A 138688-nucleotide genomic window follows, 5' to 3' on the forward strand; every position below is an offset into this window, starting at 1 on the left:
GGAGGAGGTTGCTCTCTTCTCTCGGGTGGCCAGCACAAGAACGAGAGGACACAGCCTCAGGCTGTGCCAGGGGAGATTTAGGCTGGAGGTGAGGAGAAAGTTCTTCCCTGAGAGAGTCATTGGACACTGGAATGGGCTGCCCGGGGAGGTGGTGGAGTCGCCGTCCCTGGAGCTGTTCAAGGCAGGACTGGACGTGGCACTTGGTGCCATGGTCTGGCCTTGAGCTCTGTGGTAAAGGGTTGGACTTGATGATCAGTGCCCAAGGCTAGACCACTTGGTGCCATGGTCTAGCCTTGGGCACTGTGGTAAAGGGTTGGACTTGATGATCTGTGAGGTCTCTTCCAACCTTGGTGATACTGTGATACTGTGATACTGTGATCTGTGAGGTCTCTTCCAACCCTGATGATACTGTGGTTGCTTTGCTCTGCTGCTTCTCTGTGTGCCCTTCAAACACAATTCCAGCCCATGAGTAACACAATTCCCGGTGGTCTTCTTCAAGGCCCAGCTGTTCTCCTCAGGCTGGGGGAGAGGGACCTGTTCCCTCGTGTACCTGCAGCTCGTGTTGCTGCACTGCAGGACCACAGCAGCAGCACCACAGCAGCAGGACCACAGCAGCAGCACCACCGCTCCCCAGCTGCTGCACCACCCGAGCTTTCCTTCTTCTTGGTTTGAAAATCCATGCTTCTTTTTAGGCTCAGCTCCCAGCAGATCCTGAGATGCAGACCGCAGGGATGAGCACAGCAGGATGCTGAGAGCTCACGGAACAAGAGCCAGCGGTGGGGCCGTGGTGGCCATGCCCCATCCCTCGGCAGGGGGACGTGGGTGGTGGCCTCACCTCTCCGGCGACACTCACAGCTTCTGTGCGCCTAGGAAGGATCGGTGGGGACGGAGCTGAACCATGAAGGGTGGCTGAGTGGTGAGTCCAGCGCCGATGCCCAAAGACAGCAGCAGATGTCACTGATGCTCCATGGACGGCAGGGGAATTCCGGGCAGGAGGTGCGGGAGGGATGCTCACGGCTAGAGCTGGTGTCCACTCAGCACCTCTTATCCTAGTGGTGGGACTCTCTCAACGTCACCCACCTCGGTGGTGGGACCACATCCCTTCAGTAGCCCCCAGCGTGGTGGTAGCCTCCCACATGGCAATCTTCACACAAGCTGTTGCTGAGCCTCTGCAGGTGTCAGGCTTGGAGGGGTTCTGGAGCTGCCCCAACCCCGTGGGTGCTTCCATGCACCACAGGTTTAACCTGTGGGTTCAGTGGGGCTAGGCCTGTGGTGGTGCTTCAGGAGAGATCTGTGGGCAACTAACTTTCGAGATGCCACCACACTGCATAGCAATTGGCTTGGAAATAACTGCCCAGAGGAGACCTGCAGGCCAAGGCCCTCCTTTCCCAGACTGCTGGTGGACAACTGGACTCATCTTGGAGCCAGAAGATCCAAATGGTGAGTTAGATGCAGCTTCCTAAGCAGGGGGGTTGTGTAAGGGCCACCAGCAAGGACTCCTATTGGCAACCTCCCAGATGTTTAAAATGGTTGAGTGGTGCTGCCTGTATCTGCTACACTTCATGAGGACCCTGAGATCTCCTGCCAGTCAGCAGAAGACTTCATGTCCTCATGCACTGCCAGGCAAACAACCAGGAGTTAAACATCCCAGCAGAGCCTCAGCTGTCCAAAGTGATCTCCTCTTTGGAGACAATCTCCAAGGAAAAGAGTCAAAATTCCTCTAGCTCCTGGCGAGCTGCAGGATGTGTTGGCAGGTCCTCAGGGGACAAAGAGAAGGGTGGTTTTGTGAGGATGATGAGCACAAAGCTCTTTGGTTATGTCATGCTGGATGCTAAGAGGCTTGAGCAGAGAAAATGGGTCATTTTTTTTTCCCAGAAAGAGTGAAGCTGTCCATGTGCTTGCTCCCAGTGGTGGCATTTTAGGTGAGGTGGGTAGAGGAAAGAGCAAACCACCACCCCTCTAGCTACCAGGTGAGCTGAGAGCGGCAGGACCAGTTCCATCTCCCTCTGCCTGCTGCTAAAGCCTTTTCCCTTCCAGATCTTTAATGACAGGGGCTCTTTGGGTCTTTGTCCTCTGGAAAACTATCATAGAGTCACAGAATCAGTCAGAGTTGGAATGGACCACAGGGAGCAGCCAGTTCCAACCCTCCTGATGTGGGCAGGAGAACTCCACCCTTAGATCAGGCTGCCCACAGCCTCAGCCAGCCTGGCTTTAAACATCTCCAGCCATGGGGCCTCAACCACCTCCCTGGGCAACCCATTCCAGCCTCTCACCACTCTCATGCTCAACAGCTTCCTCCTCACCTCCAGTTTGAACCTACTCACCTCCGGCTTTGCTCCCTTCCCCCTAGTCCTGTCACTCCTTGAAGCTCCCAGTTCAGCCTTAAAGCTGAGCTTTAACATTCCTTCATTAGTGTTTGTTTCACCAGGAGAGGTTCCCACTGGCCGGGCCAGATGATCCTTGAGGTCCCCTCCAATCTGGCGTTCTGTCAGTCATTGCTTTCCCCTCCCTGCTGCTGCCTGGTGTTAGTGTGGACAGTGGAGATGTCCCAGCTGAGTGGTCCCAGGTGAAAAGTCCCAGCAGAGAGGCTGCCCAGCTCTGACCAAGGGCTGGAGTGAGCATCCCCTCTATCATAGATGCTTTAGGTTGAAAGGGACCCTTAAAGCTCATCCAGTCCAACATTCTGCAGTCAGCAGGGATACCTGCAACTAGAGCAGGTTGCTCAGAGCTCCAAACAACCTGACCTGCAATGGTTCCAGGCATCAACCACCTCTCTGGACAGCCTGAGACAGGGTCTCACTACCCTCAGGGTAGTTTGTTTTACCTTCTCTCCAGTCTGAACCTTCCTCTTTTAGCTCAAACCATCACCTCTTGTGCTGTCACAGCAGGGCCTGCTCAAAACTCTCTCCAGCTTTCTGCTCAGCCCCTTTAAGCACCAAAAGGCCATTGGAAGGTCTTCCCTGGAGCCTTCTCTTTCTAGGCTGAACAACCCCAACTCTCTCAGCCTGACCTCCCAGCAGAGCCCTTCCAGCCCTCCCAGCATTGCTGTGGCCTCCTCTGGCTCTCCTCTAACAGGTCCCTGTCTGTACTGTGTTGAAGACTCCAGAGCTGGCCCCAGCACTGCAGGTGGGGTCTCAGCAGAGCAGAGGGGCAGAATTCCCTCCCTCCATCTGCTGCCCACATTGCTGGGGATCACCCCAGGGTGAGCTTGGCTCTGGGCTGGGAGTGCACAGTGCTGCCTCATGTCCAGTTTTGCATCCTCCATAAAGCCTCTCCTGTGATTAAGGTGCCCCTTGTTTAATTGCAGAGGAGGCATCTGCGGTGGGCTGGGAAGTCCTGGATGAGAAGCGCTTTAAACCCAGAGAAAGAGACATTCTGAGCACACCCACGGGGCTAAGAGAGGGTCCTTTGTTCCCTTTGATTGGTATTTCTGTCCCCATTTCCTTCTCTGCCTCTCTGGAGAGGAAGCCCTGGGACTGCAAACTGCACTTGATCAGGATCATTATTTGCATGTCCTGCTTTTATTTTTTTTGGAGGTAGCTTTAAAGCTTTAATTACATCTCAGAACATCTGAATGCTTCTGCTCTTCCAACCGGTTTCCTTTGGTGCTAATTAGATTTAGAGCTTGGGTGTGATCAATAGATTCTCATCTCGGTACTGACCAAACCAGTCATGACCAGTAATTTACAGCTCTGGTTGCTCTGAAATCAATACAGATTTGCTCCTCGTTGAGAGGGTTGTAAAATACAGGTGACAGCAGGCAGGGTAAGCAGTTGACATGGAAGGAGGACCCTTCCTGGTCTTGGAGAGTGGCCAGGATAAGAGGAAAAGCTACAGGACTGCTGAGTGGAGCAGTTGAACAAGCAGCAGGCTGAAGGTGTTGATGAATTCTTTGGGCTCTTGCTCCTCTCCTGGAGTGAGAGGTGCAAAATTCAGCAGACAGCCAACCAAAGGACTCCTCTTTGAGATCCACATTGCCCCAGAAGGTCTTGGCAGCACCCCATGGCCCAGCTCAGGCCAGCAACCTGTAGTGTTCCCTCCTGTCTTCTTGGGGTGTAAGTAGCAGAAAGAATGACAGAATAGTTTGGGTTGGCAAAGCCCTTTGGGGACAATGAGTCCAAGCATTCTCTAACTCTACCAAGTCTGGTGCCAAACCATGTCCTGCAGCACCACATCTCTGCCTCCAGGAATTCAACCCTCTCCCTGAGGAGCTTGATTGAGAACCTTTTTAACTGAAGAAGTTTCTTCTAATATCCCCAACTTCTGGTGCAGCCTGAGTCTATTTCCTCACACCAAGTTCTGCACCAGCTGGGGCCATCAGGAGACACTGAGGCTCTTCTGCTGCCCTGAGCAGGAGAGAAACCTTCCAATCTTTAGGTTGGACTGGATGATCTTGGAGCTCTCTTCCAACCTGGTTGATCCTATGATTCTATGGTGGGGGTTGGTCTCTTCTCCCAGGCAAGCAGCAGTAGAACAAGGGGACACAATCTCAAGTTGTGCCAGGGGAGGTCTAGGGTGGATGTTAGGAGGAAGTTGTTGGCAGAGAGAGTGATTGGCGTTGGAATGGGCTGCCCAGGGAGGTGGTGGAGCTGCCATCCCTGGAGGTGTTCAAGAAAAGACTGGATGAGGCACTTGGTGCCATGATCTGGTTGACTGTCCAGGGCTGGGTGCTAGGTTGGACTGGATGATCTTGGAGGTCTCTTCCAGCTTGGCTGATTCTGTGATCTTCTGGGGGGGAGGGAGGGAGGTAGGAAGAAAAGAAAGCAAATAAATAAAAGCAAACATTTACTATTTAACATTTCCCTTAAAAACCAGAGAAGCTCAACTAAGCAAATCCCTCTTCTATCTGCTTTCAAGCCCAGCTTTTCAGACAGCCTGCAGCTGGAAATCTCTTTATCTCGTAGGGGACAGATAACGATGTAATTATGTGCTCAGATCAATGGCTTTCATCCCCACCGTGCTCAGCCAGAAAAGGAGCCATCGTCCTTTCACTCGGGCACGCAGAGCTGGGGCTAACATCTCCTCTGGGCTACTGGCCCACAGCAGAATCATTGGTCCTGGGGGTCTTGCTTGAGGAAAAGGTCAACATGAGCTGGCAGTGTGCATGCAGCCCAGACAGGAACCCTGTGCTGAGCTGCAGAGAGAAAAGCATTGCCAGCAGGGCAGGGCAGGGGATTCTGCCCCTTGCCTCTGATCTCATCAGACCACACCTGGAGTACCGTGTCCAGCACAAGAAGGACATGGAACTGCTGGAGCCAGTCCAGAGGAGGCCATGAAGATGCTTGGAGGGCTGCAGCAGCTCTGATACGAGCACAGGGTACAAGAGTTGGAGCTCTGCAGCCTGGAGAAGAGAAGGCTTTGAGGAGACCTTGGAGTGGCCTTCCAGTATCTGAAGGGGGCTACAGGAGGGCTGGGGAGGGACTACTGGCAAGGTCTTGTAATGACAGGATAAGGAGGAATGGGTTTAAACTGGCAGGTCACTCAAGGCCTCACCCAACCTGGCTTTGAACACCTCCAGGGAGGTTGTGGAGCACAGAATCACCCAATGTGCTCCACAACCTCCATGGGCAATCTGTGCCAGTCTCTCACCACCCTCACTGCAAACAACTTCTTCCTAACACCCAGTTTCTATCTCCCCTCTGCCAGTTTAAACCTCCTCATCCTGTCGTTCCAAGACCTTGTCACTAGTCCCTCCCCAGCCCTCCTGTAGCCCCCTTCAGATACTGGAAGGCCACTCCAAGGCCTCCTCTCCTCTTCAGGCTGCAGAGCTCCAACTCTCATGGCCTGTCCTCACAGCAGAGCTGCTGCAGCCCTCTGGGCATCCATCCCCTATGCCCATCCCCACTGTGCTGGTGGCTGCAGTGACACCTCCCAAGAGATGCAGAGCCACATTTTAGTGGCTGGATGAATTTAATGAATAAACAGCAGCCTATTTTATGGCTTGCTGCATATCAGGAATAGAACTTCTTGCTGGTGGAGAGCAGAGTGGTTGGCAACCACCATAAATCCCCCCACCTCCACCTGACTCTGCCTGCACTCAGACAAAAGCAACTGAGGCTGTACAGGCACCAGTGAGCGCAATTGGAGCAGGGACTGGGGGAGTCTGATTAATCACAGCTTGAATATTAACTGGGCATAATGCTGGGTGCCTTGCATAGGCAGAAACCCCAGAAGGTGTTCCCAGCTCCAGCTGACAGCCTTGGAGTGCTGACTGCACTAAAGGCTGTGGCATTTCTGCTAGCTGGAGATAGGGTGGTCTGGCACAGCACCAGAACCCCCAGCAAGTGGGAACTGGATGGATGCCAGGCTCCTTTAAAAATAGCTTTGGCAAAGCAGGGTGAGGGGATTGGACTAGATGATCTCCAGAGATCTCTTCCAACCCCCCCAGCATGCTGGGATTCTGTGAAAACTGTGTACCTGCTAATTGCACACCCAACCTGCCCACCCACGCTGGCCAATGTCACCCAGCTGGGAGGGGGAAGCAGCACTTCATTAGGAGCACATGGAGCTGAGCTTCTTACAGGCACAGAAGCCTTTGGGTTGGAAAAGACCTGTAAGATCGTGGCTTCAGGTCCATGGTTTTGCCATTTTCCAACCAGCAGTGTTCAGGTTTGGTGCCCTTGAGCCAAGAATGTGCTGGAGAATGTCCAGAGAAGGACAACAAAGCTGGGGAAGGATCTGGAGAGCAGGGCTGGGGAGCAGCAGCTGAGGGAACTGGAGGTGTCCAGCCTGGAGAAAAGGAGGCTGAGGGGAACCTCATTGCTCTCTGCAGCTCCCTGAAAGGAGGTTGGAGTCAGGTGGGGGTTGGTCTCTTCTCCCAAGGAACAAGTGTCAGGAAAAGAGAAAATGGCCTCAGGTTGTGCCAGGGGAGGGTTAGGTTGGACCTGAACCACATCCCAGACTGTCATATCTGCATGTGCTTTGAACAGCTTCAGGGGTGGGGATCCTATCACAGCCCTGGGCAGCCTGTTCCAGGGCTTGACAATCCTTTTGGGGAAGAAATCATTCCTCATGTCCATGCTAAAGCTGCCTTGGTGCAACTTGAGGCCTTTTCCTCTTGCCCCATCACTTCCTCCTTAAGATATCAACACTCAGCTCACTACAACCTCTTTTTGGCAGTTGGATGTCATGGAGGCTTTGCCAGGGTCTCAGCACCATGGAGGATGTTACAGACCCATTGGAGCATTGTCATCCCACCACACAGGCAGCACCAGAAGGTACCTTTTGGGTATGTTTTTGGGGGGATGCTGGAATGAACCAAAGCCCATCACTGGCTGACCATGGTATTGTCTTCTCCTCTGGTCAGGCTGCCCCAGGGGAGATCAGGCAGTGGGAACTCAGTGCCTGCCTTCTGACCTGAATTAAGGATGGGAGCTGCAGCAGAGGAGGTTCCACCTCAACACAAAGGGAACTTCTTTTCTCTAAGGGTCACTGAACACTGGCACAGGCTCCCCAGAGAGGTTGTGGAGTCTCTTTCTCTGGAGACTTCCAAAGCTTGTCTGGATGTGTTCCTGTGTGACCTGAGCTGGGTTGTATGGTCCTGCTGTGGCAGGGGGGGTTGGACTCGATCTCTTTGGATCCCTTCCAACCCCTGACATCCTGTGAGCCTGTAAGGAGCTGCAGTCAAGATAGAAATGGCAGTTCTCTGGGTTTGGAGAGCTGAGCACGTTCTCTGTGTTGGTCAGGGGGGCAGGGAGAAATGATTGCTCACATTTACCTTGCAAAAAACAAGCTGCCTCAACAAACCAGCTCCTTCTAAAAGCTGTCCAAACTGAAAAAGAAAGACTCATCCTGATCAGGTCAAAACTGGAGAGAAAAGATCTTGGCACATGAAAAGCAGAAAAGAAAAACAAAAAGAAAGAAAAAGAGGTGGTTTGGGGTCAAAGGGGATTGGCATTGAGGAGAAGCATTCAGGGGGGGTGTAAACAGTTTGAATTTGAGAGGGAAGGAGCCTGAGAAACTCGGGGGTGTCTCTGTCCCTCCTCTTTGTTCCCACGATGAGGGTCAGCATTATTAATGAAGGGCCAGCTAGGTAGAGCTGAATAGCTGATCCTTATCTACCTGATAAGAGCCCTGCCCTGGAAACCTTGAGTGCTACAGCCAAGATCTCCAGAGCCTCAACAAATCAGGGTTTCATTCAGCCTGAGAACAAAGAGTATTTCCCTTTCAAACTAGACAAGGCTCCTGTGAAAGGCAGGTGGGATCTGGGCAGCCAGGTGTCCCTGCCCATGGCAGAGGGGTTGGAACTAGATGATCCTTGTGGTCCCTTCCAACCCTGACTGATGCTATGATTCCATGATCTCCAGGGGCTGCATCCAGCAATGTGCCTTACCTCCAAAGTTCTGCCAGCCCCAAGCACAGGGTGTTCATGAACTCCCAGCTTGGGCCTCACCTTGCTGGGCTTTGTGCACTGGCATCATTCCATCCCCAGCTGGTTGCTGCTCCCAGTGTGCATTTAATGGTCTGGGCATGGAAAGCTGCTGTGGTGGAATGTTCTCAGAGAAACAAGCTTTTGGGATGGGGAGGCAGGAGAAGTGGGTGGGAAAGCCTGCCTAGGTGAAAGATGTCCTGCTGGTGCAGAGGGAAGCAGAGCAGAATGTGCTGAGGCATTGGCACAGGCTGCCCAGGGAGGTGGTGGAGTCACTGTCCCTGGAGGTGTTCAAGAAACCTGTGGCTGTGGCAGCTGGGGAGGTGGTTTGATGGCCATGGTGGTCTCAGGTTGCTGGCTGGACTGGATGCTCTTGGAGGTCTTTTCCAACCAAGACAGTTCTATGATTCTGTGAGCGTGGGCAGCTGCACAGCACCTTTGGTTGTTCTGTGGCTGCTGCATGGCCATGAGATGGAATCACAGTCTTTAAGGTTGGAAAAGGGCTCTAACATAGAGCTGCTTGAGAGAGTCCAGCACAGGGCCACAAAGATGGTGAAGGGAATGGAACATCTCTCTTCTGAGGAGAGCCTGAGGAGCTGGAGCTGTGCTGCTGGGAGAGGAGGAGACTGAGAGGTGACCTCAGCAGTGGTTATAGAGATGTGCAGGTGAGTGGCAGGAGGCTGGAGCCAGGCTCTGCTGGGTGATGCTCAGGGACAGCACAAGGGGCAATGGTGGAAGCTGAGGCAGAGGAAGTTCCATGGAAACAAGAGAAGGATTTTTTTCCCTGTGAGGGTGCCAGAACCCTGGAACAGGCTGCCCAGGGAGGTTGTGGAGTCTCCCTCTCTGGAGATATTCAAAACCTGTCTGGATGTGTTCCTGTGTGATCTGCTCCAGGTGATCACAGATGTCAGGGGTTGGAAGGGATCCAAAGAGAATATTGAGTCCAAGCTGCTGCCAGGGCAGGACCATACAATCCAGCTCAGGGCACACAGGAACACATCCAGACAGGCCTTGAAAGGCTCCAGAGAAGGGAACTCCACCTCTCTGGGGAGCCTGTTCCAATGCTCTGGGACCCTTATAGTAAAGAAGTTCCCCCTTGTGTTGAGGTGGAACCTCCTGTTCTGCAGCTTCCATCCTTAATTCAGAAGGCAGGCACTGGGTTCCCACTGCCTGATCTCCCCTGAGGCAGCCTGACCAGAGGAGAAGACAATACCATGGTCAGCCAGTGATGGGCTTTGGTTCATTCCAGCACCCCCAGAAAAGGTACCCAAAAGGTACCTTCTGGTGCTGCCTGTGTGGTGGGATGACAATGCTCCAATGGGTCTGTAACATCCTCCAGGGTGCTGAGACCCTGGCAAAGCCTCCATGACATCCAACTCCTGACCCCCAGCCCTCAGATGCTTATAAACATTGATTACATCCCCTGTCAGCCTTCTCTTCTCCAGACCAAACAGCCCCAGGTCCCTCAGCCTCTCCTCATCAGGCTATGGCAGGGGGATTGGACTGGGTGAGCTCTGAGGTCCCTCCCAGCCCCTGACACTTTGTGATCAGGGCACCAGGACAGTGTGGGGTGGCCACCACAGTCCTCCGTGACACACTGCGGTGCCAGCAGCATCCCCCCCAGCCCCAGCAGCGTGCAGGTGCCCAGCCTGTTGCCGAGCACCTCCCGGCTCCACCAGCAGCACCACCCGAGAGGTATGCAGATTGCCAGGGCACAGACGCCTTCCCTGGGTCATTTTTCAAACGATTAAGTATAAAAGGACTCAAGTGCAGCTCATATTTCAGCGTTAATGTCGCTGCCAAACATTATCACGTCAACGCCGCTTGTAAAACAAAAGCAATCGATGAGCTTTTGTCTCCGGGAGAGCTGCTCTGGCACAGGGCTCTCCTCAGCTGCACCCAGGCAATGCCACCTGAGACCAGCATCAGAGCTGGCAGAGACCTTCTGCGCTGTGTCCTCAAGTACCATGGCCACAGGTTTCTTGAGCACCTCCAGGGGTGGGGGCTCCAGCACCTCCCTGGGCAGCCTGTGCCAATGCCTGACCACTCTTGCAGCAAAGAAATTGTTCCTCATCTCCAACCTGATCCTCCCCTGGCACACTTTCAGACCACTTCCTCTTCTATCATCTGACACTAGGGAGAAGAGACCAACCCCACCTCACTGCAACCTCCTTTCAGGCAGTTGGAGAGCGCAATGAGGTCTGCCCTCAGCTTCCTCTTCTCTAGGCTGAGCAAACCCAGCTCCTCTGCTGCTCCTCAGGATCACAACATGTTAGGGGTTGGAAGGCTAATAGGAGCTGAAAGCATCTGAAGCAGTGACAGAGGAAGAGTGCTTTGGGTGTGAGTTGATGAAGGACTTTACGACTGCCTGGGGACTGGGAGACTGCATAACCCAGAGAGGTTGTGGAGTCTCCTTCTCTGGGGATGTTCACAGGCTCCCAGCATGTCAGGGGTTGGAAGGGACCCAAGGAGATCATCCACTCCAACCCCCCTGCCAGAGCAGGACAATACTAACACAGATCACACAGGAACACATCCAGACAGGCCTGGAAAGGCTCCAGAGAAGGAGACTCCACAGCATCTCTGGGCAGCCTGTTCAGTGCTCTGGGACCCTTACAGGAAAGAAGTTCCCCCTTGTGTTGAGGCAGAACCTCTTTTGCTGCAACTTACACCCATTGCTCCTTGTCCTATCTCAGGCAGCAAATGAGCAGAGCCTGTCCCCCCTCTTCCTGGCCAGCCCTCACATTTATCAAATCCCCTCTCAGTCTTCTCTTCTCCAGACTAAGCAGCCCCAGGTCCCTCAGCCTCTCCTCATCAGCCATGCCCTCCAGTCCCCTCATCATCCTCGTAGCCCTCTGCTGGACCCTCTCCAGCAGATCCCTGTCCCACTTAAACCAGGGAGCCCAAAACTGAGCACAGTATTCAAGATGGGGTCTAGGCAGGGCAAACCAAACCCACTTCACCTCACTGCAGCCTTCTTTCAGGGAGCTGTAGACAGCAGTGAGGTCTTCCCTCAAAACAGGACTTCTCCAGACTGAACAACCTCAGTTCCCTCAGCTGCTCCTCATAAAACCTGTTCACCAGGGAGCATGGGCTGGGGCAGAGCACTGGGAGGTGGCAACAGTAGTTGCATAGGCACAGCTGCTGCTGCTGCTGCTGCTGGTACAAGGTTTATTCATCTCAGTTCTCTCCCTTCTTTTCCCAATCAATTCAACTCTCTACAACTACCTGAAGGGAAGTTGTAGCCAGACAGGGATTGGTCTCTTCTCCCAGGCAAGCAGTGACAGAGCAAGAGGACACAGGTTCAAACTGCACCAGAGCAGGTCTAGGCTGGATGTTAGGGAGAAGTTCTTCACAGCAAGAGTGATTGGCATTGGAATGGGCTGCCCAGGGAGGTGGTGGAGTCCCCATCTCTGGAGGTGTTTAAAAAGAGACTGGATGAGGCACTTAGTGCCATGGGTTAGTTAATTAGAAGGTGTTAGGTGATAGGTTGGACTCAATGACCTTGAAGGTCTTTTCCAAGCTGATTAATTCTGATTCTTATTCTGAAAAGCTTGTTAGCATCCTAGGTGGAGAGCTGGGGAGAAAGGCACCACGAGGAGCCTCCTGACATTTCATCCAGACAAGGATTTATCTGAAATAGACTCCAAAAGTCCTGTCCTGTTGCCAAACAGCTGAGTCAAGAGCATGGGAGAGCCACAGTCAGGGGGATGTTGGCCTGTTCTCGGCGTGTGGAGGGAACATTCACCCTGGCAGTGTGGTAGTCTCAGCCAGGACTTGATTTTAAAAGGCTGTCTGGAGATGGGGGGGGGGGGGGGGGAGGGGGAGGAAATGTGACATAGATGTTGTGGTACAAGCCAAAAGCTTGACCCTCGTGTGTGTTTCCAGCCCTAGGAGTGTGGGAGACCTCCTTATCTCCTCCTTGTGTGCCCAGGGGTTGGCATTTGTTCACATCTGAGCTGGAGCTGGCACCTGGCACCCAGCAGGATGGGGCTGTAAAGGGTGTTGGCAGCAGGTTGAGTTAATCATCAAATTGCAGGGGAGAGGAGATGTGGCAGGTCACCTTGGCTGGGCAGCCATCTGTCACATGCCCTTCCTCTGACCCAGCCAAAACTGGCCACTTTTTTCAGCAGTTCCCAGTGACAGGACAAGAGGTAATGGGCACAAGCTCTGGCTAATGGCATCCTGGCTCAGGAGCAGTGTGGGCAGCAGGACCAGGGAGGTTCTTCTGCCCCTGTGCTCAGCACTGCTCAGGCCACACCTTGAGTGCTGTGTCCAGTTCTGGGCTCCTCAATTCAAGAGAGATGTTGAGGTGCTGGAAAGTGTCCAGAGAAGGGCAGCAAGGCTGGGGAGGGGCCTGGAGCACAGCCCTGAGAGGAGAGGCTGAGGGAGCTGGGGGTGTGCAGCCTGCAGCAGAGGAGGCTCAGGGCAGAGCTCATTGCTGTCTGCAACTACCTGAAGGGAGGCTGTAGCCAGGTGGGGTTGGGCTCTGCTGCCAGGCAAGCAGCAACAGAACAAGGGGACACAGTCTGGAGTTGTGGCAGGGGAGGTCTGGGCTGGATGTTAGGAGGAAGTTGTTGGCAGAGAGAGTGATTGGCATTGGAATGGGCTGCCCAGGGAGGTGGTGGAGGTGCCGTGCTTGGAGGTGTTGAAGGCAATCCTGGCTGGGGCACTTAGTGCCATGGTGTGGTTGCCTGGCCAGGGCTGGGTGCTAGGTTGGGCTGGCTGAGCTTGGAGCTCTCTTCCAACCTGCTTGATTCTATGAATTGGTTGGAAAGGAGCTCTAAGGTCATAGAATCTGTAAGGGTCACAGTAAGGCTGCCCAGAGAGGTTGTGGAATTTCCTTCTCTGGAGCCTTTCAAGGCCTGTCTGGATGTGTTCCTGTGTGCCCTGAGCTGGATTGTATGGTCCTGCTGTGGCAGGGGGGTTGGACTCAGTGATCTCTCTGGATCCCTTCCAACCCCTGACATCCTGTGATCACCTGGAGCAGATCACACAGGAACACATCCAGGCAGGTTTTGAACATCTCCAGAGAAGGGGTGATGTTCTCCTGGCCCTTCAGCAACTGGGTGAGTTAGCAGCTGAGGCTGGGTGCTGGCAGGTGCCTGGATTGATTTTTCAGCCCCTTGGTGCCACCCATCATGGGCACATCCCAGTAAACCCCTGAGGATGGCTGAGAGCGTTTGGTTGGCGCTGAGGCTTAGCTCCCTGGTACGTGCCAAGATGCCACCAAGGCCACCCTGAGCATCATGATTGCTACTGGAAACGTGGATGTGGTGGCAAGGAGCCAAAGCAGGTCTCTTTCCAGTGGGGAGCAATGGGTCTGGGCTATCAGGATGGAGATGTTTGATGTGGGGTTCGGATCATGGGGTTTTGTGGGAAGCTGGGAGCAGGACCCTGTGTCAGCCCCTGGATGCTGCAATCCTGAGACCAGGTGGTGATGCTGCTGTTGGCAGCACTGCTGACAGACCCACATCTTGTCTGGGGGCTGGGTGAGGCATGAAACCTCTTAGGCCTCCCCTCCCAGACACAGAGGATCAAGGGCAAACCAAGAATCAGAATCAGAACCAATCAGGTTGAAAAAGACCTTCAAGATCATTGAGTCCAACCTAACACCTTCTGATTAACTAAGCCATGGCACTAAGTGCCTCACCCAGCCTCTTTCTGAACACTTCCAGGGATGGTGACTCCACCACCTCCAAGAGCAGCCCATTCCACTCTGTCTGTGAAGAAGAAGAGGTAAGACCTATGGTGTAGGAGGAATCCTTCACTCTGCTCTAGCTCATGGCAAGATCAGTAGTCCTAGGGGGAAGAGGGCTCTAAGATGATAGAGTTCAACCCCAGACCACCATGACCATTAAACTAAGTCCCTGTGGGCCACAGCCACACGTTTCTTGAACACCTCCAGGCAGGGTGACTCCACCACCTCCCTGGGCAGCCTGTTCCAGTGCCTGACCACTTCATGTGGTGACCTAAAGCTGCATGTTCTCAAATGCTGATGGGTTTCAGAAAGGGAAGAAGGCAAATACCTCGGGTGGGAGAAGAGGAGGCTCAGGGGTGACCTTATTGCTGTCTACAACTACCTGAGGGGAGGTTGTGGCCAGGAGGAGGTTGCTCTCTTCTCTCGGGTGGCCAGCACAAGAACGAGAGGACACAGCCTCAGGCTGTGCCAGGGGAGATTTAGGCTGGAGGTGAGGAGAAAGTTCTTCCCTGAGAGAGTCATTGGACACTGGAATGGGCTGCCCGGGGAGGTGGTGGAGTCGCCGTCCCTGGAGCTGTTCAAGGCAGGACTGGACGTGGCACTTGGTGCCATGGTCTGGCCTTGAGCTCTGTGGTAAAGGGTTGGACTTGATGATCTGTGAGGTCTCTTCCAACCCTGATGATACTGTGTGACACTGTGATTTGTGAGCATTAGCATGGCAAGGGACACAGTTGAAGGCAGTAACTCACTTAGGTCACTTTTTTTCCCACTCCCCAGCTTTTCATTTCCATAGTTTAGATGGATACATCTCAGGACAAGATGTGAGTGCTGCTCTGGATCTATTGCTGCTGAGATCATGACAGCAGCACCCAGCCAGCAGGTCTGGGGGTGTCTCCCACATCAGAGCAATGCTCAGAGGCCAGGGCCTGGGATGTGTGCCAGTGCCTCACGGCACAGGGATGGAGGGAAGCAGGCAGGCAGGGCGCTGCTGCAGGAGCTCCCCCAAGGAAGAAGAGCTTCCTGACACAGCCAAGCACTCGGTGCTGCTCAGGAGCCCTCACTTGCTCCATCAGCAAATGGACCTTGCTTGAGCTGAATAATTCAGGCTCTGCAGCAGCTGCTGGTCCCAATGGGTGAGCAGCACCGCCGGAGAATGCCAACGAGGCCAGTGCTGCAGAGCAGCAGCAGCAGCCTGCATTTGGGCCCCAAAAGCTGCAAATGGAATCATTTCCCCCCATCCCAACCCCTGGGGCCTGTCTCCCCATCCCAGAAGAACCAAGCTGCGTTTTGAAGCCCTGGGAGCAGAGCTGCACAGTCCAGGATGTGAAGCTGGCACAGCAAATCTGCTTCTGACTGCAATTAATGTCATGGCCTTGGGGACAGGAGTGATGACACAAGGTTGTTTCAGGACAAGGAGCACCCAGGAGGCTGGTGAGCAAACAGATCTTGTCCCCAGGTGCTGCAGTCTAAATGATGACCTCAGTGCTGGAGGAGAGCCAAGCCACCCTGGGTTGTCCTTGCACCATCCCTGCCCTTCATTTCCTCCTGCTCTCCCAGAGCTCCTCCTGGAGCTGGGGCTTTGATGGGGGGGGGGGGGGGGGTGGTGGTGGTCCCAGCACTGCAGAGGCAGTTGTCACATCCCTATGGAGAAGCAGCAGCCATGGGGGAGCTGGGGTTGGCAGGACTATGGAGGCTGCAGTGGGAGCAAACCTGCTTCATGACCCCCCCTGAGCTGCAATGCTCCCATGAAGATACAGGCTTGGTGAGCTCACAAAGCTCCACTGCCAGCTCCAGGCACCCCTGTGGCATCACACAGAGCTGAATGCTTCTCAAGCTGATGAATAAGTTGTGTGCTGGGGTGGATGGAGGTGATGGAGATGAGTGCCTGTACTCAGCACTGGTGAGGCTGCATCTTGAATGCTGCCTTCAGTTTTGGGTCCTTCACTCCAGGAAAGACACTGAGGTGCTGGAGCAGGTCCAGAGGAGGGCAATGAAACTGGTCTGGAGAACAGGGCTGGGGAGGAGCAGCTGAGGGAACTGGGATTGTCCAGCCTGGAGAAAAGGAGGCTGAGGGGGAGACCTTCTGGCTCTCTATGACACCCTGGCAGGACAGCACCCCAGCTTTCTTCTGGAGCCAAAGGGGATGCTTGGGTATGGGAGCTCCAGGATGGTCTGGTTGATTGGCCAGGGCTGGGTGATAGGTTGGGCTGGACGATCTTGGAGGTCTCTTCCAACCTGGTTGATTCTATAATCACTGATGGCAACTCTGAGATGCTCAGCCATGGAAACCATGGAGATGCTTGGTGACAGGAAGGCAGGGATGCTTTGTGATGGGACCCTCAGCATATCTTGCAGATTAATACTTCCTCCCTGCCCCACTGCCCCCCTTTTTGTTCTCCAGTGCCCAACAGACCTTAAAGCAGAACAAATGAATCATGGAATCAGTCAGGGTTGGAAGGGACCACAAGGAGCAGCCAGTTCCAACCCCCTGCCATGCCCAGGGACACCCTACCCTAGAGCAGGCTGCACACAGCCTCAGCCAGCCTGGCCTTAAACACCTCCAGCCATGGGGCCTCAACCACCTCCCTGGGCAACCCATTCCAGCCTCTCACCACTCTCCTGCTCAACAACTTCCTCCTCACAGCCACTCTGACTCTCCCCACCTCCAACTTTGCTCCATTCCCCCCAGTTGTGGCACTCCCTGATATCCTGAAAAGTCCCTCCCCAGTTTTTTTGTAGCCCCCTTCAGATGCTGGAAGGCCACAAGAAGGTCACCTGGGAGCCTCCTCTGCTCCAGACTGCACAGCCCCAACTCTTTCACTCTGTGCTCACAGCAGAGCTGCTGCAGCCTCTGAGCATCCTCCTGGCCCTTCTCTGGACACACTCCAGCATCTCCACATCCCTCTTGTCCCAGGGGCTCCAGACCTGGATGCAGTGCTCCAGGTGGGGTCTCAGCAGAGCAGAGCAGAGAGGGAGAATCACCTCCCTGGCCCTGCTGGCCACACTGCTGCTGCTGCAGCCCAGGCTCTGCTTGGCTTTCTGGGCTGCAAGTGCACACTTGCAAATGCTTTACTACCAGTGAGCTGGTGCTTCCTGGAAGCTGGAGCCAGAGAGTTATTAAGAAGAGGAGCAGGTTTGGGAATCTTTAATAAATTAGTGCCTAATATTTCTTTCTTGCTCCATGTCAGCAGGATTAGGAAATGTTTTCTTGTCACCAATTGACTTTGTTTATTTCTTAATTAGGTTTAGCACCTTCAGTCTTGTGGTTAGGAAGTAATTGTTTGATTCATGTGCCTGGATTTGGAGTTCCATTACGTTCAGATGCTCAGAGGGCTGCAGCAGCTCTGCTATGAGGACAGGCTATGAGAGTTGAGGCTCTTCTGTGCGGAGAAGGCTTTGAGGAGACCTTGGAGTGTCCTTCCAGTATCTGAAGGGGGCTAGAGGAAGGCTGGGGAGGGACTATTGACAAGGTCCTGGAATGACAGGATGAGGAGGAATGGGTTTAGTCTGGCAGAGGGGAGATTTAGACTGGATGTTAGGAAGAAGTTTGCAGTGAGGGTGGCCAGACACTGACACAGGTTGCCCAGGAAGGTTGTGGAGCAGAGAATGACCCAATGTGGGGGGAGGGGACACACAAGCAAACCATTTTGCTAGGGGCCACGGTGGGCTGTGAGGATGTGACCCTGGCCTGGCTCTCCAGCGAGTGCTGCTCCGAGCAGCGGTGCTAGAGTCAGTTGCTATATTTGCTCACTCTCTTTTTTTTTTACTTCTTTCTTTCTTTTTTAATGCTGGATTCTGCTCTCAAAAACTAGGACACAACCATCCCACGTGTCTGCTCCAAAGCTCCAGTAATCTCCTGCCACTGGCCAGAGCCTGGGAGGTTCTGTGCTGCCTGCTCTTCAGCCAGGGAGCAGCGGGAGTGGGTTTGCCGAGTACCCAAATGCTCCATGGGCTTTGGGTCCAGCAGTGAAAGGATGCTGGAGGAGTGGGACAATCACCCTTAGGGGCCTCTTTGTTCACATTCTGTGATTCTCTGTCCTACAGCCTCCCTGGAGGTGTTCAAGGCCATGTTGCATGAGGCCTTGAGTCACCTGTTCTAGTGGGAGGTGTCCCTGCCTATGGCGAGGGGTTGGAACTGGCTGAGCTTTGAGGTCCCTTCCAACCGTTCTGCAATTCCCTGTTCCACACGGGAAACAATTAGGATTTCATTTGCTGGGCTTCATCTTCTCCCCATCCATCAGCATCTCAAGCACAGAGCAGCCCCAGGGAGGACAAGGAGTATCTCCAGCTTCTGCTGCTCTTCCGAAGCGGCGCTCGGCACCGCCGGGCACAGCGCGGGGCAGCAGCAGCCTCATTCATCAGCCAGAGCTACACGAAGACACCAAAAGGAATCCCATCACAAAGCCACAGGAAGCAGTTTTGCCTCCAGATCCATTTCTCCAACGGTGCATCAGGATGAAGCCAGAGCAGATGGTTCCTCTGTTCCACCCCCAGCGAAGCACCTGCGCTGCCTCCCCGCGGAGCCTCCCACATTGCCTCGCCTGCCACCGCCATCTGAGGAGTCGTTCAGGTTGGGGATGTTCTGATCCACCAGTTGCCATGGGGATGAAGCAAACCCACCCCTAAGGCCATGGCTGGGTGTAGCTCTAGCTGCAGGCTGAGCCTCAGGGCTTCTGCAGAGGGGACAAAATGTCACCAGAAAATATACAGCCCTGTCATGTGCCTTCTCTATCCCTGCCTGAAGAACAAAATCACATTGGATGGAAGAGATGAGGGATGTGGAGCCACAAAATCGCATTGGATGGAAGAGATGAGGGATGTGGAGCCATAAAATCGCATTGGATGGAAGAGATGAGGGATGTGGAGCCATAAAATCACATTGGATGGAAGAGATGAGGGACGTGGAGCCACAAAATCACATTGGATGGAAGAGATGAGGGACATGAAGCCACAAAATCACATTGGATGGAAGAGATGAGGGACATGGAGCCACAAAATCACTTTGGATGGATGAGATGAGGGACATGGAGCCATAAAATCACATTGGATGAGATGAGGGACGTGGAGCCATAAAATCACATTGGAAGAGATGAGGGACGTGGAGCCACAAAATCACATTGGATGGATGAGATGAGGGACATGGAGCCACAAAATCACATTGGAAGAGATGAGGGACGTGGAGCCACAAAATCACATTGGATGGAAGAGATGAGGGACATGAAGCCACAAAATCAAATTGGATGGATGAGATGAAGGACATGGAGCCACAAAATCACATTGGATGGAAGAGATGAAGAACACGAAGTCATGGTTGGAAGAGATGAAGAACATGAGGTCACAAAATCACTTTGGTTGGAGGAGATGAAGGATATGGAGTCATAAAATCATGTTGGTTGGAAGAGATCTTTAAGATCATCCAGTCTAACTATTAAGCCAGCACTGCCAGGTCACCACTAAGCCTTGGCCCTCAGTGTCACATCTACATGGCTTTGAAATCCTTCCAGGGATGGGAACTCTACCACTGCTCTGAGCAGCTTGGGACAGGCCTTGGCAGCACTCAAGGGGAAGAAGTTGTTCCTCATGTCCACCCTAAACCTCCCCTGGGGCAACTTCAGGCCATTTCTTGTCTTGTCACTTGTCCCTTGGAAGAAGAGACTAACTCTTACCTGGCTCCAATCTCATTTCAGGAAGCTGTAGAGAGCCAGGAGGTCTCCCCTCAGCTTCCTTTTCTCCAGGCTGAAGTGTGTGGAGAGTGGGTCCTTATGAATGGGTGCTGCTGGAGGACCCCAAGCTGGTCCAGGCAGACCTTCCTGTCCTACACTGTTCTGCTTGCCCCTAACCATCCTCTCTTGCCCCCAAAATGTTCTCTCCTGCTCCTAAAATATTTTCTCCTGCCTCAAACCATCTCCTTTCCTGCCCCCAAAATGTTCTCTCCTGCCCCCAAAATGTTCTCTCCTGCCCCAAGCCACCACCTCCTGTCTTGAACCATCTTCTCTTGTCCAGAACTATCTCCTCTTTCCCTGAAGCTTCCCATCCTGCCCCAAACCATCATCTCCTGCTTTGAACCATTTCCTTTCATCCAGAACAATCCTGTCCTGCTCCCAACCATCTCCACCTAGCCCAGACTACCTCCTCCAGCCCTGAGCCACCTCCTCCTGTCTTGGACCACCTCCTCCTGTCCTGAACAATTTCCTTTCATCAAGAACAATCCTGTCTTGCTCCAAACCATCTCCACCTAGCCCAGACTACCTCCTCCAGCCCTGAACCAACTCCTCCTGTCCTGGAGCACCTCCTTCTGTCCTGAACCATTTATTTTCATCCAGAACAATCCTGTCCTGTTCCAAACCATCTCCACCTAGCCCAGACCACCTCCTCCAGCCCTGAGCCACCTCCTCCTGTCTTGGACCACCTCCTTCTGTCCTGAACCATCCCCTCCTGTCCTGAACCATTTTCTTTCATCCAGAACAATCCTGTCCTGCTCCAAACCATCTCCACCTAGCCCAGACCACCTCCTCCAGCCCTGAACCAACTCCTCCTGTCCTGGAGCACCTCCTTCTGTCCTGAACCATTCTTTTCATCAAGAACAATCCTGTCCTGCTCCCAACCATCTCCACCTAGCCCAGACCACCTCCTCCAGTCCTGAACCACCTCCTCCTGTCCCGGCCCCTCTCCTCTTGTCCTGAACCATCCCCTCCTGTCCTGAACAATTTCCTTTCATCCAGAACAATCTTGTCCTGCTCCCAACCATCTCCACCCAGCCCAGACTACCTCCTCCAGCCCTGAATCAACTCCTCCTGTCCTGGACCACCTCCTTCTGTCCTGAACCATTTCCTTTCATCCAGAACAATCCTATCCTGCTCCCAACCATCTCCTCCAGCCCTGAACCACCTCCTCCTGTCCTGGACCACCTCCTTCTGTCCTGAACCATTTCTTTTCATCAAGAACAATCCTGTCCTGCTCCAAACCATCTCCACCTAGCCCAGACCACCTCCTCCAGCCCTGAACCACCTCCTCCTGTCCCGGCCCCTCTCCTCTTGTCCTGAGGCATCCCCTCCTGTCCCAGAGTGTCCCCTCTTGCCCCAGCCCCTCCTGGCAGCACAGCCGCCGGGCGCTGGCTTTTGTAATTCATTAGGAGGACAATCTGATTTATGCCCTGCTCCACCCCCCCCGGGGCCTGCTGACAAATGAGATGTTGTATTTCAGGAGTTTATCCTGGGGAACAAATAAACAAACAAACAGAGAAATGGAAACCTCATGAATGCTGTAAAGAGCTTATCAAAATCCTTTTTCTTTCCTCCCCCCGACTTCCTTTGCCCCCTCCCCTTCTTCCAAAGGGAGGATGACTGAAATGGGAAAGAGCCTCTCCATCTGCATTCCCTGCACTTCTTTCCCCTTCAATCTCTTAATCCTCTTCCTTCCAGCTTTAATCCACACGGTTGCCTCTTTCTTGTTTGTGGCTTTTATTGCCCCCCCTTCCCCCTTCTTTTATTAATCCCCTCCCCACTCCAAATAATGACAAAACCACTACCAAGATGCCAGAGGCTCATATCTCATGTCCGCCCCCCCCAGCTCCAGTCAGCATCCACAGAAGCCTGCCTCAGCATCCCAGCATCCTCCAGCCCTTTTTAAGTTTCCTTCTCTTGCCCTAAAGTGAATCCCTCCACCCCAACATCCTCCTTCCTTCCTTTATCCCCACTCCTCCTGCCCAAAACTGACTCCTTCCATCCCAGCATCCTCCTTCCTTCCTTTATCCCCACTCCTCCTGCCCTGAAATTGCTCCTTCCATCCCAACATCCTTCTTCCCTGTTTTCCCCCTTCTCCTGCCCTAAAGTAACTCACTCCATCCCAACATCCTCCTCCCCCCTTCCCCTCCCTTTTCCCACCTTAAAGTGACTCCCTCCATCCTAACATCCTCCTTCCCTCCTTTCCCCCTCTTCTCCTGCCTTAAATTGGCTCCCTCCATCCTAACATCCTTCTTCCCCTGCCTTCTCCTGCCCTAAAATGCCTCCCTCCATCCCAACATCCTTCTACCCTCTTTTCCCCCTCTTCTCCTGCCCTAAAATGACCTCCCCTCAATTTGCAGCTTTGGGGGATTTTAGGGGCTGGTAGACAATCAGGGTTTGGGCAGCTGCTGCTGTTGCTGCTGCATCAGGAGAGCAAATCCCTCCCGGGAGACTCCCATCACTGTCACCAGCATCCTAATGAGTTAATTAACAAAAACCAGGGCAGGGGAAGTGCGAGCCCTCAGGGGATGCTTACTGGGTGAGGAAGCCTCTGGGAGATGTTTCTGGTGGTCTCAGGGGACTGTGACCACAAAGCTGCTTCCCAGACAGATCAGTACTGGTATTGGTGAGGATCTCTGAGCATCCTTTAGTGCCATGGTCTAGATGATTGGATAGGGCTGGGTGCTAGGCTGGACTGGATGATCTTGGGGGTCTCTTCCAACCTGCTTGATTCTATGATTCTATCTCGCAGATGCTGGAGGGTGGGGACATAATGGGTGCAAAAAGGCAGCAAAACTCCTTCAGAACACCCTCCTCCAGCTTCCAAGATGCTCAGAGGGCTGCAGCAGCTCTGCTATGAGGACAGGCTATGAGAGTTGGAGCTCTGCAGCCTGGAGAAGAGAAGGCTTTGAGGAGACCTTGGAGTGGCCTTCCAGTATCTGAAGGGGACCTACAGGAGGGCTGGGGAGGGACTATTGGCAAGGTCTTGGAATGACAGGAGGAGGAGGAATGGATGTGAGGAAGAAGTTGCAGTGTGGGTGGTGAGACACTGGCACAAGTTACCCAGGGAGGTTGTGGAGCACAGAGTCACCCAATGTGATCAAAGATCACATTGGGTGACTCTGTGCTCCACAACCTCCCTGGAGGTGTTCAAGGCCAGGTTGGATGAGGCCTTGAGTGACCTATTCTAGTGGGAGATGTCCCTGCCCTGAGATCCTCTCCAACCTAAACCAATAGAAGCAAACAAACAAGCAAGCAATGTACCTGAAAAGAAGTGGTAGTAAGGCAGGGGTCAGGCTCTTCTCCCAGGCAATTTATGACAAGACAAGAGGGCATGGCCTGAAGCTGTGCTAGGGGAGGTTTAGGCTGGATGCCAGGAAGCACTTCCTCATGGAAAGGCTGATTAGACACTGGAATGGGCTGCTCAGAGAGGTGGTGAAGTTGCTGTCCCTGGAAGTGTTTAAGGAAAGCTTGGATGTGGCACTGAGTGCCATGGTCTGGTTGATGTGGTGGTGATAGGTCATAGGCTGGGCTTGATGATCTCAGAGGTCTCTTTCAGCTTCAGTAATTCTGTGATTCTGTGATTGGAGGTGGATGAGACACCTCTGGGGTTATAAAATGCAATCTGGAATTGCTGGGTTTGTGGAGAAAATGGGAGTGGTGGGAAGGAGGGATGGGTGTAGGACAAGGAGCAATGGATGGAAGCTGCAGCACAGGAGGTTCTGCCTCAACACAAGGGAGAACTTCTTTGCTGGAAGGGTCCCAGAGCACTGGCACAGGCTGCCCAGAGAGGCTGTGGAGTCTCCTTCCCTGGACCCTTTCAAGACCTGTCTGGATGTGTTCCTGAGTTAGATTGCATGGTCCTGCTGTGGCAGGGGGCTTGGACTGGGTGATCTCTTTGGGTCCCTTCCAACCCCTAATATCCTGATATCCTGTGAGGGAAAGCCCTTGGGTGGTGGGAGCCCCTGGCCTACCCCGGGGCAGGAGGCTGCTTTGCTTCTGCTTCTGCTATCTCCAGCTGATGAAAGGTCTCATCTGTCCTCAGGCCCCTTGCAGCCTTGCCTGCTGGGGTGTTCACATGGCCAAACCCAAGAAATCAAGTACCAAGAGGATAAAAATAGTACAAACAGCTCCTCAGCCCCCAGCCTGGAGCTGAGGCAGCTCTCCAGCCTGGTTTCCTATGGAAACGAGCTGCTGTGGTCTGTGTGCCTGCCTGGGGCAGTGTGGGTGACTCCCTCACACAAGGATGCTCTCACATGCAGCGTGGATTGAGCTGAGGTTGCAGTTTCCCTCAGCAAAGGGCAGCAGCAGGATTCATCCCTCCCTTCAGCCATGGCTTTCCCCAAATTCCCAATCTCCCTACTGTCAGCTCTAGGAATGGGGAACTGCCAGTGGGGTGCTAGGGTAAATGACAGCTACCATGGGCATCTTTCCTGGAGTCTCCTTGTCCACCTGGGTGTGTCACCCATCAGGCATTGAAACAGGCAGCCCAGGGAAGTGGTGGAGTCACCACCCCTGGAGATGTTCAAGAAATGTGTGGACCTGGCACTCTGGGGAGATGGTTTAGTGGGCATGGTGGTGAATGACCTCAGAGGTCTTTTCCAACCTCTGGAACAGGCTCTCCAGCGAGGTGATTGAATCCCCATCCCTGCAGGTGCTTCAGAGCTGCCAAGATGTGGTGCTGAGTGGCAGGGTTTAGCACCAGCCTTGGTAGAGTTAGAGAATGGTTGGGCTCAATGATCTGAAAGGTCTTTTCCCACCAAAACAATTCCATGATTTCATGACATATGTTAGTCTATAATATTATATTATCATAGAATCAGACAGGCTGGAAGAGAGCTCCAAGCTCAGCCAGCCCAACCTAGCACCCAGCCCTGCCCAACCAACCAGACCATGGCACTAAGTGCCACAGCCAGGCTTTGCTTGAACACCTCCAGCCACGGCCACTCCACCACCTCCCTGGGCAGCCCATTCCAATGCCAATCACTCTCTCTGACAACAACTTCCTCCTAACATCCAGCCCAGACCTCCCCTGGCACAGCTTGAGACTGTGTCCCCTTCTTCTGTTGCTGCTTGCCTGGCAGCAGAGCCCAACCCCAACTGGCTACAGCCTCCCTGCAGGGAGTTGTAGGCAGCAATGAGCTCTGCCCTGAGCCTCCTCTTCTGCAGGCTGCACACCCCCAGCTCCCTCAGCCTCTCCTCACAGGGCTGTGCTCCAAGCCCCTCCCCAGCCTTGCTGCCCTTCTCTGGACACCTTCCAGTACTGCAACATCTCTCTTGAATGGAGGAGCCCAGAACTGGACACAGCACTCAAGGTGTGGCCTGAGCAGTGCTGAGCACAGAGACAGAATAACCTCCCTTGTCCTGCTGGCCACACTGAGCCAGGATGGGGAGGAAAACAAATTTGGGGTTTTGGAACCACATTTTCATCCTCTGGTGATTTGAAATGTCAAATCTGAGCAGCTAATTTTGTCCCCAGGGGTGAAGTTGAATGGATATAATACAATATAACACTATATCATATATATCATTATTATATTACATTATGTCATACTGCATTATATTACATTACATTCTATTATATTATACATATTTCCACTATCATCCCCCCCCTCTGTTTTTTCTCATTAGCCCCATTCCAAAATCTCTGGCCAAATCCAGCTGCTTTGACTCAGGGAAGCCCTGAGACTGGGTTTAGGTCCTTTTGGAAGAGGGAGGGTTCAGCATCACCAGGCCTGTGGTTGCCTTTATTTACTGATGTCTTTATTTATATGTATCTATCTATCCACACAAATAACAACTATAGATGTTAATGACTAATTTCTTTTGCCATCCTAGCCCCATTCAGTGACTCTCTGGCCAAACCCGATCGTTAGGACTCAGGGAAGCCTTCACACCACGGCCAAGCCTCCTTGGAAGGGTGCGTGGGGGTGTCCAGCATCCCACAGAGCATCCTTCATCCGTGGGTCTAGCATCACCCTTCTCGCTCTCAGAGAATCCTTCATCCCTGAGCACATCCGGAGGACCGAGGCTGGCCCTGAGCTGCCTCCCAGCAGCCAAAAGTGAGACTGAAAAAAGAAGAGGAGGAAAAACATAAGGCAAAGGGAGGGGGTGTGTGTGGGGGGGGATGCTCGGAGGCCAGGGCACTGGGAGGGAAGGGGTTAAGCAGCAGCAGCAGCAGCAGCAGCCGGAGCGGAGCCGCAGCGGAGCTGGATGGAGCCCGTTAAGTAACGGCACCGGGGGGCGGCTGCGGGCAGAGCTCAGTGGTAGCAGCAGCCACCGGGCCGGGCCCCCCCCGCCCCAGGCCGCTATGAACGGCGGAGCCCCGGTGAGAACGGCGGGGTGGGGCGGGGGCCCGGTGGGGAGCGAGCTGCCGTGAGAGCCAGGCTTTCCTCGGCACCCCCCTCCGCACCATCCTCGCCGCGGCCGGTGGCGGCCCGAGCGCACGGAGAGATGCCGGTGCGGGGTAAGATGCGGCTGGGAAAGCGACTGGGGCGCGGGGGAGGGTTACCGCGGGGGGAAATGGGGGTCGGCTCCGTGGGGAGGTAAGGGGAAAGTTGCGGGGGGGGGGGAGTGTGGTGGTGGTGGGGCGGTGGGAAGCTCGCTGGCTCCCCCCGGGGCTAAGGATGCTCGGCTGGAGTTGTTGGTCATTGTCGGCTCGGCGGCGGCGGTGGCTGCGCTGAATTTCGAGGCTGTCGGAAGGGTTCGGTGCTTTGTAGAGGAGCTGAGACAGGAAGAGAGCCTCCCTCCTCTCCCTCCTCTCCCTCCTCTCCCTCCTCTCCCTCCTCTCCCTCCTCTCCCTCCTCTCCCTCCTCTCCCTCCTCTCCCTCCTCTCCCTCCTCTCCCTCCTCTCCCTCCTCTCCCTCCTGTCCCTCCTCTCCCTCCTCTCCCTCCTCTCCCTCCTCTCCCTCCTCTCCCTCCTCTCCCTCCTCTCCCTCCTCTCCCTCCTCTCCCTCCTCTCCCTCCTCTCCCTCCTCTCCCTCCTCTCCCTCCTCTCCCTCCTCTCCCTCTTCATACATCTCACCAAGGAGATGAGGAGAGATGATGATCCTTCCAGCCCCCCGCCCCCAGACCCATTTATTTTTCTCTTGCTGACAACTTACTGGGATATTTCCCTCTAAAGTTGAAAATTGAGCCCGGGGGAGGCAGGAGCAAGCAGAGACCCTCATGAAGGTTACCTTGAGCTCAGCTCCACCAACCCTTCCTTCCATGCCGGCAGCATTAAAGTTTCTTGGCCAGCACATTCCAGCTAAAAGGATCAAACCCCCCCGCCCCAGGGTGCTCCCACCCAGCCTTCTCCCGGCCCACCAGCACCTCCCCACCCTGCTGAAGTCCACAGCCTTCCTATCTCTGGGAATTTGCTCCCAGTTATCCTGTGTCCTGATCCTTCCCAGGGCTCGGGCAGCTGCTCGCTCGGTTGGTGAGTGCCAAATGGCACCGAGGGGCTCCTCCCAGCTGGGATTCATTAGCAGTTATTAGTATTTATTATGTAGAGGCCTGGCAGGGAGGCTAAGCAGAATTCCCATGGGATTTTACTCTGGTTTGGGATTGTTTTCCCAAAGCCCCTATGGCCACAGAGGCGACTCCAGCCCACAGCAGGCGGACTGCAGGTGCATGTGTCCAGCATGGCTTACCCCTGCCCTACCAGCAAATCCGCCCCCCCCCAGCCTTGGGGGTCCTAGTGCTGTCCCACTGCAGACTGGGAAGCCCCCATGTTGCCCTCGTCCTCCCTCAGCCCAGCCAGGCTGTGTGGCTGAGTTTCTTCTGCTGAAGGCAAAGGTCCTGACAGCAAACTGGGGTGCCACCAGGCCTGAAGTGCCATGGCAAGTTGTCCTCACTGTCACCCTGGTGGCAGCTCTCTCCCTGGCCACCAGCCCACAGGCTCTGGCCAGTCTGGGGTAGGGTTACCCCATTCCCATCTTCCAACTGCTCTGTTTCCTTCCTTTCAGTGCTCTTCTGGAGCTAAGCTGGAGCACTGTGTCCGTGGGGACTCACCCCAGCTCTGCAGGACTGGCTTCCTAGGGGCAGTCTCCAGCACCTCCAGCTTCTAGTCAAAGTTCCACTTTACAGGGCTGAGGCAGGATCCTTCTCTCCCAGCTTTGCACCATTAGGAGAGAACAGCTGCCCTGGGCACCTAGCAGCTCTCTCAGCTTGGCCTTTGTGGGCCAACAGATCCCAGGAAGACTTCTAACCTCCCCTCAAGTCCTCAGTCACCCCCAAGATGTGCAGGCAGCTGACTCTGCTCTGAGATAGTCATTTCTGGGCTTTGGGATCTTCTTCATGATGATGTTGGTCCCCTTGTGAGCCCAGAGCTCAGCCTGAGACAGAGAGATGAGTGTGGGGTGGGTGGACCTGCTGTTCAGTGCTGCTGAGTGAGGAGTGAGATGTCCATCCTGCTGCTGGGGGCATCCATCACCAGGGATGTCCAAAGACAGGGATCTCCAGAAGCAGGTGGGGAGCAGGGACTGGCTCTTCTAGCATGATCCTAGGCTCTGAGGTGACCTTATTGTGGCCTTTCAGTATCTGAAGGGGGTCTACAAGAAAGATGAGGAGGCACTTTTTAGGCTGTCAGGGAGTGATAGGACTGGGGGAAATAGAACAAAGCTAGAAATGGGTAGATTCAGGCTGGATGGTAGAAAGAAGTTCTTTAGCATGAGGGTGGTGAGACCCTGGAACAGGTTTCCCAGACAGGTGGTCAAAGAGCCATCCCTGGAGATGTTTAAGGCCAGGCTGGATGAGGCTCTGGACAGCTTGATCTAGTGTGAGGTGTCCCTGCCCATGGCAACGGGGTTGGAATTAGATGATTCTTGTGGTGCCTTCCAATCCTGACTGATTCTATGGTTCTGTGATCCTAGGGAATATGAAGGGACCCAGGGGAATACAGCAGAGGGTTGGGATGGGAGCTGTGGAGTAGATTTGGCTTGTAGTGATTTCAGGGCTCACCCTCCCCTGGGCAGGACCCACCACTCATCCAAGGCTGCCCCTTAAATGGGTCTAGGGGCAACTCGACTGAGTCATTTTGGGAAATGCTTTGGTGTGATTCTCTGAGAAAGAGCCTGGGATGTGCTGGGTTTGCTGCAATGAGCTGTGATGAGCAGGGGTCCAGCAGTGCTGCCGTGGGAACTGGGGAGTGAAGGATGCTCTGTGATGCCTCTATCCTGTGGGGATAAGCAGAGGAAGTCACTGTCCCCTTCCCCATCCACCCACTCCCAGTTCAGGCTAATCCCAGTCCCTCCAGGAGCCTGCAGCCTTCATGGGAACAGCAGATCTCTTCCCAAACTGGGCCTCCATCTCCCACATGCAGCCGGATGCAAAGGTGCTGGGGGTTCAAGAAAGGAAAGGAATCAACCCCCTGCAATCCTGGGGGGAAAGAGGCTTTAAACCAAAGGCTGCAAGAAATAATCTTTCTCACTACAGCCATTGAAATCAGCTGCAGAAGGCATTGTCTGCTGCTTGGGAAGCTGCTCTGCTTAATTGCCCCAGTGCTGCCTGTAATCCCAGCTTACCCAGGGCTGAGCCGAGGCACCGCGGCAGAGACCTGCAGGAGCTGAGCTTGGGCTCTGCAGGCAAATTGGTTCTGGCTCTGCCCCTCCTGGAAGGCTTGTGGGGATTAATGACGGGTGGAACATGCTGGGCTCTTCCATGCTGCTCATGAAAGGTGTTCCTGGGGGTCTGAGACATCCCCCTGGTGGGGTTACACCTCCTACCTCCCACCTGAGGCCCCCCATGGGTCCCACTGTGGAACCTAGAGGGATGATGATGCTGGATGAGGAGGTGGTTCTGTGGGTGCTGCTGGGTGCAGCATGAGGAGGTGGTTCTGTGGGTGCTGCTGGGTGCAGCATGAGGAGGTGGTTCTGTGGGTGTTGCTGGGTGCAGCATGAGGAGGTGGTTCTGTGGGAGGTGGTTCTGTGGAAGCTGCTGGGTGCAGCATGAGGAGGTGGTTCTGTGGGAGGTGGCTCTGTGGGTGCTGCTGGGTGCAACATGAGGAGGTGGTTCTGTGGGTGCTGCTGGGTGCAGCATGAGGAGGTGGTTCTGTGGGAGGTGGTTCTGTGGAAGCTGCTGAGTGCAACATGAGGAGGTGGTTCTGTGGGAGGTGGTTCTGTGGGTGCTGCTGGGTGCAGCATGAGGAGGTGGTTCTGTGGGAGGTGGTTCTGTGGGTGCTGCTGGGTGCAACATGAGGAGGTGGTTCTGTGGGAGGTGGCTCTGTGGGTGCTGCTGGGTGCAGCACGAGGAGGTGGTTCTGTGGGAGGTGGCTCTGTGGGAGCTGCTGGGTGCAGCATGAGGAGGTGGTTCTGTGGGAGCTGCTGGGTGCAGCACAAGGAGGTGGTTCTGTGGGTGCTGCTGGGTGCAGCATGAGGAGGGGGTTCTGTGGGTGCTGCTGGGTGCAGCATGAGGAGGGGGTTCTGTGGGTGCTGCTGGGTGCAGCATGAGGAGGGGGTTCTGTGGATGCTGCTGGGTGCAGCATGAGGAGGGGGTTCTGTGGGTGCTGCTGGGTGCAGCATGAGGAGGGGGTTCTGTGGATGCTGCTGGGTGCAGCATGAGGAGGGGGTTCTGTGGGTGCTGCTGGGTGCAACATGAGGAGGTGGTTCTGTGGGAGGTGGTTCTGTGGAAGCTGCTGGGTGCAGCATGAGGAGGTGGTTCTGTGGGAGCTGCTGGGTGCAGCATGAGGAGGTGGTTCTGTGGGAGCTGTTGGGTGCAGCACGAGAAGGTGGTTCTGTGGGAGGTGGTTCTGTGGATGCTGCTGGGTGCAGCATGAGGAGGGGGTTCTGTGGGAGCTGCTGGGTGCAGCATGAGGAGGTGGTTCTGTGGGAGGTGGTTCTGTGGGTGCTGCTGGGTGCAGCATGAGGAGGTGGTTCTGTGGGAGGTGGTTCTGTGGGAGCTGCTGGGTGCAGCATGAGGAGGTGGTGCTCTGCTGGTAGGATACATCTGGGTTTCCCCTGGGGGTTTTCCTTTGGCCCGTGGCAGCTGAACCCCATCGCCTTCTGTGTATCCAGGAGCTAGGACTGGCTCCGCTGCTCTGAACCTCAGGCTGACACTGCTGCCAGTTTGGCTGCCTGATTTCTTGCTCTTGCTTAGCCATGAGAGCAGCCCAGCAGCACCATGCTTGTCTCTGAAATCAGGAGCTTGCAGGCTCTGGCTCTGTGAGTGGTTGCCTTGGGGCTGCTGTGCTGCCGTGGTGGAGGTGGTGCAGGTGTTCATGTGTGCTGAGGTGGCTGAGATGCTTGTAGGACCAGTGGGTCCCTGGGCTCTGACTGCTTTACTCCTTTGCCTGAGTCAGGGTATGGCCCAGCCAAGCTGCAGAGTGGTCACAGGCTTTGGGGACAGTGAGTGACACCTCCTCCAGAGCTGCAAGGCACAGGGACAGGCCTGGGGGACACATGGGGCCACCAGCTTGGTCAGCTCCAGCATTGCATCTGCAAGAGGCCAGGCCTTAATACCTTAAACCTCCTTCTTCTGGGCTGCAGGAGCACTTGGTCTTGGAAGGAAGGGATTTTCTGAGCCAGCAGCTGGCTGGCATCCAGCTGTGCCTCCCTGGGGACAGCCTCTGCCTTCCTCCCACCCTCCACCTCCTCCTCCTCTTTGCCCCACGTCAAGCTCACATCCTCTTTTGGTGCACATCTCTGCTCACTAAGTCTTATTGAAAGCCATAACTGGATTTTGCAGACTGGGCATAATGGACCTGAAAGATAATAAGTATTAGAACTCATTAGGTTAAGCCCATTTTCAGGCACACAGCCTCATCTGAAGGAAGCTAAATCACCTTTTCCACAGGGTTTAAGTGCCAAAAAGGATGCCATGGGCAAGGATATGAGGGGGTGAGGGAGCACAAACCTTGCAGCATCCCTTTGTACCACTGAGGCCTCCCTGTGATAACCTCCCTGAAATATCTCCTTATGTCACCAGCACATGGACCTGGAACACAAAGCCTCTGAGGAGAGGCTGAGGGAGCTGGGGGTGTGCAGCCTGCAGAAGAGGAGGCTCAGGGCAGACCTCAACTACAACTCCCTGAAGGGAGGCTGTAGCCAGATAGGGTTGATCTCTTCTGCCAGGCACCCAGCAACAGAAGAAGGGGACAGAGTCTCAAGCTGTGCCAGGGCAGGTTCAGGCTGGATGTTAGGAGGAAGTTGTTGTCAGAGAGAGTGATTGGCTTTGGAATGGGCTGCCCAGGGAGGTGGTGGAGTCACCGTGCCTGGAGGTGTTGAAGCCAATCCTGGCTGGGGCACTTAGTGCCATGGTCTGGTTGCTTGGCCAGGGCTGGGTGCTAGGTTGGGCTGGCTGAGCTTGGAGCTCTCTTCCAGCCTGGGTGATTCTATGATTCTATGACATCATCCACATTCAAATCATAGAATCAGAGAATTGTTTCAGTTGGAGAAGACCTCCAAGATCATCCATTCCAACCATCAACTCAGCACCACCATGGCCAACAAACCATGTCCCAAAGCACCACGGTCACAGGGCTCTTGCACACCTCCAGCAATGGTGACACCACCACCTCCTGGGCAGCCTCTTCCAATGCCTTGCAGCGAACAACTTTTTCCTCATCTCCAACCTAACCCTCCCTTGGCACAATTTCAGGGCATTTCTTCTTGTTCTATCACCTGATCTCAGGGAGAAGAGGCCAACCCCCACCTCACTGCAATCTCCTTTCAGGGAGTTGTGAAGAGATCTCCTCTCAGCCTCCTCCTCCAAACTAAACATCCTCCATTCTGGCCTCCTGAGGAAAACCCATGGAAATGGTGGGGAAATGAAGGTGCTGAGCACTGCACGTTGGAATGGGAGTGATGCTGGCAGCAGGGATGCTCAGAGCAGGGCAGCTGGGGCCTGATGGATGAGGGTTGTGCTGCATTATTCCTTCCTATTGCTGAAATCAAACAGGGATCCTGCTGGGTCCCCAGCCCTGTGTCTGGCTTTCCAAATGCAATTAACAAAGGAGAGAGCTTCCTCCTCTTCCCATAAACATTCTCCAGCCCTTCCAGAGGAAACTCAGGGATCAGCAGATGGGATAATGCTGATGGAGAGTCAGATAACATTGCTGATTAATTAAGATAATAATAGCAATAATGGTGTAACATGGGGGATTTCAGCAGCTGGGATGGGAATGCCAGCTCATTTTAAGCCATCCCACCAACTCCCTGTATCCTCTGCCTGCCTGAATCCTGGGAATGCATGGAGGTCTCCTTTGCATTCGGTGCTGTGCTGCCTGCTTTTTAAATGATTCATGGCTTAAACCCTTTTTCTTTATGAGCTGCTTTCACACTTGTGAGGGGAATTCAGCCTACAAGAGGCTTTGATGGAATTGCATACGGAGGAACAGAGAGTGGAGCAAACCCCTGCCCCCCCTCCCCCATTTCAGGCTCCACTTGGGCAGTTGTAAAGCAAAATGCAAGGGGAACGTGCAGAGACCTGCCAGTTCTGTGTGCTGCAGAGGTGAGATCCCCTGGAAATCAGCAGCCTGAAGGCAACAGCATTCCTGTGCTTTCAGGGGCTGCATCACCCTGCTGCACCCTGGCTCGGGTTTGTTTTGGGAGCCCCTTGTCTGCCCCACAGCATCCTGTGGCACCAGATGGATGCAGGGGCTGGGTAGCGTTCAGCCTCCCTTGGGTGGGGTTCAGCATCCTTTGGATGCAGTTCAGCAACCTCTGGCTAAGGATCAGCATCCCTTCAGAGGTCCTCAGCACCCCTTGGGTGGTGATCAGCAACCCCTGGCTGGGGATCACCATCCCCGGGGTACAGATCAGCATCTCTTGGGTGGGGATGAGCATCCCATGGGCAAGGATCGGCATCCTCTGGGAGGGGATCAGCATCCCTTGGGTGGGGGAGATCAGCAGCATCTGGAAGGGGATCAGTATCCCTTGGATGGTGATGAATGTCCCCTGGGCAGGGATCAGCAGTCTCTTGGATGACATCAGTGCCCTTGGGTGGTGATGAAGGTCCCCTGGGCAGGGATCAGCAGCCTCTTGGAAGGGATGAGCATCCCTTGGGCATAGATCAGCATCTCTCAGGTGGGGTTGAGCATCTCTTAGTCAGGGATAAATACCTCTGCAGTACTGATGAGCATCCCTTGGGTGAAGACCAGTATCCCTTAGGCAGAGATAAATATGCCCTGGGTAGTGATGAGCATCCCTTGGGTGGAGATAAGCATCCTTTAGGCAGGGATGAGCATCCCCTGGGAGAGAGCCTGTGATGTCCATAGGAATTTCCAATGCCAGGTAGCTCACCAGCAAATGCAGCATTTAGAAATGGGATTAAAGTTGCTTAAATCATCTTGGTTAAATAAGACAGGGACCTGCTGCAGGCCCTGGGCTGCTCTGCACAGCTCTGGCTGGTCAGTCTTGGTGCACTGAAACAGCCCAGGGGCAGGATCCAGCCCATCACTGGTGTTGGTGGTGTGTGTGGGGGAGGTGTTATGTAGAACTCAGCTCTTGGTGGGTTTTTCATCCTCAGGGGAGCAGAGGAAGCACTAATAGGAGGCTGTGCAATTAGCACATCCCCGTTCCTCTGCACCCTGAGGCCTTTTACAGACCTTAATCAATTAATCTGAGGCAGGCTGATCCCTGTGGATGCAAGGATCTGTGATCGCTGCCTCCTGCCCAGCTGGGCTTGTTGGCTGTGGCTTCCCCTGCCTTGCCCTGGGCAAGTGCTGAGAGCATTGATAATCTTGTGCAGAATTATTTAAAGATCAAGGGGTTTGGGGTGGGTTTTTCTTTGCCACGAGGGAGACAGTCAGCTGCCTAATTTCAGTCTAAACCCCTCCATTGATTCCTAGCGAGGAGGAAGATTTACCAACCCCCCCAACACACTTGGAAATCCTGCACAGAAATCTACCAGCAGATGGGCAAGTCCTGCTCTGGATTTACAGATCTGGCCAATCACTCCCAAATAAGAGGTTTTTCCTTTGCCTGTCTTTGGTGGCTTGTCCTAGAGAACGGCTTAAAAAGCTTCCCAGGGAAGCAAATGCCTTGGGAGCATCTCACCACCAGAATGAGCTAGGGAGGGACTTTGGATGAGGGCTTGGAGTGATAGGTTGAGGGGCAGTGGTTGTGAGCTGGAGGTTGGAGATTAGGGTTAGATTACAGTGAGGGTGGGGAGATGCTGGAACAGATTGCCCAGGGAGGTTGTGGATGCTCCCTCCCTGGAAGTGTTCACATCCAGGTTGGATGGGACCTTGAGCAACCTGGGCTGGTGGGAGGTGTCCCTGCCTACAGCAGGGCATTGTAACCAGATGGTCTTGAAGGTCCCTCCCAAACCAATAGTTCTCTGATTCTATGAGGTGCCAACCTGCTGTGAGCCATGTCCCTGCAGGCAAGGATGGAACAGGCACCACTTGCTGTGACACCCCAAATCTGCTGAGTCAGCTGGTTTTAAGCAGATGTGAACCTTTCCTGAAACACCACCCCCCCTCAGCTGTGGAGATGCACAAACCTGTCCCTCAGCAAAATCCAAGGCAGAGAGGAGCTGAGTAAATCAACTTTGCTTCCATTTCGAGGCAGCTGAGTGCTTGCTGTGCTCAGCTCACCCCTGGAAGAGGCAGCTGGAGGATGTGGGGTGCTGGAGGGGAGATGCATCCCCTGGTCCAGACATGCCCTGATGGGATGGAAACTCTGATCTTCAACATTTAGCTCAATTCCCAGCAGGGATGGCATTTAAATTCAGCCTGGTGTGTCTCATTTGCTGCCTCTGCTTTAAGGAGTGAGAAAGGATGAAAATCCATTTCCATGGTGCTGAAGATGATGGTGACAGGTTCACCTGGGAGCTCCACTTGCCCAGCTTCTGCCTGGGCAGCAGTGCCAAAATCCTGCTGCAGTACTAGAGGCTGAAAAGCCTGAGAGATGCCAGCCCCAAAGGTTCCCAGTGCCCATGCTGGTGTCACTGGTTAGTGCTGTCGTGTGCACTGTGGAGGCACAAGGGTGTGAAGCTGCAGGAGCTGCTCTGCAGAGGCAGCAGCCACCCACTGCTGGCTCCTTGTGGAGCTGAGGGTGAGGATGGAGGCACATGGGGCTTTCTGAGGAGGCATGTGGGCCCTGCACCAAGATGGGTGGCTTTGGGGTGACAGCAGGTCCAGGGAGCACACTCTGCACTCTGTTCTGGCATACCATGCACAGGGTCCTGCACTGGGTCCTTGCATGCCATGCACTGGTTCCTGCACTGGAAGCACTGGGTCCTTGCATGCCATGCACTGGGTTCTGTACTGGAAGCACTGGGTCCTGCACTGGAAGCACTGTGTCCTTGCATGCTGTGCACTGGGTCCTGCACTGGAAGCACTGGGTCTGGGTCCTGCACTGGAAGCACTGAGTCCTTGTGTGCTGTGCACTGGTTCCTGCACTGGAAGCACTGAGTCCTTGCATGCTGTGCACTGGGTCCTGCACTGGAAGCACTGGGTCCGGGTCCTGCACTGGAAGCACTGAGTCCTTGCATGCTGTGCACTGGTTCCTGCACTGGAGGCACTGAGTCTTTGCATGCTGTGCACTGGTTCCTGCACTGGAAGCACTGAGTCCTTGCGTGCTGTGCACTGGTTCCTGCACTGGAAGCACTGAGTCCTTGCATGCTGTGCACTGGTTCCTGCACTGGAGGCACTGGATCCTTCTACACAGTCACATTTCCAGGTATCCACAGAAGCATTTGGGGGTGAAGGGGAGGGAGAAGCTGTGCATGCACCCAAGGGTGCTCAGCAGGGTGCAGGACCATGCTTTCCACCATGGGACCCAGGTTGGTGCCTGGGCCACAGCCCTCAGCAGGGCCAGGGGCCCCTGGGCTCCTTGCCCTGCTGCGCTCATTAGACTCCCTCCCATCCCTTGGTACTTTCCAGCCCTATTCTTCGCCTGTGCCTGCGATAAGCAATGCTAATGACGTGATGAAATCGGAGAGTTGGGCTCCTTCTCCTCCTAATGGAACTCTTGTGTTGGTTAATTTGCCGCTTTAAATGGGCTGATTGTTCTCCTGCGCTGGGGCAAACCACATGAGCCCTTCCAGCCTGTGCCGCCCTGGTGAGATGTGAGGTGGTGCTTGAAGGCAACTGAACCTCAGCGCTCAGTAATTGCAGAGCACTTCGGTGGCAAGCCCCAGATGGATGATTTATTTGGTGCTTCGTTCATCCCCGGGCACAAGTGGTCACTGAGGCTGCTGGGGACCTGAGTCCACCTCCTGCCGTGCACCAGTTCTGCTCAGGGAGTGGAGGAAGAGTCACTGAATCATAGACTCATAGAATCAGTCAGGGTTGGAAGGCATCACAAGAATCATCCAGTTCCAACCCCCTTGCCATGGGCAGAGACACCTCACACTAGATCAGGCTGTCCAGAGTCTCATCCAGCCTGGCCTTAAACACCTTCAGGGATGAGGCTTCCATCACCTCCCTGGGCAACCTGTTCCAGGCTCTCACCACTCTTATGCTGAAGAACTTCTTCCTAACATCCAGTCTGAATGTACCCATCTCCAGCTTTGTTCCATTCCCCCCCACTCCTATCACTCCCTGACAGCCTAAAAAAGTCCCTCCCCAGCTTTCTTGTAGACCCCCTTAAGATACTGAAAGGCCACAATAAGGTCACTTCAGAGCCTTTCCCTCTCCAGACTGACCAGCCCAAACTCCCTCAGTTTCTCCTCATAGGAAGAGAAAACTTCCAAATCAATGTAGTGACAGGATGAGAGGTGATGGTTTCAAAGGTTGAGGTACTGAAATGTGTCCAGAGAAGGGTGACAAAGCTGTGAGGGGCCTGGAGCACAGCCCTGTGAGGAGAGGCTGAGGGAGCTGGGGGGGTGCAGCCTGCAGAAGAGGAGGCTCAGGGCAGAGCTCATTGCTGGCTACAACTCCCTGAAGGGAGGCTGTAGCCAGGTGGGGTTGGGCTCTGCTGCCAGGCAAGCAGCAACAGAACAGGGGGACACAGCCTCAAGTTGTGGCAGGGCAGGTCTAGGCTGGATGTTAGGAGGAAGTTGTTGTCAGAGAGAGTGATTGGCATTGGAATGGGCTGCCCAGGGAGGTGGTGGAGTGGCTGTTGCTGGAGGTGTTGAAGCCAAGCCTGGCTGGGGCTCTTAGTGCCATGGTCTGGTTGCTTGGCCAGGGCTTGGGCTGGGTGCTAGGTTGGGCTGGCTGAGCTTGGAGCTCTCTTCCAACCTGGTTAATTCTATGATTCTGTGAAGGTGGAGCAGGGGAGATTTAGGGTGGGTGTTAGGAGGAAGTTCTCCACACTGAGGGTGGTGAGACACTGGAACAAGTTTCCCAGCATTGACAGAATGGTGTGATTGGAAGGGACCTCCAGAGTCCAGCCCCCCCTGCTAAAGCAGGGTCTCCCACAGCAGGTTGCCCAGAAATGCATCCAAATGGGTCCTGGTAGTCTCCAGAGAAGGAGCCTGCACACTTTCTCTGGGCAGCCTGTTCCAGTGCTCTGCCACCCCTACAGTGAGGTTTTTTTCCTCCTGTGGGGGTGGAACTTCTCGTGTTGCAGATATGGTTGGTGACCCACCTCTGGAGGCGTTCAAGGTCAAACTTGTTGGGGCCCTGAGCAACCTGATCTAGTTGAAGATGTCCCAGCACACTGTAGGGATGTTAGCCAAGATGACCTTTGAGTGTTCCTCCCAACCCAAACCAGTCATGGTTCTATGAATGAGCCCCAAAGCTGTGGGTGGAACTCGCCTGCTTTCTGCTCCCACCATGGCTCAAGGGATGCCAGCACCAAGGGTGTCCAATGTCCCTGGGTCTTCAGGCTGGTGGCACTGGTTGGTTGTGTGTTAGGCAGGCATTATTCTGCCAGGATGAGGATTTGGGCCCTTGGTAGGAGTATGGTGATGGAGTTAGGAAAGGAACCAGCCCATTCCATCCAGCTGGACCTGTTGCCTGCATGTACTGGTGCAAAGCACCTGGAAAAGATCTCTGCTTGACTCTGCTGTCCTTTGGCTCTGGGTGCCAAGGGGTCCAGGGCAGCAGGGAGGGATGTTCTTGCCCTGCTATTGCTGGCCAATAGATTTCCAGCCACTTGACTCCCTTGGGGCTGGGTCCACCCATTGGGACCCAGGAGGAGTCCTGCTGATGGGTACAGCTGGGAACAGCTGGGAACAACTGGGCACAACTGGCAAGAACCAACTGAGGGCTGGGCAAATCCCTCCATGCCAGCACTGGGCAGCACAGTCAGGTTTCTTGGCAGCCTTTATACCCACCACAAAAGCTCATCACCCATCCCTGCCCTGCACTGCTGATTAATGTCCTAATTAACTAACTTCATTAGCTGTGTCCTTACGGCATGGAGAGGGCAGGTGGGGTGCACGGAGCAGCCTTTTTGGGGTGCTGCTGGCATTGCCCATTCTAGATGGCCACCAGCAGACTGGATGCCTGCCCCCTCCCCAGCCCCCATTAGCTCCCCCAGTGTCCCAAGCCCCTGCTGATACTGGGAGCACTGGTGCTGGCTCTGTTTGTAAAGAGGAGCCATCAAGGGAGCCCTAAGCCAGCACATTATCTCCTGCAGACAATTAGCAGAAGCATTAATGGAATATATGCAAATGAGCAGTAATTGACCTGCAACTCCGCAGTTCATGATGGAGAAGGATGAGCTCCAGATGCCTTAATGATAGTAATTTGAGCTCCTTCTTTAGATGCCATGCTTCCTTGCCACAGCCCAGCAGGGCCAAGCCCAGGCAGAGAGGAGGATGGGTGACAGTGGGGGCACTGAGGGCCAAGGACAGCCCCAAGGCCATGCTGTTTGCCCTCCAAACTGCCCCTATAAAGCCTCAGGAAGGTGAGTTGAAATGCAGAACAGTGGGAAGGGAAGTCCTGAGTTCCCATGGGGTGGCCATTCCCTCCCTGGACACTGACCAGGGAGTGCAGGAGAGTGGCCAAGCACTCACAGAGTGCACCAGGCCAGGGGATACCCATGCACTGTGGTGGAGGCTGGAGCACCTGCCCTGGGTGTGCCAGGGTCTTCCCTGCACCTGTGTTCTACCAAAGAAATGATGGAGATCATAGAAGCATAGAATCAAGCAGGTTGGAAGAGAGCTCCAAGCTCAGCCAGTCCAACCTAGCACCCAGCCCTGGCCACCCAGACCATGGCACTAAGTGCCCCAGCCAGGCTTGGCTTCAACACCTCCAGGGATGGGCACTCCACCACCATCCTGGGCAGCCCATTCCAATGCCTCCAGTCTGCTTGCTCAGCTGCTACTCCAGGTTTACTCAGCCTTCCTCGATGTGGACCAGCACAGGCTGGGGGATGATCTGTTGGAGAGTAGCTCTGGAGAAAAGCACTTGAGAGTCCTGTGCCTCTGTGGCTGGGAGAACCAATGGCATCCTGGGGGGCATCAAGAAGATTGTAGCCAGCAGGTCGAGGGAGATTGCTCTCTACAACTACCTGAAAGGAGGTTACAGCCAGGTGGGGTTGGTCTCTTCTCCCAGGCAAGAAGTGACAGAACAAGAGGACACAGCCTCAAGCTTCACCAGGGCAGGTTCAGGCAGGATGTTAGGAAGAAGTTCCTCACAGAAAGTGATTGGCATTGGAATGGGCTGCCTGGGGAGGTGGTGGAGTCTCCATCCCTGGAGGTGTTTAAGAGGAGGCTGGATGAGGCACTTAGTGCCATGGGTTAGTTAATTAGAAGGTGTTAGGTGATAGGTTGGACTCAATGATCTCAGAGGTCTTTTCCAACCTGGTTAATTCTGTGATTCTCCTCCCCTTCTGCTCTGCTGTGAGTAAGCCACATCTGCAGTACTGTGTCCAGCTCCAGGCTCCCCAGGTCAAGAAGGACAGGGACTTGCTGGAAAAGGAACAGCCAAAAGCTACAAAGGTGCTGAGGGAAGGGTGGATGTTAGGAGGAAGTTGTTGGCAGAGAGAGTGATTGGCATTGGAATGGGCTGCCCAGGGAGGTGGTGGAGTTGCCATCCCTGGAGGCGTTGAAGCAAAGCCTGGCTGGGGCACTTAATGCCATGGTCTGGTTGGTTGGCCAGGGCTGGGTGCTAGGTTGGAGTGGGTGAGCTTGGAGGTCTCTTCTAACCTGGTTGATTCTATGATCTCTGAGAGGAGAGAAGGCTGAGAGAATTTGGGCTGTTTGGTCTGGAGAAGAGCAGAGTGAAGGGGATCTGATCAGTGCTGACCAATGCTACAAGGGTGGGTGTCAGGAGGATGGCACCAGGCTTTTTGCAGAGGTGCCCAGTGAAAGGACAAGGGGTAATGGGCACAAACTGGACCATAAGAAGTTCCATCTAAACATGAGGAGGAACTTCTGTAATTTAAAGCTGAGGGAGCCCCGGAGCAGGCTGCCCAGAGAGGTAGTGGAGTCTCCATCTCTGCAGACACTCCAAACCTGCCTGGATATGTTCCTGTGTGACCTTCTCTGTGTGCCTCTGCCTTGGCAGGGGGGTAGGTCTGGATGAGCTCTGGAGATCCCTTCCAACCCCTACCATTCTATGATTTACTCAGGCTGTCTTAGCCCCAGGCATGGTTGGGCAGGGGATGGTTTGGGGGGGGAAGCTCGAAGAGCTGATGTCCCATCAGCAATCCACCCCACAGAGCCTGCTCAGCCCTGAGCTCCACTGAATTTCACCTACCAGAGTCAGAGGTATCCCAATAAGCACTCTGGGAACCTGGATTTAAGTATTTATGTATAATTCATGCCATATGTTCCACCAATAGTTTTGATTTAATCAACGGGAGACAGATGGCAGGAACATAGAGGCCATTAAACTAATGGCACTTTGTCTTCCCATTTATTTTCATCTCCTTTCCTAAAATAAGATGAGTCCATGACTGGCAGCACACCCCAGGTGTGAAGCTGTCCCTGCTACCACCAATGTGATGTCAGGGTATGGTGGCAGTGGCTTTTCCCACAGTGAAGCCAAGTGCTGCATGTAATGTGGGTAGAAAGGGAGTGACCCCTACAGAACTAGAAGGTTTGGAGGTGACAAACCCCCACGAGAGAAAAGAAGGATGTGGAACTGTTGGAGTGAGTCCAGAGGAGGTCTTGAAGATGCTCAGAGGGCTGCAGCAGCTCTGCTATGAGGACAGGCTACAAGAGTTGGGGCTCGGCAGCCTGGGGAAGAGAAGGCTTTGAGGAGACCTTGGAGTGGCCTTCCAGGATCGGAAGGGGGCTACAGGAAGGCTGAGGAGGGACTATTGGCAAAGTCTTGGAATAACAGGAGGAGGAATGGGTTTAAAGTGGCAGAGGGGAGGTTGAAAGTAGATGTTAGGAAGAAGTTGTTTGCAGTGAGGGTGGTGAGACTCTGGCACAGGTTGCCCAGGGAGGTTGTGGAGCACAGAATCACCCAATGTGATCAAAGATTGAATGATTCTGTGCTCCACAACCTCCCTGGAGGTGTTCAGGGCCAGGCTGGATGAAGCCTTGAGCCACCTGTTCTAGTGGGAGGTGTCCCTGCTTATGGTGAGGGGTTGGAATTGGCTGATCATTGAGGTCCCTTCCAACCTAAACCATTCTATGACTCTGTAAGCTGGAGGGGACTGTCTGGTCAAGCATTGGGATAGGCTTCCCCAGGTAGCTCCAGCCATGGCATTGCTTGGCCAGCACCGTGTTGATCCCAGCTGGTAAGATGTGAATGAGAAAGAGCAGCCCTTTGGTCCTGGTTGGAGAACAGAGGATGCTATTTCCTCAACATCTGCAACAGTCTCCCTGGGGGCATGAAAGGGCAAGAGGAAATGGCCTCGACTTGTGTCAGGGCAAATTTAGGTCAGACATGAGGAACAGTTTCTTCCCCTGAGTGTGGTCAAAGCTGGGCCCTGGCTGCCTGGGGCAGTGGTGGAGTCCCCATCCCTGGAGGGGTTTCAAAGCCATGGAGATGTGGTGCTGAGGGGCCCCTCAGTGGTGCCCTGGCAGTGCTGGGTTAAGGATGATCTCAAAGGTCTCTTCCAACCCAAATGATTCTGTTATTCTATGAAACAGGAGTACAGGGGAGAGCCAAGGAGTGGATGAAGAAGAGTCACCATGTCCCCAGCCCTGCAGGGTTCCTGAGTGCTGGAGCAGCCACCGGCAGCTGCCTGCCACCCATTCTGCTTTTGGGGGGCTTTTGCTTGGGGGTTGGTTGGTGCACAGAAGGTGTTCAGGTCTGGGGCTGAAGTGGCAGCAGATGTTCAGCTCCAGCAGCGTGAGCCTGTGCACGTGTGCCTGCGTGGCTCTTCCTCTCGTGGGTGAGATTAGGAACCCTCCACGTGTCCCCGAGCCAGCCTGTAGCACCCGCACAAGGCAGGCACCTGCGGGCTCTGGAGCGGGGACTCAGCTCCGCATGCCCCAGGGCCATGCCAGCCAGCATCCCTCTCACTGCACCCACACAGCCCACTCATCCCACACCTTCGTGCTGGTGGGGACAAGGGTGAGAGGATGACGGGAGCCTGGGCATCCTTCCTCACCCCACGGAGGGACGGGGACTGCTGCCCTCTCTGCATCCCGGGATGCTTCCCTGAGTGTGCTTTACTCTTTGACTTGTAGGTGGAGGCTTCTTGCCCTGGGAGTGAGATGAATGGAACTTGGTCAGACAAAGGGTCTCAGTCAGCACTTCAGGACCTGAGAGGCATCCAGGGACTTTTCATTCTTTGTCTGAAAGGGGACGGAGCTGTTTCCATTAGCGAGATGCCTGCGAGCGCCGGTGCCGCCGAGCGAGAAGAGCTGCAGCAGCTGATCGGCTTTCAAATCACCTTCAAACCCTCCATCTCCTTAACATGATCCCTCCAGCAGCCCAGGCTGCGGGCCACGGCCGGGGGGCTTTGCTGGGAGGAGAATAAACTGGGCACAGCAGCGACAGCCAGCGCTGGAGAAACCCCACCGTGGACTCAACATCCATCCCCAGCCCTCTTGGACTTGTTGGGGTTGGACTATAGCTTTGCACAGCTTCACCCTACAGCCCTCGCCGTAGTTCTGGGGCACCCATCTGCTCCTGAAAGGATCAAGCCCTGCTGAGAGCATCCCTGGGGCCAGGAGAGCAGCTCCCGTGCGGCTCCGGCTGCCGGGGAAGGGATGAGGAGGTTATGGCCAAATTATTGGTAAAGCTCCAGCGGTATTTTCGGCGCAGACCCGTCAGGTTCTTCACGCTGCTGGCTCTCTACCTGGCAGCTGGCAGCTTGGTTTTCCTCCACTCGGGCTTCTCTGGGGAACCCACAGTGACAGGGAGCCAGCGTGGTCCCGGAGCTGCTGAGGGACCAGGGCTGCCCTACCTGGGGGTGATGCAGCTGAGCCGCGGATTCAAGGCGCCGGTGACGGTGCCAGGGGGCACACGGAGGCACGGAGCCTGGTTCAAAAGCACCTCCAAGGAACCAGCGGAGAGGAGCAAAGCTGCAGACTACAGCAGCGCCCGCAGCCGAGCCAGCAGGGGCAGGAGCGGCCGTGAGAAAGAGGAGGACAGAGGTAAGGGCTGGGGCCGTGTGTCCAGCTGTGGGTCCTTCCTTTCGGTCTCTCCCAGGGGAAGCCTTGTGTGCCAGGGCAGTGCCTTCCAAGATGCTTTGGGTCCTGCACCCCTACCAGGAGCATATTTCTGAGCATCCCCTGTATTTGGGTGTTTGTAAACCATGAGTGCATGCTACTCCAGCGCTAAAAGTGGGGTTGTTTAGCCTGGAGAAGAGGAGGTTGAGGGGAGACCTCAACTCCCTGAAAGGAGGTTGGAGCCAGGTGGGGGTTGGTCTGTTGTCCCCCGGAACAAGCCACAGGACAAAAGAAAATGGCCTCAAGCTGCACCAGGTGGGGTTTAGGTTAGCCATGAGGAATAATTTCTTCCCTAAAAGGGTTGTCATATCCTGACCCAGGCTGCCCATAGCAGCAGTGGAGTCTCATCAGTAGAGCTTCAAAGCTGAGTAGATGTGATACTGAGGGATGTGGTTTAGTGATGACCTGGCAGCACAGGGCTAATGGTTGGGCTTGATCTTCAGGGTCTTTCCAACCAAAATCATTCTATGGTTCTGTTGGCTCCAATGAACACTAAACCCAGATTTGTGAGGTGTCCAGGCAGCCCAAAGGGCTGTCGAGCCAGGAGCTCCCTGCCTGGCTGCCGGCTGGGCTGCGTGGTGGATTGTTGAGCAGGGCCATTATTAATGAAGAAGGATAAGTGGATGTAGCAGCTCTCATTGATTTTTAAAATGGCATCTATTTATCCCCAAGGCAGCTCCCTGCAGACCAGGCTGCATGCTTGCTCTGGATTTGGGTGGCTGAGAGCTGCCCATCAGGGCTTTTCCATCCCACTGGTTCTTCAGCTCATTGCCTCTCTCGCTGGCACCCAGGAGCACCCAGTGCTGGCAAACCTCACCCAAATGCATCTCATGTCCCCTGGTGACCTGAGCATCTCACACCTTCAGCTGCTGTGAAAGCTGCTAGGGTTTCTTGGCAGTGTTGGGTTTGTGGTTGGACTTGATGATCTTAAAGGTCTTTTCCAACCTAAATGATTCTGTGAGTCTAGAAGCTGCTGGAGAGGTGTCAAGATGATAGAATCATTGAATCGCAAACAGGTTTGGGTTGGAAAGGACATTTTAAGCTCATCCAGTCCAACCCTGCTGCAGTCAGTACAGACATCTGCAACTAGAGCAAGTTGCTCAGAATCCCATCAAGCCTGACCTTGAATGTCTCCAGGGATGGCGCCTCCTCCACCTCCCTGGGCAACCTCTTCCAATGTTCCACCTCCCTTGTAGTAAAGAACTGCTGCACAGTTATGATGCTGCTGAGCTCTTCTCTGCCTGTTGCTGCTGGCTTCTCTCTCCTGAGCCCCAGGACAAGGGAAATCTCTGCTGGGAGATGTATGTCCACAGGGAGCCCTGGTGCCCATGGAAGCTGCTTTGTGTGCCCCAAAAGGTAGGCTTGCTCAGAACTTGCCTTGTGGGGTTTGGCACATGCAGTTCCACCAGCATCAGGAGCTAGGAGCATGAACCCTTGCAGGAGAGAGGTAGGAACCCCCAGCCCCATGGCAAATTGGAGGCTTCACAGGAGCCACCATGCTAAGCCTGGCTTGCCCCCCCCAAACCCGAGCTGCTCCTGGGGTGCTGGGGGCTCCTCCTCGGCTGCCAGCCCCATGAGAGGTTTGTGCCTGTGGTCACTCCAGGCAAGATGCACAATGCAGGCTTGGAAGCAGGACAGAAAAGGGCTGGTGGTGCTCACGCTCCAAGGAGGTGAGCAGGGATTTTCCCATGGTGCCCTGGCACAGAGGGGTCTGGAGCCTTCCCCAGGCGCCTGTGGCTCCGTTAATGTGAACTGACACCCAGCCAGTCCTCACCAGATGCTCCTCGAGCAGGAGCTGTCAGTCACCACCAGGACCCCGAGCACTGCCCTGTCCCTGGCCGTCTGCGATGTGTCCACCACGATTAACCTCTGCTGGCACCACTGCCTCTCCATGCCCGGCCATGGTGGGGGCTGTGAGGGATGGGGGAGGGCTGCTGAGCTCAGGCCTTGCTGGCTTATCTTCTCACAGGTGGTCTGGTAACAGCAGCTTTCCCCTTTTTGAGGTCTCATGAGAAAGCTCAACTTGAGCAGCAGTTCATGGGAGCTGGAGGGCATGTGGGTGTCACCACAAGAGCTGCTTGATAGCTCCACAGCATGATGGAGATTGAGACCCTTAGGGAATTGAATGCCTTTTGCTGGCTGGATCTGTGTCAGCTCACACACAGGTTCCCACCATGCTTCAAAATAGGGCACCTCCCCTATGGGCACAGGCTGAGGGAGCTGGGGTTGCTCAGCCTGCAGATGAGAAGGCTCCAGGGAGACCTTAGAGCAGCCTTCCAGTACGTGGAGGGGGCTACAAGAAAGCTGAAGAGGGACTTTCTACAAGGGCTTGTAGTGACAAGAGGAGGGGGGGGCATGGCTTTGAGGTGGAAGAGAGGAGATTGAGACTGGAGATTAGAAGAAATTCTTTCCAGTGAGAGTGGGGAGACACTGCCACAGGTTGCCTGGGGAGGTTGTGGATGCCCTCTCCCTGGAGGTGTCCAAGGCCAGGCTGAATGGGGCTTTGAGCAACCTGGGCTGGTAGGAGGTGTCCCTGCCCATGGCAGGGTGGTTAGAACTAGATGATCTTTAAGGTCCCTTCAAATCCAAACTATTCCATGATTCTATGAAATTCCTTAGCATGATGTGAAGGCACCAAGCTGGGGCAGGTCATTTTCTCACCACTCAGCACCTTCCAGCCACCTCTTCCTAACCCCACCACTCACTCCTCCTTCTCTCCACCTCCTCATATCCCCCTAATCATTCCAATTGCCTTCCTAATGACTTACAGCTCTCACCTGTCAGGAGCAGTGGATTGAGGACACACATCACTCACCTGCTCCCTACCAACCTCTGGAGTCATCCCACACCACTTAGATCTGTCCCAGCCATGCTGAGCTGAGCTGAGCTGCCAAAACCTGCTCAGTGCTGTGGCAATGCTGCGAGCAATTGGGAGCAATCTGTTACAGCTCGTGGTGGTGAAAGCTCTATCAGGCCTGGTTCTCTCTGCCTGGCTCTCCAGGCTGACTTGGACAAGCAGGTTTGTAGTGCTGGTGAGGGTCTGGGCCAGGCAGATAGAAGGTTGGAATGGCCACCACATAGGCTCCAGGGTCTGTGGGACAGAGTTGGCATCTTGCAGAAGACACTCTGAGAGCAGAGCAGGCCTTTTAGGATCTTATTGAGGGTTGCTTTGCTCAGGTTTGATGTTGGGGTAGAAGGAGGTGGGGGTTCAGATGACATTTGAGGCTGCTTTGCTCAGTTAGGAGGTTGGTGTAGAAGGAGGTGAGGGTTTAGCCCACACTTGGGGCTGCTTTGCTCAGTTAGGAGGTTGGTGTAGAAGGAGGTGAGGGTTTAGTCCACACTTGGGGCTGCTTTGCTCAGTTAGGAGGTTGGTGTAGAAGGAGGTGGGGGTTTAGCCCACACTTGGGGCTGCTTTGCTCAGTTAGGAGGTTGGTGTAGAAGGAGGTGAGGGTTTAGCCCACACTTGGGGCTGCTTTGCTCAATTAGGAGGTTGGTGTAGAAGGAGGTGGGGGTTTAGCCCACACTTGGGGCTGCTTTGCTCAGTTAGGAGGTTGGTGTAGAAGGAGGTGGGGGTTTAGCCCACACTTGGGGCTGCTTTGCTCAGTTAGGAGGTTGGTGTAGAAGGAGGTGGGGGTTTAGCCCACACCTGGGACTGCTTTGCTCAGTTAGGAGGTTGGTGTAGAAGGAGGTGAGGGTTTAGCCCACACTTGGGGCTGCTTTGCTCAGTTAGGAGGTTGGTGTAGAAGGAGGTGAGGGTTTAGCCCACACCTGGGACTGCTTTGCTCAGTTAGGAGGTTGGTGTAGAAGGAGGTGAGGGTTTAGCCCACACTTGGGGCTGCTTTGCTCAGTTAGGAGGTTGGTGTAGAAGGAGGTGAGGGTTTAGCCCACACTTGGGGCTGCTTTGCTCAGTTAGGAGGTTGGTGTAGAAGGAGGTGAGGGTTTAGCCCACACTTGGGGCTGCTTTGCTCAGTTAGGAGGTTGGTGGGAAGAAGATTGACTTTTTTTTTAACCACATTTGGAGCTCTCTGCTTAGTTTTGAGGTCGATGGGAAAGAAGACGATGGAAGCACGCAGAGCCACGCCACCTTTTCTACCCGTGGTGGCTGTCCCTGTGCTTTCCCCACCTGCTCTGCAGCATTCCCAGGGCCGCGCTGTACCCAGAGCAGCGCTCCGAAAGCGAACGCCCGCAGCGCCTTGCTGCGCATCCCTATTGCGGGGGCAAGAAGACCCTAACAGGGGAGAGGGAGCGGATGGGTCCAGCCCAGCTGGTTCTAACCCACGTTCTCTTCTCCCCCCACCTCTCAGCCAGGTACCTCGGCTGCTACGTGGACAACACCCGGCAGCGGACGCTGCGCGGCGTCTCCTTCTTCGACTACAAGAAGATGACAGTCTTCCGTTGCCAGGACAACTGTGCCGAGCGGTAGGCAGGCGACAGGCACGGCGGCCCCATCCATCCATCCCCGCACACCCACGGCCTTTCTCTGCTGACACATTTCCCTGCTCCCCTCCCCTTCCTCCCACCTCCTTTCCCCCCCTCCCCCCCCCCTCTAGACTGATCTCTTTTGGACTTTTTAAAATGCCTTTCAATTCACTGATGCTTTGCTGACACCTCGGTGAGAAGGTGCTCTGGGGGGGAGGGGAATGATGGTGAAGGGAAGACTTTGCAGAATCACAGGATGGCAGGGTGAGGAAGGGACCTTCAAAGCTCAGCCAGTCCAACCCCCCTGCCAGAGCAGGAGCATCTGAACCACATCACACAGGAACACATCCAGCAGGTTTTGAAAGGCTTCAAAGAAGGAGACTCCACAACCTCTCTGGGCAGCCTGTTCCAGTGCTCTGGGATCCTTCCAGTGAAGAAGTTCTCCCTTGTGTTGAGGTGGAACCTCCTGTGCTGCAGCTTACACTCATTGCTCCTTGTCCTGAACTCCACCACTGTCCCCAGCAGATTATTCCTATGTTTGAGAATTCACTGCTGGGGGATCCTTGAGTGTTTCCATCTGCCCAGGCCTGACCCCACCAAAATTCTGTCCCACACCAAAACACCTTCCACAGACCTTCCCATCTCTCAGAGCATGTCCAGGAGCAGCTTTGGAGAACCATAGACCCTTTGCTGTCAAAGTCTGCTCTTTTCCCCTAAGGATGAAGGATATCCCCTAATTGTGGTTGGTGCTGGTGGGGTGGGCAGCACTGAGGGCAGTTTGTGGTTCCAAACACCCTGGGACCTGAAACACAGCATCTCCTGGCACCTGGGGACACTGCTGCAAAGGGTGGGATGAGATAGGAGAGGATGGAATGGGGTAGGACAAGATGGAATTGAGTAGACTAGAAAGGTATAAGACAGAATAGGACAGGATGGAATGGAATGAAATGAAATGGAGTGAGATGGATAGGGTGGAATGAGATAAGATGGGATGGGATGAAATGGAAAGGGATGGATAGGGTGGAAGGGGTAAGATAGGATGGAATGGGATGGAGTAGAATGAAAGGATAGGATGGAATGGGACAGGATAGAATGGAATAGAAAGGAATGAGATGGAGTAGAATGAAAAGATAGGATGGAGTGGAACAGAATAGAATGGAATAGAAAGGAATGGGATGGAGTAGAATGAAAAGACAGAATGGAACAGAATGGAATAGAAAGGAATGGGATGGAGTAGAATGAAAGCATAGGGTGGAATGGAACAGAATAGAATGGAATGGGATGGAGTAGAATGAAAGCATGGGGTAGAATGGAATGGGATGGAGTAGAAAGGAATGAAATAGGATAGGAGGGGCAGAAAGGGAAGGAATGGAATAAGATGATGTAATGGCACAGGATAGAGTAGAATAGGATAGGGTGGAATGGGATAGAAAGGAATAGAAAACAATGGGATAGGATAGGGCAGGATAGGATGGAATGGAATCCAACAATGCATCTTTGGGCCACTGCTTCCAGTGCTTAATGTGATCTGGCTGCAGGGGGAATGCTCCTGCCAAACTCCATGGAGCTGGGTGGAAGCCCAAGGATGCTCTGATCCCTCCCTCCTCATCTGCCTCTCCCCAGGGGCTACCTCTACGCAGGGCTGGAATTCGGGGCCGAGTGCTACTGTGGGCACAAGGTGCAGGCAGCCAACGCCAGTGAGACTGAGTGCAACATGGTCTGCAAGGGCGAGAGGACCAACATCTGTGGGGGGGTCAACCGCCTCTCCATCTACCGCCTGGAGCTGGCCCAGGAGTCGGCCAGGAGGTGTAAGTTGGTGCCATGCTTGGGGCTCCCAGCTCGGCCCCCCAAACACAGAATGAGTTATAAACTGGTTTGGGTGGGAAGGGACTTTTTGAGGTCATTCAGTTCAACCTTGCAGCTCTCAGCAGGGACATCTGCAGCTAGAGCAGGTTGCTCCCAGCCCCAAACAACCTGATCTGAAATGGTTACAGGGATCCCCATCTCTGGGCCACCTGAGGCAGCACTCTACTGATGGCTGCTGCTTTGCTTTCCTTGTCCCCAGGCAATGTGAAGCAGGGAGGTGGGGTTCAGAGCTCCCACCACCAGGTACCTGGTTGAGGGACCACTCTGGAGAGGGGCTGAGGGTGCCTGGGTGGGTGAAGACCTTTCAGGGTGGGTGATGGGGTTCAGAGCTCCCACCACCAGGTACCTGGTTGAGGGACCACTCTGGAGAGGGGCTGAGGGTGCCTGGGTGGGTGAAGACCTTTCAGGGTGAGAGGGTAACAAGAGCTGGGGAAAAGTAGCTGCTGTGCCAGCGGGTGGCTGCAGAGGAACAGTGTGAGATGGATCTGCTGGGGCATGCAGGGGTTCTTACTCTTGAGCCTGGGGTGTTAGGGGATGGCAGTGACACTGTTTGAAGGGCACAGTCCCTGCTCCTCAGGGCTGGAGCAGCATGGCTCTCAGTGCTGTGGTCTCTCTCCCTTGCAGATGGCAGTGCAATATTCCGGGGGTGCTTCCACCGGCCAGACAACATCTCCATCGCCCTGCCTGTCAGCCAGCTCATGCTGAACATGTCAGTGGACAAGTGTGTGGACTTCTGCACTGAGAAGGTACCAGGGCAAGACAAAGGGGAGCAGGTCAAAAGCTGAATCACAGAATCCCAGTATGACAGGAGTTGGAAGGGACCCCTGGAGATCATCCACTCTAACGCTCTTGCTAAATCAGGGCCATCCACAGCAGCTTGCTCAGCATCACAATGTCCAGGTGGGTTTGGAAGCTCTTCAGAGAAGGAGACTCCACAACCCCTCTGGGCAGCCTGCTCCAGACCTTCAGCACCCTCATATCAAAGAACTTTCTTCTCCTATTGGGGTGTGTTCAGTTTGTGCCCACTGGCCATTGTCCTGCCACTGGGCACCACTGACAAGTGTCTGTCCCCATCCTCTTGCCCTCCTACAGGTCCTTTAGCTCTTGCTGAGCATTGCTCAGATCCTCTCTGGGGCTGCTCTTCTCCAGGCTCAGCAGCCCCAGGGCTCTCAGCCTTTCCTCCTCACAGAGATGCTCCAGGCTCCTCAGCATCTTTGTGGCCTTCACTGGTCTGTCTCCAGTGGTTTTCTGTCTCTCTTGAACTGGGGATCCCAGAGCTGGATCCAGTACTTCAGGCAGCCTTAATGAGGTGGAGTAGAGGGGCAGGAGAAACTCCCTTGACCTTCTTCAGACACTCCAGGAGACCATTTGCCTTAGTTCACTCACGGTGAACTTGCCCACCAGCACTCCCAGGTCCTTCTCTGCTGAGCTGCTTTCCAGAAGGTCATCTCCCAACCTTCACTGGTGCAGGGAGTTAATCATCTAAATCATCACCAGGCAAGGTCACACTGGGTAGATGTTTAATCTGATTTAGTGTCATAATTATCTGTCTCCTAATGACAAAGGATCACACTGATGTGTTTCTGGACTGGACCACATGTCCCCAAAGGACAGAACCCACTTCCTGCCCTGCTCACTCCTCATGGTCTTGACCCACCTCATCAAGCAGCAGCCAGCCCAAAGAGGGGTTTGGGCAGGAGCATTGCAGGGTCCAGCTGTGGACCAGGGATGCTGCAGAGCAATTTGCAGTTACTAATCAAAATTAGGCAAATTATCAGGCAGGAGAAGAGAAAGACCTGGAGGTAGGGGCAGTCCTGTTCTCCCTTCATGATGCCTCTAGCAGAGGATGGTGAGGAACTATCACACCAGTAAAATATAAGCAACTGCTCTATCCCAGGCTCTACTTTCCCATCACTGCTGGGAGAGGTTGAAGATGGGAGGTGTAAATAACCTGAGCCCCTCGATTAAACCCAGCTCCTGGTTGTAAATCTCCTGTCAGCCACCAAATGAGCCTCATAACTCCAGGTTTGGAAACTCCAGCAAGGCTGTCATGGGCTGTCTGATAGCTCTGAGTAACTTAGGTGTGGGTGGCAAAGCTCTACCAGGGGCTCTGGTGCATCAGCTGTGCCATGGGATGGTGAGGGCTCGGATGGCATTGGGCATCTGCAACAAACTGCTTGTGCAAGCAGCTTGAGGGGAGCTGAGTCCAAGCTGAAGAGTGCTGGAACCAGCTAGAAGGATGCTGAATCCAGATGGAATCATGGAATTGCTTTGGTTGGAAAAGACTTCTAAGATCATTGAGTCCAATCATCAAGAATCATAGAAAGGTTGGGTTGGAAGAGACTTTAAAGATCATCTAGTCCCAACCCCCTGCCAAGAGCAAGGACACCTCCCCTTAGATTAGAGCCCCATCCAAGCTGGCCTTGAGCACTTCCAGGCTCACTGATCAACCCTCAGTAGTTCACTCTGGGGGAGGTTGTTCTACTGTCATAGAGGGGCAAAAAAGGCACTCTAATTGTTGTGCCTTTTCTCTGTGCTGTGAAGGTTGCTCCAACCCACCCAAAGTCTGCTGCCAACTGTCCCTTGTGCCACAGTGGGGGCATAGAATCATGGAGTTGTTTTGGTTGGAAGAAACAGACTCACAGAGCCATGCAGGTTGGCAAAGCCCCTCAGGATCACCAAGTCCAATCTAGAACCCTACTCAACAAGATTCTCCTTAAACCATAGCCCCAAGCACCACATCCAAACCTCCCTGAAACACATCCAGGGTGGGTGGCTCCACCACCTCCCTGGGCAGCTCCTTCCACTCCCTGACCACTCTCTCTGTAAAAAGCTTTTTCCTAATGGCCAATCTAAACCTCCCCAGCCTCAGACCTTTAAGACTGGCTCCAACCTTCAACCTAAGACCACCATGACTGTCAAACAGTGCCCCATGGGTGGTGAGCATGGATGTGGGGGGGCAGAGGAAGGGTTCCCCAGGGGGAAATTGGGATGGTGCCACCAGCTGCCCACTCTCTCATCATCCCCACAGGAGTACCCCTTGTCAGCCCTGGCTGGGACCTCCTGCCACTGTGGATTCCCCACCACACTCTTCACCCTGCACGAGCGTGAGGACGAGCAGCTCTGTGCCCAGAAATGCGCCGGGGAGGAGTTCGAGAGCTGTGGCACCGCCGAGTACCTCCTGGTCTACCAGACCCAAGTGCAAGGTGAGCTGGCACCAGGCTCACCCAACCTGCTGCTGGGCAGGAGCCATAGAACAGCCCTCTAAGATCACCAAGGCCAACCAGCAGCTTCAGCCCCCCACAGCCATTAAACCAAAGTGCCATGGCCATACATTTCTTGAACACCTCCAGGGACCACCCCAGGGTCATGCCAGTGCTCATTTCCCAACCCCTTCCCGGGCACTGGGAACATCTTACAGCATCTTCCATTAAAAATTCCCATTTGTTTGAATTTCCTGGGAAAACCAAGCCCCTCCTGAGCAAACAGCTTTAATTGCTGCCTGGCTCAGCTGCAGGAGACAGCAGTTGGCCATCTGCCTCCGGCAGCATCCCTCCTTGTCCCTCCTTGTCACCAGCAGCACTGGCAAACCAGAGCCTGCAGCCAGCTGGTGAACCTGCTGGGGCTTTGCCAGATGGAAGGGACCAGCTCCCAGGAGAAAAATGGGGGAGGAGAAAAAGCTGTGACCAGGCAGAAAGTCCTTGGAAGGCAGTGCAAAGAGGGGTTCTGCTCACCAGCACCCTGAAGGTCTCCGTGGTGTGACTGCTGGGAACAGGGAATCATGGAATGGTTTTGCTTGGAAGAGACCTTGAAGATCATAGAATCACAGAACAGTCTGGGCTGGAAGGGTCTTTAAAGGCCATTCTAGTTCCAGCCCCCCCTGCCACAGGCAGGAGCACTTTCCACTAAATCAGGATGCTCAAGGTCCTGCCCAGCCTTCATTAAACACTTTCAGGGAGGGGAATTGTGGAATTGGTCCAGCTGGAAAAGACCTCTAAGATGGAGTCCATCAGGTCCAACCATTAACCTACCACTGCCAGGTCACCACCAAACCATGTCCCTCGGCACCACATCCCCATGGCTTTCAAAGCACAAGCCAAGAGGGAAACCTGCTACTGGGAGAGGAAGGAGCTGAATGGAGCAAAGGAGAAGCCAAATTCAGATGGCTTTGCTTCAGAGCAGCTCAGTCTCAGCTCCATCCCTTTTGGGATGATGGAGCCATGATGGCACCACTCATGGATTCACTGATATGATAAGCAGGAGGTTGCTTGGCAGATGCACCTCTGCAACTCATTGTCTCCTAATAGCAAAGCAGAGCATCTCCTGCTCTCCTCTTAAGACTCTTTGGGGTCTTTAAGACTCTTTGGGGTCTTTAAGACTCTTTGGGCTGCCCGTGGGTGGTTTAGCAGCATGCTTTGCCCTGCAGCAGCCACTTCCTCACCCCCTGTCCCAGCACCTTCCCAGAAGCTGTAGGGAAGGGCAGTGTCCACATGTCCACGCTGCAGCCCTGATGTGTCTTGGGTTCCTCTCACCACAGACAACCGCTGCATGGACAGGAGGTTCCTCCCAACCCGTGCCAAGCAGCTGGTGGCCCTGGCCAGCTTCCCTGGTGCTGGCAACACCTGGGCACGACACCTCATCGAGTTGGCCACAGGCTTCTACACTGGCAGCTACTACTTTGATGGCTCTCTCTACAACAAAGGTGAGAGAAGGGTTTATTGCTGGAGCCACCTGAGCTGGGAGGAAGTCTTGGTACTATCCCTTGGGCATTCAGAGCTGAGTACAACTGATGCTGCTCCATGGGCTGGTTTGGGCTGGAAGGTTTTGCTCATCCACCTTAGTGTGGGCTCTGTGTTTATTCTGGGTTGAGGTATCCAGGCAACTGGGAGATGAAGCTGACTGCAGACAGCAAATGACACATCTCTAATTGATGTCATACAGCTCCTTGCAACTTGGCTCCCAGCTCAGCTCAGATCCACTAGCATTGCCTGCCTGGGTGGTTTGGGCTGTGTTTGGGCTGGGAGGGATGCTGGGCTCAGCCCTGATATCCCATGTAGGGCACACGAGGGATGGTGGTGCATGATAGGAACTCTCTCCTGGGCTCATCAGAAGCTTCATGAGCATGAATCTCATAACCCCATCAGGGCAGAATTTGGAAGGGACCTCTGGACATCATCCAGTCCAATGTCCCTGCTCCAGCAGAGGCACACACAGCAGCTTGCCCAGGATTGTAATGTCCAGGTGGGTTTGGAAGCTCTGCAGAGAAGGAGACTCCACAGCCTCTCTGGGCAGCCTGCTCCAGGGCTCCAGCAGCCTCACACTAGAAAAGTTTTTCCTCCTGTTCAGATGGAACCTCCTGGGTTCCAGTTTGTGCCCATTGGCCCTTGTCCTGTTGCTGGGCACCACAGACAGGAGTCTGTTCCCATCCTCTTGCCCCCCACAGGTCCTTTAGCTCTTGCTGAGCATTGCTCAGATCCCCTCTGGGGCTGCTCTTCTGCAGGCTCCACAGCCCCAGGGCTCTCAGCCTTTCCTCCTCACAGAGCTGCTCCAAGCCCCTCAGCATCTTTGTAGCCTCTGCTGTACTCTCTCCATAGTTCCCTGTCTCTCTTGAGCTAGGGAGCTAGAAGTGGGCTAAAAGTAGGGTAGAAGAGGAGGAGAAGAACCTCCCTTGACCTGCTGGCCACACTCCTTCATGCATCCTAGGAGAGCATCAGCTTTCTTGGCCAGAAGGGCACATTGGTGGCTCATGGGCTATTTGTTGTCCAGCAGGATTCCCAGGTCCTTCTCTGCAGAGCTGCTTTCCAGCAGGTCACCCCTCACCTGTGCAGCTGCAGGGGGTTCTTCCTTTCCAGGTGCAGGATCCTACACCTGCCTTTCCTGAACTTCATGAGGTTCCCCTCACCCAACTGTCTGGGTCTTGCTGGATGGCAGCACAGCCTGAGGGGGTGTCAGCCACTCCTCCTGGTTTGGTACCATCAGCAAAACAACTGAGAGGTCACTCTGAACTTCTTGTGCTTCTTAATTTAGTGAGAAGGTTTAACTTCTGTGGCCAGGGAGATCAGAGCTGCAAAAACGTGTTCCTGACCACCCAAGACAAGCAGAAGTTACCTTAGTGCAGTTTTCTTGCCAGTCTGTTCTGCCCTGGAGAAAAGCCAAGCTAGGCAACATCAGGTTGTTGCAGACCCATGGCACTGAGATGTGAGCATGGGCAGGGAGGAGACAGCTCTGCTCAGAGCCCTGTGCCTGCTTCCCACCCTCCTATGGCACTGAGATGTGAGCATGGGCAGGGAGGAGACAGCTCTGCTCAGAGCCCTGTGCCTGCTTCCCACCCTCCCATGGCACTGAGATGTGAGCATGGGCAGGGAGGAGACAGCTCTGCTCAGACCCCTGTGCTTGCTTCCCACCCTCTCAGGATTTAATTTTAGGTGACTCATAACTTGGCAAAAACAAACTATTTCCATCTGAGCAGTGATGCAAGTCATAGAATCACAGAATGGTTTGGGTAGGAAGGGACCTCAAAGCTCAGCCAGTTCCAACCCCCTGCCATAGGCAGGGACACCTCCCACTAGAACAGGTCACTCAAGGCCTCATCCAACCTGGTCCTGAACACCTCCAGGGAGGTTGTGGAGCACAGAATCATTCAATGTGATCTTTGATCACATTGAATGATTCTGTGCTCCACAACCTCCCTAGGCAACCTGTGCCAGTGTCTCACCACCCTCACTTCTTCATAAGATCCAGTTCCAATGTCCCCTCTGCCAGTCTAGACCCACTCCTCCTCATCCTGTCAATACAAGACCTTGCCAATAGCCCCTCCCCATCCCCCTTCAGGTACTGGAAGGCAACTCTAAGGTCTCCTTGAAGCCTTCTCTCCTCCAGGCTGCAAAGCCCCAACTCTCATAACCTATCCTCACAGCAGAGCTGCTGCAGCCCTCTGAGCATCTTCATGGCAAAGCCTACTTCAAACCCCAGCTGCCTTCATCCAACTGCCATCCTCCATCCTTCCCCAGCTCAGCTTTGCTCATCCGGGTGAGCATTCAGCCTTGGCTCGCTGTGTCCCCCAGGTTTCAAGGGCGAGAGGGACCACTGGAGAAGCGGGAGGACAATCTGCATCAAGACCCACGAGAGTGGGCAGAAGGAGATCGAATCCTTCGACTCTGCCATCCTGCTCATCCGCAACCCCTACAAGGCACTGATGGCCGAGTTCAACCGCAAGTACGGAGGGCACATTGGCTTCGCCTCCCACGCCCACTGGAAGGGCAAAGGTAGGCTGCTGGCCTCAGCTGCTCCTGCCCTGTGCCTGTGGCAACCAGGCAGGCAAGCTGCAGGCTGGCCAAGAGAGTCAGAGAATCATAGAATGGTTTAGGTTGGAAGGGACCTCAAAGCTCAGCCAGTTCCAACGCTCTGCCATAGGCAGGGACACCTCCCACTAGAATAGATCACTCACAGCCTCATCCAAGCTGGTCCTGAACAGCTCCAGGGAGGTTGTGGAGCACAGAGTCACCCAATGTGATCAAAGATCACATTGGGTGATTCTGTGCTCCACAACCTCCCTGGGCAACCTGTGCCAGTGTCTCACCTCCCTCACTGCAAACAACTTCTTCCTAACATCCACTTTCAATCTCCCCTCTGCCACTTTAAACCCATTCCTCCTCCTCCTGTCATTCCAAGACCTTGTCAGTAGTCCCTCCTCAGCCTTCTTGTAGGTCCCCTTCAGATACTGGAAGGCCACTCCAAGGTCTCCTCAAAGCCTTCTCTTCTCCAGGCTGCAGAGCCCCAACTCTCATAGCCTGTCCTCGTAGCAGAGCTGCTGCAGCCCTCTGAGCTTCTTCACCCAATGTGATCTTCAATTTTAAAGGCCATTCTAGTTCCAAACCCCCTGCCACAGGCAGGAACACTTTCCACTAAACCAGAATGCTCAAGGTCCTGCCCAGTCTGGCCTTAAACACTTTCAGGAGTGGGAATCATGGAATTAATCCATCTGGAAAAGACCTCTAAGATGGAGTCCATCAGGTCCAGGAGGCTGGAGTTAGGTGGGGTTGGTCTCTTCTCCCAAGGAACAAGGGATAGGACAAGAGGAAATGGCCTCAGGTTGCCCCAGGAGAGGTTTAATTTGGACATGAGGGACAATTTCGTCCCCTTGAGGGTTGTTAAGGCCTGACCCAGGCTGCCCAGGGCAGTGGTGGAGTCCCCATCCCAGGAGGGGCTTCAAAGCCATGGAGATGTGATGCTGAGGGCCATGGTTTAGTGGTGCCCTGGCAGTGCTGGGTTAAGGGTTGGACTGGATGACCTTAGAGGTCTTTTCCAGCCAAAACAATTCCACGACTCTTTGGCAGCAGTGGGAGGTTGCTCCCCACGGGGCAGGGCAGGAGGGAGGGCAGGGCTGGGCTGCCCCCAGCACCGCAAGCACAGGGTGCTAAGGCAGCCCAGGCACATAACAGCAAAGGCTGGCCTCAAATAAACTCTGAGTGAAGGGTAGCAGATGTTCAATCAAGCTAAATATTTTAACTCTTTCCAATGAAGTCAGCTCCACAACAGCAATTTGTAAATTGCTCTAATTAAGGAGCCCCCACCCCGAGCCCGGGGATGGATGGGGGTGGGGGTGTCTCAGAGCAGCTGGGCACACAGAAATACTATCCTGCCACCACTCTGCCCGTGGGGAGGGGATGGTGGTTGCCAACCCCTTCTGCCATCAGCACTGCTGAGAGCGCTGGGGGGCTTCCAAGAGGGCTGGCACTGTGCCCACCATAGAATCATAGAATCAAGCAGGTTGGAAGAGAGCTCCAAGCTCAGCCAGTCCAACCTAGCACCCAGCCCTGCCCAACCAACCAGACCATGGCACTAAGTGCCCCAGACAGGCTTGGCTTCAACACCTCCAGCCACAGAGACTCCACCACCTCCCTGGGCAGCCCATTCCAATGCCAATCACTCTCTCTGACAACAACCTCCTAACAACATCCAGCCTAGACCTCCCCTGGCACAACTCCAGACTGTGTCCCCTTGTTCTGTTGCTGGTCACCTGGCAGCAGAGCCCAACCCCACCTGGCTACAGCCTCCCTTCAGGCAGCTGCAGACAGCAATGAGCTCTGCCCTGAGCCTCCTCTGATGCAGGCTGCACACCCCCAGCTCCCTCAGCCTCTCCTCAGAGGGTTGTGCTCCAGACCCCTCCCCAGCCTTGCTGCCCTTCTCTGGACACCTTCCAGCACCTCAACATCTTTCTTGAATGGAGGAGCCCAGAACTGGACCCAGCACTCCAGGTGTGGCCTCAGCAGTGCTGGGTACAAGGGCAGAAGAACCTCTCTTGTTCTGCTGCCCACACTGCTCCTGAGCCAGCCCAGGATGCCATTGGCTCTGCTGCCCACCTGGGCACTCTGCTGCCTCATCTTCAGCTACTCTGCCAGCACCCCCAGCTCCCTCTCTGCCTGGCTGCTCTCAGCCACTCTGTCCCCAGCCTGTAGCGCTGGAGAGGCTCAAGCTGTGTGTTAGACTTTATCTCTATCTGCTGCACCCAAAACCACAACTGCAGGTACAGCTGGGAGGGAGAACAGGAGGATGATGTCCAAACTGGAGCTCCAGCACCATGGATCCCTCCCCACCCAGATTGCCCTCTCCAAAATCCCCTCCATGTCTGCCCCACACCTCATATGCCCAAGGCAAGGGAAAGGTTGGGCAGAGAGGCTTCTTCCCTCCACCCCAGCATGATCTGATTTGGGCACACACCAAAATACATCACCCAGTTCTTTCCAGAGGATGTAGGGTGCAATTAGCTGATGAGTTAATTGTCAGCTTAATTAACCATTGGAACAGCTTACCTGTAAAGATGGAGGTTTTCCATCGCTTCAGGGCTGGAATGGGCTGGGAGGGTTGATGAGAGCTGTGGCTTAGCACCAGGGAGGAGCTGGGGATCATCATTCCACTGGCCCCATGTTGAGACTTATCCAGTGGAGGACCCCAGCCATGGAGCTTGGGGGTCCTTGTGGGACAATCACCAGTGTGGGAAGCAAATGCTCAGTGGGGACAGTTGGTTTATGCCAGGTTTGCAATTAACACTCCAATAAATGATCAAGAGGACAAAACAGAGCTGATTAAGGATGAGCAACTAAGATGGGGTGTGGGGGCCCCATCCTCAGCCTTCCCTGCTCCCTCCAGCACATATCTTCAGTTTCCTTCTCCCAGTTACCTCCTCAGCCTTCCCTGTTCTATCCAGACCATATCTCCAGTTTCCTTCTCCCAGTTACCTCCTCAGCCTTCCCTGTTCCCTCCAGCACATATCTCCAGTTTCCTTCTCCCAGTTACCTCCTCAGCCTTCCCTGTTCCATCCAGACCATATCTCCAAATTTCCTTCTCCCAGTCACCCCCTTAGCCTTCCCTGCTCCCTCCAGCCCATGTCACCAAATGACTTCTTTCTCCCAGTCACCCCCTTAGCCTTCCCTGCTCCCTCCAGCCCATGTCACCAAATGACTTCTTTCTCCCAGTCACCCCCTTAGCCTTCCCTGCTCCCTCCAGCCCATGTCACCAAATGACTTCTTTCTCCCAGTCATCCCCTTAGCCTTCCCTGCTCCCTCCAGCCCATGTCACCAAACGATTTCTTTCTCCCAGTCACCCCCTTAGCCTTCTCTGCTCCCTCCAGCCAACATCTCCAAACCATTTCTCTCTCTCAAGAACTTCATCAGCCTTCCCAACTCACTACTTCCCACCTCTCCAAACCATCTATTTCTCCTAGGAACCTACTCAGCCTTTCCAACTCCCTACCTCCCACCTCTGCAAATCATTTTCTTCTTCCAGGAACCAATTCTGGATCATTTTTGGACAAAACTCATTCCCTCTTCCCAGTCTACATCTACTGGTCCTGGGGTGGGAATGATTTTCCTTCTCCTTTCCTGCATGGAGCCCACAGAGGCCATGGGCACCATGAACCCCCCATTTGGTTCCATGTCATTAATTTGATGCTCTCCCTGGAGTGGTTCCAAAGCAAAGGTTTATGTGAGGTGATTACAGAAGGTGAATTGTCCTGTGGCTGCTTAATGAAACAGAGGCTGGGGATAATGGTTCTGCAGGGAATTAACCACAGCCCAGCTGATAACCAGGAGCTAGAGTCTGGGGGAGGGTAAGAGGGAGAAACAGGTACCCAGAGAGAGAGAGAAATGTACCCAGCACCCTTGGGGCAGTTGTGGCTTCTTGTTGGAGTTTCATTAGACAGGACAATTTCTGGGCAGTGAGTGCAGAGAAGGGCAGCAAAGCTGGTGAAGGGTCTGGAGAACAGGGTTGGTGAGGGGCAGCTGAGGGAGCTGGGGTTGGTCAGCCTGGTGGAGAGGCTGAGGGGAGACCTTCTGGTTCTCTGTGACTCCTTGTAAGAAGGTTGGAGCCAGGCTGGGACTGGCCTCTTCTCCCCGCAAATGACTGATAGGGTGAGAGGAAATAGCCTCAAGCTGCCCCATGAGAGGTTTGGGCTGGGCATGAGGACCAATTTCTTCACTCAAAGGATAATCAGATATTGGAACAGGCTGCCCAGGGCAGTGGTGGAGTCACCATCTCTGAGGTGTTTGAAAGATACGTGGACAAGGAGCTTAGGGACATGGTCTAAGAGCTCTTGTAAAGCCACCTGGATGCATTCCTGTGTGGACTCTGGGAGCTCAAGAGGGACAGGGATCTGCAGGAGAGAGTGCAGCAGAGGGCTGTGAGGATGGTTAGGGGCCTGGAGCACTGCCTGATGAGGAGAGGCTGAGGACCTGGGGCTGCTTAGTCTGGAGAAGAGAAGAGTGAGAGGAGATCTAATCAATGTCTATAAATCTCTGAGGTCTGGGGGTCAGGAGTGGGGGGACAGGCTCTGCTCACTGCTGCCTGGGATAGGACAAGCAGCAATGGGTGGAAGCTGCAGCACAGGAGGTTGCAGCTCAGCACAAGGAGGAACTGTTAAGGGTCCCAGAGCACTGGCACAGGCTGCCCAGAGAGGTTGTGGAGTCTCCTTCTCTGGAGCCATTCCAGGCCTGGGATGTGTTCCTGTGTGACCTGAGCTGGATTGTGTGGTCCTGCTGTGGCAGGGGGGTTTGGACTGGATGATCTCTTTGGGTCCCTTCCAACCCCTAACATCCTGTGCTCCTGTGACCTACCCTGGGTGAACCTGCCTTGGTGGGGAGGGGTTGGGCTCGGTGATCTCTGGAGGTGCCTTCCAACCTCTAAGGCGCTGCGAGCCTGTGCCCTGATCGGGCTCCGTGCCCCACGGAGGTGGCTCCCCAGCCCTGTGGCTTTCTGTGGTTGCAGAGTGGCCAGAGTTCGTGGCCAACTACGCGCCCTGGTGGGCCACTCACACCTTGGACTGGCTGCGCTACGGCAAGAAGGTGCTGGTGGTTCACTTCGAGGACCTGAAGAGGGACCTGTTCGTGCAGCTGCAGCGGATGGTAGGGCTGCTGGGCATCGCCGCCTGCCAGGACAGGCTGCTGTGCGTGGAGGGGCAGAAGGACGGCAACTTCAAGCGCTCCGGCCTGAGGAAGCTGGAGTACGACCCCTACACCCCCGAGATGAGGCAGGTGATCAGTGGCTACATCAAGACCGTGGACACGGCTCTGAAGCGCCGCAACCTCTCGGGGGTGCCAGATGATTACTACCCGAGGTGATGGTGATGGTGGTGTGGGGGCTTGGCCCCGCCTGGTGAGGAAGGGCTTGGTCTGGCCGGCCTCTGCCTTCTTCCACCCAGTGGGTGGCTCTTCTTTGAATTCTCCATCTGCTGCTACTAGCTGTTGATCACCTCCCTGCATGACCAATGAATGGTCCCAGCCATTGCTGAGCTTGCTTGGCCGATGCCAACGCTGACCCGGGCGTGGTGGTGCCACTGAGGGGATGCGGCTGCCTTCACACCCTAGGGGTCCTGCTCCAGCCCTCTCCTGCAGCCCCCCCTTGGCAATGCAACAGGTTACTCGTGCCCATCCGGGCTGGTTGGTGGGGACGCTCATGCCATGCTTGATGCACCCACCTGGCGCCATCACACAGCCCTGGTGCAATGGCAGCTAAGCTACCTGGGGTGGGTACCCCCAAATCTCCTCCCTCTTTGACCAGCCCACCCTTGGATGGAGCCCATCAACCTTCCCAAGGGAGGATAGACTGGGGGCTGTTGGCACCATGTGGGTGATGGTGGGTTATGGAAATGGAGAAGGCCGTGGTGGGGAGAGCAATGCCTCCAAATGAGGTGGCTGTATGTCCCCCATGCACTTTGTGGGCACCCTCCCTGAGCTTAGGGACAGCGATGGCCCTAGGGTGAGGCTTGTGTCCCCAGTCATAGCACTGGGCCATGCTGCTGCTCCAGCCCTGGTGCCCTGGGAGGTTGCACGACCCCCACTCAGGGGGAGCTCTGAGTGGGAGCCACCCCCATGCACACACACGTGTGTGATGCTCAAGCTGGGGACCCTGAGCCTGGACTGAAGAGCTCATGGGACGCAGAAGCTCATTTCAGAAGCTGATGAGCCAAAAGAGGCCCCCCCCCAGGAGCAGCTTTGGGGGCCATATGCTGCAGCTCAGCTGCATCCAACCCGTGGGCAAAGGCTGGAGCTGAGCTTCCTGGTGTCCCTCAGCTGAGTCCTGCCTCTGTCCCCAGCGCAGGACCCTCACCCTGCCTGCCCCCACTGCCTGCGGATGCGCAAGCGAAACCAAAGGATCTCCGTGCGCCCCGGGCAGGTGTCCTTCGCCAGGCTGGCTTTGTGCAGAGCTGCATGTGGTCCCCTCGCCATGTGTCACCCTCCGAGCCCGTCCCCGTCCTGCCTCTGCCAAAAACGAGCTCCCTTCCCTCCTCCCAACCTGCAAGTCCCCCCTGGATGTAGGTGCAGAAGCCATATCTCATACGCAGCCTCTTAGAGCTTAGGTGTTTAACGACTGGCTTCGAACTCTGGTCTTGGGTTAGGGCCAACGAGGCTGAAAGCTAGAGCCAGCCCTCGATCTAGATTCAAGGAGAGAGAGAGAGAGAGAGAGGAGAAAATCCCACGGAGAGAAGGAGAAGAGAGTTTAAACACAACCTATTTTCCTAAGGCGCGAGCGGCTGGGCGTGGGCAGCGCTGCCGGGGCTGGGCAGGGGGCTCCTGCTCCCCCCTGCTTTGCACAGACATGGCCCTATGTGTTCCTAGGGAGCTGCTGCCCCTCTTTTTAACTCTTCCCTTGAGAAATGGCTGGAGGTTTTCCAGGAGCACGGGTGAGCCCTGTCCTGGCAGTGGGAGCTGAGCTGCCCCCACCCCCCGCCATGCTCCTTTGCTTGGGGTGGCCCTGGGGCTGCCTACCTCGGTCAGAACAAATCCTCAGGTCGATCCAGCTATTAAAAGAGAGTTTTTGTTGCTACTCTGCTTTCTTGTGTCTCTGTGAGGCCTGTCCAAGCACTACCTTGGATGTCCTCTGAGATGTGGGAGGTGGTGGATGGCTTCCCCTGCACTGTTGTTCGAGTCATAGCAATGTTATGCCTTGCTAGAGACACAGAATCAGATGGTTTGGGTGGGAAGGGACCTCTAAAGCTCATCCAGTTTAATATCCTTGCAGTCAGCAGGGATATCTGCAACTAGAGCAGGTTGCTCAGAGCCACACACAACCTGACCTCAGTGGGTCCAGGGGTGGGACTTGGAATCATAGAATCAGTCAGGGTTAGAAGGGACTACAAGGAGCAGCCAGTTCCACCCCCTCTGCCATGCCCAGGGACACCCTACCCTAGAGCAGGCTGCACACAGCCTCAGCCAGCCTGGCCTTAAACCACCTCCAGGGATGGGGCTTCGACCACCTCCCTGGGCAACCCATTCCAGCCTCTCACCACTCTCATGCTCAACAACTTTGTCCTCACCTCCAAGATGAATCTCCCCACCTCCAGCTTTGCTCCATTCCCCCCAGTCCTGGCACTCCCTGACAGCCTAAAAAGTCCCTCTCCATCTTTTTTGGAGCCCCCTTCAGATCCTGGAAGGTCACAAGAAGGTCACCTGGGAGCCTCCTCTTCTCCAGCCTGCACAGCCCCAACTCTTTCAGTCTGTGCTCACAGCAGAGTTGCTGCAGCCTCTGAGCATCCTCCTGGCCCTTCTCTGGACACTCTCCAGCAGCTCCACAGCCCTCTTGTAATGGGGGCTCCAGAACTGGATGCAGTACTCCAGGTGGGGTCTCAGCAGAGCAGAGGGGGGGAATCCCCTCCCTGGCCCTGCTGGCCACACTGCTGCTGCTACAGCCCAGGCTCTGCTTGGCTTTCTGGGCTGCAAGTGCACACTGCTGGCTCCTGCTGAGCTTCTCATCCAGCAGCACCCCCAGGTCCCTCTCCTCAGGGCTGCTCTCCAGCCACTCACTGCCCAGCCTGCATTTGTGCTTGGCATTGACTCGTCCCAGCTGCAGGACCTTGCCCTTGGTCTTGCTGAACCTCATGAGGTTGGCTTGTCCAAGTCCTTCTAGATGGCATCCCTTCTTCTCTCACTTCTCTGGGCAACCTGGGCCAGGGACTCACCATTCTCTTCCTTCTCTCCAACCTGTATCTTCCTCTTTTAGCTCAAACCATCACCCTTGTCCTGTCACCACAGACGTGGCTCAAGAGCCTGTCCCCAGCTTTCTGCTCAGCCTCTTTAAGTACTGAAAGGCCACCAGAAGGTGTCCCTGGAGTCTTCTCTTCTTCAGCCTGAACAGCCTCAACTTTCTCAGCCCGGGCAGGATCCCTTCCCTGCCCCTGCTGCTGGGAATCAGCTCGGGGTACAGCTGGCTCTTGGCTGGGGCTGCCTGGTGCTGGTCCCTGCCCAACTCTCCAGCCCTGCGCTCTCAGCGTGGATCCATACCATGGGGCAGGGTTGTCCTGACCCAGGTGCAGGACTTTGCACTTGGCCTTCTATAACCTCATGAGGTTCTCTACCTCTCCAGCTTGTCCAGGTCAGCTTATCTCTTGCTTTTTATTTTGTGCCCTCTATGGATTTAAGGATCACAGAAGCTTAATGCCTTTTTGTCACTGCAATCACTTTTGGGGTTTAATTTGCCGTGAGCTGGAGCAGTTGGACGTCAGTGCCTCCCCCTAAGCATGTCCTGCACACAGCTTTAGAGGCTATTTTCATTCTATGTATTTATTTATTACATTCTGGGCTCCTTTTTGTTGGTTTTTTTTTAACCTCACAGGGCTGACAAACGTTGATATTCACCTAATCCTTCTCTGTCATCACCTGCACAAACACAGCCTCATCAAGCCCCAAACATCTCCAGGCAGGAGCAGTGTGGGGCTGGTGGCTCCTAGGGGGTGATCTTGATCCACCCAACCCCAGCTTCCTGCACTAAATAATAATAATCTCTTCTTTTTCTGCTATGTCTCATCCCCAGGATTGTTTTCCTGCCTCCCAAGTCACAGGATCACAGGATATTGGGGGTTGGAAGGGACCCAAGGAGAGCATCCAGTCCAACCCCCCTGCCAGAGCAGGACAATGCTATCTAATACAGATCAACACATCCAGACAGGCCTGGAAAGGCTCCAGAGAAGGAGACTCCACAACCTCTCTGGGCAGCCTGTTCAGTGCTCTGGGTCCATTACAGTAAAGAAGTTCCCCCTTGTGTTGAGGCAGAACCTCCTGTGCTGCAACTTACACTCATTGCTCCTTGTCCTACCCCAGGGAGCAGTGAGCAGAGCCTGTGCCCCCTGCTCCTGGCAGCCCTCAGATACTTATAAACATTTATCAAATCCCCTCTCAGTCTTCTCTTCTCCAGACTAAGCAGCCCCAGGTCCCTCAGCCTCTCCTCATCAGCCACGCCCTCCAGTCCCCTCATCATCCTCGTAGCCCTCCCCTGGACCCTCTCCAGCAGGTCCCTGTCCCTCTTCAACTGGGGAGCCCAAAACTGAGCACAGTATTCAAGATGAGGTCTCAGCAAAGCAGAGTAGAGGGGGAGGAGAACCTCCCTTGATCTGCTGTGCTGGTGGAGGCTGCAGCAGCATCCTCAGCACCCTCCCTTCCAGGCTGGATGTTGTTGCCATAGCAACTGTGGCTGCACCAAAATTCCTTGCGGTTCCCCTGGTTCCATGTGGGGTTTAGACTCAGCAGACCAATTGGTCCACGTGTAGAGAAGATCCAAGAGAGGAGCTGATGCTGGAGAAGATGATGCCACCAAAGACTGTGATGGAGGAGATGATACTGAAGGAGATGATGCCCAAGAAGATGATGCTGGAGGAGACAATATTGAAGGTGATGATGACACTAAGACTGTGATGGAGGAGATGATGCCAACGAAGATGACTTTGGAGGAGGTCATTCTGGAGGAGATGCAGCTAAAGAAGATGATACCAAAGAAGACTGTGATGAAGGAGATGATACTGGAGGAGACAGTATTGAAGGTGATGATACTAAAGAAGATGACACCATAGAAGACTGTGATAGAAGAGAAGATCCTGGAGGAGATGATGCCGCCAAAGAGGATGCTGAAGGAGATGATATTGAAAGTGATGACACCAAAGAAGACTGAGGAGATGATACCAGAGGAGATGCTGCTAAAGAAAATGACACAAAGAAGACTGATAGAGGAGATGATATTGAAGGTGATGATGCTAAAGATGACATCAAAGACTATGATGGAGGAGATGATACCAGAGTACATTCTGCTAAAGAAGATGATGTTGGAGGAGATGACGCCAAAGAAGATCATGCTGGAGCTGATGACACCAAAGAAGATCATGCTGGAGCTGATGACACCAAAGAAGATCATGCTGGAGCTAATGACACCAAAGAAGATCATGCTGGAGCTGATGACACCAAAGAAGATCATACTGGAGCAGATGTTCAAGAAAAGCCTGGATGAGGCACTTAGTGCCATGGTCTAAGTGACTGGATAGGGCTGGGTGATAGATTGGACTGGATGAACTTGGAAGACTCCTCCAACCTGGTTGATTCTAAGATTCTATGATGCTGGAGAGCAGCTCAGGCTGGGAATCCCTTTCCCAGCCAAGACCCCTGTGGGGTGAACCCAGTGAGCCCTGGGCACTGACTCCAGCCATGCAAATGATGCTGAGGCCTCAGAGCAGGTCAGAGGGAAGTTGTCTCCTTCCTCCCAGATTAAATCCCAGCCCAACTCCACGTCGCAGTTGGAAGGAGAGGGGACAGAACCCACCTCAGCAGCACCTTTCAGAAGCTCTGTAAGGCAGGGAAGATGCAAGCCATAAATCTGAGCAGCAGCACCATTCCTCCCTGACAAAAGTAGCATCTTTTTTAATCAGCTTTACTATTGCCCATAAAATTTACAGTTGACAACCTGCCTGAACACCGAGGAGATAATTTAAACACAGCTCCAACCTGCCTAGCACTGAGGAAAGGGAAAGGGCAAACCTCTCTTCTTTCTTCTCTCCTTAATTCCATTTCCAACTAAAGGAGGTGATTTATCTGGGGAAGGAAAATGCAATTTTAGTTCAGCTAATTGAAAAAGAAGAGTCATTAAGGACAGTAAATGTGCTGCACAGAAATGATTTGGGTTTATTCCTGACTAATTTGGTGTGAAATGAGACCCAGCCTCAAGTTTTTAGGTCCCTACAAGCTGAAGGAAGCAGTGAGGAGGGGGACACAGAGAGGTACAAGGCTAGGGATAGGGGTCCTGTGATGTGGGACAGTGTCCTAGGGATGGGGATAGGGGTCCTGGGATGGTGGTCATTGTTCCAGAGCTTGGAACATTGGGTGATTCTGTGCTCCACAACCTCCCTGGGCAACCTGTGCCAGTGTCTCACCACCTTCACTGCAAACAGCTTCTTCCTAACATCCACTTTCAATCTCCCCTCTGCCACTTTAAACCCATTCCTCCTCCTCCTGTCATTCCAAGACCTTGTCAGTAGTCCCTCCCCAGCCTTCCTGTAGGTCCCCTTCAGATACTGGGAGGCCATTCCAATGTATCCTTGAAGCCTTCTCTTCTCCAGGCTGCAGAGCCCCAACTCTCTCAGCCTGTCCTCATAGCAGAGCTGCTGCAGCCCTTTGAGCATCTTGGTGGCCTCCTCTGGTCTGGCTCCAACAGTTCATGTCCTTCTAGTTCCAGCTTCCCTGCCATGAGCAGGGACACCTTGTACTGTTCCAGGTTGCTCAAGGCCTTGAACACCTGCAGGGAAATCTTTGGAAGCATCCTGCAGAAGAGGCTTGGAGCACCACACTGCCACCCCAACCACAGGCAATAAAGGCCCAGCCCCACATCCCTGTGCCTCTCTGCTCCCAGCTGCTTTCCTGTAATGCCAAGGCTCAGGAACACACCTTAGGATGGGAATGCTCCCTGCAAAGCCTTAGGATGTCTCCTGCTCCACATCACAACGAACCTGAGCAGGTACCAGGGGTATTTGTATGTAAACCAGGTTCTTTATTCAACAAACAGCTACACAGAAGAGCTCAGATATCAGGTTTCCCAAGCTGTCATCAGCAGGTCCTAACCCAAGGTTAAGTTCTCAGTGGGGCTGTTTTGGGAAAGCTGTTTGCAGAGAGAACAGATGGACTTGCAAAAGCCAGCCACAAAAACCAGTGAGGAGCATCCTCACACCAGCACAACCCTGGGAGACTGAGGGGCAGCCACAGAATCAAAGAGTTGCTTCATCTGGATGAGATCTCTAAGGCTGAGTCCAACCACTGGTCTCAGCTGTGGCCCAAATTGCCAGGCCTACATGGTTTTATAAACACCTCAACAGATAGGGACTCCACCACCTCCCTCTGCAGCCTGTTCCAATGCCAGTGGCATGGTGCTGCACCCTTGAGGGACGCAGGCTGCTCAGTTCTCCCCATCCCACATGTCCCCAGTCCCACCTCACTTCAAAGAAAGGTGAGTCCAGATCCTCCAGCTGCTCCTTGCCCCAGTTCTTCAGCTGCTCCAAATCCTGACCCCCAAAAAGCACCAGTGGCTGCTGGCAGGTGGAGAGGACTTGGCCATTCTTTGCTTTCCTGGGAGTGAGTGGCCATGGGTGACATGGAGAAAACAGCACATCAGTAAGGATGACAGCAGTGTCACAGTCAAGAAGCTCAAATGGTGAAGGACCTCCCAAATTAACTGTGCATGAAATCGGATCAAGAAGGTGGCTCAGCTGATTCTGCACTGCAGAGACTTGTGCGTGGTGGCAGCAGTCTCCCACCAGCAGTGGGCTTGCTGCTTGGCTGGGAAGACATAAAACCTTCCCATAGGATCAACTGATGACACCAGGGAGTAGCCATCAGTGGAGACAGTCTCCAGATGCACCTGGATCCAGGGGGGGGGACAGCAGGGCCACTCCAAGAAGCACAGCCTATGGACTTGTTTCCCAATGGCACCCAGGTGCTTTGCAAGGAGCTGCTGGGACTGGTGGCTCCAAGCACCAAACCACAGTGCAAAACGTACCATGTGAAATATGTCCACCCAAGTGGGGTTTGGCCCAGGGCACCTCAAACCAACCTTCCCCTCTTATTTTCACCCAGTTTTCCATGTCAGTGACCTTGTGTATGAGCCTAATCCCCAACCTGGCAGGTGGCCCTGGATCTCTGGGTCTGGATCACTGAGCAGACACCCAAGATTTCCTGGCTCATTGAGGTTGGGATATTCAGACCTTCAGCCTCCTCTTCTGAAGGGTGCAAAGTGCTCACAACACAGTCCAGAACGTTCCTCCAGTACCAGTATGCTTTAGGACTTTAACACGAGTAGCTACAGTCATACAGAGGTCATAGGAAGAGCATCACCAGTTAGGCCATAGCAGGTATCACACATGGTAGGTGCCCACCAGAGCTTGCCATGGAGGTGCCTTCTTCCAACCTGTCTCTGGCAACAGCAGAAAGGTTCTTGCCAGGTCAGGCAACACATAGGTTAGACAGGAACGCCCTGAAATGTCTTCTGATAGAGTTTGGTGCAACCACCTTTGCAATCACAAAGAAAGTTTAAGGGTGGTTGCGTCTTCTCCACGTGCATGTCCCACACCTGCCAGCCCCCAGGCACCAAGATCAGTCAATGAACATGTTATAGGGCAGCATTGGACCACGCTTGTCTGAATGCCAGGGGCCACCACAACGGTGGTCACCATCATAGTGGTGGGCATGAGCAACACCAGAGGACTCCTGCAGGTACCCAGGCTGAAGTCAGAGGACTGTTGTCTCCTTCTCAGTCATGGAGGACATCTTGGAGAAGCTCCTGTGCACGATGCTGGAGTGGCCTGTCTCCTCACTGAGGGCATTCACCAGTCTGGAGAGGAGAGTGACCTTAAACTTCTTAAAGTCCTGGCCCATGAAGACATAGAGGACAGGGTTCATGCAGCTGTTGGAGGCGGCGAGCGCCGTGGTGATGGGGATGCAGATCTCAAACACGGAGCGCGGGACCATGCCGGGCTCTGTTTCCAGGAGGTTGAGCAGGTGGTAGGGACTCCAGCAAAGGAAGAAGGTGACTATGATGGTGACGATGATCTTGAAGGGCTTCTTGGACTTGGCCAGGCGGTTCCGACGCAGGTTGAAGGCGATGGCGACGTAGCAGAAGGTGATGATGGTGATGGGAAGGATGTACCCAGCCAGGAACCTGGTGATGTTCACCGTCCGGTGCCTCATCAGCGCCAGGGCTTGGTAGGACCTATTCCTGGAGAGGGAGAAGTTGCTGAAGCAGATGATGGAGTTGTGGGCTTGGGCCGTGTCTCGGAAGACGAGAGAGGGGCAGCTCATGATGATGCCAATGGTCCAGATAATCAGACACACCAGGTAGGCCAGGCTGGGGCAGCGATGGTTCTGGGACCAGACGGGAAACACGACGGAGACGTAGCGATCGAAGCTGATGGTGGTGAGCAGAAGGACGCTGGTGTACATGTTGAGGATGAGGAGGAAGGAGTTCAGCTTGCACATGACCGTGCCGAAGATCCAGTGGTAGCGCATGGCCGTGTAGGCGATGTTGATGGGCAGGAAGATGTTGAAGAGGAAGTCAGCCACGGCCAGGTTGAGGAACCAGACGGCATTGACCGACTTCTTCATCTTCAGGGTGATGATGGCGATGACCAGGCCGTTCCCCAGGATGCCCAACACGCAGGACAAGCTGTAGATGACAACAGAGAGGATCCTTGCCACGTCCTTGGGGTCGTGGGATGGGTCTGTCCACACGCTGCTGCTCTCCTCGTAGGCGTAATCGGCGTAGTCGCTGTAGTTGTCAGCATCATCCAAGTAATTGGACAAGTTGGAAAGTGCCATTATCCCTGAGCAGTCTGCTCAGCCCCAGGTGCTTCAGCTGCTGCTGTTCCCTGGGCTCTTCCTGTTGAGGAAACACAAGGTGTTACCCACAGCCAGCACAGCCCACTGGAGAGATCGTGGAATGGTTTGGGTTGGAAAGGGACTCAAAGATCATCTAACTCCAATCCCCCGCCATAGGCAGAGACAGGTGGCTCAAGGCCTCATCCAGCCTGATCCTGAGCACCTGCAGGGAGGCTGTGAAGCACAGAGTCACAGAATGTGATCTTTGATCACATTCTGTGACTCTGTGCTCCACAGCCTCCCTGGAGGTGTTCTGTCATTCTGTGCCCCACAACCTCCCTGGGCAACCTGTGCCAGTGTCTCACCACCCTCACTGCAAACAACTTCTTTCTAACATCCACTTTCAATCTCCCCTCTACCAGTCTAAACCCATGTTAGTCTCCAATGCAGGTGGGCATGAGGGGCCATGGTGAGAAGGGAGGAAGCACACAGGTAGAGAGGATCCCATGGGTCAAAAGATGGTCCTGCAGCTCCTTGCCAGGTTTCCATCCCCTGACCAAGAGACAGTAGCAGCCTGAGGCACAGGATGTGATTCAGTCCCTTGTCTCCACCAGGATGTGGCTGTAGCTTCATCCTGCAAAAAATGTCTGTTACTCACCTAGTCCCAGGCTGAGAATGAGGGTGGGAGAATTGTGGAATCAAAGAATCATTTAGGTTGGAAAAGACCCTTTAAGATCAGGTCCAACCATTAACCCAGCACTTGCCAGGTCAACACCAAACCACGGCCCTCAGCACCACAGTTCCAAGGCTTTGAAACCCCTCCAGGGATGGGAAATCCACCACTACCTCCTGGGCAGTTTGGTCCTGGGCTCAGCAACCCTTTTTAGAGAAGAAATTGTTCCTCATGTCCAACCTAAACCTCTCCTGGGGCAATTTGTGGCTGTTTTCTCTTGTCCTATTACTTGTTCTTTAGGAGAAGTGAACAACCCCCACCTGGCTCCAGCCTCCTTTCAGGGAGTTACAGAGAGCAATGAGGTCTCCTCTCAGTCTCCTTTTCTCCAGGCTGACCAACCCCAGCCCCCTTAGCTGTTCTCCAGACCCTTCACTAGCTTTGAGACCTTCCAATCTCCAAAATGTCATGGCTCTTCTCCACTTTTCCCTCAAGCACCCAGAAGAGCAGACTGAAACCCTGGCATGGAGCCCACCCCATGCTCCACTGATGCCAGGCACTTGGTGAAGCTGGCATCAGAGCCTCTCACCTCTCTGGTGTGGTGGCTATGCTCCCAGCACTGCTGGATGACCGATGGGATGGGGTCCAGAGGTGGTGGTTCGATGTCCCACAGCTCAAAGGCAGCTCCCTCCACACGGGTCTAGGGCTGGAGCTGTGATCCTGAAGCCAAGATCAAACAAAGGCCATTGGTTCACCCTCGGATGTGGAGCTAAAGGAGGAAAAAGAGACCCAGCCACGCTGGGATTTAACCCTCTGCTGGTCTGGGAACACCCCTTCCCCACAGGGATCTGGTCCTGTCATGATCCCAGCAGCTTTTGGGATCTGTATAAACCCCAACCTTGGGTACAACATCTTAACAGGGGAGTTAAAGCCAAGAGCCAGCAAAAACAATCAGCAAAGCCCAAGTGAGCCACGACAGGAGAGGTGAGATCTGTACGAACCCCACCACAGGGCATCACACCCAACCTTGTCCTTGCAGGATGAACGTGGTTCTGCCCATCCAGGTTGGACCCTCCTGTTTTCAGGGCACATTTCAGCTCCAAGACTTCCCCCAACAAGCATCATCCTCCCCACCAGCCCTGCTTTAAAGCCCCTTGAGTGTTTGTGCTGTAGCTCTATTGTTTCTCCCTGGGCTTTTCCTCCTGTTCCTTCCTGCCATTGCTGCTGCTCCCAACGCTGCAGAGTCCCCACATGGGGTGTGTGAGAGGTTAAATCACAACCACATCACCTCCCCCACCCTGTGCCAAGCTCCAGGAGATGGTAAGCAGACACAATAAAGAAGGTTTGAGCTGGAAGGAGGCTCTGCCCCAGCAAAACCTTGGTCATCAAAAGGATGAGTGGAAGTTGATGATGGGTGGAAGTAACAGGATCAGCAGAACTGGCTGCTAATGGCCCTGGGTAATGAGCTGTCCTGACTGCTGCCTTCATGGGCCAGTGGTCTTCATCTCGTCACCTTGTCAAAGCAGAGAGGTGAGGGAGCCCAGAGCTCCATGTCCATTCTACCCTGCCTCATTGCATCCCATTGCATCATCTGGTGCGAGCACAGCCCTGTGAGGAGAGGCTGAGGGAGCTGGGGGTGTGCAGCCTGCAGAAGAGAAGGCTCAGGGCAGAGCTCATTGCTATCTGCAGCTACCTGAAGGGAGGCTGTAGCCAGGTGGGGTTGGGCTCTGCTGCCAGGCAACCAGCAACAGGACAAGGGGACACAGTCTCAAGTTGTGGCAGGGGAGGTCTAGGCTGGAGAGAGTGATGGGCATTGGAATGGGCTGCCCAGGGAGGTGGTGGAGTCACTGTCCCTAGAGGCATTCAAGCAAAGCCTGGCTGGGGCACTTCATGCCATGGTCTGGTTGATTGGCCAGGACTGGGTGCTAGGTTGGACTGGCTGAGCTTGGAGGGGTCTTCCAACCTGCTTGATTCTATGATCTCATCTCAGAATCACAGATTCATTTTGGTTAGAAGAGCCCTTCAAGTTCATCAAGCTCAAGCACTCTCCGGCTCTACCGAGTCTGCTGCTACACCACATCCCTCAGCAGCACATCTCTGCCTCTCTGAAACCCCTCCAGGGATGAGGATTCAACCACCTCCCTGGGCAGCCTGCTCCAGTGTTTGAGAGCTCTTTCAGTGAGGAAGTTTCCTTCCAATATCCACCCTAAACCTCCCCTGGCACACTGAGAGCAGGATGGGAACCAACAGCCCCAGGAAAAATCACCCAGCAAATTCCCACCTGCGTTCCCACATCCCTCCCAAAAATAGAGGGCCTGAGGGGGAGGCTGCATGAAATCTCCTCATTTTTCACTGAAAAAAAATCCTCAAAGCCTGGAGAAGAAAAAGAAAGAAAGGGGGAAAAAAAATCAGCCACATAAAAAAAACCCAAAGCACAATTCAACACCACTCTCCGGGCTGAAAACATCCGAAACCGGAGCCAAAACCGCTTCGCTCTCCAGTCCATTCATCTCTGTCCTCCTACCTCAACAAAAATGAGCACAGGATCTACCCAAAATAGCTTTTTATGTCACAGCTCTGTTGTTCCACAGCTGGATTTGTGGTGGTACCCGGGGAAGGCTGAGCCTGGCCCGCGGGAGCCGGGGCTGGGACTCCCGCCGGGCGGCTCGCACACCGGCAGCATCGCGGCGCGCACCGGGGGAGGATGAGGTCAGGGATGTTGTTCTTGGGAAGGCAACAGGAAACGGAGAGAACAGCAGAGAATGTTCAAACCCAGCTTTGCTGGGCGAAAGCTCTTCCCGCGGCCAACCCAGACGGGTGGAGAGACGGGATGTGACCCAGGCTATGGGGAAACTGGCTGGGAATGTGGCTGTGCCCAGGGAGGGCAGGGGATGCTCAGCGCCCTGGCGGCGGGTACCAGCTGGGCACAGGATATTGCCCGAGCTCTCAGCAGCCTGCATCAGCGGTTTGTAGAGACAGGCAGGCTGCCAGCACTGCCTCTGCCTGCAGGCGATGGTTTTACCGGAGGTACTGATACAGGTTGGGGGTGGGAAACCAGATAAAGTTCGATATAATCAAATAAAACCAGCAGGAGCAGCTTTTGATCCTGCCTGGGCTGTCAGTGTGCAGCCTGCTTTTACCCTGGTGATGCTATCAAATAGGGCTGGGACCAGCTGGGCTCACCCTCCCAGCACCGGGGAAACTGGAGGTGCCTTTCAGTTGGTCCTTGTCCCACCCCACAGCACCCATTCAGCATCCATGAGGTGCTAAGTGTGCAGTGGACACCCAGAGACAGGACACACCTCCCTGAGAAGCAGGAGGATGACCAGGGTGGGATCTACTTGCCCCTGCCTGTCCCCTTGCCTGCATTCCTGTCTGTCCTCCTGCCTGCCCCTTGCCTGTCTCCCAGTCTGCACATCCACAGCCACCCCCAGGCAGCTGTTCTGCTTTTTACCTTCTTTGAGCATTTCTCACCCCCCAGCAGAGGTTCCCAGTGTCTCAGAGCAACCCAAACCCAAATCCACTTCCTCCAACACGCGTGGGAGGAATGTGGCCAGGCTGCCTACACAGCCCCAGCACAGCCCTGCTGCCCCTGAGCTGGGGATGGCAGGCAGATGTGAGGAGGACACAGGGTCCCTCATCTGAGAAGCTTTGGGAAGGCCACAGGGTGAGGCAGCATCCTGATGTCACAGTCTCAGCACTGTGGAGTTGTAAGGGACCTCTGGAGATCACCCAGTCTGAGCCCCCTGCTCAAGCAAGGGTCACTACAGCAGGTTGCAGAACAACACATCCAGGCTGGTTGTGAAACTCTCCAGAGGAGACTCCACAGCCTCTCTGGGCAGCCTGCTCCAGGCCTCCAGCACTCTCTCACCAAACAAGGTTCTCCTACTGCTCAGATGGAACCTCCTGGGTTCCAGTTCATGCTCATTGCCCCTTGTCCTGTCACTGAGCACCACTGACAAGAGTCCAACCCCAGTCTCTTGCTCCCCGCAGGTCTTTTAGCTCTTGCTGGGCATTAAGAAGCTGCTCTCAGACTGCTCTTCTCAACAGCCCCAGGGCTCTCAGCCTTTCCTTCTCACAGAGGTGCGTCAGGCACCTCCGTACCTGTGTAGCTCCTGCTGGACTCTCTCCAGTAGCTCCCTGTCTCTCTTGAACTGGGGAACAAAGGACTGGACCCAGCACTCCAGATGTGGCCTCACTATGAGAGAATAGAGGGGGAGGAGAAGCTCCCTTGACCTGCTGACCACATTCTTCACACACCCCAGGAGACCATTTGCCTTCTTGGCCATGAGTGAACAATCTTGGCTCATGTTCTCCTGGACCTGCTGGTACCAGCTGCCTCTGAGCCCAGCCACAGCACTCACATTTTTCCATCCCAAGATGACACAGAAGGGATGTCCCCACAGGGATCCATCTTCCAGCCTTGCACCAACACCTCCCAGTCCCTCATGGTGGGGAGAAAACACAAGGAATGGGGGAGCAGCTCTGGGATCCAGCTCCAGTTGCCCCTAAATTTAATCCAGTGATTGCTATAGCAACAGCTGCTGCAGGGAGAGATGCTGTGGAGCATCCCTGTCCTTGCAAGGATGTCCTGGGACAGAGCTCCTGCCCCTGTTTTAACTTGGCCACCAACCACAGGACCATCAAGAAAACCAAGGAGTTTAGACCATGCTGCTGCAAAGCTCACAGCCCTGGTCTGCACAGAAGCTGCTCCTGGGGCATGGTCTCAGTCCTGCTACTCATCTCTGTTCCCTTTGTCCAGCTCCCAGCAAGGGAGTGAGAAGAGGAGAAGGATGCAGGATGCCACGGGAGAGGCAGCAGCATGCTGAGCAGTGCCACCAGCCTGACACTGAGCACTCCAGTTCCTGCCTGCTGCCATCAGCAGCAGGAGACCCCTAAAGCAAAGAGAGGGGACAAAACCAGTCCTTACAGGGGAAACTGAGGCACCAAGGGTGTTGGAGAAGCTTGATCCCTACCTTTATCTCCACGGCACTTGGACACATCCCTGCTTCACTTCCACAGAGCAGCCCTTGCTCCGCCGGGATCCCCGCTCCAGCGGGATCTGGCAGTCCCCAGCTGCTCCCTGCTTGAGGCTGCAGCCCCTGCCCGTGTGAACAGGGAGGAAAACCCGCAGAGCTGGAAAAGGCAGCTTGAAAAAAGGCAGCTGTGCCCAGGGTGGGACAGAATAACATCATGAGTCAGTGTTTATCTGGGCAGAGCCAGCCAGCCTGCGCGGGACAGGACATGTCAGGGTGGGATGGGTCTCCACGACCTGCCCCTGGCCACAGTGTTGGGGTCACCTCGATGAAGAGCATGCCCCAGCCCAGCCAGAACCTGCTGTTTAACCTCTAAACACAGGTCACAGCTTCTCAAGAGCTGGGCAAACCAAGCTGAACTTCCCTGTCACAGTGCTCCAAGCCACACTGTTCATAAGAGCTCAGCCCTTTGCTCCTCAGCCTTCAGGCTCTTGTGAAGTTGGAGTATTAAAGGGGAAAATCTTGGCTGTTTGTAGCTACAGAGGCAAAGATTTTCCTCACAAAGAGCAGTTTGTGTTTCTCTGCTGCTTAAAAGGACTGGAGCCTCTTCTGAGGTAATAGAAGTTCTTTTATCTCCTCTTCTCTCTACTTCATCCTTTTCTATCTATAGATTGGCATCAGGGCACTTTGCTGGCAATAAAAAGGCCACTAAAGCTCTCTTTCCCTGAGCATCCACCTCACAGAATAGGTGAGAGGTGGCACAAAAAATACTGGGATCCCAAAGGATTTTCCTCCCTTTCAGAGCTCCAGGCCCTGCCTCAGCCCAGTGAAAATGCCCCAAATTGTGGCCAAGGCTGCTTGGGGAGAGGACAAAGCCTTGGGGGAGAGGAGACACCACTGAAGAGGTGAAAAGCAACAATTTGCTTGCCACCTGCTCCCAATGATTTTGAGGGTACAAAGAGGAAGGAAACTAAGGGGGGGAGGAGGGGGGAAAGGAAAAAGGTCCCTGTCAGCAGGATGGATGTGACCAAGGACGGGGGACAGTCAGAACTGGCAGAGCTCATCCCTCCCTCTCCCCCCCAAACCCCCTCCCCTCCAGCCCTTCCTTCCAAGTGAAAAAGTCAACCCTGGATTCACAGGAGCATCCTCCCGGCTTGCAGCTGCCCGCGGCGGTTCCCAGCTGCATGCTGATCAGCAGGGCGAAGAAAAGCCCCCCTGTTCTCCTTGTGCCCACCGAGGTGGCACTGCCATGCTGTGAGGACACTCCTCATGGCAGAGCTCCTAGGGATGCTAGGAGATTTAATGGGAAATCAGGGAAAAGTAAGGGTTTTTTAGGGAGGGGTGGGAGGTGATGGTGACCTATGGGGTCCCAACGCGCGATGGATCGCGCGTTGGGACCCCATAGGTCACCATCACCTCCCATCCTCCACCATGTCAAGCCCCAAACCTCACCTTGTTAAAGCTGACAGGCTGAGTGTGGAGATGGGAAAGGGGAAAAGGTGTTGGGAGCTGGAACAGGTTCACTACAAGGCTGTGATGTGCTCTTGGGGGCCAAGAAGGTGAATAGGCTCCTGAAGAGCGTGGTCAGTAGGTCAAGGAAGGGTCTCCTGCCCCTCTGCTTTAGTGAGGATGCACCTGGAGAACTGGGTACAGTTCTGGGTTCTTCAGTTCAAAAGGGATAGGGGATTGCTGGAGAGAGTCCAGCAGAGGATCCAAAGATGCTGAGGGGCCTGGAGGAAAGCATGAGAGACCTGGGACTGATTAGCCTGAGAAGGGATCTTCTCCATGATGATCCACAGCTAAAGAGCTGGGGGCAAGAAGATGTTGCCAGAGTCTTGCCAGTGGCACCCAGTGACAGGACAAGGGCCAATGGGCAGAAACTGGAATCCAGGAGGTTCCTTCTGAACAGGAGGAGAAAATTCTTTCCCCTGTCCTTGGGGGTCCATGGCAGAAGGGGAGTGTGTCCTCCGCCTCCAGTGCGCTGGCCAGGTCCTGCCTGTTCCCAGCTGTTCTGGCAGCTGGGGCTCACATGCTGAGGTGGATCCAGCAGTGAGCTCCCAGTAACGAAGCAGCCTGTCCTGGTTTGCACTGGGACCCCAAGCAGAGGGGCAGCAGCCAAGAGCCAGCCCTAGCATCACTTCCATGCCTGTGAGGAGGTGACAGTTGTTTGTGTTGTGCATGCTGCATCCACTGACCGAGCATGGACTGACTCTGGATGGCCAAAAACCTCCACTCCAAGGCAGGGAAGCCCATCCAGAGGGACACACACCCCAAAAACACAGGCATGTAGAGTGGTCAGACTGAAATCCAGCACCCAGAGCATCATGTTCAACCAGAGCACGGTACAGAGCCTGCTCCCCAGCACCAGTATAGAACTACAGAATGGTTTGGGTTAGAAAAGACCTTAAAGATCATCCATGGGAAGGGACACCTTCCACTAGCCCAGGTTGCTCAAGGCCCTGCCCATTCTGGCCTTGAACACCTCCATGGAGGGGTCATCCACAACCTCCCTGGGCAACCTGTGCCAGTGTCTCCTCATCCTCACTGTAAAGAAATTCTTCCTCATCTCCAGTCTCAATCTCCCCTCTTCAGATGAAGGCCATTGCTCCTCATCCCTCTATACAAGCCCTTGTAAAGTGTCCCCTCCCCTATCCATGTGTCCTCTGGCTCTTGGTTTCACCCCAATATCCTCAGAGCCAGCAGCACCACAATGAGAAACCCAAGTGGGACGCCCAGCAAGGAGCGATGCCTCGGGGGAGCTTGCGGCCACCACCGCAGCCATGCAGGTGGGGACATGAACCCCACTGCACGTGGCCCAGCTCCCACTGGAGCTCAAAAAGAGGAAGTGGAGCTCGGGATGATACCCATCTTTGCACAACGTGGTGTTGCAACACCATCTCCTCAAGCTGAATCAGGAGGAAACTTGCTGATGCGCCCGGATCGGGGGCGAGCTGGAGAAAGGAGAAGAGCCATGCGAAAGCCCAGATGTCTGCAGCGGGCAGGGATGTGCCAACCCCAAGGGCTCGTGACCAGCACGCTGGCATCCTGCTCCCAGGGCCTTGAGGGACCCCCAGGATGGGGCAGCAGCCCCAGGGGGTGCCAGGTGCCAGCAGCGAGGCAGCGTGTGCCACGCTTCAGACATCAGTGGCAGGTCCCCAGTGGGACACAAACCCTTTGCACCTTGATGAGCCCGGGTGAAGGGCAGCCCCCAGGGCAGCAGCAAGTGGGATTAACTCCCTAAAGCAAGAGAAGCTCAGCAGAAACACGGTCCTGCCTGGGGTGGGTTGCAGCCGTCTGCCCCAATGTGCCATCGCTCTGCCAGCACAACCCGTCCTGTCCTCTCCCCCAGCCCACCCAGCGCCCCCTTCCTCGCACCTTCCAGCCACCTCGCCCAATACCTCACGCAGTGCCACTCTCGCCCGCTGCTCCGTGCCAAGGAGGACGAGGTTGGGATGTCAGGCTCACCCCGTGCCTAGCGAGGAAGAGGAGCCGCTCAGCCCAGCCCCGCTGCCGAAGGCTCTCCAGGACTCGCATCCCCAGGCAGCCCCCGGTGCCACGGGCTGAAGGCTGCGGATTTAAGGGCGAGGGGCGGGGGAAGGAGCGGCGGCCACAGCCAGCAGCGAGGCTTTCCTGGCAGCACGATGCTCCAGCAGCAACAGCTGGGAGAGGGTGTGACGCCGGGAGCTGGGAACCTTGGCCCGGATCCTGCTGAGATCCAGCGTGAGGAAGCAACAAGCTGCTTCCCAAGGGGCCTCTTTTCCTGTCCCGTCACACCCCCCCCTCCTCCCCAGCCACAGTCACACCGCCCTAAGGAGGGCTAACGAAGAGCAGAGGGCTCCGGAACGACGTCGGCTCCACTTAAGGAACCCAAAAGAAGGCAGGTGGCTGCCAGCCACCCCGCTGTGCTGTCCCCACCCAGGGTCACCACTTGCTGTCCTCTGCTGCTCCCCCCCCCCTCGCCAAACCCAACCGCCCCCAACTCCTTCCAAGACGTTGACTCACTTCCCTTCCTCAAATCTGGCTCCCAAACGCTGCTGCTGCTGCTGCGGCTCAGGGGCTGCCTTCCCCATGGCTTTCATTAGCACCAGGATGCAGTGGCTGGTTCCAGTCAGCACTCCGAGTCAGGGCTCCCCAGCCCACGGGGGAGTCTGTAGGAGCAGCTCCATCACCACCGGCCCCATTAATAGAGTGGTGGGCACTGGGGGGCTGTGGGAGGCACTGTGGGTTCCCCCGGGCAGGAGCGACGGGCAGGGCTGGATGCAGGGATGGGGTTCAGAAGAGGTCTGGTCCCCAGACCCCCAAACTGGGAGGAGACTGAAAAGTTTTCAGGGGCAGCCCCCAGGTTGGGAGTGCTGAGCAGAGCAGCCCCCACCCACGCAGAGCAGGAGGTTTGGATAACCCTGTGCTTGATGTGGCACCATGAAAATCCCTTCACTCCCCATGCAGCCCCCACGCTCCTCAGCCCCAGCCCTGATGTGGGATCCAGCTGGGATAAGAGCCTGGGATGGGTTTGGGTCCCCAGATTGGGTGTGAAGGCATCGACTTGGAAGCAGCAGAAGGTTTGGAGGCGATAGCCTCCTGGTGTATCCTCCTCCTGCTGGCAAGATGCAGCCTGGAGAAGGGGCAGGATTCAGCCATCCACCCGGGACAGATCCTGGAGAAGGGGCAGGATTCAGCCACCCAGGACACAGCCTGGAGAAGGGGCAGGATTCAGCCACCCAGGACACAGCCTGGAGAAGGGGCAGGATTCAGCCACCCAGGACAGAGTCTGGAGAAGGGGCAGGATTCAGCCACCCAGGACACAGCCTGGAGAAGGGGCAGGATTCAGCCACCCAAGACACAGTCTGGAGAAGGGACAGGATTCAGCCACCCAAGACACAGTCTGGAGAAGGGGCAGGATTCAGCCACCCAAGACACAGCCTGGAGAAGGGGCAGGATTCAGCCACCCGGGACAGATCCTGGAGAAGGGGCAGGATTCAGCCACCCAGGACACAGCCTGGAGAAGGGGCAGGATTCAGCCACTCAGGACACAGCCTGGAGAAGGGGCAGGATTCAGCCACCCAGGACACAGCTTGGAGAAGGGGCAGGATTCAGCCATCCACCAGCACTGGGTTTGCCCCACCTCCCTCACAGAAATGATGTTCATGTAATAAGGCTAATTAATACATTACCCTTGATTATAAAGCCAGCCCACCAAGTATGCTGCTGAGCAAGGCAGCACAGGGGGGGGGAAATAACCACAAGCTAACATTTACCTGCTTGTCTGTCCCTGGAGTCAAACGGTGCAGAGCAGCTCCTGGATGAGGCCTCAGAAGATGCTCAGCCCAGGCAGCCTGGTAGGTGCTGGGTTCCTAAGAACCACCTCATGGTGGGTGCTCAGCTATGGATACTCTTGTACGAGGCTCTGCCAAGGGCTGACCGCAGTGAGGTGAGGACAGACAAATCCAACGGCACTGAGAGGTCCTGAGCCAAGACCCAGCACAGGCTCAGCTTCTCTCCAGCAAGGCTGAGCTTTGCAGACCCCACAGCAACAGGGTGGGAGCTGAACCAGCTGCCTGGGCAGGATTAGTCCATCTCTTCACCACCCGGTCCTTTCCCAGGCACCTGCCACTTCCACAGGGCACAGCAGGACACAGGATCCTGCTCACACACTTGTTCCTGTGCTTAGCACAAGGGTGGCACTGAAAACCAGGCTGACTGAGGGGGAAATGTCACATCCTGAGGGTTTGCCCTGCGCTGTGGTTTGGGGTTTCCCTCTGAGGGGCTCAGCATTGCCTGCTCAGCAAACCGCTGTGGACAGCAATGGGCTACAGCAGGACAAACAGCCTGTTCCCAGGGACAGAGCTGCTGGGGAGTCACAGAATGCATCTATTGAAGGAAGCCACAAAGGTCATCTTCTTCAACTCCCCTGCAGCCAGCAGAGACAGGTCCAACTAGAGCAGGTTGCTCAGAGCCCCAGCAAGTTTGACCCTCAATGTCTCCAGGGACATGACCTCAACCACATCTCTGTGCAGCCTGTTCCAGTATTTCACCACTCTCCTTCTGAAGAACTTCCTCCTAATGTCCAACCTTCATCTCTCCTGCTCCAGTTTGAAACCACTGTCCCTTGTCCTGTTCCTACAGTCTCTGCACATCCTTCCTCTGGGTCCTCTTTATATATTGAAATGCAGCTCGAAGGTCTCCCTGGAGCCTCCTCTTCTCCAGGCTTTACAGCCCCAACTCCCCCAGCCTGTCCCCATAGCAGAGGTGCTCCAGCCCCCTGAGCATCTTTGTGGATGTTGAATCATAGAATGCACCAAGCTGGGAGGGACTGTGAAAGGTCACCCAGGGCAACCCCTAGAAGAAATAAAAGCTGTCAAAGATAGCAACAAACCCAGGATGGGTGCAGGATGCAACGTGGTTTATGTCACAATTTCATTCATCTCTCTTCACCTCTCCCTTGCACAGCACCCAACTGAACAGGACAGAATTGCAGGAGCATCCTTCGGGAACAGCTCAGGCATGGGGCTGGCAGCTGGGCACCAAAGGCAGTGGAGCCTTTGGCATCCATCATGTCCCTGGCAAGCACCCTGAGTGCCACCCACACCGAGCAAAGCATTTAGAGTTCTAAATTTGGTTCCAACAGGGACAGGCTTAGTTATGGTTTAAGCTTGTTAAAACCCCGCCAACAGCTCCCTGCAGGGCCAGAGTGAAAGGACTGAGCCCAGCAGGACTGACCCAGCCCAGATAGGTGTTCACCCTGCTCTCACAGGATCCCAGAAAGGTGGGGTTGGAAGGGACCTCTGGAGATCATCCAGTCCTATCCTTTGCTCATGTAGGGGCACTCACAGCAGCTTGATCACAATGTTCAGGTGGGTTTGGAAGCTCTCCAGAGAAGACTTCACAACCTCTCTCTGAGCAGCCTGCTCCAGGCCTCCAGCACCCTCACACCAAACAACTTTCTCCTCCTGTTCAGCTGCAACCTCCTGGGTTCCAGTTTGTGCCCATTGTCCCTTGTCCTGTCAGTGGTGCTCAGTGACAAGAGTCTGGCCCCATCCTCTTGCCCCCCACGGGTCTTTTAGCTCCTGCTAGGCACAGAGCAGAGCCCCTCTCAGGCTGCTCTTCTGCAGGCTCAGCAGCCCCAGGCTCTCATCTCCTGTGCGGGCGATGAGAACCCGCCTGAGTCATCCTAAAGCAGATGTCACACTTAATGTGGAAGAAATTGCACAAAGGAAGCTTCTCCCTCTCTGGAGGAGCTTTCTCCATCATTTGGCCACACTTTCCCTCACCCTGGGCAGAGCCATGGGGAAAAAAAACCCACACAGAGCAAGTTCTTCAGTACGAGGCTGGTGAGACACTGGGATGGGCTGCCCAGGGAGGCTGTGGGTAGCTCACCCCTGCAAGTGCTTAAGACCAGGCTGGGTGAGGCTTTAAGCAACCTGGACTACTGGAAGGTGCCCCTGCCCATGGCAGGGGGTTGGAACTAGATGATCTTTAAAGTCCCTTCCAGTCATTTTGATTGAAGGAGACCTCTAAGATCATCAAGTCCAGCTGTTAACTCAGCCCTGTTAGGTCACCACTAAACCACACTCTGGTCCCTTCCAGCTGTGAGGTCACAACACAGGGCTCCCAGCCGTGTTTCATGGTTGGGTTTATCCCCATGCATACCAGCTGCTCTGCCTTTCCCACGGGTGGGATGCAGGGACCTCACCCTAGCAGCTCTTGGCTCCACAACCCATTGTGGTAAGGAGCTCCATATCCCATTCCTGCCTCCCCATCTGGGTGGAAATGAAGCCTCTCTGTGCAAATAAAAAGCCCACGTACAGGATGTCAGAGAGTCCACTCACCACTCCCCTTCTGCTGCTTTCACAGAGTCACAGAATCAACCAGGTTGGAAAAGACCTCTGAGATCATCAAGTCCAACCTAACACCTTCTAATTAACTAACCCATGGCACTAAGTGCCTCATCTAGCTTCCTCTTAAACACCTCCAGGGATGGAGGCTCCACCACCTCCCCAGGCAGCACATTCCAATGCCAATCACTCCTGCTGTGAAAAACTTCTTTCTAACATCCAGCCTGAACCTGCCCTGGCAGAGGTTGGGGCTGTATCCTCTTGTTCTCTTGGGGAGGTCTAGGCTGGATGTTAGGAGGAAGTTGTTGGCAGAGAGAGTGACTGGCATTGGAATGGGCTGCCCAGGGAGGTGGTGGAGTTGCCATCCCTGGAGGTGTTGAAGCCAAGCCTGGCTGGGGCACTTAGTGCCATGGTCTGGTTGCTTGGCCAGGGCTGGGTGCTAGGTTGGGCTGGCTGAGCTTAGAGATCTCTTCCAACCTGGCTGATTCTATGATTCTGTCACTGTGTGCCTGGCAGAAGAGACCAACCTCACCTGGCTACAACCTCCCTTCAGATAGTCACAGAGAGCTGAGGAGAATCTGATGGATGATGGATTTCACTTCTGGGCTGTGGTTTCCACCTGGATGGAGTCACCTGGCTTGAGCTGCAGCAGACAGCTCCTGGAGCTTTGAAGACCCAAGCTGTCACAAGGCAAGGATTTGCAGCTGCCACAGAGAGAGAGGCAAGGAGCTCTGCTTCCCCCATACCTCCCCTGGGTTAGATCAGGCTGGCTGTGAGGAACCTTCATTGACTCTTTGGGTTAAAGCCTCTTCATCCACGTGGAGAAGCTGAGATACGAACTCTGCCTAACGTGACACAGGACTCCAGTGTGCAGATCCTTGGCATTCCCTCTCCAAGCTCCCTTTAGGATCCAATTTGTTTCCTTTCCAAGTCAAAGCCAGGGCCTGGCATCCATCAGCAGCACTAATTAATCCCTCCTGATGCATCCCAACATTTAGTTATTTGTTCAATCACTCTCAGATAATGGATCCATTTCAAGAGCAGGTTTCTATCCCTTGTGCCAGTCCTGCTGGAGGATTGAATCCACCACAGGGCTGAGCTTTGGATGCTCCAGCTGGAAGGAGCAGCTGCAGAGGGAGCTGGTGGAAAATGGCATGCAGCGTGGGGCTGAGCTTTGTACATCAGGATGCTCCAACTGTATCCAGCTAGGGGGAGAAGCTGATGAGGGCTCAGGTATCCCCACAGAACCACCAAGTGACTCTCACCACTCCAGAAATAGTCCTACCACTGGCATGGGCTCAAGAACAAAACATATTTTGCTGTTATAAATAACAGTGAGAGAGGCAGCAGAGTCCCAGGGGCATGCACCAAGGCCAGCCTGGCCAAAATGAGACCAAACATGGCATCACTTAGAATTATCAGGGCTGGCCAGGACCTCAAGGATCATCTAGCTCCAACAGCCCCCCTACCATGAGCAGGGCCACCTCACACAGAGCCCCATCCAGCCTGGCCTTTACTTCCAGGGAAGCTCAGAGGTGGCAGTTGGAGTGGTCAGGACCTGGGAGGGCTGCTGAGCCACTTCCAGTCCTGGTGCTGGCAGCCTCCATGCCCATCCCCACTGGCTGCTGGCAATGGCAAGTGAGATCAAGCCCTGGCCAAAGGTGGAGAGGACTGGCCAGCTGTCTCTGCAAAGCCTTGCTCCATGATGGCCCAGAAATGAAGTGCAAGGGCAACTGGACTTACCCCTAAAAAAGTCTTAAAGGAAGAGAGACCTTTTCCTCAGCAGGCTTTGAGAACTTGAAGCTCTTGGCTCTTAAGAAGACAAATCCAGCTGGTGCCTTAAACAGCTGGGCATTGCCTGAGGGGTTATCAGCTGTGTCACATCAGCCAGTTCTATTTCTGCCATGGGATTGCAGGAATAGCGACCTCTGGCTTTTCTATCTCATCCCTGCCCATGGGACGCCAGCTGTGGGAGAAGCACAACCTCTGGGTCTTCCTGTGATGCTGAGGAGGGGCCAGACACTTGTCAGTGGTGCTCAGTGACAGGACAAGGGCCAATGGGCATAAACTGGGAGCCAGGAGGTTCCACCTGAACAGGAAGAGAAACTTGCTTGGTGTGATGGTGCTGGAGGCCTGGAGCAGGCTGCCAGGGAGGCTGTGGAGTCTCCTTCTCTGGAGATTCCAAACCCACCTGGACATGGTGATCCTGGGCAAGCTGCTGTGAGTGCCTCTGCTGGAGCAGGGGGCTTGGACTGGATGATCTCCAGAGCTCCTTTCCAACTTCAGCCATGCTGGGATTCTGGGATAATTCACCTGCTCTCCTGCCTAGACTCTGGGGAGAAAAACGAGCCCTAGATCAGTAACAGAGAACCTGGGGTACCTCAGCACATCTGGCCAGGGACACGCTGTGTGAGCAATTAATGCCACATGGAGATGACCTGAACATCAGCTGACCTCTCATTTAGCCCTGTCCTTCAAGCAGAGGAAGAGATCCCAGCCACAGGGCTGAGCAGCTGCAGCTGAGCTGCTTTGGTCTCTAGCAGGGAGCATGAACTGGAGCAAGTCTTTTGAAGCTGCCTTCAAGGAGGAACAATAGGGATGTAATTCCTGAGGAAGGGGTAAAGCATTGCCCTGGACATCCTATTCCTGATGCTTTAAGCATGTGCTGGAGCATCTACCATCAGTCTGGCTTCCTGGGAGAGCAGGAGGAAGCTCTTCACAATAAGGGTAGTGGAACACTGGACCAGGCTGCCCAGAGAGGTGGTGGAGGCCACATCCCTGGAGAAATTCAAGATGAGACTTGATGTGGCCTTGGGTAACCTGATCTAGTTGGAGATGTCCCTGCTGACTGCAAGGCATCTGGACAAGATGACCTTTGAGGCTCTTTTCCAACCCATTCACAGAATCAAGCAGGTTGGAAGAGACCTCCAAGCTCATCCAGCCCAACCTAGCACCCAGCCCTGGCCAAGCAACCAGACCATGGCACTAAGTGCCCCAGCCAGGCTTGGCTTCAACACCTCCAGGGACGGAGACTCCACCACCTCCCTGGGCAGCCCATTCCAATGCCAATCACTCTCTTTACCAACAACTTCCTCCTAACATCCAGCCTAGACCTTCCCTGCCACAACTTGAGACTGTGTCCCCTTGTTGTGTTGCTGGTTGCCTGGGAGAAGAGACCAACCCCACCTGACTACAGCCTCCCTTCAGGGAGTTGTAGGCAGCAACGAGGTCACCTCTGAGCCTCCTCTTCTGCAGGCTGCACACCCCCAGCTCCCTCAGCCTCTCCTCATAGGGTTTGTGTTCCAGGCCCTCCACCAGCCTTGCTGCCCTTCTCTGGATACCTTCCAGCACCTCAACATCTCTCTGGAACTGAGGGGCCCAGAACTGGACACAGCACAGTTTGCCATCCTATGATTCTCTGATTCTTCCCATCCCATCCAGTGAGCAGTTGGCATGGAGCTTCTGCTAAAGAATTTGCCAACCACATTAGAAAGAAAAGGAACTGGAGGGATTTAGGAGAAGAGGACCAAGTGGTTGGATGCAAATCAGATCCAGTTAATGGATGGGTCAATTAAGCATTGGCAGAGTCTAGTACCAGAAGGAAGGGCAGGCTGGCAAGAAGAGAGGTGATGGGATCAGGAGATGGATGGTGGTCCCCAAGGCCTGGTGATGCAGGAGAGCACAGCATAGCACAGGTGCTGCCATCTCACCCATCTCCCTTTGCTGCTTCTGGAAATGTTCCCCAAGAAAGGGTTTAAATGAGTCATTTGTCAATGAAATGTGCAATTTTACCAGGCAAATTAAAAACTGTCCTCTTGTTTAATTAATAGGGCAGCTTTATAGTCAACAAATTAGGGAGACTCTTGATGAGCTAATTTGTTAATTAATGGAAGCCTGGAGGCTCTTGTTTCATTAGATGTTGGCAAATCCTTTAATCTGAAGCCTTGCACCCAGGCTTGGGCACCAGAAGAGCAATGGCAGTGATGCTCATGGGGAAGAGCTCCCAGCACAGCCCTGGCTGCCCCAGCTTGCATCTCCAATCTGATCCTCCCCTGGCCCAGTTCCTCTCCTTCTGTTACCTGACACTTGAGAGAAGAGACAAACCCCACCTGGATCCAACCTCCTTTCAGGGAGCTGTGGAGAGCAATGAGGTCTCCTCTCAGCCTCCTTTTCTCCAGGCTGAACACTCCCAAGTTCCCTGAGCTGCTCCTCTCCAGCCCTGTTCTCCAGAGCCCTCACCAGTTTTGATGCCCTTCTCCAGACCTGCTCCAGCCCCTCAGTGTCCTTCTTGGATGGAAAGGCCCAAAGCTGAACCTGAGATCCAAGGGATTCTTGGCCACCTGAGCACACTACAGGCTCACATACAGCTACTGTCAGGTCTTTCCTTGCTGGGCAGTGTCCAGCTGCACTGCCTCGAGCCTGCAGCATTCGTGGGGCAGTTGTGACCCAGGTGCAGAACCCTGCACTTGGCCTTGTTGAACCTCATACAACTGAGGTGGTGAGAGGCCTGGAGCACAGCCCTGTGAGGAGAGGCTGAGGGAGTTGGGGGTGTGCAGCCTGCAGCAGAGGAGGCTCAGGGCAGAGCTCATTGCTGTCTACAACTACCTGAAGGGAGGCTGTAGCCAGGTGGGGTTGGGCTCTGCTGCCAGGCAAGCAGCAACAGAAGAAGGGGACACAGCCTCAATCTGTGCCAGGGGAGGTCTAGGCTGGATGTTAGGAGGAGTTGTTGTCAGAGAGAGTGATTGGCATTGGAATGGGCTGCCCAGGGAGGTGGTGGAGTGGCTGTGGCTGGAGGTGTTGAAGGCAATCCTGGCTGGGGCACTTAGTGCCATGGTCTGGTTGCTTGGCCAGGGCTGGGTGCTAGGTTGGGCTGAACGAGCTTGCAGCTCTCTTCCAACCTGCTTGATTCTACAATTCTATGACCTCAACCTACTGGCCCAGCCTGGCCAGATCCTGCTTCACATTAAACCCCCAGCAGCATGACCTCCAGAGCTGGCATTCTGGACCCTGTGCCCCCTACCCAGAGCAGCCCAGAGCCTGAAGGAGCAGCTCCCTCGTTTATTTTTAGGTATGGGTGCCTGCTGCCCAAGCCACCACCTTCTCAAGGAGCTGTGGGAAGCCAGCTGCCTGCCAATGGAGAGGCACCCAAAGACCCTCTTATCTTGGCTTGTCATGGACTGGCAGTTCCTGGGACGGGTTTGCTTTCAGGCTTTAAAAAGCAACAGCAGCTTCACTCCACACCGCCAGGCCTGCCAAGTTTCCAGCTTTCACTGCAGCTTCTTACATCACAGCAGGTCCATGACAGCACCTCAGGAGAGGGCACAGCTGGCTGGGGTGGAGAAAACAGCCCTGAAAAAGCAACTCTCATGGAATGGCAAAAGGCTGCTGCAGTTTCCATAAACACTTGGCCAAAAATAAGCGTCGGTGCCTGAGTCCACCCTGCTTGGCTGCCTCCTGGACAAGAGCACTGATGGCTTTGATGTTGGAACTCCATCACTTGGGTCCTGTGTGCTGGCCTGGCTGGCTGCTGTAGGCAGCAAGGACCAGCAAGCTGAAGCTCATGCTGGGTAAAAGCAAGTCTCTGTCTGGAGCTTCAGGCATGAATCACTGCTTAACTGATTTTGGAAGGGACCTTGGAGGTCTCCAGGCCCACACCCTGGCTCAGAACAGTCTCTCAGTATATCAGGCAGCTCAGGATCTTCTCCAGGTGAGCTCTGAGCCTCTCCAAGGGTGGAGATGTCACCACCTCTCTGGCTCTGATCTCAGAAGTCACAACCCCAACACTCCACCCAGCTCTCTCATCACTGCTGTGGCCTCCTCTCTCCCCACTCCAACTGGGTCCTGTCTCTGCTGTGCTGAGTCCTCCAGAGCTGGCCCCAGCACTGCAGCTGGGGAGCCAGCAGAGCAGAGAGGAGCAGAGGGGCAGAAACCTTTCCCTCCATGTCCATCAGTTCAGGACACAGCTGACTTGCTACCATCTGTTTCTTTGCTTTCATCCTGTACCTCCAAGAGGAGCCTGGCTCCATCTTCTCTACCACCCAACTTGTGGGGGACCACAGCATCTTCCTGAGGGAGTTCTACCACAGTACATGATCATAGAATGGTTTAGGTTGAAGTGACCTCAAAGATCATCCAGTTCCAATCCCTGCCACAGGCAGAGACATCTCCCACTAGAACAGGTCACTTAAGGCATCATCCAACCTGGCCTTGAGCACCTCCAGGGAGGTTGTGGAGCACAGAATCACTCCATGTGATTGAATGGGCTGCCCAGGGAGGTGGTGGAGTCACCGTCCCTGGAGGTGTTGAAGCAAAGCCTGGCTGAGGCACTTGGTGCCATGGGCTGGTTGATTGGCCAGGGCTGAGTGCTAGGTTGGACTGGATGAGCTTGGAGGTCTCTTCCAACCGGGGTGATTCTGTGATTCTTCTCTAGAGGTGTTCAAGGCCCTGCTCTAGTGGGAGGTGTCCCTGCCCATGGCAGTGGGTTGGAACTAGAAGTTTTCTAAGACCCCTTCCAACCCAACCCATTCCAGGATCCTATGGTCCAGAGTGCCTACCATAGTTGTGATCCTCTACTGTCTCCATTTACTGATGCACCCTGGGGTCCATCCCCAAGCAGGTGCCTTTAATACCCACCATAAAATGAGTCTTGCCAAAGGCCTTGATCTAATGTGGCATTTACTGGGATCCAGTCTAATGCTTATCAGGAAGGCAGCTCCTCATTTGCTGTCATGAGCCCATAAACCACACAGGGATTTCAATCCAAGGGGTTTTCACAGACTCACAGAACCATGCAGGTTGGCAAAGCCCCTCAGGGTCACCAAGTCCAACCTGGAACCCTACTCAACAAGATTCACCTTAAACCATAGCCCCAAGCACCACATGCAAACCACCCTTAAACACATCCAGGATTGGTGACTCCACCACCTCCCTGGGCAGCTCATTCCTCCTCACATCACAGTGACCCTCACTTTAGGTTTAGAAAGCAAAGCAGACTCCAGGAAACATGAAGAGCTGCTTCCAGGCTATTTTAATCTCAAAAACAAGAAATACCACAACTCCTCCAACAACTCCAGCAGCCAAGAGCAGCCCAAGCCTAGGGCTTGCTTGGGAAAAGTAAAACTGAGATGGGAAAGGAACAGGAGGGCTGAAGGTGGGAGATCAGCCCAGTCTGAGGCCACTCTCAATCCCTGCACGTCTTCCACCACAGGCAGTCCCCTGGGTGCTGCCAGCTCTGGCCCTTCAGAAGGTGGAGAGGAACACTGACAGTCATTTCAATCAGCTGCTGCACTGCAAATTGCATCTCTGCAGCCTTTAAGAGAAATGGCTCAGGCTCCAAGCTCCAGGCACTGCCCCAAGTCCTGCCTGGACATTTCAAGCAGCTCACCACAGCATGCTCAGGATGCTCTGCGTGGGTGGGCAGCACCCAAGGGATCCCATCTCTGCTTCCCAGGACTATCAGGCCTGGGCATCTCACCTCCCTTATTCCTCCTGGAGAGTGGCCATCAAACACTTCCACTAGAGCTGATGCACCTTCTGGGGGACTTCCCTCTGCCCATGCCCCTTGCACCCAGTGAACACCTCCCTGCTGACATGGAAGGTGCATTTCCCCACCTTGGCCAAGGATCCCAACACATTTTATACTCCAGTTGCTTGGTCCTTCACAGACACTTCAATACCAACATCCTGACATGTCTCACTCTCTTCCCTGGCAAGAAGCAGCATCAAGAGAGATCAGCAACCTGCTCTAGTTGCAGATGGCCCTGCTGATTGCAGGGGGGTTGGACTAGATGACCTTTAAAGGTCCCTTCCCACCCAAAGCAGTCTGTGATTCTGTGAGCTGTGTTGTTCCTCTTAAGCAGAAGGTTGTGCTGGAACTGAGAGAGGGGGAAGCAGATGCTCTCCCCCACGGTTTGCACAAGGCACTCTGCCTTCCACTCACTGCCTAGCACAGGAACTTGGCCTAAAGGAGACAAAAACTTGCAGTAATATTTACAGGCTAATTGGGCAGAGGTCTGACTTCATGCAACCACAGAATCCCAGAGTGGTGGGAGTCAAAAGGGAGCTCTGGAGCTCACCCAGTCCACCCTGCCCTGCTCAAGCAGGGGCAGCTTGTCCAGGATCACAAAGTCCAGATGGGTTCCAGTTTGTGTCTGTTGTCCCTTGTGCTGTCATTGGGCACTGCTGACAAGAGCCTGGCCCCATCCTCTTGCTCCCCACAGGGTCTTTAGTTCTCACTGAGGATTGCTCATATCCCCTCTCAGGCTGCTCTTCTCTGGGCTCACAGCCCCAGGACTCTCAGCCTTTCCTCCTCACAGGGATGCTCCAGGCCCCTCAGTATCCTTGAAGCCTCCACTGGACCCTCTCCAGTAGTCTGTCTCTCTGGAACTGGGGAACCCAGAGCTGGACCAAAAACTCCTCAGCAAGGCAGAGTAGGGCATGAGGAGAACCTCCCTCAATTTGATGCTAGACTTGACCACTGCTGGAATAACCTCCCCCAGTCTCTTGGTTTCTTAACTGCTAAACAAAAACATTTCAAAGCAAAAAAAAAAAAAAAAAAAAAACCAACCAAAAAGCCACCAAAACCTCAACCTCAAACTCCAATCCAGATGGTCAGGAGGAAAACTCCAATCATTTGCCAAAAAGCTGGGATTTTGCTTCCTCAGTCCTGAATCTGGAGCTCTGAAAGGTCAGACCTCCCATGGAGACAACTGCAGTGCTCTCTACTCTTCTCATTGCTGGATTCACAAGGTTTGCAATTCCAGCTCCTTACCCAAGCCCAGGACTGCTGTGCTCTTGTCAAATCTGCTCCTCTCTTCTGATTCCTGACTCCCCTCAAGAAGAAACCACAAACCCAGGGCGCAGCAGCAGGCCAGGGCTATGGGCAGATGCTCCACATGAGCTGAGCTCTGCCCCATCTTCCTGGCTGTATGATCAGAATCTGTCCTCTCACCAGCACAGACTTCACCTGCCCCAACTGAGGTGGTGAAGGAGAAGGAGAGAGATCCTAAGCAACAGAGTGCCCAGGGCAGTGGTGGAGTCACCATCCCTGGAGGTGTTTAAAAGATGTTAAGGGGCAGTGGGTGGAAGTTGTGGCAAAGGAGGTTCCATGTGAACCTGAGGAGGAATTTTTACCCTGTGAGGGTGACAGAGCACTGGCACAGGCTGCCCAGGGGGGTTGTGGAGTCTTCCTATCTGGAGACACTCAAGACCCATCTGGATGCATTCCAGTGTGATCTGCTCTAGGTGATCCTGCTCTGGCAGGGGGCTGGACCAGATGAGCTTTCAAGATCTCTTCCAGCCCCTGACATTCTATGATTCAATGATTCTATGTCTGGATGAGGAGCTTAGGGACATGGCCTAACAGTTGTGTAGAGGGAGGTGTTAGCTTATGGCCAGACTTGATGCTCTTGAAGTCTTTTCCAAGCAGTGGTTCCATGAACTTGTGTTTGCATTCCCCGAGCATAGATGGGGTTTAAGAGCAACTTCTCAGCCACCCCTCACTACTGGGCACAGCTGGTTTCTCTCTCAGCATTTTGAGCAAGCAGTGAATGAGCAAAGGCCAGAGAGGAGCTGCAGTAAAGAGCACAGCCAGTTCTGAGCTGCCTCCATGCTCAGGGGACAGGCAAAGCCTCAGAAGTGACTTCTGCACGCTCGGGGGAAGCTGATCAAAGAGGTGCTGGTTGGAAGGAACCCATTTATGGCTGCTGTTGTGTAATCCCAGCGTGCTGCAGAACATACCAGGGCAGGAAGGAGCTTCTGAGGGCTCTCTGGAAGAGCCCTGCACAAAGGCGTGCTGGAAAAACAGGGGATGGTCCTCAGTGGATTCACCCCAATGCATTCATTGGAGTGGAAGGGACCCTCAAAGGGCATCTTGTCCACCCCCACTGCAGGCAGCAGGAACACCTCCAACTAGAGCAGGCTGCTCAGGCTCCCATCAGGTTTGACCTTGAATGTCTCCGGAGATGAGGCCTCCACCACTTGTCTGGGCAACCTGTTCCAGTATTTCACCACCCTCATGGTGCAGAGCTTCCTCCTGATGCCCAACCTAAATCTCCCCTGCTCCAGTTTCAAACCACTGCCCCTTGTCCTATCTCCACAGGACCTTCTGAACAGTTCCTCCCCAGACTTCCTTAGGTCTCCTTCAGATATTGAGATGCTACTCTAAGGTGTCCCTGGAGCCTTCTCTTCTCCAGGCTGAACAGCTCCAACTCTCCCAGTCTGTCCTCAAATGAGAGGTGCTCCAGCCCTCTGATGATCTGTGTGGCCTTCTCTGGAGCCTTTGCAGCAGGTCCAAGTCCTTCCTCTATCAAGGACTGCAGAGCTGGCCACAGCACTTCAGATGAGGTCTCACCAGATCAGAGTGGCAGAATCACCTCTCCTGACCTGCTGGCTACATTACTTTTGACACAGCCCAGGGTGCCCATTGCTGGCTCATGCCCAGTTTCTCATCCACCAGCACCACCAAGTCCTTTTCTGCAGGGCTGCTCTCACATCATCCCTTAGCCCAGATTGATAATGAGGATTGCCCCAACCTAGGTGTAGGAGCCTTTATTAGGCATCCTGAGGTCCTCCATAGCCCACTGCCTCTGGATGGCACCCATCCTGCAGTCTTATCAACCACACCACTCAGCCTGGTATCACCTGCAGGCTTGCTGAGGGTGGCCTCAGTCTCACTCTCAATATCATTTGGATGCTATTAGATAGCAGGGCAGAACATTTGCTACATACCCTTGAAGACCCTGAGCTCTGGTGTTAAAGTATCAACAGAGAGCTCCCAAAGACCTGCCCTAATTTGTCCATCCTGGTGAAATGCAAATACAACAACCTCTGAGAAATCAACAGCTACTGCAGGAAGCAGATGTGTGATAAGGCAGAGGAGGCCTTTCAGAACTCTAAATTTCAGATCAGACATCAGAATGAACTCAGTTTCATGCCACGTGCAAATCTTCACCAGCTGTCCCTCTGCAGTCCCTAGAGACTGGACTTAATAAGCAAGGCAAGGCAGGGAGGAAGGAGTTCTGCAGGAGCCCAGTTACTGATGCTCTGGCAAGCCAGAAGCCTGCCCAGCCCCTTGCCCAAGGCTGGTGAGGTCCATAACATGAACACCAGCAGGAGTCTCAATTAAATGTTTGCAAATGAAGTAACCATGACAGATGAGGCTACTGCTTGCTCCTGACATGCCAAGGTTCTCAAGCCAGCTGCTCCTCTCTGCGTGATCTGACTGCTGCTAATTTGGCAGTTGGACTAATGAGTGACCCAACTCTCCCAGAGCACAGGGCAGGTCATCTCCAGACATCATGCCAGATCATGACTCAACAGGAGGGTAAAGGACCACTCTGAAGAGAAGGCTCTAGGGAGACCTCATATCAGCCTTCTGGTACCTGGAGGGGGTTACAAGAAAGCAGGGCAGGGCATGGGGACTTTTGGCAAGGGCTTGTAGTGACAGGACAAGAGGTGATGGCTTTGAGCTGGGAGAGGGGAGACAGAGACTGGAGATTAGGAAGAAATTCTATACAGTGAGGGTGGGGAGACTCTGGAACAGGTTGCCCTAGGAGGTCATGGATGTCCCCTCCCTGGAGGTGTTCAAGGCCTTGAGCAGCCTGGTCCAGCGGAAGGTGTCCTTGCTCATGGCAGGGGAGTTGGAACTAGGTGAGCTTTAAGGTCCTTTCCAACCCAAATCACCCTAGGATTCTGTAATTCTCCATCCTCAGGCTTTTCTCTTCTTTGGTAGCCCTGGATATGTGACACTGATGTGCCACCAGCCCATGGAGCCACCAGCCCAGCAGTGCCTACAGGCTAAACAAGGAGCAACATCCCTCTCGCCACTAGAGTATAAAGCCCTTCAATGCCCATGCCCACCACAGCAGGGAACATCATCCTGGCTTGCACTCATTCCAGGCACACAGCTGTGGTGGGCACAGCACCACAGCTCCATCCCAGGAGGAATCATGAGCCAGCAGTGGCCATTTGCTGCAACACTCAGCAAACATCAAGTTAATTCCACAGAGCCCTCAGCTCTTGCCTGCAGCCATTCACCACGCCTGGAAGCAATGACAGTCTTGGAACTGCTTCCAAGCTGGACAAGTCTCTGAGAAGAGGGAGGCAGCTCCTTGCTTTGCCAGCAACAGATGTGCCAGCACCTTCAGCCAGCATCCAGCTGCCAGTGCTGTGGGCTGGGACTTAGCTCACCTGGCAGTGGTTCATCATTAGCTCCAAACAGCACAGATGTGAAGCCTCTGGAGAGGAGCAAAAGGCAGGTGAAGGCAGCACAGCAAAGAGAGGCAGGGACACAGAGCTCAGCCTCAGGGAGATGCAGGGAGGTGGTGGCACATAGAGGAATGCAGGGATGAGATTCCAGGAGCAGAAAGCAGGCAGCAAGTTGGCTACAAGGTAAGAAATGATAACATCAGCTTCATCAGGAAGGCTTCCTCACTGCTATCACAGTAGTAGCGTTCAGCCAAACCATCCCAGCTGACAGACAAGGCACAGGCACATCTGTGTGCCCCAGCCATGCTGGTTTTATTCCTTCACAGCCCCCTCAGCATCTTTGTTGCCTCCACTGGACTCCCTCCAGCAGTTCTCTGTCTCTCTTGAACTGGAGAACCCAGAACTGGACCAAGTACTCCAGATGAATCCTCACCAGGTCCAAGTAGAGAGGAAGGAGAACCTCCCACGACCTGCTGGCCACACTCTGCTTAATGCACCCCAGGGTAACATTTGCCTTCTTGGTCACAAGGGCACATCACTGGCTCATGAGCAACTTGTCACCCACCAGCATTCCCAGGTTCTTCTCCACGGAGCAGCTTTCCAGCAGCTCAGTCCTTCCTCATTTCCCAGCCTTGCTCAGGGCAGTCCTGGCTGAGCAGGGACTCTCCTGGGCAGGTCACACTCAAAGACTGAACTGTTGGAACTCAGCCTGCAGCCAGGTCATGCTGGCCTCCAGCACCCAGCCCAGGCTCACTCACAGTCCCCTGAGAACCCTCCCCAGCATCCCTGTGCTGGCTGCAGTTGCTATGGTGACTGAGCAGTGTCCCCTCTCCTGGTACCTTTATGGAGAGGTGTCCCCTTTGCAGCAGCCACTCAGAGCCCTCCACTGTGCAGTGCTGCCCCCAGACCACTCACTCTCAGGCTGCCTCTCCTCTGGCCACATCCTGCAGCCAGGGCTCTGGCAGGCAGCAGGAGGACATCCTGGTCCCTCGGGCCAAAGCAGGCAGGACAGGGACATCTGCCTGGGAGGAAGCACCTCCAGCTGGACTACACCACTGGCTCCAGCTGTCAAAAGCTGAACATCAGCAGGGACAATAAAGGCTAGAGCAATGAGGATCCACTTGCTGCCAGGTGGAAACAAGGTATGGGTTTAAATGAAGTCCAAGGAGGGAAGAGCTTGAGGCCATCTAAGACTAGAAGAGGATCTCTAAGCATAGAGAGAGCCACAGTGCAGTGCCCATGGCCTATAGACCCACCACTGCTTCCAGCCTCATCACAGCCAATGGCACTGGCATCTCCTTGGGCATGAACAGAGACCCCAACAGTGCCAGTCTCATGCTTCCCACCTGCAGGAAAGGCCACCTTCAGCCAGGTCTGTCCCACCATCAGATCAGCAAGGACAAGCACCACCTTCAAGTCTGACAAGCTGTTGCCTTGGCTTCCCACCTCGTGGTGGGACACCCACTGAGCTCCAACAGCTGTCAGCAGCTTAGTAGGGGGCGAGCTGAGAATCTTTCAAGGTACAATAGCTCTTTTTGTAAGCTGCTTCTCCAGCACCCCCACCCTGCTGCCTCTTTTAGTCCTCCCTGTCCTAGATTAGAAGCTCTGGAGACAGCAAGTATGCAGAGTTTTGACTGCTGAATGATGTGTCTTGCAAATTCATCCCCAGAAAGCCTGCCTGAGGGAAGAGAGGTCTTTGCTGCAGTAAAAGAGAGCTTCCCACTCCGACCCCACTGCTCCCCTGGCATCTGGAAAGGATCAAGGGTTCTTTTCACCCCTGTGCTGGGTCAAGGCCAATGGGATGAGGATCACCAAGGCCAAGTGCTGGGTCTTGCACTTGGGTCACCAACCCCACGGACACTGGGGAAGAGTGACTGGAAAGTGCCTGGCAGAAAAGGACCTCAGGCTGTTGGCTGACAGCATCTAAAGGTGAACCAGTGTGGGCCAAGGTGGCCAAGAAGGCCAACAGCATCCTGGCTTGGATCAGCAAGAGTGTGGCCAGTAGGACTCAAGCAGAGATTGTTCCTCTTCACTGGGCACTGCTGAGGCCACACCTTGAATGCCAGCCTCAGTTTTGGGCACCTCACTCCAAGAAGGACATTGAGGTGCTGGAGCAGGTCTCAGATGGGCAACAAAGCTGATGAAGGGTCTGGAGAACAGGGCTGGTGAGGAGCAGCTGAGGGAGCTGGGTCTGTTCAGCCTGGAGAAAAGGAGGCTGAGAGGAGACTTTCTGACTCTCTATAATTCCCTGAAAGGTTGGAGCCAGGTAGGGGTTGGGCTCTTCTCCCAAGGAACAGGTGATAGGACAAAAGGAATCAGCCTCAAGCTGCTCCAAGAGAGGTTTAGATTGGACACAAGGAACAATTTCTCCCCTAAAAGTGTTGTCAAGGCCTGGCCCAGGCTGCCCAGGGCAGTGTTGGAGTGCCCATCCCTGGAGGGGTTTTAAAGCCATGGAGATGTGGTGCTGAGGGCCACGGTTTAGTGGTGACCTGACAGTGCTGGGGTAATGGTTGGACTTGAAAGGAGACTGTGGGAGGCAATTTCCCTTCTGCTCTCGACATGCAAATCACTGCTGCAGCAGCTCATGGGTTTAATATATCTGCAGATTGCCTGGTGTGGAGCCACATTAGTCAAGTATATGTGGCAGCTAGTCCAGAATGACTCTTCAGAGTCAGCATTTCCACCTCAGCTCCAAGGACAGCCTGAAGATGAGTGTGCAGCCACCTGCCCTGCCTCTCTCCCAGGTCCCCTCTGAGGCAGGACTCCCACTGAGTTTGTGTCAGCAAGCAGACAGCCAAGAGACTCAGACAAAACCAGATTAAGGTCCCCAAGAAACATCCTCTTCAACTTCAAGGTCGTGCATGATGGCAGCTTTCTACAGCACTCAACTTCCCTAAAGCTTCTCACTCCAGGCCAGGCAGCAAGAACAGGAACTGCCACAAGAAATTACATTCTCACAGAGTGTGTTGGCATTTTCCATGATTTTTTGGGTTTGCTCCCTGTTCTTCACAGCTCCCAGGCACCACACCTGGAAACTCTTCACAAGTGCTGGAAGAGGGAGGACTTCCAAGTGCTTATACAGAGTCAGATAATTGTTTCCATGGCCATTAAACTATGTCCTGAAGTGCCATGTCCACCTCTGCCACTGCCTGGGAGCAGCATCAGTCCAGCAGCACTTGTTGCTCTCTTGAGATGGTTATTTCTGTGTCCCACAGCCTTCCAGACCTTCAAACCTGCAACAATGTGTGGCTGATTAGAGAGCTGAGCTGATCACAAGGGCAAGCATGAAACAGCTTCTCCTCCACACAGATGGCAGACCTCACTCCCTTCTTCCCTCTCTATAGCATTCCTCATGAGATGAAGAACTGCAGAGTGGTTTTGCTTGGGACCTGCTGCTTGGAACAAGCTTGCTGGTGTGATGGTAGAGATGCTCTGACTGAAATGCTGGTGTGTCCAGCTGCAGCACTGCTTTGCAGCTTCTCCTTTTGTCTATTTATTCCCAGCACTGCAAATCAATCTGTCTGAGCAGCTCATTCCTCCTTGTTTGTCTAGAGAGCCAGAGCAAGCCTCCATTCCTGCACCCTCTCCTAGCTTTGTTTGCATCTCTCTCTTCAGCCTTCTGATTGTGCTCCTCAGTGCTGGCACAAGAGCCTTAAATTGTTCACTTATCCTTGAGCCCCCTCAGTCAGTGCCTGCACTTTGCAGCTAGAAGCAATCACCACAGCATGATCTGGCTCCTGCTTTCTTGCTGAGCCTCCCTCTTTCCCCTTGAATGAGCAATCCCTTTGGTCTCGCACCGGGATGCAGGAGGCGGTTTCCATTCGCCTTGCAAACCACCAACGTCAGAACCAGTTTTTCACAGCAACCTTGCTGTGACCTGGGTGACAGCTTTACCACCAGGCATTTGATCTCTTACCTTGCCCATCTGTTTCGTTGATTACAATCTCACACTCCCATATGCACTCCTGCGGCTGCACCCCGCAGCTCCTCCCCACCTACAGAGAAGGAGTCTTGCCCAAGAGATGCTCATCAAGCAGATCACTGCCTCCCTGCGACCCAACAACTCGAGGGGAACCAATCACCAGCAGGTCCCAGCAACACTGCCCAGGGGTGGAGGAAATAAGAGGTGAAATCTCTGCTGGAGAGGGACAAAAAGAGATGGCAGTGCTCCCAGTGCAGCAATGCTCATGGGGAGCCTGGGCCAGCAGCGTCACAACAACCCCCAGCAGTGCTACAGGCTTGGGGCAGTGTGGCTGGAGAGCTGCCTGGCAAAAAGGGATCTGGGAGTTGAAACAAGCAGGCAGCTGAATATGAGCCAGCAGTGGGCCCAGGCAGCCAAGGAGGCCAATGGCATCCTGGCTTGTATTAAAAATGCTGTGGCCAGCAGGAGCAGGGAGGCAATTGTCCCCCTGGACTCAGCTCTGGTGAGGCCACACTTCAAGTGCTGTGTTCAGTTTTGAGCACCACAAGACAAGAGAGATGTGGAGGTGTTGGAGCAGGCCCAGAGAAGGGCAATGAAGCTGGAGAATAAATCTTATGAGGAGCAACTGAGGGAGCTGGGGACAGGTAGTGTGAAACAGAGGAGGCTAAAAGGGGAGACCTCATTGCTGTCTACAACTACCTGAAGGGACATTGTGGACAGGCTGCTGCTGGGCTCTTCTCACAGGTAGCTGGAGACAGAACAAAGAGCAGTGGCCTCAAGCATGATACCTCCAGCATGGTCAGAGGGGAGGCTGAAAGTGGTGGGCAGAGAAGTCCTCTCCCTTTTGCAAAGACTTTGTCTTTCCCTTTTAACAAATGGCTCAGGAAGACCAGAAGCAAACCAGCATTAATGTTTCTGACCTATCTCCAAGTTCATGGCAGGTGAGATGATCACAAGGCTCAGCCTAAGAGCCACCATAGAATCATAGAATCAACCAGGTTGGAAGAGACATGCAAGATCATCCAGTCCAAACTATCCCCCAGCCCTATCCAGTCAACCAGACCGTGCCACCCAGTGCCTCATCCAGTCTCTTCTTGAACACCTCCAGGGACGGTGCCTCCACCACCTCCCTGGGCAGCCCATTCCAATGCCAATCTCTCTCTCTGTGAAGAACTTCCTCCTAACATCCAGCCTATACTTTCCCCGGCACAACTTGCACAATGCAAGCTCTGGACAAACTCAAGCTCTGTGCCACCAGCCACTGTCACACCTCCTCACCACCAGCACACCCCTCAACCCTCCTTAGCACACAGAAAGGTGATTTTCATCCTGGTACAAGCAGTTCCAACCAGAAGCCAGAGTCTTACCCAACCTTAAAACATGCTTCTCCTGATAACTGCCTCTAAAGGCAGAAGGCAAACAGGTCGAGGAGAGAGTCTGCAGCAGTGTGGGAGGTTTCTACCAAGCAGTGAAATGAGTCAGTGCCATCTACTGTCTGTTTCCACCTTCACCAATCTGGTCCCAAATGTTTAGCACACTCAGTCTCTTGTCCCACAGCACAATCTAAAGGGGGCTACAAGAAAGCTGGGGAGGGGCTTGTCACAGGGGCTTACAGTGACAGGATGAGGGGGAAGAGATTTAAGATGGAAGAGAGGAGACTGAGACTGGAGGCTAGGAAGAAATTCTTTGCAGTGGTGAGATACTGGAACAGGTTGCCCATGGAAGTCATGGGTGGTCCCTCCTTGGGGGTATTCAAGGATGGGTTGGATGGGGCCTTAAGCAGGGTGGGCTAGTGGAACGTGTCCTTGCCCATGGCAGCTGAGTTAGAACTAGATGACCTTTAAGGTCCTTTCCAACCCAACCCATTCTATGAGCCCTTCTGCACTGCTATAATCAGTGGCACCCTTTCAAACACAAATTCCCTCTCAGGGTTAAGAGTCCAAACCAGAGACCTTCACACAACCACAGCTCCAGACACATCAGTGTCCACTCACACCAAGAGCTGCCAGCAGCCAAAGGAGGGCTGCAACATTTCACAGTCCTCCTCTCCTACTGTCTACTCTGGGCTCTCCCTTCACTACTCAACATCATCATCAATAATTGTGATGTACAACATTCTGGCAACAGCAGCCCTCAAGCTGGCCTGGATCCACGCAAGGAAGAGCTGTAGAAACGTCAAGTATCTGCTGCCACCCCCAAGGAGCAGTGTGGCACCGTCAGTTCCCAGCACAGCAGTCACAAAGATGTACTGCTCCAAGGCTGCCACAAGGAGATGCCAGGCACTCCTGCATGCCTTCATTGTTCTCCTCTGTTGGATCAGAGTTAATTGGTGAACAGATTCTAAATGTGTTTCTCACCCCCTTTTAAAAGGAAAATGCATCATTGCTCTATAATTAATCCATAATTAGGCTTGGGTGCAACTCATAGCTTCTGTCGAAGCTTGCTCTTGAAGGGCAGAGAGATTTGCTCATCCTTCAAACACTAATTGTTCCCCAAACTTCTCTTTCAGCATTGACAGGCTCTGGCAGGCTCCAAATGGCTGGAGAAGATGGCAATTTTATGCTGCAGGAATCGCCCTGGGCTCCCACTGCTGCTGAGTGGTCTCAAAGCTGAGGTGCTGTCAGCCTCTATTTTAGGAATGATAGCTGAGCTGAGCTCATCAAGATGCTTTTGTCAATCCTGGTGCAATTAAAAACCATCTAGGAGAGTGACATTTTGTCTTTAGAACAAGAAGAAACAGCCTCAAGTTGCATCAGAGGAAGCTGAGGTTGGATACGGGGAACTTTTCTTCCCCAAAATAGATTGTTAAGGCCCATCCCAGGCTGCCCAGGGTAGTGGTGGAGTCCCCATCCCTGGAGGGGTTTCAAAGCCATGGAGATGTGCTGCTGAAGGACACAGATTAGTGGTGACCTGGCAGTGCTGGGTAAACAGCTAGACTCAATGATCTTAGAGGTGTCTTCCAAAATGATTCCCTGACCCTATTCTATGTTTCTCTCTTGCTGGAAGACAAAAAGAAAAGAAAAAAAGGGAAGAAAACAAAGAGTGTCTCTGGAAACCTCCAGGCAGCAGAATATCACTTGCAGAGGAAGGAGAACAGCACAGACCAGCACAAAGCTAACCTGGCTCGGGATGCTGTGCACAGACAGCAGCCATGCCATAGGGCAGCACATTCCACACTGTGCTCTTATTTAAGCCCTGACAGTGGTGAGATGTGATCCTCCAGGCACAAAGGTGGCTTGTCCCTGCTGCTGGAAGGCCACCCTGCAAAGACAGCACCAAAACAGCAGTTCCTCTGCAAGGTTTGGTGTCAAAGACACTGCTCAGGAACGAGACCCTTGGTGTGTTCCCAAGGGGCAGAAGGCAAACACAGGGCTGTGAGGCTGGAGACTGTGCTCAAAACATCCAGAAGGATCTCAGTCCTAGCTCCTCCCTGAGCCTTCCAAACGGCCAGACATCAGAGCACATGTTGAGCTCAGTTTCCTCCCCTCCCAACTGCCTCTTCTTGAGCTTTGTGGTTGAGAAAGTTTGTTCATTGTACTAAATTCATTACATTTTGCTCCTTCTCTCCCTCTAGGCACACCGTACACAAGAGCTGTATCTACCCTGCCTGCTTTTTATCCACTGTTGTCAGCTACAAAGAAGAAAAATAGCCTAAATTGCCACAATTTATTTCTGCCAAAGCAGGTTATTCTTCCCTGCCAGGGATGATTTGCTGTGTAAGCTTCTGTTAGAAAACTGCATCATCTTGCTAGATACTGGGAGCTGAGAGAGTCACCTGCACCTCCTTAAAACAGGCTCTTCTCCTTCAGCTTGGGTTAGATTTCTGCCCACTTCCACTCTTTAACTAAAGGAAGAGAGAGAGACACAGAACTTCTGCAAAACACCTTAATACAACAAGGACCTGGACCTTCTCCAGCAGATCCATAGGAAGCCATGACCACAATCATGGAGCACCTCCTCTGTGGGGACAGGCTGGGGGAGTTGGGGCTGTAAAGCCTGGAGGAGAGAAGGCTCCAGGGAGACCTTCGAGCTGCATTTCAATATCTAAAGAGGACCCAGAGGAAGGATGTGCAGGGACTGCTTAGAAGGACCTGTGGTGACAGGAGGAGGGGCAACAGCCAGAAACTGGAGCAGGGGAGATTTAGGCAGGACATTAGGAGGAAGCTTTTAACAATAAGGGTGGTGAAACTCAGGGTTGGACTTGGTGATCTGTGAGGTCTCTTCCAACCTGGGTGGCACTGTGATAACTCCACAACAAGTTGCCCAGGGATGTGCTGAAGGCCACATCTCTGGAGACATTCAAGGCCAAACTTGGTGGGGCCCTGAACCACCTGATCGAGCTGGGAATGGCCTTTTTGACTGTAGGGAGGTTGGATATGATCTCTGAGGATCTCTCCTAGCCTAAAGCATTCCATGATTCAGTGGTATGGTGATTGGTGACATATTCAGCTCATTTAGAGCAAGAAAAGGCTCCCAAAAAGGGCCATGGATATCTGCATCAGATAGAAAAGGCTGCTTTACCGTGGAAGTAGAGTAACTGTGAGCACTGAGAGCGGTTTGCTGTGCTCCTCACACACCTTCACTGTGCCAGTGGAAGGTCTTGGCCATTGCCAGACCCTACACAGAGAAGGTCACCCTGGCCGGGCACTTGTCATAGAATCAACCAGGCTGGAAGAGACCTCCAAGCTCAGCCAGTCCAACTAGAACCCAGCCCTATCCAGTCAGCCAGACCATGGCACTAAGTGTCTCATCCAGTCTCTTCTTGAACACCCCCAGGGACGGTGCCTCCACCACCTCCCTGGGCAGCCCATTCCAATGCCAATCACTCTCTCTAACAACAACTTCCTCCTAACATCCAGCCTATGCTTCCCCCGGCACAACTCGAGACCGTGTCCCCTTCTTCTATTGCTGGTTGCCTGGGAGAAGAGGCCACCCGCGCCCTCGGCGATGGCCTGGGCCTCCCCAGCGCCCTGCACCCGCCCGCAGGGTCCTGCTCCAGCCCCGGGAGAGCTCCGAGCAGCTGCTCTCGGCCCGGCCGCGGCTGTCGCGTAGCAACCCAGGGCAGCCCCCGCCCCGCCCTCATGTGGCAAGTGTGCCCGCCCCCTACCCCGCCTTCCCTCCCCATTGGCTGCTCCCCTTATGATTGGCGTGAGCACTCACCACTTGCCGCTCTCCACGAGCCTCTCCCGCGTCGGGGGCGTGGCGCTACCCGGAAGACTCCACGCGAAGGCGTGGGCGGACAGAGCGGGGCGGGACGCAAGAGAGACACATCCGCTGCGAGAGCCAATAGCGAAGGAGAGGGCGGGAGGCTCAGCCAATGGCAGCGCGCCGAAGGCGGGACTCCACCGGGCGGGGTTACTGCAGCCGGCGGCCGGCGGCTGAGGGAGGCGGCAAAGGTAATGTGGGGAGCCGGGGCAGGGGCAGGGGCAGGAGCTGAGCGAGGGCGGCACTGGCCCGGGCCCGCTGGAGAGGAGGGTGTCGGGGGCTGCGGGGCGCTGAACGAAGCGGATCCGGTGGCAAAGAGGGGGGGCTGAGGGTGTTTGAGGCTCGGGCTCAAGCGGGCCTGGTGGCGAGGAAAGGACTGGGCGTGAGGGGAGGCGGAGAGAGAGAGGCTCCGGCCCATGAAGAAGGACAGAAAGGGGCAGAGGGTGAGGGGGGGCCAGGCTGGGGAGGGAGACCCGGGAATGGAACGGTGTTGGCGGCGGAGCAGTGGCTGAAGGGAAAGCGGGAGTCTGGAGAGAGGTTTCAGGGTCTCTGGAGCAGATAGGAGGAGGTGATAGCTGTGCCATACCTATGCGGGATGGAGCATCTTCATCCCTCCACATCTGGTGCCCACGTGGCATCAGCATTCCTTCCCGCTGCTGCGACTAAAGCATAGCCCATCCGTCTGCGTTTGTGCTATGTCGACTACTGCACAGACCCTGCTCTGATGTGCTTCGAGGCGGCAGGGGAAGGTGGGTGCTTAGGGTGACCCCTAACAGCTGCGATGGAAATCCACAGCACACACCTCAGGCCCACGCAGTGCCATGTCCCAGCCCCATGACAGGGAGCTCTGGCTAAAGCTGTTTCTATTCCTAGGTGGGAGCAGCAGGAAAGGAGATGTTCCTGATCTCTGTGCTGGAAGCAGGATGAACCTGATGTCCATGGCGACAGATCCAGAGTTGAAATGGATAACCCTGTGGGTCCGTGTGAGATGGGCAGCCGTGCTGGTGCTCCTTCTGAGTGCAGTGGTGATGCTGCTGCTCCCACTGGCTGCGGTGGAAGACCAGTGCCAGACAGTGCTCAAAGGACTCTCCTTCCTGAAGAGTAAACTAGGTACAGGTTCCTCAGGTGTCACCAGATACACAGGACAAACAACTGGGCTGAGTGTCGCCTCCAATGGGCTGGAGCTGCTGGTGCTGAAAGGCAAAGCCACCCCTGGTGAGTGTCCCTGGGTGGGTGCAGGGAAACAAGTCAGCTGCTGTGTAATAGCACCCTGCATCTGGAGATCTCCTCCAACCTGTAATGGTGACAAACTCTTGCTGTCCAGCTGCCACTTAGGTGACCCAGAGGTCAGACCTGTCATTGTGCTGCAGTTCTGTCAGTGCTACCTTGGCTCTCAAAAGGCTTTCCTCCTGCTTTAGTAAGTTCCACTGGGGGAACAGGGAGCAGTGCTTTAGTATGCAGCAACATAGTCAAGTATAAGGGATCTATACCTCTGTAAGGGCAGATCCCAGTATCAATCCAGACAGGGGATGAAAAGCTGGGGAGCAGCCCTGTGGAGAAAGACTTGGTCATGAAAAGCTGGGCATGAGCCAGCACCATGCACTCCCAGCCCAGAGCCAACCCTGTCCTCAGCTGATCCCCAATGTTATGGTTTGAGGGGGTTCCAGCAGTGTGGACAGCAGGTGCAAGGAGGGGATTCTGCCCCTCTGCTCTGCTGAGACCCCACCTGCAGTGCTGGGGACAGCTTTGGGGTCCTCAGCACATCAGAGACTGGGACTTTTTGGGAGCGGGGCCAGAGGAGGCCACAGCAATGCTGGGAGGGCTGGAAGGGCTCTGCTGTGTGGCCAGGCTGGGAGAATTGGGAGTGTTCAGCCTGGAGAAGATGCCAGGGAGACCTTCTGGTGGCCTTTCAGTGATTAAAGGGACCAATCAGAAAGCTGGGGACAACCTTTTAGCAGGGCCTGTTATAACAGGACAAGGGGTGATGGTTTGAGACTGAAAGAGGGAGATTCAGACTGGAAAGAAGAAATGTTTGGTGTTAAGGGTAGTGAGACCCTAGCAGACCACCAAAGGTGGTAGATGCCCCATCCAGGTCAGATTGCTTGGGACTCTGAGTCCCCTGCTCTAGTTCCAGATGTCCTTGCTGCCTGTAGGGGGGTTGGACTAGGTGACCTTTAGAGATCTCTTCCCACCCAAACCAGTTCATGATCCTATGATTAATCCCCAAATCCTGGCTGTCACAGAACAGCCTATCTGGCAGCAACAGGCTGTACTCAGTGCCTTTATCAGCCAGGACAATCAATCTGGAAAACACTATAAGGAGTCCTGATGATTGCAGCCTGGTGGAATTCCAGCCTATTTGTTTGATTAAAGCTTTCATTACTGCAAAGTTGTTTGATAGTTCAGTGAAGAACCAGCAAGTGCTGTAGGCTGTGCTGCAGCAAGAGAACCAGAATTACTGCCAGAAGAACCCTCTGTCCTCCCCCCACCCACAAAGCAGCCTGGTGGCCAAAGTGACCTTGGCTGGGATGGCTCCATGCCCATGGCCAGCTTGAGCCATGCTGCTCACAGATCCTGCCTCACCACGCTTGCTGCCAAGAACAGCTCCAGTCCCTGTCAACGTGGCATAACCCTCAGTGCTTGGAAGCCAGCAGAAGCTGCAGTAGAAGTTCTTACAGGCAGGATTTGTTTCACTTTTGTGTTGGGTGAACTATAGAGATTTTCTGTAGAACTCACTGCTTTTATCACAGGATTTGGGTTGGAAGATCACTGAGCTCTACCTCCCCTGCCAGAGGCAGGGACACCTTCCACCAAAACCAGGTTGCCCAAGGCCTCATCCAGCCTGGCCTTGAACACCTCTAGGGAGGCAGCATCCACAACCTCCCTGGGCAACCTGTTCCAGGGTCTCCCCACCCTCACTAGGAAAAATTTCTTCCTAATCTCCAATCCCCTCTACCAGCTCAAAGCCATCACCCTTTATCTTGCACTACAGGCCCTTGCAAAAAGTCCCTCCCCAGCTCTCCCACAGCCCTCTTCAGGTACTGGAAAGCTGCTCTATGGTCTCCTCTGGGCCTTCCCTTCTCCAGACTGAACAGCTCCAACTCTCTCAGCCTGTCCCCAGAGAGGAGGTGTTTTAGCCCTGCGACCATCTTCATGGCCAGAACTGGCACACATTACTCCAGGTAGGGCTGCAGAAGAGCAGAGTAGAGGGGGAAAAATCACCTCCCTCATTCTGCTGGTCCCGCTGCTTTTGATGCAGCCTAGGTTATGACTGAACATGGTGATGTTGGCTTGGGCCCACCTCTCAAGCCTATCCAGGTCCCTCTAGATGTCATCCTTCCCCTCCAGCACGTCAAGCAGGCCACAGAGCTCGTTGTCATCCACAAACACGCTGAGGTTAACCATTCCCATTGCGTTTCAGAAGTGAAGTTGGAAGCCAGAGCAGCTCTGAACCAAGCCCTGGAAATGAAGCGCCAAGGCAAGCGGGAGAAGGCTCACAAACTCTTCCTGTACGCCCTCAAAATGGACCCCAATTACGTGGACGCCCTGAACGAATTTGGTATCTTTTCTGAAGAGGAGAAAGACATCCTGCAAGCTGACTACCTGTACTCCAGAGCCTTAACCATCTCGCCCTGCAACGAGAAGGCTCTGATCAACCGTGACCGGACGCTGCCGCTGGTCGAGGAGATCGACCAGAGGTACTTCAGCATCATCGACAGCAAGGTGAAGAAAGTGATGGCCATCCCCAAGGGCAACTCCGCCCTGCGCCGGGTGATGGAGGAGTCCTACTACCACCACATCTACCACACGGTTGCCATTGAAGGGAACACCCTGACGCTGTCAGAGATCAGACACATCATTGAGACCAGGTACGCCGTCCCCGGGAAGAGCTTGGTGGAGCAGAACGAGGTCATCGGCATGCACGCGGCCTTGAAGTACGTCAACACCACGCTGGTGTCGCGCATCGGCTCCGTCAGCATCGCCGACATCCTGGAGATACACCGCAGGGTGCTGGGCTACGCAGACCCGCTGGAGGCAGGCAGGTTCAGGGCTACTCAGGTGTTCGTAGGCCATCACATCCCACCCCATCCCCAGGACGTGGAGAAACAGATGCAGGAGTTTGTGCAGTGGATGAACTCGGAAGATGCCATGAGCTTGCACCCCGTGGAGTTCGCTGCCTTGGCCCACTACAAGCTGGTTTACATCCACCCCTTTGTAGATGGCAACGGAAGGACCTCACGCCTCCTGATGAACCTCATCCTGATGCAGGCAGGTTACCCACCCATCACCATCCGCAAGGAGCAGCGGGCTGAGTACTATCACGTCCTGGAAGTGGCCAACGAGGGCGACGTGAGGCCTTTCATACGTTTCATTGCCAAGTGTACGGAGACAACCCTGGACATGCTGCTCATTGCCACCACCGAGTACTCCGTGGGCTTACCTGAAGCAGATGGCAGTGCTGCTGGGTGCAAACAAACCATCCCTGTCAAGACTTGAGGGCTGTGGAGGTTCAGGAGCAGAGAAACACATGGGAGAACACAAGGCTGAGCCACTCAGTATTGCTGCAGGGAAAGAACTCGACAGGAGGTGTCACTTGTTAGCATTTCGTTTATTTAAAGCCTTTTCCTTTGATTAAATTAATATAATTTATTTATATACCTTATGCCAAGCTGGAACGTGAACTGCTGATGTTGTCTGTGCACTATAATTTGCTTGAGCTACTGGAAGGAGGCAGGGAGAAGTGGCAGAGAGGCTCAACCACCTGAAGCAGAACTTTGTTTCTCCTTAAAATTAAGCTCGGAGAAGCTGCTTCAATCACAGCCCTTCACCTGGCTGGTCAAGTACCTTGTCTGATCTCATCAAGGAGCTGCTAGGCAAGACAAAAGTTGTTGCTTTTGTGTAACCTCTTTTCCCTGTTGTTCAAAGAAACCCCAAAACACAACCCTTGCAGAACCAGCACTCCCAGCCATGGTCACCAGACTTTTTCCTGTCAGTCACATGAGTTTGATTGACAGTACTGATCAAGGAGGAGGCCAAAGTCCAGCTTAGAGGCATCTCTCCTCTTCCATTTCTGCCATCAGTGATACTTTGCACATTTACATTCAGTTGCCTTTCCTGGGGTGAGGTTTGTGCCACGAGCAGGAAGTACTTGGTTGAAGGTTACAGCTAGAATGAGAGGGAAACATTTTCTTTCCTTGCCCTGCAAGGTGTTTCTACTGTTCTTCAGACAAGAGAACCTTGTGCTCCAAGGCCCCCTCTCAGACCCCACCTTATCCAGCAGAATCCCTGAGCTGTCCTTAGATACTTCAGTTCAGGGTTGAGGGAAAACAGCTTGCTTCTGCAAAGCTGTGGGTGGAAAAGGTTGTTACATAACCATGAGACAACCTTCATCAGCTGTGCCTCGTTTAGTTATGAGCATGGATTGCAAGTGTGCCAAAAGGAATTTTGTTTCAATCTACACAAGAAAACCTCTCTCAGTTAATTACTAGGTCACGTTATTAAACCTGTCAGGAATCCCAGGAGGCCTCGTTGTGTTGCACTAGCAGTTGGTAAAGGACATGGAAGCTGCTCTGCATTCAAAACAAACCTACAAACCCCACTTTATTTTGGCTTTTAGGATAAAACCATCTGCAGCCTAAAAATCACAGCAGCTTCCTGTACCTCTACCTGCAGCTGTGCATAATGATCCCAACACCTCTAAGCTCAAAAAAGCTTCACTTTGACCCAGTTTAGAGTGCTGTTAAGCTTAAACCCTTTCAGCTGTTAGACTGTCCTGCACCAGTGTGAAGTTCTTCCCCTTTAACTTACCTGGAGCAGACAATAGGACAAGACTGGAGCTGTGTGTCCTACAGCACCATCCCACACGTGTATACTGCCAGGGAAAACCAACTGTGGATGAGGAAGGTTGTTCTGTCCTCACAAAACATGCCTTTGCTTTTTCCTTTTTGAAGTGTGAGGTGACTGTAAATAAAATTTGCACTTTAAGAGCTCTGGGTGGGGGGGGAAAAAGAGAAATTGTTATTTTAGTAACAGATTAATAAAAACTATTTTACTATTAAATCAGTTTGTTTGGACTGTTCTCAAAATGCTTTGGGCAAGAACTGATCACAACTCCGCTTGGTTTGAGAAGCGGCAAGTTGCACAGCACACATCCTGCTCTCTCAGGGGGCAGAGATAGGAGATGGAAACTCTGGAGTGCTAAATCCAACCCCATCAGCCAAAGGAGACTGAATTAAGTCACTGGTGGTGTGTACAGGGGCAGGCCAACCCTAGCATTCCCACTCCACAAATCAAAGCTCCATATTAAGGTTGTGTTTAAGCATTTCCAAGCTGATTTGGAGATGGAAGAAGCTGTATCACCACCACTGCCACTCTTATGTGGGTCAAAGCCACAAAGCAGACTCAAAGTCAAGCCAAATCAAACCAGCAGAGAGCAGAAGGCACTGAAAATAGTGTTTATTTGCAGCAGTGCTTGTGTTGTACAAGTGAACGTGGTATGAAGGTTCCACCCCTCATTCAACCCCTACATATGCTGACTTCAGAGGTAACAGCAGTTTGAGTTGACAAGCAGGAACAGTTCTACCCAAGATGATCTACTGGATTAAAGTTTGAGGTGATTACTAGAGTGCTTCCAGGGTCTTCAACACCACTGGATGGAAAGGTGTCACATACCTTTAAGTAGCTCAAATCTCACTGCACCCAAGAGGTGAGGTACATCCCTATGACCCAGCTGCCATAAAAGTGCAATTCCAACACTCACATTTAAACCAAAATCAACAGTATTTTTAGGGAAAAACTTCAAATTTTTTAGGGAGAACTTCAAATTTAATAAACCAAGAAGCATCAACTTGCACTTCACATTTGTACAAAACCATAAAGAAACCACCTGCAAAAAGACACATGGGCTAGCTAGCAAAAAAAAACCAAACCCAAAGCAACTAAACAAACCCCAAGTAACTAAAACCAAAGCCCTCAAACAACAAAAATGGTCCTCAGCAAGAGCACATACAGCTTATGGGAAAACAAATGCCCAGGTCTAAGTATTTTAACACTTAAAAATAACCAACTTGAATATCTTGTACAAAGAACACGATATAAAAAGCAGGTTAACTCCAATGGAACATTAAGGGGATACATATCTATGTATATACATATACACACATATGTATAGAAACTCTCCCAATACTAAAAGAGGCCATTGTGGTGAAGTTCCTAGCATTGCTGTTTCACTGGGAACTGGAAGGAGATGGATGTCCCTGACTGGGTGTGTTGGGATGGAAAAAATGGGTTTGTTTTCAAGAGAGAATGACTGCAATCAGAAGCTGAACTGACCAGTGAAGCTCGACAAGGTTATCCCAAGGCTTTTACATCCCATCTCAGTCATTAAGAGAAATAATTGTACTCAGAAAACACAATGTGGTGTCCAACCTGTGCAGGAAATAAGTTTCCCTCCTCGTTACCCTCAATATGAGGAATCATTAAAATGCCACTTTATCAGAACAGAGTGTAACACTTTGCTCTTAGAGGAAACAAAACCAAAAAGAAACCACCTGGGTTTGTACCATCCTACACTGATCCTGATGAATGCAGCAGTCCAGAGCTGTATTTACACGTGGCTCCAACCGGCGCTCTCCCCGTGCTAGCGTAAGGACACAACATGGCTTCCAGAAAGGCATTTCACATTGTACCAGACTTGCTGATTGCAGGCTTTTTTTTGTTGTTGTTTTGCTCATTTTTTCAGTAGCATCTTGGCAAAATCAGCATTGGACATCTTTTTAGGCTCCTCAGGGGGTTTGGATGAAGTTGCTGGTGAGTTCTGGACCATCCCATTCTCTGCTTTAGCCAAAGGGTGACTTTGGCGCTGTAGCGCACGAGGCATCATGGAAAGCTGTGTCCTTCCCTTCCCTCTCCTGCAGAGCAAAAAGTGACACTTAGAAACAGCCCAGTCCTCCCTGAACATCCTGGGGAAACACAAAGGGCTGGGTTTACCGAAAGAAGCTTTCCTCATTTTATTACTCCTGCCATTTCTTTCAGGAGTAATAGTGCAAAGCTTTCACTGGGCGCCGCCCAAATCCTGGCAGAACAGAACTGCCCCACAGTCATGGAATCAACCAGGTTGGAAGAGACCTCCAAGCTTATCCAGTCCAGCCTTTCACCCAGCCCTATGCAATCAACTAGAACAGGGCACTAAGTGCCCATCCAATCTTTGCTTGAACACCTCTAGGGATGGCAACTCCACCACTTCCCTAGGCAGCCCCTCAAAACGCAGCTCCATGTTTACTCACAGGGACACAGGACACGATGCTAAGCAGCAGGAGCATCCTGAAAGATGAAAGAGCAACTTCGGTGCTCACTGAGAACCATCATGGCTGGTTCTCCAGAACAAGAGCATGTGAAAATTCATTGCTCAGGTGCTAATGTCAGCCTCAGTGATGTAGGACAAGTGCAGTGGTTGTGACTTAGTACTCAGCTGTGCTGAAGCTGCAAACAGAAACCTGCATTCAGTTTTGGGCCACTCTAGGAAGAACACTGAGGTGCTGCTGTGGGTCCAGAAAAAAGGCAGTAAAGCTGGCAAAGGGTCTAGAGCACAAGTCTTGCAAGGAGCAGCCAAGAGAAGTGGGGTTGTTCAGCCTGGAGGAAAGGTGGCTGAGGAAATCTTCTGGCTCTCTACAACTTCCTGAAAGGAGGCTGGAGCAGATTGGTCTCTTTTCTCAAAGAACAAGTGAAAAGGCCTCAAGTTGCCCTAGGAAAGGTTTACGCTGGACACAAGGAACAGCTTCTTCCCCTTGAGGGCTTCCATGGCCAAGCTCATGCTGTCCAGGGCAGTGGTGGAATCCCCATCCCGGGAAGGGTTTCAAGGCTGCGTGGATGTGCTGAAGAACATGGTTTAGTGGGAGACCTGGCAGTGCTGGGTTAACAGTTGGACTTGATGATCTTAAAGGTCTCATTCAACCACAACAGTTCCCTACTTTGATGTCCCATGCCCAGTACTCTCAGTCCCTACAGATCTGTTTCTATTGATAATGAAATCTGCTTCTCATCAATCCAACAATCCAATTGTTTTTTCCATGGTTGAGCACCTTTTGAATGCTCTCTCTTATTCTAGAGGAGACTCCCACACCTTAGCACCTGAAGAAAAGCAGCACTGCCAGCCCCCTCTCACCAGTACTTACGCTCCGTACACAGGTCGGGGTACGGCAAACTGGGGAGCTTTGCCTGCCTCTGCCTTGTCGGGCAGCCTGCGGAGGGGTGGGTTGCTGATGGCCACCTTGATGACGTGCTCCTTCACTGTCAGTCCATCCATCTTCAGCACAGCCTGGGAGGCCTGAGCTTCATTTTCATATTCCACATAGGCCAGGCCCTAAATAAAGGAAAAATACAGGGACCTGCTGGAAAAGAGGCCAGTGGAGAGCGACAAGGGTGACTGGGGGGCTTGAGCATCTCCCCTATGAAAAGAGGCTGAGAAACCTGAGGCTGTTCAGTCTAGAGAAGACTGAGAGGAGATCCAATCAATGTGTACAAATATCTGAGAGGTGGGTGTCAAGTGGCTGAGGCCAATCTCTTTTCACAGGTCAGCAACAATAAACCAAGGAGCAACAGCTACAAATTGTAACGCAGAAGGTTTCACCCCAACATGAGGAGAAACTTCTTTACATGAGTGCAACAGAGCCCTGGCACAGGCTGCCCAGAGAGGTTGTGGAGTCTCCTTCTCTGGAGCCTTTCCAAACCTGCCTGGATTTCTGTGCAAACTGTCCTTGGTGATCCTGCCTTGGCAGGGAGGTTGGACTGGATGATCTCTGGACGTCCCTTCCAACCTCTAAAGTGCTGTGACTCTGTGAAAAAGGAGTGACCTAGGTTAGTTTTAGTGCCTTTTTTAAGTGCTTTTACTCTTGTGAATCATTTGGCTAAAGAAAGCTGTACAGGAAGCAGACCTGAACCTGGCCAAGTCCTTCTATTCTCCATTTAATTCTTTCCCACACATCTATAACATGCCATTTCTTGACTCTCATTTGTGATGCTCTAATTTGTGAAAGAAGAATTATGAAGAAAAAAAGGAAGCCAAAATCCCAGTAACTATAATGAGGTGTTGTGACAGTGGCAAGTCTTCACTCCTCAATGTGTATCATACATTCACCCAGGCTGAATCTGGTGTTGGGGCAGTTTAGATTCATAGTGGAAGAGAGTATAAATCAATCTGTAAAAGCAGAACAGGGAGATCTACACTCTCTCCTGTGATTCTTAACTCCTTGGGTGTGAGTTACAGCTTAGTGAAGTCCCTAAACACAGCCCCATTGCAGGCACCTTGTTTTCAAGGGCAGTGAACCCCATCTTGAGCATCTCCAGGAGCTCTACAGAGACTGGCATTGCTGTCCTGAGAACCCAGCAATAAAAGCCTTCTTTGTAGGACATGGATCAATGTAGACTTCACACTGCAACAGCTGCTAACCACAATGGTAAGCAGCTGCTGGTGCATCATCAGCAATGGGGTCTTATTCCCAGAACATGGACAAAAGGCCCTCCCCTTCTCAGAATCTGCTATGGCAGGATTCTAGCTGAGAGGCACCACCTCCCAGTTCTGCTGTTGCTATTATTCTAAATGATATCCAAATCCTTCAGCTTTATTTTTGGATTGTCCAGCTTCACATGAAAAACATCAGGTTTGGGGGACTTGGCAGTGCTGGGATAACATTTGGACTCGATGGTCTTCAAGGTCTTTTCCAATCTAAATGGTTCTGTGATTTTTATCTACCATTCTAAGTACCATTAGGTAGAATCCCAGCTCAGAACGTGGGTTGCAAGATTTGAGGTACACACAAGCTCTGTGTGCAACAGGAGCTGCACTTGAGATGCTGCCAAGAGCTAGAAAACACACACACACATCATCCCCAGGATGGCACCTGTTAAGTGCCCCACAGCAGACACAGCTGAGGTGTCAGGTAGAGTTTTGGAAGAGCAGCAGCTGCTTTAGAGTCTCTAATTTAACAAGGAGTCATTTATTCCAGGAGGGAAATAATGAGCCCTGTCAGGGAGAGTTGGGTCATTTCTCACTGGCAAATCTATTACTGCAGCAGGTGTTATGAACAATAGCCTCAAGGAACTGAGGAACAGGAGGAGGGGAATTGTTTCTGCCAGATGAACTCTATCTACTCAGTTACTTTAAAAACAAATAGCCTTTGCAAAACTTACTAAAGCCTATCTTTCCTGTACTCCAAGTGCTGTCAAACTTCCTACCTTGGGTTTTCCAGCTCTGTTGGTGACCAGTCGAATGTCTTTGACATTCCCATGAGCTTTGCAGACCTCTTCCAGCTCTTCTTTAGTGCAGGAAAATGGCAGACCCGAGATAAAGAGTTTGTGCTTCTCCAGGGTAGTGCTATATCTGAACACCTGAAGAAGTAAAATAAGCTGTTAGATACCAAACCAGCCAGAGACTCCAAGGATTTCCATCTATTACACCTCCAAAAGCTCAAAAAATTCTTTCCAGTGAGGGTGGTGAGACACTGGAACAGCTTGGCTGTGGATACTGCCTTCATGGAGGTGTTCAAGGCAAGGTTGGATGGGGTCTTGAGCAACCTGGACTACTGGAAAGTGTCCCTGCCCATGGCAGGGGAAATGAAACTAGATTTAGTTTCCCTTCCAACCCAAACCATTCTCAGATATTTGAGTTGAGACAAAAATACCTTAAAGCCACAGTAATATCTTGAAAACCAGCTGCATGTAAACAGACTACAGCAAGGACTTGTGATCTCAGAATCAGCTAGGTTGGAAGAGATCTCCATGATTCCTGTATACAGCTGTAAATATCTGCAATATATTGTACACATATGCTTGTAGATTGTGCTAAACTGTAAACAGAAAGATTCATTCCTTAAATTCCAGCCAGCTGAGTTGGTCTGGGCAATCTAGTGTGTGTGGGGAAAACTTCAAAATCACTACACTAAACAACTCTACTTACTTCAGCTGCTCCTCACCCAGACCTGTTCTTCAGACCTTTTACCAGTCTCATTCTCCTTTGAACATGCTGCAGCACCTCAGTGTGTCCTTCTTGGAGACTAGAGTCATAGCATGAACCAGGTTGGAAGAGACTTCCAACATCATTCAGTCCAACATAGCACCCAGCCCTGGCCAATCAACCAGACCATGGCACTAAGTGCCCCAGCCAGGCTTTACTTCAACACTTCCAGGGATGGCAACTCCACCACCTCCCTGGGCAGCCCATTCCAATGTCAATCACTCTCTCTGGCAAGCACTTCCTCCTAACATTCAGCCTAGACCTGCCCCAGCACAACTTGAGACTCTGTGTTCAAGAAAAGACTGGATGAGGCACTTAGTGCCATGGTCTAGTTGACTGGATAGGGCTGGGTGCAAGGTTGGACTGGATGATCTTGGAGGTCTCTTCCAACCTGGTTGATTCTATGATTCTATGTGTCCCCTTGTTCTGTTGCTGGTCACCTGGCAAAAGAGACCAACCCCACCTGGCTACAGCCTCCCTTCAAGGAGTTGTAGACAGCAATGAGCTCTGCCCTGAGCCTCCTCTGCTGCAGGCTGCACACCCCCAGCTCCCTCAGCCTCTCCTCACAGGGCTGTGCTCCAGGCCCCTCACAGCTTTGTCGCCCTCCTGTGGACACCTTCCAGCACCTCAACATCTCTCTTGAATTGAGGAGCCCAGAACTGGACTGGTGGCCTGAGCAGTGCTGAGCACAGGGGCAAAATAACCTCCCTTGTCCTGCTGGCCACACTGCTCCTGAGCCAGCCCAGGATGCCATTGGCTCTCCTGCCCACCTGGGCACACTGCTGCCTCATCTTCAGCTGCTATCTACCAGCACCTCCAGGTCCCCCTCTGCCTGGCTGCTCTCAGCCACTCTGGCCCCAGCCTGTAGCACTGCTTGGGGTTGTTGTGGCCAAAATGTAGAGCCCTGCACTTGACCTTGTCAAATCTCATCCCATTGGCCTCTGCCCACCCATCCAAAACTGAACACAGTACTAGAGAAGTGGTCCACGGTGGAAAGTGTTAAAAAAGTAACTCTGTAGGCATGGCACTTTGGTACATGGTTTAGTGGGCTTGGTGGTATTGGGTTGATGGTTGGACCTTAATGATTCTATGATTCTCAACATCTCTATCTCCTTCACAGTGAGGACAGCCACAGACCATGTCTTTCTGCTCCGTTGTAACTCTCTGAACATTAAGTTTTCCTGTGCAATAACTCCAAAGTGCCTACACCCACTGACTGTAAGACTACCCCTAGGACAGATCATTAACAAGTGCCAGTGAGTTGGGTAATAAATGCCCACAGCTGCTATGACTCAACTGAAAAAGTACTTTCCAGAGATTCTTGTGTAGGAATCTGAGCACATCACACCATTAGCAAGCTGCTCACACAAGATTTCTGCAAATTTAGATTAAATTGACATCAGTTCACATTAATGGTAAAGTAACATGAGATGCAAGAACTCCCAGAACACAGCTTTACTGCTGAGACACAGCATCACACAATCACAGGACTGCAGGGGTTGGAAGGGATCCCTGGAGATTGAGCCCAACAACCCTGCTAAGGCAGGGGCACAGAGAAGGTCATGCAAGAACACAACCAGATGGCCCTGGAATGCCTCAAGTGATGGAGAATCTACCACACCTCTCTGGGCAGCCTTCCACAGGGCTCCAGCACCCCTAAATTCAGGAAGTTCCTCCTGAGCTTTAGAAGAAACTTCTGATGTTCCAGTCTGTGCCTGTTATCCCTTGTCCTGTCACTGGGCACCACTGGAAAAAAGCCTGGTGCCATCCTCCTGACACCCACCCTCGAAGTATTGATCAGCATTGATCAGAGCCCACTCAGTCTGCTCTTTTCCAGGCTAAAAGGCCCCGATTCTCTCGCACCAGCGGTTCCAAGCTCCCTCAGCATCTCCACAGCTCTTGGCTGTCCCTTCTCCAGCAAGTCCCTGTACTTCTTGAACTGGGGAGTCCAGAATTTGACCCAAGAGTCCAGATATGGCCTCACCAGGGCCGAGTAGAAGGGGAGGACAACCTGCCTGCCACACTCTTCTTGATACACCCCAGATGCCATCAGCCTTTTTGGCCACAAGGGCCCGTTGCTGGCTCCTGGTGATCCTGCTGCCCACCAGGACTTCACTGCTCTGGAAACACAGCTCTGCTAAGTCTCCTACGGAGTCCCAGCTTTGAGCCTGCTGAAAGAAGGCAAGCTTACCTTAAAGTCTGGATTCTTGTTCTTGTCGATACACGGAGAAACAAACATTGGCCTTCCCTCCACAACCTGACGATCCAAGCCAAGAGCCTGGAGAGCAGACTTCTCTTCCTTGAATTCTACGTAGCAGTAGCCCCGGAAGGTGCCTTTGTTGCTGAAGACTGGACGGATTTCTGTCACCTCCCCACAGCTCTCAAAGAGCTCTTTCAGTTTCACCTCAGGATTGGCCATGCTGTAGGAAAGGTTGCTGACAAAGACAGTGACGTTATCTTTGCTGCTGTCGTGGAGAACCTTGGGGACGTCTTTTCGGCTGGTAGATGCCTTCTCCTTTTGGTTTGCTGGGTGATCTGGCTTCTCAGCTCCACTTCTTCCAAACAGCCCAGTTTCCACCTCCATGTACTCATCCATAACTGGCCCATCACCATCTCCCTTGTGCCTCTTGCTTGGCTGCTCTGCTGAGTAATGACATTAAAGCTTTACTAGAAAAGAAAACAAAACCATTTTGCTCACTGAAATCAAGCTGCTCTCCTGGTCCACCCTGGAGTTTGGCAGATGAAACCACAAATAAAGTGAAAGGTCCTGAAGACACCAAATTAAAACCTCCCTCAGGTTTTAAAGAATGAGTAACAAGTTGACCAAAAGAACAAAGATTTAAATAGAAGCAACAAGGCTATTTCCCCCCTCCATCCATTTTCTGTCAGCACCAATCTCTGATCCAGGGTTTTTGGTTTGTTTTTTCTCTTTATCTAATGTGAATTTATTTTTTTTTTAAAGAAATAAAAATCTAAAAGCTCCCAGAACTCCCCTGAGGGCAGCAAGCTATTAAAATCCTGTTACCAGCTTCCAAGAGACTGCCTCAGTACTGAACAACCCAAGTCAGACAGATGCCTCGGCATCATTTGATAAGTCAGGAAAATTACTTTCTTGGAAGACAAATAAAAATCACTATTTTAACGAATTAAACTATAAAAACCACCCTGCAGAATGTTTGTCAGTGCTAAACCTATACTTCTATTGAGCAATAACCACTCAGTCTTGCCTGCGTTTCATTACCACAAAGACCCCTTAGGAGAAAGAAACCCTGAAAAGACAGCAGCACTGAAGACACCAGAGATGGCATTTCCTCGTCTGCCTCTAACAGAGAGGAGACAACCAATAACCCTGTCATCAGAGGTTTAAAGTTTTCATTATTTGGGGGTTTTTTACCTTCTTCTTGTCCCCATTCTCCCTCATCATCATCATCATCTGCTTTGCGCTTGTCACCGAGCTTGGGTTTCTTAGCCTTTTTGGAAGCTTTTTTTTCTGCCCGAGCCTGCTTTCGTTGCTCAGCTTTCTCCTCCTCCTGCTTTGCCAGGGCAGCTTCTTTCTCAGCAGCCTACAAACACGCAACATTTTTCTCTTTAAGTGACTGCACAACATTTTCTGGAGTAAAATGTAGAGAGTTTTCTCCTGAGCTCTGTTAAACACAGGATCGTCATTTAAAGCGTATCTCAAATCCTTGTGTCCATGCAAAAAGGGAAAGAATAAAAGCAACAGGAGGTGAACCATCATTTTAGACTGAAATCAGTAATTCTGAGGGTTCAAGACAATTCAGGTTTGTCTAGAGATCAGTGCTGGGCCCAGTCCTGTTTCACATCTTTACTGATGACCTGGAGGAGGGGATTGAGTCCAGCATCAGAAAGTTTGCAGATGACACCAAGCTAGAAGCAGGTGTTGATCTGCTGGAAGGTAGGAGAGCCCTGCAGAGGGACCTGGACAGGCTGGATGGGTAGAGGCCAATGGGATGAGATTTGACAAGGTCAAGTGCAGAGTTCTGCACTTTGGCCACAACAACCCCATGCAGTGCTACAGGCTGGGGCCAGAGTGGCTGAGAGCAGCCAGGCAGAGAGGGAGCTAGGGGTGCTTATAGATAGTAGCTGAAGATGAGGCAGCAGTGTGCCCAAGTGGGCAGCAGAGCCAATGGCATCCTGGGCTGGCTCAGGAGCAGTGTGGGCAGCAGGACCAGGGAGGTTATTCTTCCCCTGTACTCAACACTGGTCAGGCCACCCCTGGAGTGGTGTGTCCAGTTCTGGGCCCCTCAATTCAAGAGAGATGTTGAGGTGCTGGAAGGTGTCCAGAGAACGGTGACAAAGTTGGTGAGGGGCCTGGAACACAAACCCTATGAGGAGAGGCTGAGGAAGCTGGGGGTGTGCAGCCTGCAGGACAGACCTCATTGCCGTCTACAATTTCCTGAAGGGAGGCTGTAGCCAGGTGGGGTTGGGCTCTTCTGCCAGGCACCCAGCAACAGAAGAAGGGGACACAGTGTCAAGTTGTGGTAGGGGAGGTCTAGGCTGGATGTTAGGAGGAAGTTGTTGCTAAAGAGAGTGATTGGCATTGGAATGGGCTGCCCAGGGAGGTGGGGGAGTCTCCATCCCTGGAGGTGTTGCAGCCAAGCCTGGCTGGGGCACTTAGTGCCATGGCCTGGTTGACTGGATAGGGCTGGGTGCTACGTTGGACTGGATGAGCTTAGAGGTCTCTTTCAACCTGGTTGATTCTGTGATTCTATTAGAGGTGTGACATCCAGACAAGCATGACCTTAATACAAGCATTTGCTAGAAACTTCTCAGGTAGCTCACAAGGAGTTCTGACCTTTGCTCTTTGTTCATTCACTCGAGCTAATCTGTTTTCTGTCTTTTGAACTGCTGCATCCCAGTCTTCCAGTGTTCCTAGAGGATCAAATAAATGGAAGTAAAAACAGTAAGTTCTTTGTGTTTATTACAATATTTTTTTAGGTTAAAAATACAAATATTGTAAAAGAAATATGAGTCAATTATTTGGACTTCACCTTAAAAGGTCTTTTCCAACTGAAATGATTCTGGTGCTAGGATTTTATGAATTCCATGATTCTATGAATTCACTGAATTCAATATTCACCATTACACATGAAAACTAACAAACAGCCTTCAAAGTAAACAAACCCTCAGCAGAGCAAAAAGCTCTCACTTTATAATAGACACTTCAAAAAGGCATGGAAAAAACCTAACCAGCAAGCTCCAAAATCAAGCCAGAAGAAGAAAAAGGGTAAAAAGAGGCAAAACAAGAGCTGCTTGTGTGTGCCACAGCAGTGAAAAGAAAAGAACACGACAAAGCACTAGATCAAATTCACTGGGCATCACATTGTACACTAACCAGAGCAGGTAAAATGAGATGATGTGCTGGGAGTTACCTTCTATCCTCTCCAGCGTCAGCAGTACCTCACACACATGCTCTGGGTAGTCACTGGTGCACTGCACAGCTCGGTGCAAGGCTTTCCTGCAGTGCTGAGTGTCCCCATGAGCTCTGAAGGAGGGAAAGAACAGCCATGAGGAGCCAACTCTCCACACTAGCAGTACAAGATAAGAGGTCACTATATTCTATGCCAATGGCTTCCCTTCTTCCCCAGTGAACACAACTCGTTGTTGGAATGCTTCTGAAATGCAGGGCAGGGCTGCTGGAAGAACCTCAATACCACACTGTAAACTCACATGAAGTGTACTCACACTAAGCAGCCAGGGTTTGCCTCAGGTAAGGAAACTAAAGAGTTAATCAACTCTTTAGAGAGTGGCCCTATGGAGAAGGACAGCTTGGGGGTGCCAGTGGATGAGGAGCTCAACATGAGCTAGCTCATGACCCAGAGCCAACCCTGTCTTGCCCTGATCCCCAGCAGCACGGGTGGAGGGAGGGGATTCTGCCTCTCTGCTGAGATCACACCTGAAGCACTGAGGTCAGCTCTGGAGTTCTCAGCACAGCAGGAACAGGGACCCGCTGGAATGGGGACAGAGGAGGCCACAACAATGATCAGAGGGCTGAAGCTCCTCTGCTGTGAGGCCAGGCTGAGTTGGGGTTGTTCAGCCTGAGACCTCTGAGCAGCCTTCCAGCATTTGAAGAGGGCTACTGAACAACTTTTTACAAAGGCACAGAGTGATAGGATGAGGAGTGATGGCTTCAAACTAGAAGCAGCTCAACTAAGATTAGATATGAGTAAGAAATTCTGCCCCATCAGGGTGGTGAGGCACTGGAACAGGTTGCTAAAGGAAACTGTGAGGGCTCCAAGCCAACTGTTCAAAGCCAGGCTGGATAGGGCCTTGAGCAGCTGGTCTGGTAGGAGGTGTCCCTGCCCATGGCAAGGGATACTGTAACTAGATAAGCTTTAAGGTGACTTCCAATCCAACCCATTCTGTGATTCTAACCAGCCCAGCTCTTACCTTTCCAAGTTGTAATACTCCAGCCACATGTTTGCATATTTGGCATTCCCTTTAGTCATGATGTTGTCCCAGAGCTCTCTGGCCTTCTGCATGTTGTTACACAAGCGGGCCTGAAACACAGCACCTGAAGCACTCAGTATGATTCAGTGATTATTCCACTGTTCCAGCTTGGAGCTAGTGTAGGAAGCACTAAGTTAAGCAGGATTTAAGGCAGGTTACAGCTTAGCATTCACTTCCAAGCCACCAGCCTGCTACCAAGCTGCTCACATGCCCCATGCTGAAGTCACAGCAGGGTAAACATGCTAACAACTGGCAGCTTCCGCCAAGGCAATGCAGGTTCACTCCTAAGATGCCACACTTCAAGCCTGAAGCTACACTTTGTGCTTGAGCAGTCCACACAGAGCAGGAGGAGATATATTTACTCATTAAAGTTACCCAGACAAAATGCCCAAGCACAGGAGGGATTGCATTTGGGGGCTGGGATGTTAAATTGATTGATTTTCCTCTACTCTAGGAAATTTACATACATTAAAATAGAAACATCACCTCAACTCTTGCCCAGTTCTGCATGATGGTGCAGGATGGATCTCCACTTTCACTGAACCCTGGGAATAAAAAACAAGCAAGTTTGTGGATGGCTCTTGGAAATGAAAAGTGTTTATTAAACAACCTCTACGCTGTAGATGAAATGTTTACATCTGCAGCTCTCTCCAAATGCTGCTGCAGGCACTTGAAGACAAGTTAAACATGGTGTGGAGAATTGGCCTTTTAAAACCCTCACTGTGAAGAAAAGAATGCAGTGGATGATTTAACTCACTCTCTTCAACTTCTTGTTTCAAGTACTCCACAGCACGTGCGAACGCAGACCGCAGCTCTTCTAGTTCTTTACTGGAGTCTGGAGTGAAAAAACACCACAGAATTGCCTTCAAATAATAATGTCATTTTCATCTCCCATCCATGAAAACCTCTTCCCTAACACCCAGTCAGGATTTTATTGGGAGGGGAGGAGGGAAGCAGAATGTGTTACTTCAGTAAAACACACAAAGAACCACCAAGTATTTCAAAGCTTCTTTGGGGCATTTTTACACTGGCACAAATCTGCTCTGTAGGCCAAGAGCTGCTTTTTAAAATCAACTGAATTCATATTAGTTGATAGACATCAGCTGGCCAGGAAGATAATTTCTATGGAATTACTGTTAAATTTTAAGATGTGTTATTAGTTTGAAAGAGGCACAGAACAGTGTAACTAATTCTTTACAGCAGTATTATACATACCTTGTGTGAAATCCACCCTTCTTCTCAGGTAATCAAGATAAGCCTGCCAGATTTCTACATAGTCTGTTGCCTGAATAAAACCTGCATTCAGAGCTTTTTCAAACATCTCTGAAAGAAAATGGGGGGAAAAAAAACACCACATAAACCTTTCCAATAGCAACAACACTGCTATCTACAGTACTCAGCAGAAAGAGATACCTGGCAGCTGTAGGAACAGAGGAATCACAGAATCAGTCAAGTTTGGAAGGGACCAGAAGGGTCAGCCAGTTCCAACCCCCCTGCCATGCCCAGGGACACCTCACACTAAATCAGGCTGTCTAGAGCCTCATCCAGCCTGGCCTTAAACACCTCCAGAGATGGGGCCTCAAGGACTTCCCTGGGCAACCCATTCCAGGCTCTCATGATTCTCATACTGAAGAACTTCTTCCTAACATCCAATGTGAATCGACCCATTTCTAGCTTTGTTCCATTCCCCCCACTCCTATCACTCCCTGACAGCCTAAAAAGTCCCTCTCCAGCTTTCTTGTAGACCCCCTCAAGATACTGAAAGGCCACAATAAGGTCACCTCAGAGGCCTCTCCTCTCCTGACTGAACAGCCCCAACTCCCTCAATCTCTCCTCACAAGAGAGAATCACAGAATGGTTTAGGTTGGAAGAGGTCTCAAAAATCATCCAGTCCCAACCCCCTGCCATGCCCAGGGATACCTCACACTAGATCAGGTTGCTCAAGGCCTTGAAAACCACAAAAAATCCTACATCTGGCAAATAGGTTCAGGAAGGGAATTTTAAGGCAGTTTAATACAGTAATGGTCAAGCAAATTGTTTGTAGCTTGCTCAGAACTGAAGCTGCTCAGCCAAAGCTGCTTTGCTCTGCTACCACAACTCTTGCACTTCACCAGCAGGATGAAAACAAATCCTGCAGCATCCTGGTTGTTAAACATTAGGGTGCAAACAGCAGTTCTGTACTCCACAGTTTTAACTGAGATGGTCTTTCCTTACCAGAAATAATGCTGTGATCAACTCTATGCCTCTCCATCGCCAGGAGGTATCTAATCCACAGCCCAACAGTCCAGGGACAGTTCCTAACAGCACGGTCATGAGCAGACAGGACCAACTCTTTCACTTTCAGCTGTTGGTCCTAAAATAACCACACAACACAGTTTAGGCTCCTGTTAGCCAGAGAAACCACACAACACAAACAGCTGCTTCTAAAGAGCCGTAAAAACAGGACTTCTGTTTTCAATCTGAAAAGACAAGATGGGCATTTTGGCAATAGGCATGAAAGGGAACCCAGGAGGTTCTCTCTTGAAAGTAGGAGAAACTTCTTTGGTGTGAAGGTGTTAGAGCCTTGGAGCAGGATGCCCAGAGAAGTTGTGGAGTCTCCTTTTCTGGAGAGATTCCAAACTTACAGTAAAAGGTCCAGGTAAGAGACACAGAGCACTGACATAGGCTCCCCAGAGAGGTTGTAGAGACTCCTTCTCTGGAGCCTTTCAAGGCCTGTCTGGATGTGTTTCTGTGTCACCTGAGCTAGATTGTATGGTCCTGCTGTGGCAGGGGAGTTGGACCCAATGATCTCCTTGGGTCACTTCAAACCCCTGACATCCTGTGATCCCATGACATTATAATCCTGGGCAAGCTGGTATAAGTGACCCTGCTTTAGCAGGAAGGTTGGACCAGATGATCTGCAGAGGTCACTTCCAACCCCCATCACTCTAGGATCCTGTGATTTTAAAGTCTATACTGCTGAAAATCCATTGAGCACTTTAAAACCAGAAAAGATCAGCTCAGGAGCAACACCAACAAGAAGTCCATGCTGCACTCAGTCTACAACACCCAACTGTCTGCTTCTAACCAAGCCAATGTTCTGTCAGTCAGATAAATCGCAAAGGCCCAGAGTAAATTCCCATCTGTTCTTAGTATATTAAAAGAGATCATAAATCAACCAGGTTGGAAGAGACCTCCAAGATCATCCAGTCCAACCTAGCACCCAGCCCTATCCAATCAACCAGACCATGGCACCAAGTGCCTCATCCAGCCTTTTCTTGATCACCTCCAGGGACAGTCACTCCACTACTTCCCTGGGCAGCCTACTCCAATGGCAAAGGAAAGGATACAAAGAACAGGATGCACACATGGTCTAATAAAGCAGAATCACAGAATCAGTCAGGTTGGAATAGACCTTCAAGATCATCTAGACCAATCTTTTACCCAACATTATCTACTCAATTAAATCATGGCACCAAGTGCCTTATCCAGTCTCTTCTTAAACACTTTCAGGGACAGTGACTCCACCTCCCCAGGCAGCCCCTTCCAATGCCAATCACTCTTTCTGTGAAGAACTTCTTCCTAACATCCATCCTAACCCTGCCCTGGCAGGTGCTCTTCCACTTGCAACCTGCTGCCTGAAGCTGGCAAGAGACTGAGACAGAGCAGCTCAGCCTAGCTTCCTGTAGAGAGTTACACTGATCTCAAAATTAAGAGACCTTCTGTGCACATGAAAGCCCTGCCTCTCAAGTCCAACATGCTTTTCAAACGGCACTAACTAGCTCACATGCACTATAGGCTGAACATCTGGGTTCACTTCAGCTAGTTAGTAAATTAGCAGTTTGTCCCTTCTGTTCAGGAGAGTGCTGGCAGCCCTCAATCACCTTCATTAACTCATCTGTGTCTCCTGAAGGACAGGCAGGTTCCCCAGTGATTCAGCACTGAACTGCTTTTCTTCTACCTTCTGCAGGCAAAAGAGGGCTTTTGTCCCTCAAAAGCAATGCCTGTGGATGAGATGCTACCAGAGACAATGCCAGGGCCGACAGTACAGCTGGTTACACCTCTCTGCCAGGCAGCACAAGCCTTGATGCTCACCCCTAATTTAACTGTTAGGGGGAAAACTGAGGAAATACTCACTTGATCAATAAACACACCACTGAAACAAGGAAAAAGGCAAAAGAATCCTGGAATGGTTTGAGTTGGAAGGGATTTAAAGGCCACCTAGTTCCAAACCTTTGCCATGGGCAGGGACACCTTCCACTGGATGAGGTTGCTCAAGGCCTCATCCAACCTTGAACACCTCCAGCAAGGGGGAATCTCCAACCTCCCTGGGCAATCTGTTCCAGTGTCTCACCACTCTCACTGGAAAGAACTTCTTCCTAATCTCCAATCTATATATGCCCTCTTCCAGCTCAAAGCCACTGCCCCTCATCCTAAAAGATGAGGTGAAAAGCAGTTACTGAATAACTTAAGGGACAAGATGCAGGCAGACCTTTCTGGTCATTCCCTTAAGATGAAAAGAACAAAACTCAGCACCACACTCCAGGCAAATAAACCTACAAGCATCTGGGTTTTTTCCTTACCAGATACTGATTGTAGCGTGCCCAAAGATCTGGCACAAGGCAGTTCTCAGCCAAAGCCCTCTCGTAGATCAGCTGAATACGAGCTGGATCACCTGCCTTCATTTCAAAATCGATGTAAGCTTGATACTCTGCAAGCTTTGGTGTTTCAGCACCCAGCTGGAAAACAAACAGGGACAGAAAAAGTTCAACTCCTCTAAACAAAGCATGAGATTAAAAGAGTTGTTACTTAAGAGCAGGTCGCATGCAAAATTCCACACAAGAGCCATACAACGCTCCTAAGTGTCAACAGCTTTTGGTTTTCAGGTCTCTCTGCCCACCACACCCTGCTTCTGAAGCCATTCAGATCCCTACTTTTGGTTCCTTTTAGCCCAGAATGCTGGAGGAAGCAGGCAAAGTACTTGTGTACCTCGAGGTGGCCCAACACAGTTAACAGAATCAATAGTTTCCAGTACACCCAGTCGTGAGGCTTCCTGCATACTGCTCACAGCTGGAAAAGCCACCTAACAATACTCAACTTCCTCTCTGTGGCTAGAAAAATAGTTAAAACGTGGGAAAAAAGAGAGAAAAAAATCCTCCAAAAGCAATTAGCTGTTAAAGCAAGGTGTAAGTAACAGCATTACCAGTGCCTCTTCATATGGTTTGTACTTCTCCAGCTGCTGTAAAGCTTTCTTGTAATTCTTTATTGTTGCTTCTGATATTGGTTCTTCTGACCACTCCTGATATTCAGCATATGAAGCTTCCATATCTATTAGAAGCCATAAAACTCCATCAGTAACACTCACTAGACTTGACCAACAAACTAAAGAAACAGAATTCAACCTGTGCTTCACTCTAACATCTTTATTTCACTCTTACACACTTGTATTTTTGTACCATTAAGTGTCACACACTTAAAGGGTTCAGACATTTCAGCCTACAGAGTGCATAATGCAAACTTAGGGCTAGTTGTATCCAAGCTACTCATTTTTGACTCAGAAAAGCAAAAAAGGGGTTAAGATTTAACCAAAGCTTCAAAGAACAGAACCCAAATATCTTTCAATATGCAAACAAAGAAGTCAAAGAACTGTGCTGAAGTTCCTCCTGTAAGTAAAGCAGCAAGAAAAGGGATTCAGGTGGTTTAAAGTATGAATCAGGTAGGGAGGATTTGATCAATGCAGCTGGCAGGGTGTACCCCCTACCAAGAAAGCTTCTTAGGTAGTGAGTTCCTAGTTCTCAGTGGTATTTTGTGCCCATCACTTATAATTTAAATAGCCTCCCAATACGTACTGAAGAAACAGATTAAAGCAAGTCTCAGTGAGCAAGGCTATTTCTGAACAAAAGGGACCTGTGCATCATTCAACATGGCCTAAAGACAAGACACTGATTAGAGCATCCCCAAATGCCACAGCTTATCCACAGCATCCCTCCAGCTCTTACCTAACAGTGGGATCCCCAGCTGGCGCCTGAACAACGTGTGGATCTTCTCAAGCTGGCTGCAGAGCATCTGCTGCTGCTCAGGAGATGGAATGCTGCCAGGAGCTGGCTGCAAACAGAAGGATTGATATTTAATCAGTTCCCTCAAGCCTGAGCTGATGAACACGATGGGGTACTGGCTACAGACTTGGGAGATCTAAGCTCCAAGTGACTGCACGATCCCGTGAAGGACAGGTGCAGCCAACTTGGGTTTCAGGCCACCTGGAAACTGCTACTCAGAAGCTAGTGAAGGTGGAAAGCTTTCCTCACTGAGAGCTGACACATGCATGGGGGAATGGTAGCCTGAAACAGAAGCAGCAGGTGATCTCTCCACTCACAAAACCACTGGGCTGCCAAATAGCTTCTCAACAAATCTCTAGTGTGTGCAGAGATGATTTAAAGCTTCCAGCTTGCTTTCTACTTGTGAATGAAAGGGGGTTCTCCTGTTACTCTTTTGTCAGAGCACTATAAAGAATGGGGTTGGAAAGGACTTTTGAAGATATATCTAGTTTCACTTCCCATATTGTGGGTAGGGAGGTCTTAACTTGCACATCTTAGGTAGTAAGCTACAAAGTAAATGCAAATATTCACACAGTGGTCATCCTGTGAAGGTGTCTTTGGCAGATTGTCAAATGTGTGGTCCAGGGATACTATCATGGAAAGTCACAAAAAAAGTGAAACAAAGAATGAGATAAAAGCTGAATAGCAGCCTTCAAGTATCTGAAGGAGGGCAACAAGAAAGCCAGGAAGGGATTTTTCCACAAGGGCATGTAGTAATAGAATGAAAGAGAATGGACTGAAGCTGAAGGAAGGGAGATTTAGACTGGAGATCAGAGAAGATACTCTTTACAGTGAGGGTGCTGAGACTCTGGAATAGGCTGTCCAGGCAGATTGAGCATGCCTCCTCCTTGGAGGTGTTTAAGACCAAGTTGAATGAGGCCTTGAGCAACCCTGGACTAGTGGAAGGTGTCCCTTCCTATGACTAGTGGTTGGAACTAGATGATCTTAGAGACCTCTTCCAACTCAACCCATTCTGTAATTCTATGATGTAGAAAATAGTCAAGCATGTTTGCTTTCCAGACTGTGTCAAAGAATTCACTGCTAATCAGGTTGATTAATTACAAAGCTACTCAGTTTTACAGAATAGCTTAGGTTGAAAGGGACCTTAGAAATCATCTACTCCATCCCCTCTGCCATGGGCAGGTAACCTCTCAGCTAGACTCAGCTGCTCAAGGCCTCATTCAACCTGGCCTTCAACACCTCTAGAGACAAGGCATCCAGACTGCCTGGGCAGCCTATTCCAGAATCTCAGCACCCTCCTATCAAGATCTGGTGTAACCCTTCTCTCTCTCAGCTTCAAACCATTCCCTCTTGTCCCATCTGATGAAAAAAATCAGTCTTGTCAGTTCGAGCTGAAGGAGCAGAGTGAAACTTTGCTTCTGAGGATGAGATTTTATGATCTTATTTCAAAATAAATCCACACCAGTACATCCATTAAACACCTCAGAGCAGAGACTCAGCTCCTACAGCCCAGAACAACCAACGGGGCGACCCTACAGCCTCTTATCAGGCTGATGAAGAGGCTGCAGAAGCAAGGAGCTGTGATGAGAGCCCAGGAGGGAAGCCTTACCTGTGCTGTCTCCAGTATGGCATTCTCAAACTCCCTGTAAGCCTCCCACAGAGCCGTGCCCTTGGTGACGTGCAGCCCCACCGCCGTGAGGGCTCTCTCGAATATGGAGCGCACCTTCTCGATTCCTCCCTCCTGCCCAATGCCACCGATGGAATACTGGGCATATTCCAACCAAATCTCAGGACCTGCACCAAAGTTACAAGGAACAGATGACCTAAGCTCCTCAACAACCACCAAAAAGACAACTCTCTGCCTCCCCAAACCCCTGTTTGCTGCAGATGAAAAAGACGAATCTCCGCCTCCCGAAAATCATCGTTTTCTGCACATAAATCAACCCAATTTCTTCAGCAGCAAATGTAATGAAGTTGCAACGTTTCCACAGACAGAAATTATGGGATGTTCCAGAGGAGCTGTTGCACAGGGCAAGCAGCAGCAGAGACAGCACTAACCAAAACAGAAAATAGGAGCAGGCACAAGCCTTTTAGAAGCATCTGCTTTCCTCACAAAACAGATACAGACTCCCCCCAGTCAAGTGCCACAGCACTCTAAGGGCCTCCAGTAAATAACACAGAAAGCATTCTTCAAGTGAGCTGCTGCTCAGAGATTCGAGGAGCACAAAACACAGATTTAAATCTCTCCAGAACATTCATTCTGAAGAGTTTTAAACCCTGCATAACTCTGGAATGGCTTTAATAACCCCAAAGCCTCAGAAAAAGAGAGGCTCGCTTCACACAAATAATTTTTGTCCCATTCCTACAGCTTAAAAGAAGAAATTCCTGGGAAGAGACATAAGCTGAACAAGACCCAAATGATTTGGGGGATGATGGTAACAACTTACAGATGTAGTCTTTCACAGCTCTCTCAAACAGCTCGTACACTTTCTCTCGCTCAGAGCTTTCAGAAGCCATTTTTATTTCATCCTTCAACCAGTCCAGCCAAATTTCTGAAAGGAAGGGGTTCAGAATACATCACCAATGCTCACAAAAAAACAAACAACCCAAGTTGAATCCACTTCAATTTTTAATGAGAGCTCTCAGTAACAGACTTCAAAAGAGAAGAGGGACAAGGGGGAGAAGAGAGCAGTTTTAGCCTCCACAACTGCTCCCCACTAATTGATACTAAACAAATCCATTTCCTTTCAAGACAGTAAAGCTTGCAGGCAGAAGTTGCAAGCAGCAATTTATCATTACCTTGGGCAAAGGACCAGTATGTACCAGTAACCAAACAAGCACCAGGAGTATGCCTGCTCCTCACGCTTTTACAAGACACAGTAAATGGCTTCAGTTTCCACATGCACATAAGGAAACTTCCCCTTGCCAAGGCTAAAAGCACAGTGGCAGAGCAGCCCCTGCAATATTTACACTGTATCTGTGTTATGAATTAAAAAAACCCACCCACTTTAAGGGCGACCTACAACTTCCATCAAGATAGTACTTGTTTGGTTGCTACCTACAACTTCCATCAAGATAGTACTTGTTTGGTTGCTTGACTGTGCAATTCAACTCGTGGCAGAGGTTTGTCTGGGCTCTGAGTCACATTCACCAAGAGACTGGAGTGGTTTTAGTGCTGCTGTCCCACAGCTGTGTGTTACCAGCCTTAGAGCCAAGGCAGCATAGGCAAATATCATCAAATCAGTCAGGGATGGAAAGGACCACAAGGATCATCTAGTTCAAACCCCCCTGCCATGGACAGGAACACCCTACCCTAGATCAGGGTCATCCGTCCCTAGGCTACAGCAAGTCACATCCCGGCAGCAACATCTCAGCTAAGAGACAGACCAGGGACTGGAGCAGGTGGACACACAGAAACACCCCTCCCAATCCCACATTCCTGCAGCAGACCTTGACAGAGGGCGAGGCAGGATACCACAGTCACAGGCAGCAACAACTCCAATTCCTGCCACAGGCTCACTACCCTGTGCCTGCCAGGGGCCAAGCTCAACGCTGGCCACCAATATCAGCAGCATGCAGAGTTGAAGAAGCCCCAAAGTGATTTTTAAGGCTCCTCTGGACTGGATACCATTGATGAAGTCTGGCACAGACATGTTACATAATCACTGAAGCAAGAGCATTCTATAAGGGTAAGCTTTTATAAGCTTGAACTGTGACCAGCTGCAACAGGAGGAGAAGATGCTCTGTACCTTCGGTAAGGGGGAAGAGCTCACTCATCTTCTGGCGGGCTCGTCTGAGCTTGATCAGCTCTCCCTCCTGGCGCAGCAGCTTGATCAGATCCAGGTGACAGTTATAGTCAAAAGCATTGATGGAGAGCTTTAAAAAATAAATGACAAACCCTTTCAGGGCACCTTCAAGCGATGGACAACCAAAACAGAGGCTCATCTTCTCTCCCGGGGCACATAAACCTCACCGTGTGTTCAAGTAGCAAAGACAACATCCACCACGGTGCACAGCGCAGCACAAAACTACAGTACTGCTCGCCAGATGCTTTCAGGGCACAAGTAGACACTTACAAGAAACGCTTTCGAGTTGAAAAGAGCTTGGAAGTTAACGTTAAGAGCTGAGCTTACGGCTCTAAAGGTTACTGCTGAGCAGAGCAAATGCCACCAGCTGGGAATACAGCAGGTAGAGGAGCTATAGAACAGAATTCCTTCAGGTCGTATTCATGGATCTTTCCCAACAATGGGCTTAAAAGGATGGGTGTGCTTTAAATTACTTCAAAAGGCAATTAAAAATACCCGGCAGCTAAATAAGTGGGTTTTTTTCCAACGAGAGCAAGCTAAGAGGCTTGGACAAGACCTCCACAACTCCCTTCCGACCCTTACTAGTCTGTGGTTTTGTGGAAGTGCCCAGTAGGGCTCTTCTGCCCAGCCTCCCTCTCACAAAACAGCTCCCGGAGGCTCAGTTCCCGCTCCAGACTCCGCACTCCCGCCTCAGCGGATCCCAACGCGATGAACTACACCAGCAGCCACGGCTGCTCTCCCGACACTGCCGCCGTTACTCCAACGGTAAGCCGCAAAGAGAGAGACCACACGGAGGCCAGGGCGCGCCTATCTCGGAGATCTCCCGGAAGGAGCCCTCGGTTCGCCGGTTCCTCCGGACGAGCCCCCCCCAGAGCCCCGGGGCTGCTCCTGTGGCCGCTCTCGAGGGACGCCCGCGGCCGCCGCGTCTCTCACAGCGAGGCGGACTCGGGCTCCCGGCGCAGAGCCCAGCCTAGCCCGGCCTCCAGCGCCGCTTTCCCTGGCCTAGGAGCCTGGTCCGAGCAGAAGCAGAGCTGCTGCCCCACAACCCCCTCCCCACGCCGCCGCCGGCTCAGCCGGGCCCCACCTGCTCCTCTAGCCGCTGGATCTCAGCCTCGTTCTCTTTCTCCTCATCTTCGCCATCACCAGATGAGTCTGAATCGCCCTCATCCTCTGAGTCTCCTCCCGACTCAGGGTCGCCCTCCGGCAGCCGTTTCTCCTCCTCTGCCGCCACTGCAGCCGCCTCGGCTCCCGCCGCCGCCATCTTATGCAGCTCCCTCCGCAGCCAGCCGCGCTTCGCCGGCCGACGGAGCTGTCCTAAAGGCGCCTGTCCCAACACTGCATGCCGCTGCCGGACGAGCGCTGCAAGGAAAGCGGCGAGCGGCCTTACTCAGCATCCAGCGTTCGGCTTCGCACCGAGACCGCGCTGCGCCCAGCGCTGCTGCGGCCGCACCCTTTATCTTCTTGGTTGAGGTACAGGCACTGCCGCGGGCTGGGAGCCTCGCCGTCAGGGGTCCTCTGAGAAGGTCGGGGGCATGCGCGTCGCGCCTCACCCGCCATATTGAGTGTGGCCATCGCGGCTCGCACATTCCCCGCTCCCCGCGGTACCGGGGGCGCCGCGGTTGGAGACAGCGCTTATTGATCGCCGCGGTTGGACACAGCGCTTATCGATCGCCGCGGTTGGACACAGCGCTTATCGATCGCCGCGGCGCTGACGCCAGGAAGTTTCCGCGGGCGCCTCCGGCGCTTGGCCGCTGTTACCGAGAAGCCCTACCCCGGGGGTAAAACGTGTGCGCCGGGCCTGAGGCACCGCGGGGGCGTGGCCGGGGGCGTGGCCGGAGGCGTGGCCGCCTGACCCGAGGCTATAAAAGGACGCGGCGGGTCCGCCCGCCCCCGCACAGGCTCAAGATGGCGGCGCTGAGGGCGGCGGGGGCGGCGCTGCTGCGGCCCGGGCGCGGAGAGGCGGTGGCCAAGCTGGGCTACCACAAGAAGGTGAGGGGCTGCAAGGACGGGGAGGGGGGACACGGGACGTGCGCTGGTTGTTGGGCAGAGAGACGGGATCCATCCGGGAGGATCCGGAGAAGTGGGTCTGTGGGTTCAGCAAGGCCAAGTGCAAGGACCTGCATGTGGGGCAGGGCAGCAGCCAGTATCGATCCAGGCTGGGGGTGAAGGGCTTGGGGATGGAAAGCTGAACGTGAGCCGGCATCGTGCGCTCCCAGCGCAGAGCCAGCCCTGTTCTGGGATGGTCCCCGGCAGATCCTGCTCCTCTGCTGTGACCCTGCCTGCAATGCTGGGGCCAGCTCTGGAGTCCTCAGCACAGCGAGACAGAGACCTTTCGGAGCGAGATCAGAGGAGGCAGTGGTGGAGGGCTGGAAGTCGTCTTCTGTGAGGCCAGGCTGAGAGAGCTGAGGTTGTTTAACCTGGAGAGAAGTCTCCAGGGAGACCTTCTGGAGGCCTTTTGGTGCTTGAAGAGGCCAATCAGAAAGCTGAAGACAGACTTGAGCAGGGCCTGTTGTGACAGGACAAGGGGTAATGGTTTAGACCTGGAGCTCAGCCCTGTGAGGAGAGGCTGAGGGTGTGCAGCCTGCAGAAGAGGAGGCTCAGGGCAGAGCTCATTGCTGTCTGCAGCTGCCTGAAGGGAGGCTGTAGCCAGGTGGGGTTGAGCTCTTCTCTCATGCACCCAAGGACAGAACAAGAGAGCACAGCCTCAAGCTGCACCAGGGCAGGTTCAGGCTGGATGTTAGGAGGAGGTTCTTCCCAGAGAGAGTGATTGGCATTGGAATGGGCTGCCCGAGGAGCTGGTGGAGTCCCCATCCCTAGAGGTATTTAAGGTTGGATGAAGCACTTAGCATCGTGGTTCAGTTAATTAGAAGGTGTTAGGTTGGACTCAATGATCTCAGAGGTCTTTTCCAACCGGGTTGGTTCTGTGAAAAGAGGGAGCTTGAGACTAGAGAGAACGAAGGAACTCCTCACCA

General features: G+C 53.1%; 5 protein-coding genes and 1 long non-coding RNA gene across 12 annotated transcripts in view; 3 read left to right on the forward strand and 3 right to left on the reverse strand.

Annotated features, from left to right (window-relative positions):
* Nucleotides 1-25538: 25538 nt before the first annotated feature.
* LOC135188601 (uncharacterized) lies at nucleotides 25539-27035 on the reverse strand. The gene is made up of 2 exons (XR_010307755.1): nucleotides 26896-27035; nucleotides 25539-25860 (listed from the first exon to the last, which is right to left on the reverse strand). It is a non-coding gene; the product is annotated as an uncharacterized LOC135188601 (long non-coding RNA).
* On the forward strand, nucleotides 25665-64789 carry WSCD2 (WSC domain containing 2). 2 transcript variants are annotated; one of them, XM_064168114.1, is made up of 9 exons: nucleotides 25665-25854; nucleotides 43199-44110; nucleotides 48490-48604; nucleotides 50228-50412; nucleotides 51095-51216; nucleotides 53502-53676; nucleotides 55008-55172; nucleotides 57535-57735; nucleotides 62732-64789. In XM_064168114.1, exons 2-9 carry the CDS (start codon nucleotides 43735-43737, stop codon nucleotides 63082-63084), a joined length of 1692 nt encoding a protein of 563 aa, XP_064024184.1. In that variant the 5' UTR covers nucleotides 25665-25854; nucleotides 43199-43734; the 3' UTR covers nucleotides 63085-64789. The 2 variants fall into 2 exon arrangements, with proteins under 2 accessions (XP_064024184.1, XP_064024183.1); XM_064168113.1 differs by lacking the exon at nucleotides 25665-25854 and adding an exon at nucleotides 25962-26258.
* A 4956-nt stretch (nucleotides 64790-69745) lies between these two features.
* On the reverse strand, nucleotides 69746-81771 carry CMKLR1 (chemerin chemokine-like receptor 1). Of its 3 annotated transcripts, none has more exons than XM_064168451.1 (3): nucleotides 81627-81771; nucleotides 73842-73972; nucleotides 69746-72643 (listed from the first exon to the last, which is right to left on the reverse strand). In XM_064168451.1, exon 3 carries the CDS (start codon nucleotides 72580-72582, stop codon nucleotides 71497-71499), a length of 1086 nt encoding a protein of 361 aa, XP_064024521.1. In that variant the 5' UTR covers nucleotides 72583-72643; nucleotides 73842-73972; nucleotides 81627-81771; the 3' UTR covers nucleotides 69746-71496. The 3 variants fall into 3 exon arrangements, with proteins under 3 accessions (XP_064024521.1, XP_064024519.1, XP_064024520.1); XM_064168449.1 differs by having other exon boundaries at nucleotides 73842-74021; XM_064168450.1 differs by having other exon boundaries at nucleotides 81604-81771.
* A 25772-nt stretch (nucleotides 81772-107543) lies between these two features.
* On the forward strand, nucleotides 107544-113454 carry FICD (FIC domain protein adenylyltransferase). Of its 2 annotated transcripts, none has more exons than XM_064168633.1 (3): nucleotides 107544-107585; nucleotides 108268-108609; nucleotides 110816-113454. In XM_064168633.1, the coding sequence occupies exons 2-3, from the start codon at nucleotides 108318-108320 to the stop codon at nucleotides 111889-111891; spliced, it is 1368 nt and encodes a 455-aa protein (XP_064024703.1). In that variant the 5' UTR covers nucleotides 107544-107585; nucleotides 108268-108317; the 3' UTR covers nucleotides 111892-113454. The 2 variants fall into 2 exon arrangements, with proteins under 2 accessions (XP_064024703.1, XP_064024701.1); XM_064168631.1 differs by lacking the exon at nucleotides 107544-107585 and adding an exon at nucleotides 107990-108143.
* Nucleotides 113455-113833: 379 nt separating this feature from the next.
* On the reverse strand, nucleotides 113834-137143 carry SART3 (spliceosome associated factor 3, U4/U6 recycling protein). 3 transcript variants are annotated; one of them, XM_064169035.1, is made up of 19 exons: nucleotides 136801-137141; nucleotides 135660-135786; nucleotides 134358-134462; nucleotides 133520-133704; nucleotides 131854-131959; nucleotides 131058-131182; nucleotides 130438-130593; nucleotides 128090-128228; nucleotides 127091-127198; nucleotides 126633-126710; nucleotides 126362-126420; nucleotides 125816-125925; nucleotides 124798-124910; nucleotides 124221-124297; nucleotides 122799-122967; nucleotides 121596-122044; nucleotides 118627-118779; nucleotides 116568-116755; nucleotides 113834-115304 (listed from the first exon to the last, which is right to left on the reverse strand). In XM_064169035.1, the coding sequence occupies exons 1-19, from the start codon at nucleotides 136975-136977 to the stop codon at nucleotides 115124-115126; spliced, it is 2805 nt and encodes a 934-aa protein (XP_064025105.1). In that variant the 5' UTR covers nucleotides 136978-137141; the 3' UTR covers nucleotides 113834-115123. The 3 variants fall into 3 exon arrangements, with proteins under 3 accessions (XP_064025105.1, XP_064025104.1, XP_064025106.1); XM_064169034.1 differs by having other exon boundaries at nucleotides 121596-122047; XM_064169036.1 differs by having other exon boundaries at nucleotides 115216-115304; nucleotides 116558-116755; nucleotides 121596-122047; nucleotides 136801-137143.
* Nucleotides 137144-137435: 292 nt separating this feature from the next.
* ISCU (iron-sulfur cluster assembly enzyme) overlaps nucleotides 137436-138688 on the forward strand; it is a 4820-nt gene continuing 3567 nt past the window's right edge. The window contains exon 1 of the mRNA XM_064169037.1: nucleotides 137436-137705. Coding sequence (XP_064025107.1) covers nucleotides 137622-137705 — 84 coding nt within the window. The 5' untranslated portion in view covers nucleotides 137436-137621. The remainder of the gene's footprint in view (nucleotides 137706-138688) is intronic.

This window comes from Pogoniulus pusillus, chromosome 30, assembly GCF_015220805.1.
Source record: "Pogoniulus pusillus isolate bPogPus1 chromosome 30, bPogPus1.pri, whole genome shotgun sequence".
Lineage (NCBI taxonomy): Eukaryota > Metazoa > Chordata > Aves > Piciformes > Lybiidae > Pogoniulus > Pogoniulus pusillus.

Coding starts and splice junctions, on each gene's coding strand:
- CMKLR1 (XM_064168451.1), bottom strand. CDS start 72,582: ATGGCACTTTCCAACTTGTCCAATTACTTGGATGATGCTGACAACTAC.
- WSCD2 (XM_064168114.1), top strand. CDS start 43,735: ATGGCCAAATTATTGGTAAAGCTCCAGCGGTATTTTCGGCGCAGACCC. Junction 55,173..57,534: donor TGGCTCTCTCTACAACAAAG/GTGAGAGAAGGG, acceptor TGTGTCCCCCAG/GTTTCAAGGGCGAGAGGGAC. Junction 57,736..62,731: donor CGCCCACTGGAAGGGCAAAG/GTAGGCTGCTGG, acceptor CTGTGGTTGCAG/AGTGGCCAGAGTTCGTGGCC.
- SART3 (XM_064169034.1), bottom strand. CDS start 136,977: ATGGCGGCGGCGGGAGCCGAGGCGGCTGCAGTGGCGGCAGAGGAGGAG. Junction 135,787..136,800: donor TCCAGCGGCTAGAGGAGCAG/GTGGGGCCCGGC, acceptor TATTTTTTAAAG/CTCTCCATCAATGCTTTTGA. Junction 128,229..130,437: donor CACGCTACAATCAGTATCTG/GTAAGGAAAAAA, acceptor TGGTTATTTTAG/GACCAACAGCTGAAAGTGAA.
- FICD (XM_064168631.1), top strand. CDS start 108,119: ATGTGCTTCGAGGCGGCAGGGGAAG. Junction 108,144..108,267: donor CTTCGAGGCGGCAGGGGAAG/GTGGGTGCTTAG, acceptor TTCTATTCCTAG/GTGGGAGCAGCAGGAAAGGA. Junction 108,610..110,815: donor GAAAGGCAAAGCCACCCCTG/GTGAGTGTCCCT, acceptor ATTGCGTTTCAG/AAGTGAAGTTGGAAGCCAGA.